The 144,179-nt window shown below is 37.8% G+C and overlaps 1 pseudogene; it reads right to left on the bottom strand.

Moving 5' to 3' along the window:
- Positions 1-111,253: 111,253 nt before the first annotated feature.
- LOC133252595 (tropomyosin alpha-4 chain-like) lies at positions 111,254-112,176 on the bottom strand (annotated as a pseudogene).
- Between the last annotated feature and the right edge of the window lie 32,003 nt (positions 112,177-144,179).

Raw genomic sequence — 144,179 nt, 5'->3', positions numbered from 1 at the left:
GAGAGACTAGTGGGGAGGAAAGCATACATTTTAAAAAGAAGAAGAATTAGGAAAGACTGGTCACAGCAGGATAAAAAGTAAAAGTCAAGAGAAATTGAAAGAATAAAATATAGCATAGGAATAAAAAAATAATAACTGTCTTAGTTACTCTGAGGTACTATAGCAATTTACCATAGACCTGGGTGGTTTAAACAACAAACATTCATTTCTCACAGTTCTGAAAACTGGAACTCTAAGATCAGAGAGCCTGCATGGTTAGGTTCTGCTGAGGACTCTTTTCAGGTCCGCACCCTGCCTCACTTCAATCAGTTCAGTCTCTCAGTTGTGTCCAACTCTTTGCGACCCCATGGACTGCAGCACGCCAGGCCTCCCTGTTCATCACCAACTCCCGGAGTTTAGTCAAACTCATGTCCATTGAGCCAATGATGCCATCCAACCATCCCACCCTCTGTTGTCCCCTTTTCCTCCTGCCTTCAATCTTTCCCAGCATCAGGGTCTTTTCTAATGAGTCAGCTTTTCACAACAGGTAGCCAAAGGACTGGAGTTTCAGCTTCAGCATCAGTCCTTCCAATGAACACTCAGGACTGATCTCCTTTAGGACGGACTGGTTGGATCTCCTTACAGTTCAAGGGACTCTCAAGAATCTTCAACACCACACCTCCTACCTCCACTTATATCCTGACATGGCAGAAAGAAGGCTAGCTACATGTCTAGCCTCTTCTAAGGCTAGTAATGTTATTCATGAGGACTCCACTCTCATGACCTAATTACTTCCCACAGGCCCTTCCTCCAAATAATATCAGAGTAGTCTTAAAGTTTCAACATATAAATGGAGAGGACTGGATGAAGATCCAATCAGTCCATTGCAAGAACTGATTCAAAATAATTAGTAATCCAAAGACAAACCCATGGCTATATAGGAATGTATCATATGATAAAGGTTGCATTAAAAATAAAAATGGGAAAGATAGGCTTTTCAATTTATAACATTAGAATATTTTTTTACCCATACAAAAGTAAGAATTTTAAAAGTAGGTGAGAGGCTTACATGAAAATATGAAAATTTAAATTTTAGGTGGTTAAAAAGCTAAATGTCAAATGAATAAAAGAACATTAAAAGAAAAATAGAAGAAAATTGTAATTTTGGTATGAGGACACTATTTCCTAAACCACATATAGCCAAGATGTCATAGAGAAAAAGAATGACAAGTTTAACTGCAGAAAAAATGAAAATCTTCTTTATAAATTATGAGACTTCTAACGTATTAAAGAGTTAAGAATTTATGCTATAATTGGCGGAAATGTTTGCAAATGGCATAATATGTAATGGATTAATATCCAAAATATATAAACAGCTCCAACTAATAAATAATAAAAAATGTAAACCTAAGAGAAGCTAAGAAATTCATTAGAGTATTGTAAAATGGATGAGTTTTCAGACTGCAATTATCTATTCTATGATTTCTTTTGTTTGAATCAAATATGAGAGAAATAGAAAGTGAAAGTTACAATAAGTTATTTTTATGCTCTAAATCAGTGCTGCCCAACATGAGAGCCACATAAAACTTTAGTACATACATTTAAAAGGGTAAAAATAAACAGCTAAATTTTGCTTTAATTTTAATGAATTTATAATTAATTTTAATGTTTCATTTAACAAAAATACTACAGTCAACATAAAAATCACTAATTAAATGTTTACATTGTTTTTCTTACTGTGTCTTCAAAATCTGACATGGAATTTACAAATACAGCACATTCCAATTAGTACCAGCCATGTGTCAAGTTCTCAGTAACCACACATGTGACCTGTTTCTACTATATTGGACAGTAGATACCTACACTGCATTTGGTCATACATAACATTCACCAGTGCTTTCTTAAGGTTAGAGCTCTGCACACAGGCTGTGGAGCATGCCTATAGCACAGAATCCTCTGTTACAGCCACCACAGTTACCACTAAAGATTAGCACCCAAACCATCTGCTATGCTCTTATTAATGCACAGTTAGTACAAAGATCTGAGGGACACCAATATTACAAACTTGCTTTGGTGAACAAAAGGCAGCATGGAATCCCGGAAAAAGAATTAACATTTGTGATCAATAAATATCTGTTGAATGAATGTTGAATGACAGGGAATGGGTTTAAGGAACCATAGCCTAGTTAGGCAGTGAGAAGCTGTGTGATCTTGACCAAAACATTTTGTGTCTTTTAACCCCAGAATTCACAAAAACCTACCTAACAAGGCAGTAAAGTTGTTGGTGGAATCAATGGGATTTTCTAAATTTCCTTATTTATGCCACCTCCTCCCAAAATGAATTAAACAGTGAAAAACTTGAAGACATATATAGAATTCGAACAATAAAATAGAGTTTTTTTTTTAATTAAAAAAATGGCAAGCGAAAATTAAGATAGGAAAATGAAAATGATAGCAAGATTGGAATCAAAGCTCAGTGTGCTACCATACAGTTCTTTATCATTATGTGAATTTTCCCCCCAATGTAGTTTTTTTTTTTTTTTTTAACCAGTCAGAGCAGTGAAAACAAAATCATAGTTTGATTAACAAAGATCTATATGTAGGGCTTGTAGCTATGACTCAGTTCAGGCTGTTTCAGAAGGAATTCCAGGCACACCACATTGTACGTTTGTAATACTGGGCCTACCTGCCCCTCAGTTTCTTAACGAAAAAGAAGGATAATACTAGTATTTACCTTAAAATATTTAACCCTGTAAGGATTAAATAAGACATGATATATAAAGTTCTTGGATGTTTGACTGTGATATTGTGTGATATAAATGTTAGGTGCAATTATTTTCTTACCAATGAAATTAAAAATACAGAGATGACACATGTGTTCAGTGCAGCTCAGTTGCTCAGTCGTGTCCGAGTCTTTGTGACCCTATGGGCTGCAGCACTCCAGGCTTCCCTGTCCATCACCAACTCCCCAAGTTTACTCAAACTCATGCCCATTGAGTCAGTGATGCCACTCAACCATATTATCCTCTGTTGTCCCCTTCTCCTCCCACCTTCAATCTTTCCCAGCATCAGGGTCTTTTCAAATGAGTCAGCTCTTCACATCAGGTGGCCAAATTATTGGAGTTTTGGCTTCAGCATCAGTCCTTCCAATGGATATTCAGGACTGATGTCCTTTAGGATGGACTGGTCTGATCTCCTTGCAGTCCAAGGGACTCTCAAGAGTTTTCTTCAATACCATGGTTCAAAAGCATCAATTCTTCAGTGCTCAGCTTTCTTTATAGTCCACCTCTCACATCCATACATGACTACTGGAAAAACCATAGCCTTGACTAGACAGACCTTTGTTGGCAAAAGTAATGTCTCTGCTTTTTAATATGCTGTCTAGGTTGGTCATAACTTTTCTTCCAAGGAATAAGCATCTTTTAATTTCATGGCTGCAGTCACCATCTACAGTGATTTTGGAGCCCCCCTGCCCCCCACAAAAGAAAAAGTCTGCCCTTGTTTCCACTGTTTCCCATCTATTTGCCATGAAGGGATGGGACTGGATGCCATGATCTTTGTTTTATGAATGTTGAGCTTTAAGCCAACTTTTTCACTCTCCTCTTTCACTTTCATCAAGAGGCTTTTTAGTTCTTCTTCACTTTCTGCCACAAGGGTGGTGTCATCCGCACATCTGAGGTTATTGATATTTCTCCTGTTAATCTTGACATTTGTGTAGGACACAGCAAAAGGCCTGGCATATAATATTTAATAAAGATGTTATTTAATATATGTATATATATTTTTTAAAATCTTAAACTTGTATTTAGCACATTATATTAAATACAAAAAATCATTGCCAGAATAGAGCATATAAAAGAAGTCTCTCTAAGATAGATAAGCTCATCTGTTTCTAAGAGGTCTGGATTGCCATATCTGCCTATTCTGCTGATGTTGCAGCCATTACCCCTTTGGAAATGAGCACATAAAGAAAAATCTCAATGAGTAGTAGCTAACGAGAGCTCTGAAATGGAATGCAGAAATGGATTGGCAATTTGAACAAATACAGTCCTATCAGTAAGTGACCACTGTAAAAGACAGTGCCATATTGTCCAGGTAATTATTCTTAAAGTCCTTCTCTGTTATGCTACATAAAATTCTATCCTACACCACTCCCCTCCTCTATAATCTAACTACCAAGTCAGTTGTGCTATCAAGTTAGAGACACTCCATAAAGCACTATTGATTCAACTGAATTTACACGTGCAGATTGTCAAATTCCTTTATGATTTACCACCTAAAGTAAAATAGAAACATATGTGGTAATTGTTCTAAGTTTACATTGTGAAGTGAAAGTGTTAGCTGCTCAGTCATGTCCGACTTTTTGCCAGCCCACAGACTGTAGCGTGCCAGGCTCCTCTGTCCATGGGATTCTCCAGGCAAGCATACAGGAGTGGGTTGCCATTTCCTTTTCCAGGGAATCTTCCTAACCCAGGGACTGAACCCAGGTCTACCTGCAGTGCAGGTAGATTCTTAACCATCTGATCCACCTGCAATGCTGGTAGATTCTTAACCATCTGAACCACCAGGGATTGTAACTATTAGCAAAATTAGCTTTTCTGTCCCTTCCAAAGGATAAATTGCTCCTGTATGAAAATTTAATTAATACATACCTATGAACAGACAGTAAGGACCTTGGATTTACAGTTTATATATGACAGGATTGCAGGTTACCTATAAATACGTGATTTAGAAAATGAGTATAAGTTCTCTTGTTTATACCAATTCCCGTGTAAGTATAACTTATAGGAAACATCTTGGATAGAATTATGTGCTCTTTTCAGTTCCCCAGTTCATTAAAAACTTCTATCTTTAGTATAATTCCCCTCAAGATTTTACTGGGTGCTCACTGCAATTTGCAGACACATATGGACTGTACTGTGTTGGAATCCTTTTATAGTTTCTGCTTTTATAGTAACTGCTCTTACCGTGCAAAAGGAAAAGTGAGGCTGATTGATTTGTCTTCAAGAGCATAGGGACTACCCCTAATTAGACAAATAGCTTTGTATTTTCCAGAAATATCCCCTAACCATTTTTATTCCTCAATTTCAAGCTTGAATTCTATATTCTTTAAACTTTAGGAAATTTTATTTTTCATTTAAAAAATCTTTTAAAATCAACTCCTTACATTTGTTATTCACTAATTATTTTTATTTACTATTTTTTCCACTGTGCACTTTCAGTATGTTAATGGGGACATCCATACACTACAGGCGGAAGGAGTAACTGCACAAGTCTTCTGGATGGAAATTTGAGAATGAGTGTTAAAGTCTAAGAGCCATCCATAGGCCTGTAATTCACAGATTCTACTTTTGGTGCCCCTAATCACTTATTACAGGGAGGTTTATGTAATAATGCCACAAATGTATCTAAGGTTGCTTGTGTATGTGGAAATTGGTCAAATAATTTTTTGTAGTTGCTTCAAGTGAGAAACCAAATATACATATGAAAAATAAGAATTGATTTAATCATGGTCTGTACACCTACTGAGAAATATATAGGTGTTTAGAAACATTATAGAAGGATGTGTACTCAAACAGAAATAACTTCCTAAAATTTTAAAAATATACATTATACAAATATAATCCTGAATATACATAAAAAGAGACAAATATGACTATGCATGCAAAATTTTAGTAATGGCTATCCCTGACTTTTTAACAGATTTTTATTCCATTTGTGATTTTTTTTTTTTTTTTTTTTTGTATTTTCTGAATGTTCTATCATAAAGAAGCTTTTCTCTGAGGTCATAAAAAATTACCACTATCCGGAGGGTAGAAATGATGCAGTAAAGGAATCTGCTTCCAATATTGTGGTAAGCAACAGCTTCTTGCACACAGAAAAAAGCAAATGTGTTCACAAAATCTGAGGCATATTATTTATTTCCCTTGTACTGTGACTGTAACCTAGTTCAAATCCAGTAACTTTAGGCAAAGCCAGAAGGCAGAATCGTCCTCTATAATCTCAATGTCGCTTTACAGTGATGAGGATCCCCGGACTCTCCTGTCCGTCCTTGCATTTACACACTCAGCATTTCTGTGTGTCCTAGTTACACTCTACTTTTATAGCTTCAAAATGATGAAACATAGCAATCAGGCATCCCCACCCGCCCTGGATTTTAACAAAGGAGGATAAAATAAATCACAGTAATTTTGCATGCTGTTGAAAATTAATATTCATTGCCCAATTAATGAAGAAAAGGTCTGATAATATCATGTAAGTCATTAGGTCTGTGGGTGTCACTTCTGTACTATCTAAATTATAATATTCATCATTTCTTGGTCCTGCGTGGCTCTTATAACAGAAACTATAAACAGTATTTTAGAGCTACCCAGAAGCTGGGTAGATGCTAAGAACCATATTAAAGGATTCAAAAAGTCCTTGATACTTAATATCATCAAGGGCAAGGGAGTATTTGGGAGACAGTGCAGCAGAATAAAGACAGGTTGGCAGGCTTTCTGCCATCTAAAAGTTATAAGGCAGAAGAAAACCAAATTTCTGCATTCCCTAAAGAGACTGAATGAGCACAGCAAAGCAAACTATAATCGTCTTTCCCTAAAAAGCCATCTTATTGTTTACTCTTCTTGAAATGTAAACACCACGCATGTGATTAACTTGTTTTCTATTATGTCAGGTTTAATTGTCACACACATTTAAGGTAAGCCTTGCTTTAAGCTAGTTTCTTTGAAACTGAAATACTCAACTTACACCACACCTGAAATAAGACAAATAAGAAGGAATTTCTCAGTATCTTGCTGGAAATTGGGATGCAATATCATGATTTTGCTAGAAAAAAATAATTGCAAATACTCTAAGCTGATTCTCAATTTTACCTTCTGTGAAAAGAACTTTGAGAGAGCAAACAAATTTTCCCACTTTTTCTAGACCTAACGCCTTTTCCATGTTTGAGCAAATACCATTCCTCTTTAAACATTTTCAGTTGTTAATAATTACTGACTCTGGCTAATTCTGGGCTTGCCTTCTCTCCTTTTGTCATCTCACCATCTAACATAATTGCTAACATGCAATGCGAAAACTGGAAGTTAGGTAACAGGAAGTCAGAGAAGCAATTCATACTTTTTAAAAAAGGTCTTTTGAAGAAAGGTGACAACCAATATGGGAAGAAGGGTTCAACATAACACATGGATACTTGGATAGGCACTTTTATATGAACTACTTCATATATGACAAAAATCAGAAAAATAATAACCATGTACTATTTCTCATTTCAGGAGCTGAATTGACTGCTTTATGTAATTGTGTCAATACAGTAATTATAATACTGTATGTATAAATATGTATGTATAAGTGCCATACTTACAAGTTTGTGTGTTGATTATTCATAAAGCAACCTAAATCACATAACTATATGTATATTCAGTTTAGTTCAGTCGTTCAGTCATGTCCGACTCTTTGCGATCCCATGAATCGTAGCACGCCAGGCCTCCCTGTCCATCACCATATCCCGGAGTTTACTCAAACTCATGTCCGTCAAGTCGGTGATGCCATCCAGCCATCTCATCCTGAGTTATCCCCTTTTCCTGCCCCAAATCCCTCCCAGCATCAGGCTCTTTTCCAATTAGTCAGCTCTTAGCATGAGGTGGCCAAAGTATAGCAGTTTCAGCTTCAGCATCAGTCCTTCCAAAGAAATCCCAGGGCTGATCTCCTTTAGGAGGGACTGGTTGGATCTCCTTGCAGTCCATGGGACTCTCAAGAGTCTTCTCCAACACCACAGTTCAAAAGCATCAATTCTTAGGTGCTCAGCTTTCTTCACAGTCCAACTCTCACATCCATACATGACTACTGGAAAAACCATAGCCTTGATTAGACGGACCTTTATTGGCAAAGTAATGTCTCTGCTTTTTAATATGCTATCTAGGTTGGTCATAACTTTCCTTCCCAGGAGTAAGCGTCTTTTAATTTCATGGCTGCAGTCACCATCTGCAGTCATTTTGGAGCCCAAAAAATAAAGTCTGCCACTGTTTCCACTGCTTCCCCATCTATTTCTCATGAAGTGATGGGACCAGATGCCATGATCATAGTTTTCTGAATGCTGAGCTTTAAGCCAAGTTTTTCACTCTCCTCTTTCACTTTCATCAAGAGGCTTTTTAGTTCCTCTTCACTTTCTGCCATAAGGGTGGTGTCATCTGCATATCTGAGGTTATTGATATTTCTTGCGGCAATCTTGATTCCAGCTTGTGCTCCCTCCAGCCCAGCATTTCTCATGATGTACTCTGCAAATAAGTTAAATAAGCAGGGTGATAATATACAGCCTTGACGTACTCCTTTTCCTATTTGGAACCAGTCTTTTTTTCCATGTCCAGTTCGAATTGTTGCTTTCTGACCTGCATTTAGGTTTCTCAGGAGGCAGGTCAGGTGGTCTGGTATTCCCATCTCTTTCAGAATTTCCCACAGTTTATTGTGACCCACAGTCAAAGGCTTTGGCATAGTCAGTAAAACAGAAACAGATGTTTTTTTGGAACTCTCTTGGTTTTTCCATGATCCAGTGGATATTGGCAATTTGATCTCTGGTTCCTCTGCCTTTTCTAAAACCAGCTTGAACATCTGGAAGTTCATAGTTCACATATTGCTGAAGCCTGGCTTGGAGAATTTTGAGCATTTCTTTACTAGCGTGTGAGACGAGTGCAAGTGTGTGGTAGTTTGCACATTCTTTGGCATTGCCTTCTTTGGGATTGGAATGAAAACTGACCTTTTCCAGTCCTGTGGCCACTGCTGAGTTTTCCAAATTTGCTTACATATTGAGTGCAGCACTTTCACAGCATCATCTTTCAGGATTTGAAATAGCTCACCCGAAATTCTATCACCTCCACTAGCTTTGTTCATAGTGATGCTTTCTAAGGCCCCCTGGACTTCACATTCCAGGATGTCTGGCTCTAGGTGAATGATTACACCATCATGATTACCTTGGTCATGAAGATCTTTTTTGTACAGTTCTTCTGTGTATTCTTGCCACCTCTTCTTAATATATTCTGCTTTTGTTAGGTCCATACCATTTCTGTCCTTCATTGAGCCCATCTTTGCATGAAATGTTCCCTCGGTATCTCTAATTTTTTTTTTTAAAAGATCTCTAGTCTTTTCCATTCTGTTGTTTTCCTCTATTTCTTTGCATTGATCACTGAGGAAGGCTTTCTTTTGGAACTCTGCATTCAGATGCTTTATGTTTCCTTTTCTCCTTTGCTTTTCACTTCTCTTCTTTTCTCAGCTATTTGTAAGGCCTCCCCAGACAGCCATTTTGCTTTTTTCCATTTCTTTTCCATGGGGATGGTCTTGATCCCTGTCTCCTGTACAATGTCAGGAACCTCCATCCATAGTTCATCAGGCACTTTATCAGGTCTAGTCCCTTAAATCTATTTCTCACTTCCACTGTATAATCATAAGGGATTTGATTTAGGTCATACCTGAATTAGGGAATACTAAAATATCCTATGAAAATGAGACATTATTATGAATTTACCAATGACAAAAATTGAGGTTCCAGAGGCTTTAAATTACTTCTGCAGTACTCTTGCCTGGAAAATCCCATGGATGGAGGACGTTGTAGGCTGCAGTCTATGGGGTCCTGAGTCAGACACAACTGAGTGACTTCAGTTTCACTTTTCACTTTCATGCATTGGAGAAGGAAATGGCAAGTCACTCCAGTGTCCTTGCCTGGGGAATCCCAGGGATGGAGGAGCCTGGTGGGCTGCCCTCTATGGGGTCACGCTTAGTCGGACACAACTGAAGCAACTTAGCAGCAGCAGCAGCAGAAAAATAATGGGTAGAACTGTGTGAGTATTTGAAATTAGTTCTATCTTACATGTTTTCTTTTTACAATGCCATGAAGCCCCTGTGTATTTGAAAACTAAAGAAAATATATTAATAACATTAAATGACTTCAGAAGTAAGAACTTGACTCCATCTGCTTGGTCTGTCAAGTTGTTTCTGGGGAAATGAACTACAAAACCAGATTGATGGAAGATCTGGAAGTGGATTTGAATACACACATGCACAATTAGAAACAATTACATAATTTCCATAATTAGAAACAGACTGATGAAGAAAGAGAAAAAACAAGTTAAAAAAGTTGAGGAGAGGATAACCCAGGTACCTTCAGAGAGGAATAATGAGAGATGACACTAATCCAAATGTAGCAAGTAGAGAGCTACTCATATTTATCAGGAATTCAAGACTACATTCTAGGAGAGAGATTAAGGATGTAAAGGAAAAATAAAATGTGATTTAGAATAGAAAGCTAAAATTTTGCAATTGAAAAGGAGCACTATTTTTGAGTCCTAGGAAGCTTAAAGACGAGGGGAAATTTTTAAAAAGGAGCGTTTAAACAGCTGTATAAATCAGCTCTATTGATTTCAACAGAGAAATCAACAATAATGACAAAATGACACGCAAGTCTTTGTCTTATTCCTTTCTTTTATGATACCTGTCTTCCTAGTATTTGTATCGAACATTATTGGGTATGCGTGTGGTGTGTGTTACATGCATGTTAAAATTTTCAAGTCTTAGGTCTTAAGATGTTTCCCCTATCTATTCCTACAGTTTTCTACTGGGATGATTATTCTTGAAGTCTCTCTCACTTTTTGTTTTGCCACATAATTATTCAATGTCTTCATTTAACTCTCAACTATGGGCCTTGTACTATACTAAGGATTTCAGATAGATAAAAATACATATGTATACGTATATACATATACAAACATTCTATATACATACATATGTACATGATAGTACATGATATATGCATACACATATCTACATATAATATATATGTCAAAGTTATTGTAATCAAACTTATATCATTTTCTACTTCAAAAGTATACTCTGCATTCTTTGTTACACTGCAGTTCAATCATATGTTTGCTTAGTTTGCTTCATCATATTAGAATAAAAACTGTTTTATTGGTAGCCTGTCAACTAGAAATCTCTGTTTATGGGTGCTTTTACTCATTTGCAGTCCTCAGTCACTCCTGGTTATGAAATAAGAATATCTCATATATACAAATAACCATTTGCACAGTTCTTACCCCTCTTCTCACTCATTCAAGATTTTTCCATCACAGTTATTATTCATAAAGTGTTTTAACATGAAAACAGTACTGGGGTATCTATTTCCTTGACTTGTGACATCAGTTTGAAAAATGTCAATCCCTGAGCACATGTTATACGTCAGGGTCTATATTTGGTATAGGGCTACCAAGGTGGCTCAGTGCTACAGAAACTGCTTGCCAACACAGGAGACGCCAGAGACATTCAGGTTCAATCTGTAGGTCAGGAAGATCCCCTGGAGTAGGAAATGGCAAACCACTCTAGCATTCTTGCCTGGAGAATCCCATGGACAGAGGAGGTTAACTGGGCTTTGGTCCCTGGGGTCACAAAGAGTCAGATACAACTGAGCAACTGAACATACACACATGCCTGTGGTATACTGCAAGCATTACTGCTTTCAAAACTCTTAGGAACATACAAGGCAAAGATTTTCACCTACATTTGTCCGTGAAGAGAAGCAGATGTCAGAGAAGTAATGCAATCTGTACAAGGTCATATACCTCTAGATGTGTGAGTGAGATTATGCCTGGTGATTGTTTTACTGAAGATATTTTGATCTATCAGGCTCTGCAAATTGAAAAGCCCTAATACAGGACATGAAAAGCTAATAGCAATACCTCTGTTGATTCACACTCTTTTTCTTTAAATGCAAATGGCTTATTTTAATGAATTGGAACATTTTAATGAGATGCCCAGAAATGTACATCTCCTATTTACTTGAAAGAATTCAAAATCATTTCACTACATATGGTTTTCTATAATGATTCTACCATTTCTGTTTCTCTTTTTTTCCAAGAACATAAAAAAGGTCACCTGGTATTCCTTTATTTCAGCTGTTTTATAAATGTTCATTTCAATTCAAGTAAGCATGCATTTTAATTGTTCATAATTTCATCAGATCAGATCAGATCAGTGTAAATGGATTTCTATTCAAAAACAAACCCTTCTGCAGTGATCCTGGTTTATTTTTACTCTGTTGTCACTGAAATCACATTATCCTAGTCTGCTCATTGGTCTTCCTTACATATGTCAGAAATATATAAGAAAAATATTTTAAAAGGTTTTAAATTAAGGTGAAACCTCTGATACTTTATTAAAAATATTGAAACATATCTTTTTCTCAAAGAGATATGAATAAGATAGATTAAGTAAACAAGTAAGCATCCTTTATTTATAGGGCTTTGAGGTGTTTTCCATCAAGCAAATGAATGTCATGATTTATTCATTTAAGATTTTCTTTTGCAAAGTATATTTACAAATAGCAGCCAGCAATCCTAAAGACGCAAATGCAGAAATAGAGAAAATCTACTGAAATAGGCAGTGAAACAAAAAGGCAAAAGAAGTTCCTGGGAAAAAATAAGGGCTACTTTTGGAGGAAACAGGGTTTTTAACCTACTTATTTCTTCAAAAATAGTGTCAAATTTGAGTTTAGATTTGGAGGAAAGTTGATGGCGTAGAATCTTCTCCCTTTGACTATCTAAACTTTCCTTTTAAGAGTTTATCTATCTTAAGATAAATAGATGTTGGCAGTTTCCTTTAGGACCTTTGAGTGCTATGATGAAACCAGCATATTGCATGGCTTCATGAGTTTGCCATTTGGGAAAAAACACAGATAAATTGGGCTTTCCTGGTGGTTCAGACAGTAAAGAATCTGCCTGCAATGCAGGAGACCTGGGTTTGATCCTGGGTCTGGAAGTCCCCTGGAGAAGGAAATGGCAAACCACTCCAGTATTCTTGCCTGGAGAATTCCATTCCATGGACAGAGGAGCCTGACAGGCTACAGCCCATGGGGTCATAAAGAGTCAAACTTGACTTAACACTTTAATTTCACAGATAAATAACAATTATAATCAACCATGATGAGTGCTAAAAATATAGAGAAAAACAAAGACAGTGAATTTAATCTTGAAAACTCAGTGAAGTCTTCCTGAAATATGTGGCTTCTGGACAGTTGAAACATGAGTGGGAGTTACCTAGGTGACTAGGTGATAAGAATGAAAGAAAGTATAGGAATCTTCCAGAACAAGATTATAGGAAAGTAAAAGAACCTTCAAAAAGAAAATGCATGGTATTTCCAAGAAACTGTTCATCGATCAGTAAGGCAGAGTAGTGGTCCTGAAAGTTGTTTTTGTTTTATTTGATCAGTCCTTAAGCCATGACGCTCTTTCCTTAAAGAACCATGCACATGGAGACCCAATATATACCCTCTCCCTGTTCCCCACCTATATAGCTACTCTGATTGAATATGAGGTTTCCAAGCAGTCTTGGAGTGAGGTTCTCCCCCAGTTGCTCCTGCATTCTTCAAGAAAAACTCACAACACAGACATACATACATACACACACACATCCAATAGTCTCTGAAAGTACTTTGTAAAAGCCTAACATTCTTTGGGACATGGTTTTTAAGCCCCTAAGCTAGATGTTCAAGCATGATGGAAATGACAGGAAGAAAGGGAAACAAAGTGATAAATGGACTGTGCAGGACTTTGTAAATTATTATTGAAGTTCACATGTGAGTAGACCTTTGAAGTTACATGTGCATTTAAAACTCATATTGAGGGCAGTGATGAGATAACTTTCAGTGGGCAAGGGTGGGCAATCCCCTTATGCTTTAAAAAATTATTTTCACCATCATGGCAGGGAGCTATAAGATATAAGGCCCTAAGATAATGGCAGCTGAGAAATGACAGGCCTGAACCAAGGTAATGATGAGGAGAATGAGTGAAAAGAAGTAAGTAGACATGGAAGATGTTGAGGAAAACTGTCAGATGTATTGATAATTGTCTGACAGTAGCTTACCAGCCGGAGAAGGCAATGGCAACCCACTCCAGTACTCATGCCTGGAAAATCCCATGGACGGAGGAGCCTGGTAGGCTGCAGTCCATGGGGTTGTGAAGAGTTGGACACAACTGAGCGACTTCACTTTCACTTTTCACTTTCATGCATTGGAGAAGGAAATGGCAACCTACTCCAGTGTTCTTGCCTGGGGAATCCCAGGGATGGGGGAGCCTGGTGGTCTGCCGTTTATGGGGTCGCACAGAGTCGAACACGACTGAAAGCGACTTAGCAGCAGCAGCAGCTTATCAGCTGAAGGGTTTTGTCTCCCCCAAAATTCTGATGTTGAAGTCCTAATCCCCAATATGATTGTGTTAAAGGGTGGGGCTTTGGGGATATGATTAGGTTGTGAGGGGGAGCCCTCAAGAATGGGATTAGTGCCCTTATCAAAGAGACCCCCAAGGAGTTTTCCCTGTTCTGTGAGGTAACAGTGAGAAGACAGCCATATGCCAACTGGAAAGTAGGTTCCCACCAGATCTCACACTTCTAGCCTCCAGAACTTCAGAGAAATCAATTTATGTTGTTTATAAGTCACTCAATCAATGGTACTTTGTTACAACAGCCAGAATTAACTAAGAGAGTAATCAAAGAGAAAAATATCTCTTACCTATCCACCAAATGGACAGCATCACAACTTACTGAAATATGGAACATGGAAGGAAGACTAGAGAAAGATAATGAATACATTTAATTGAGGATATGTTGAGTCTGTGTTGTTTGTATGAAACTCATCTAATTGGGTTTATTTTATAATTTAGATTTAATGCATTCATTGAGATAATATATTTGGTAAACATGAATAATAACTTTACTCTCCAAGCGCCCCAACCTCCTCTCATTCCTTTACATTAATGAAGAAGGAAGATAGGGAATCTAAAGTTTCTGATTAATAGTTTCCCAGTTATGCCTGATTTTTCCGTCAGCTTCAACATTTTTTAAAGTTCCTTCCTGGTTCAAGTCTTAGTCCACTCTGAATAATCAAAACTCCACTGACCCAGGGCTTCCCTGGTGGCTTCGTGGTAAAGACTCCACCTGTCAATGCTGGAGATGTGGGTTCAATCCCTGGATCAGGAAAATCCCCTAGAGAAGAAATGGCAATTCACTCCAGTATTCTTGTCTGGAGAATTCCATGGACATACGAGCCTGGCAGTCTACGGGTTGCAGGGAGTCAGACATGACTTAGTGACTAAACAACAAACAACAACTCCTGACTCAGCTCAGTCTATATGTATGAGGTTACTTGCAAAAAATCAAGTTATTTCTTCTATTTCTACCATCATTCTTATTGTCATAGAGGCTGCAGCAGTGGGGAGATTTTCTTAAATGGATAAAGAGCCATGGGTAGATGTGGAGAGCTGTATTACTGTTTGTGGTTATGGCCCTGCTGACTCTGTTGCTGGGGACATTAGTGAGTCTGACCTCCTACTTTTTACAGTGGCTATTTCTCTGCCCTATTTTAGAGCTCATTTTCTGATCACTGAAGACCTAGCAGACGTTAACCATAGGCTAAATAACAAATAATACTGGAGAAATATGAGTGCTTCCCTTAACCAATGCCAGACAATTGCATTCCATACAATGTTGATCTGTCTTTGTTCTCCTGGACAGTCCTTAATGGGGGTAGGGTGGTAGACAGCCAACACTGCCTTCAGTTCCTTTTCTCAATTTACTCAGACCCACAGAATACATGTGGATCTGGCTCCTCAGCTAACTCTGGTAAGCAATATTTGCCCTTTCCCAAATTGTTAGTTCATTCTGCCCTCTTCCTAAATTCTTTCTCCATGTTCTGATAGGACCAAGGTGACTCAGTGAACAACCGGCCAGGAATAAGATGCAAATGTGTCCAATTTCACACTGTCTTATCTTGAAGCACTCATAAATGTGAAGTGAGCACAGTAAGTGTATTCCATTCTACGGCTACAAGTTGAAGGATGAGGGGAGGAGGAAGAAATCGTCTATGATTTTATGAACTCATTTCTCCTTTACGAAGCCTACCCTCACCTTTCAGCCCTCATTCTATTCGTAGAAACTAGAGGGCAAGGAGTCTGCTATACAGGTTTGGCAGGAATGCTACCTTTTCCTAAATCTGGAGGTAATTTATCTATCTCAAAGAAAAGGCTATTTCTTTGACCTCAGAATATAAAATACATAGACAGTCACTGTCAGCTATGATCTATCTCCATGTAAACCTTACAAAGTTTAGTAAGCCTGAATATTAGAAAGATTATTAGTTCTTACTAAAATTTCTAAAAATAAGACTGCTATAGATATGTAGATAAGGAGTTCTATCAATTCCAACTCTGTTAAACTACTCAGCTGCTTCTGAAAGGACATGCTTCTGATAATGGCTATTGCTCCATTCCTGTCTATTTTTTAATTACCCATTTCCAACATTCCTCTGATGACATTTAGACCCACAAACATTGGTGACATTAATGTATGTTTGTGTAAATATGTATGTCTGTGTCTTTGTAAAGCTTAAATAAATATTTTCCCTTTGGAGAAGCTAAGAAGCAGAGTTCTTGAGGGAAACAAACATTTTTTTTTTCCAATCAGTATTGGAATTCAACTTCCAAATAAAATAAAAGATAATCATTGTATGCAAACCATAGTAAAAGCTGGAAACATATTCCTTCATTTTTCTTGCAGCCATCTTCTGCAGCTCCAGGAAAGTAAACCCTGACTTGGAATCCTTACACACAACAATTTAGAAATTTGGGAGACACTCATCCTCCATCCACATGCAAGCTGAAGGAAACTGGAACTTGAGAAATGAAGGAGTTGGTCAAAAAAGTCCAGTGTGGGGTACCTTGCTGCTGTGCTACATCTACCACATAGCCATCCACCTTGCTCAGGCAGCCACCCTTTTAAACATTTATTGATGATGTTTGTTTTGTGCTCAGTTGTGTCTGACTCTGTGATCCCATGGACCAAAGCCAGCCAGACTCCTCTGTCTATGGGATTTCCCAGGCAAGAATTCTGGAGCAGGTTGCCATTTCCTTCTCCAGGGGATCTTCCTGATCCAGGGATTGAACCTGCATCTCTTACATCTCCTGCATTGAGAGGCAGATTCTTTATCAGCTGTACCACCTGGAAAACCCCACATGCCAATCTGATCATGTTTCTCTCATTTGCTTATCCTGTGTACCAAAGAAAATGCTAGCTGCTAGGATCCTTCCATTTATCCTTTTTCCACTTCTCACTAAAGCAAAGCACCTGCAAAGAAGGAATCAGAACCTTCGGGGGAACATAGCCAGAATTCTGCCAGTGGGACACACATTCACACACACACAAATGTAAATGCAGTGCATCATAACCATGCTGCTCAAATCTAACCAGATCCTTTATAATAATGATTCATGCCTACGTAACACTTTTTAAAAGAGCATATAGATATAATTCTGTCTGATCTTAAGCAACCACATAAGCAAGTCAGAACCACTATTTTTTCCATTTTAAAGATGGAGAGGAAATGCCAATGCATAATCAAGACAAACTTACCTGTGTATAAATTCATTTCTTTGTGCTGAATCTAGTGCTTTTTTCCTCTAAAGTTTTCTTGAGGTAAAATTGGCACAAAATTAAAACCATATTTATTTAAATAAGACAATTTGATAACTTTTGCCATGTGTATACAAAAAAAAAATAGTGAAAACAAAATAATGGGCTTCTACATGACCCACAGGAGTTTCTTTATACACCTTGGTGATCCCTTCCCAAATCTCAGTTCTTCTCTTCATATCCAGGCAACAACTGATGAGCTCTCTCTCATCATAGGTTGCTTTTTTTTTTTTCAGAGTTTTATATACATGGAATCATGTAGTATTGATAATAACATTCTTTCATCTGCATTCACTCACTCAAAAAAATATTTTCAGATTCACGTTAGTTTAGTTAGTGAAAGTTGCTCAGTCACATCTGACTCTTTGCAAACCCATGGACTGGAACTGGCCAGGCTCCCCATCCATGTAATTCTCCAGGCCAGAATACTGGAGTAAATAGCTGTTCCCTTTTCCAGGGGATCTTCTAAACCCAGGGATCGAACTCAGGTTTCCCACATTACAGGAGGATTCTTTACCGTCTGAGCCACCAGCTAAGCCCGGATTCATGCAATTGTCAATTCTCTATTACTTTTAAATGTTGAATGGTATTCCATTGTTTGGGTACTATAAATATACTACAGTTTATTTACCCATTCACATGATAGACATTTGGATTTTCCCCAACTTATGGGCATTACATTTGTCTTTGTGTATATCTTTGCACATAACATTTTTATCTTGGGTAAATATCTAGGAGTAGAATGTCTGTGTCATACAGTAACTAAATTCTTAACTTTGTAAGAACTGTCAAAATATTTTTCAAGGTGGTTGTACCACTTTTTCACATACCACCAATAGTACATGAAAGTTTCACTTGCTCCTCATGTTCTCCAGCATTTTGAATGGTCAACCTTTCATCTATACCAGTAAGTGTTTAGCAGATTCTTATTGTGGTTTTCATTTGCATTTATCTAATAATTAATGGTGCTGATCCTCTTTTCATGTGCTTATTTGATGTCTATCTATGAGGGCCTGGAGTTTTATTCATGGGATTTTTTTCAGTTAAGAATGGATTTCATTAGATGTATGATTCTTACTGAAATACTCAGGTATTTGTGTATTTCAATGATTTAATAATCCAAAATTCTTAAACAAATTAAACCTAAAGTAAGCAGTATGTATACTTAGTCACTCGGTCATATCCAACCCCATGGACTGTATCCCACCAGGCTCCTCAATTCATGAATTTTCCAGGCAAGAATACTGGAGAGAGTAGCCATTCCCTTCTCCAGGGAATTTTCATTCCAGGCCAATTCTTTACTGTCTAAGCCACCAGGGAAGCCCCAAGCAGTATATAGGAAATAAGAATAAAAGTAGCAGTTAATGAAATGGAAAAGAGTGATAATAGTGATAAATAGTGATAATAAGTACAAAAAGCCCAAGCAATCTTGAAAAAGAAAAAAGAGCTGGAGGAAATAGGCTTTCAAACTTCAGACTACACTACAAATCTATAGTAATCAAGACAGTATGGGACTGGCAGAAAAACAGAAATAAAGATAAGTGGAACAAGCTAGAAAGCTCAGAGATAAACCCACACACCTATGGTCACCTTATCTGAAAGTGAAAGTCACTCAGTCATGTCTGACTCTTTGTGACCTCATAAACTATACAGCCCATGGTATTCTCTAGGCCAGAATACCAGAGTGGGTAGCCTTTCCCTTTTCCAGGGTATCTTCCCAACCCAGGGATCAGACGCAGGTCTCCCGCATTGCAGACAGATTCTTTACCAGCTGATCCACAAGGGAAACCCAAGAATACTGGAATGGGTAGCCTATCCCTTCTCCAGCATATCTTCCCATCCCAGGAATCTGACTAGGGTCTCCTGCATTGCAGGTGGATTCTTTACCAACTAAGCTATCAGGGAAGCCCTGTCTTTGACAAAGGAGGCAAAAACATACAATGGAGAAAACATAGCATTTTCAATAAGCAGTGCTGGGAAAACTGGACAGCTACATGTTAAAGAATGAAATTAGAATACTTCCTAATACCATATACAATAAACTCAGAATGGATTAAATACCTAAATGTAAGGCCATACCCTATAAAACTCTTTAGAGGAAAACATAGGCAAAACAGTCTGTGACATAAATCACAGCAAGATCCTCTGACCCACTTTCTAAGGTAACGGAAATAGAAAAAATAAAATAAAGAAATGGGAACTAATTAAACATAAAATCCTTTGCACAGCAAAGGAAACTATAAACAAGATGAAAAGACAACCACCAGAATGACAAAAAATAATTGCAAACAAAGCAAGTGACAAAGGATTAATCTTCAAAATATACAAGTGGCTCATGCACTTCAATATCACAAAAACAACCCAATCAAAAAATTGGCTGAAGAACTAAACAGACATTTCCCCAAAGAAGATATACAGATTGCCAACAAACACGTGAAAAGATGTTCAATTTTGCTCATTATTGGAGATATGTAAATCAAAACTACAATGAGGTATCACTTCATACCGATTAGAATGGCCATCATCAAAAAAAGCTAAAAACAAAAATGCTGGAGAGGATGTGTAGCAAAGGGAACTCTCTTACTCTGTTGGGAATGTAAATTGATATAGCCACTATGGAGAATAGTATGGAGATTCCTTAAGAAACTAAAATTAAAACTAACCTATGACCCAGCAGTCTTGCTACTGGGCATATACCCAAAGAAAAACATAATTCAAAAATACACATGTTCATTGCAGCAATATTTACAATAGCCAGTACATGGCCGCAACCTAAATGTCCATCAGCAAATGAATGGATAAAAAAGTGTTGGTACATATATACAATAGAATATTACTCAGCTATATAAATGAATGAAACTGTGTCATTGTTATGATTTAAATGAACCTAGAGTAGGTCATAAATAGTAAATCAAAAAGAGAAAAAACAAATATATATTAACATATATATGGAATCTAGAAAAATGGTACTTATGAATCTATTTTCAGGGCAGGAATAGAAACACCGATGTAGAGAATGGACTTGTGGACACAGTACGGGAAGGAGAAGGTGGGACAGATTAAGAGAGTAGCACTGACATATACATACTGCCATGTGTAAAATAGATAGCTACTGAAGCTGCTAAACAGCACCACTCAGCCTGGTGCTCTCTGATAATGTTGAGGGGTGGGATGGGAGGGAGGCTCAAGAGAAGGGGATATATGTATACCTCTAATTGTTTTGTGTTGTTCTACAGCAGAAACTAACACAACAAGGAAAACAATATACTTCTATTAAAATAGATAAATATTTGCTTTTGACATTTCAAAGTACTTTACTAAAATGATGAGAAAAACAGAAAAGAGGCTCAAGGTACAGGAAAAATATCACTAATGAAACAGAATATTAAGGAAATATTATAGCAATTGTTTTTACAAGTTAAATGATATTCTTTTAACACATGATATACTAAATCTTAATCATGAAGAACTTCATAATATTTGTAACATCATAGGTACCTAAAAAATTATTTTCATAATTAAAAATCTTCCCATGAAGCAAACTCCAAACTGACTGAGAGGATAAAGAAAACATAATGTCAGTTCTGCATAAGCCCTTCCAGAGAATAGGAGGGAAGAAAAAACTTCACAACTCATTTTATGATGCCACTGTTACACTAATACCAAAACCAGAAAATTATTACAATTAATAAAACAAAATCCCACAGACCACAATGTCCCACAAAAAAAGACACAAAACTCTTAAATAAATACTATCAAATTAGATTTAAAATATGTTAAAAGAATACTGCTGCTGCTGCTGCTAAGTCGCTTCAGTCGTGTCCGACTCTGTGCGACCCCAGAGACGGCAGCCCACCAGGCTCCCCCATCCCTGGGATTCTCCAGGCAAGAACACTGGAGTGGGTTGCCATTTCCTTCTCCAATGCATGAAAGTGAAAAGTGAAAGTGAAGTCGCTCAGTCATGTCTGACTCTTCACAACCCCATGGACTGCAGCCCACCAGGCTCCTCTGTCCATGGGATTACCCAGGCAAGAGTACTGGAGCGGGGTGCCATTGCTACATCATACCAAATTAGGGAAGTTTTACCACAGTTCAGTTCAGTTCAGTTGCTCAGTCGTGTCCGACTCCTTGTGACCCCATGAATCGCAGCACGCCAGGCCTCCCTGTCCAACACCAACTCCCGAAGTTCACTCAGACTCACGTCCATCGAGTCAGTGATGCCATCCAGCCATCTCACCCTCTGTTGTCCCCTTCTCCTCCTGCCCCCAATCCCTCCCAGCAGCACTCTTTTCCAATGAGTCAACTCTTTGCATGAGTTTTACAACAAAGCATGGCTTAACATTTGAAAATTAAGCTAAATAATTTATCACATTAAGAAACTAGCAAAGAAAATCCATGCTAATAAAGAGACATCAAAAAGTTTTTCGCAATGGTTAATATTTGTCATGATTAGAGAGAAAAAATTAAAATATACAGTAAAGGAAGACTGCTTTATAAGATATAATAAATTTCTAAAATTAAACGACACAATGAAAATCTTAAACCACAGACTGTCTTGCTGAAGACATAATTAATGAACTAGAATGTTGATCTAGAGAAATAATCATTTTAGAGCTAGAAAGATAATTTTTTAAAATAGAGAAAAGGCATAATATAGAAATTTAACGTAACTATGAAGAGCTACAAAAGGAGAGCATAAAGAAAATGAGTTTAAAGGAAATTCTCAAAGAGGCAATGACTATGATTTCTTACAGAATTCAGGAAAAACACACACATGAAACTTGATTATCACACCAAAATGGCAGATTGATTCCGAAGCAGTATAGGTAATAAGGAATTTGCACCTATACATATTATAGACAAAATGAAAAACACCAGATACAAAGAGAAATAAAAAATAAGATGATAACAGACATATTTTATACAAAAGACTTATCATCAATTAGAATCAAGTGAAAAAATGATTTTAAACTGGGAAAGCAATGTAACTTCTGATTTAATTTAAAGCCAACAGTAAATCATTCTAAAGTTTATGTGTCAAATCATTCTAAAGTCTGTCATGTCAAGTCCATGAGATAATAAGGTAGAGGTATTTCAATTAAAGTATACATCAGATAATATGATCCTACCTATTAAAATAATAAAATGGAATTACAACCAAGCTAATAGAAAACCTTGATCAATTCAAGAAAAATGAAGTTGGAAAATAGTGGATCTAAGAAAAAAGTGTTGAGTGGAAACCACTAAGATATTAGGAAAAACTCAAGCTATCAATACTTACAATAAATATAACAGAATATGTAAATACAAAAGAGTCTCAGATTGAATAATAACACAAGAATTCATATTTAAAAGATGTTTCTAATATATAAAGAAAGCCCACACTTGGAATTGTGGAGGACCCTTGGTCCCAAGGAAGCTAGAACTGGGCTTCATCCTTTTCCATTTACATATTAGGCAACTTGAGCCTCTGGGGCCATGGGTCTTTTCAATTCACATACGGAAACATATAATAAACTATATTTATTTTACATAAATATATATAAACATATATTTTATAGCATAAATATATTTAACATAAATCTATAGACATATTTCTAAATGAATGAGATCATATAAATAATAGAATTAAATTATTAAGCGAACAAAACAAGAGGCAATATGATGCAAACAATATGGTGTGTGTGTGCACTTGCGCATGTTGCATGTATCTCTTTATACAATAGTTGCCTCTGATAAAAGTAAGGAATTGAATATGGGGAGTAGATATATACTTTAATTCTTTATATATATGGCATAAATACTATGAAATATTACAATTAATAAACTCTGTTCCTTATGTAAATTGGTATACAGCTTGTTTATCTGTAAATTCGTCTATGTTTATATAAAATTAACAGTTTCAAGTAAGAAAAAAAGGAACACAACAAACATGAGGATAATATATAGATCCATTTGCTAAAATTCAAACTATCTTATTTAACCTTGTTTTAATAAAAACAACAAGAACGAACTTAGAAGTTTGAAGTTTTCAATCATCATGATGTTATTCCTGAACTGGGTTTGCAAATGGAAATAAACTGTTTAAATTCAAAGATAAAAATTATGAGAGATAAAAAATAGCTTTGTACATAATCTAAAAGGTCATCAGAAAATCTACTCAAAAATTATCAGTATATATTGCCAAATGCTCAGAAACTGTTATGTTTATTCTTGTATTTATTTAGAACAGTTTTTACTATTTCATTTGTGTATTTATTTAATATTATACAAACTTTAACTAAATACCTCAGTTTATATCAGCAAAAGATGAGGAGTCATGAAAGGGATTTAATCAAATTACAATTAAAAGACACTTGCTCCTTGGAAGAAAAGCTATGACCAACCTAGATAGCATATTAAAAAACAGAGACATCACTTTGTCAACAAAGGTCCATCTAGTCAAAGCTATGGTTTTTCCAATAGTCATGTATGGATGTGAGAGTTGGACTATAAACAAAGCTGAGCACTGAAGAATTGATGCTTTTGAACTGTGGTATTGGAGAAGATTCTTGAGAGTCCCTTGGACTGCAAGGAGATCCAACCTGCCAATCCTAAAGGAAATCAGTCCTGAATATTCATTGGAAGGACTGATGCTGAAGGTGAAACGCCAATACTTTGGCCACCTGATGTGAAGAACTGATTCATTGGAAAGGACACTGATGTTGCAAAAGATTGAAGGTGGGAGAAGGGGATGACAGGGGATGAGATGGTTGAATGGCATCACCAAAGTGATGGATGTGAATTTGAGTAGGTTCTGGGAATTGGTAATGGACAGGGAAGCCTGGCGTGCTGCAGTCCAAGGGGTCGCAAAGAGTCAGACACAACTGAGGGACTGAATTGAACTGAACAATCTCTCTGAGATCCCAAGAAAGAACTATTACCATTGAGAGTGGGTTTTGTTAATGTGGTTACTGAAATAAAATTGTAAAAATGCTGCTCAAAAACCTATTTTTTAAAGGATAAAGTTAAAGCCTTGTTGAAACATTGGAGAAAATTCTTCTTAGGAACTGACATTATTGTGGGTGTTAAAAAAATAATAGCTTTTGAAGAGGTGCCTAAGAAGGTAACCCAGCAATAAGAAACAGCAATCTCAGTCTCCATGGATGAAGGCTGATCTTGCTTTGAAAGTCCCGTCTTCATCCCACTCCATAAACAGAGGTCTGTCTTCTCTCAGAATCTGTGGGTCAGGGTCCAGACAGCCACTGGCACTTGTTTTCTTAAAGCCTGACCAGATAATTTGACCTCAAAGTACAGGCAGAGAGTGAAATACTTAGAGCCAAACTCCTTCCTATGGAAATAGCACAGATGTTATCCCACAGTGACTAGATATTTAAAATGGAAAGATCTGAAGACGTTTTATATGGTGATGGAGGTGAACCTCTGTAGTAGTTCACCATTTTATTGGGAAACATGGAAGGGAGAGACATGCAGAGTCTGCCAAAACTGTTGTAGATGAAAAAAAAAAAAATGTTCTTTTTTTTTTTTTTGAAGTATGTTTCCTTATCCAGCCCACAGTCATTCTAACTGAACTGGAATTAAAACTATAGCTACAAATGGTTATTTGATGGGATAATGTAGTCTCAAGTGAAAAGGGAAGGATCATTAGCTTTTGGGATGGGTTGTAATGCAGAGCTCCTGATTTATTACATTTTAGAGAGAATCAGGCATGAAAGACATTGAAAAAAAAAATAGCTGATTTGCTTCAGTGGCTATAAAAGATACTCACTGAGGAGTGCAATGTGATGGGCCTACCAATATCAGGGCTGGTTTATGTTCATACACACATTGTATGTATATATAATGCACACATGTTCAGTCGCTCAGTCATGTCTGACTCTTCACAACCCCATGGACTGCAGCCCACCAGGCTCCTCTGTCCATGGAAATTTCCTGGCAAGCACACTGGAGTGGGTTGCCATTTCCTCTTCCAGGGGATCTTGCTGACCCAGGGATTGAACCTGTGTGTATCTCCTGCATTGCAGGTGAATTCTTTATTGCTGAGTCATCTGGGAAGCCGATGCACGTATAGTACTATTTCAAAAATTATTATTAACTAAACATCTGCAAATTACATCAGTTTGCTAGAAGTTGAGATTATTTTTACAATGTTTATAAGTTTACTTACAAACAAAGTTTATAAGTTTACTTATAAACTTATTTATAAGTTTAAAATACACTGAAGTTCTCCAACTCCCATTTTCAGGTAGATTTTAATATTTATTTTTATATGTTGACATTAAATCCACAGAATTTCATGCTAAACTCTTATCATTTGTCCCCATTCTCCTCAAATACTTTGAAAGAAATTTTGACTACTTTAATATCTCCCTAGGTAAGGGGAAATAAAAGCATGGGGGTGGAGCAACAGTTAGGATTAATGTCATTTATCTGAAGAAAAAGTAAAAAACTCATTTGTCTGTAGACATACAAAGCAAAATTACTCTGCAGCATAACTGGTCCAACAACCAGCCCAGCCCATTCCCTGAAAGTCAGGGGTTAAATACAGACATCACTTGAAGATTAGGGATTCTAAATAACCAAGCACATGACAAGATAAATCCTTCTGCATATATCTTGAGACTGCCATTAATAGTCCTAATATGGGCAGATCTCTGACACAGGCATTTTTCTAAATCTCTGGGGTGATATCCCAGGAAATAGCCATCTTCTGGAAAGTGCTATGTCAGTTCAAGGTACATCACAAAAAACCTGCATTGTACAAGAGTGAACATATCCTTAAAAAACAAACAAAAAAACCCAGCAAATGTATTTTTTTCTGGGAAAAATCAGCACAAGTGTTTTACTTTTGAGTGGAATTTTCTAGTGAGAAGTGGAGGAAAACTCAAAATAAAGATGCCTATATCAGCAGTTCCTAGAGAAAGCAAGAAATCTCACACGTGATTTTTTTATAATGCATCTTGAATTAATTTGACATTAATTATTCACTTGATAGTCCAAATTATACATTTTCTTTGCATAAAAACCAGGTGTGCTCCAAAAACCCAAAGCATCTGCTACCTTTTGCATACAAGTCAAGGGGGGATAGCATTATAAAATAAAAGCATAGCAAAAGGATGGTTCTAGTCTTACTTTCAGTGGTATAAAAAAAGGCACTGAATTAAAAATCCATTTTCTTTTGTTCTTTGAAATAGAATGCGTATTTTGGTGCTGAAGCAAATCATACAAAATTTAATGAGGATACATACATTAACCTCAAACCGCAAGAATATTTTGCTTTCATTTAGACACAAATAAATTCAAACAATGTCAGACTTAACATCCTACTAACAGCCTATTTTTTTACCATGGGCTATTAAAAGTGGCATGTTCATAATCATGTTATGCTAAGGAGGATTACTGTCCTCTTGGAAAGAATTACAAGTTTATAATTGTTTCAAGACATGAGCCCTTGAGATGAGCTAAACTTGAATAATCCGTGAAGTTACTCAAAATGTCAGTTTTGCAGTAGAAAGCTTTATGTTTTCAAAGCCCAAAGTCTAGGAAAACACTTAGATGAGAGGAACCTTCATAAAAAGCACGGGGGAAGCAATAGAAAGCTGGCCTGTGTCTGTGTTTGCAACAAAGACTGTTGAATCTGTTCATGTAAGCAAAAGGCAACACAGTATTTGGTGAGGTATGACTGGTGAGGTAATTCCACAGAATAAAGTATGTTGAAGAGTACCCAGAGCAGGCTTTTCCTCAGTACTGTAATTAGGCTCTTTTACACTTTCTGTTAAGATCTACTTTTAATAAAAGAAAATAATATATTCATTCATCAACAAATCATATGATTTTAATTCAGGTAAGAAATAAGCAAAACCATTGCTTTCTCTTTCTAAAATGAGAAGGGGCATATCTTCCTGACCCCCTTTCCCCCAAAATTCAAGCAACTTATATCTGCCTGATCAAGGAACTGCTTAAAATAACTGGTACATAAACCATTTCTTTAGAATTCTATGGTGGATTAGGTTTCAACACAGGTATCTTTTTACAATCATGATACTATCTTATATATTTTTTTCCCTCTCATTTGCCAGCTTTCAGCCCAAAGGAAGAGTTGATGAAGACTATCTCTAAGCAAATTTTGGGGGGACAAAAAAACTTAGAATTCACAATGCTTTGTTATTTAAAATTTATCACAAAATTAGTCACTGTAAGCAAAAAGTATAGACATCAAATATGGGGAGCGGTCATTTTTATGTGGGATTTATAGAAAACAATAAGAATCTCTAGTGCTCTCAATATCCTGGTCTCAACCAAGTCTAAAGATAATTCTGTTTAAGGAATATGTTTTCCTTTTAAAAGTTCACCTTTGCAGAGTTTGACAGTGATGGGAAAAGTAAAGTCATTATCAACATCTTAGTGAAGTGATTTACCAAGAAACAGTTCACATCTCGTTTCTAATTTACTTCACTCACTGACAAACTTTGAAAAAAAACTCGGCCTATTTGTTAACAAAGATTATATTTCTCTATTACCAATGCAACAAATGGTGAACTAAGGAATTTAGCAAAATAATATTTCAGGTTTTCACATATACACAAATAAGAGGATATAATTATTTTTATACTCAACAAAATCTCATTTAATTGACAAAGCTACTTATACTTGATTTTACATAATTTTGACATAATTCCTCAAATTACACAGTAATACAATATGCCAGGCATTGCTATAGTCACTAAACATAATGGTGAGGTGAACACTGCCCAGACATATAAGCATTTTAGTACAACAGTTAACATGACAATAAATAGCTAATCATGACAATAAATACATAATTGATAAAGTCTATTATAAGTGAATGCAAACACTGGCCATTTGAGTAGTGTTCTTAAAGAAGAACATATTCTGTTACAATAGTCTACCATATTTTGGTATAACTTCTTATTTTCAAGTATTAAGCTCTTAAATTCAGAATTTTTATATAAAGTTTTACTGCATCAGCTTACACTTAATAAGATATATTCAAAAGCAAAATTCAAATTGGAGAATAATTATATCATGGATGCTTCACCTGACTATTTTGTATATACAAAAACAGATGAAAACTTCATAGGCATTTATAGAAAGCAATTTGATACATCAGAACTAATGCATAATCAAAAGACTATATTAATTTCTGTAGAACAAGGAGACAAGTAGGTCAAATTGCCAACATTTGTTGCATCATTGAAAAAGCAAGAGAATTTCAGAAAAACATCTACTTCATTGACTACAACAAAGCCTTTGACTGTGTGGATCACAACAAACTGTGGAAAGTTCTCAAAGAGATGGGGATACCAGACCACCATACCTGCCTCCTGAGAAACCTGTATGCAGCTTAAGAGACAAGAGTTAGAACTGGACATGGAACATTGAACACTGGTTCAATATTGGGAAAGGAGTATGTCAAAGGTGTATATGGTCACTTTGCTTATTTAACGTATATGCACAGTACATCATGTGAAATGCCAAGCTGGATGATGCACAAGCTAGAATCAAGACTGCTGGAATAAAGATCGATACCCTCAGATATGCAGATGACACCACCCTTATGGCAGAAAGTGAAGAGGAACTAAAAAGCCTCTTGATGAAGGTGAATGAGGAGAGTGAAAAAGCTGGCTTAAAACTCAACATTCAAAAATGAAGATCATGGTACCTGGTCCCATCACGTCATGGCAAATAGATGGGGAAACATAGGAAACAGGGACAGATTTTACTTTCTTGGGCTCCAAAATCACCGTGGATGGTGACTGCAGCCATGAAATTAAAAGATGCTTCCCTCCTTCGAAGAAAAGCTATGACCAACCTAGACGGCATGTTAAAAAGTAGAGACATCAATTTGCCAACAACGGTCTGTATAGTCAAAGCTATGGTTTTTCCAGTAGTCAGGTACAGCTGTGAGAGTTGGACCATACAAAAGCCTGAGTGCCGAAGAATTGATGCCTTCAAACTATGGTGCTGAAAAAGAATCTTGAGAGTCCCTTGGACAAGGAGATCAAATCAGTCAATCCTAAAGGAAATCAACTCTGAATATTCATTGGTAGGACTGATCCTGAAGCTGAGGCTCCAATATTTTGACCACCTAATGTGAAGAACTGACTCACTGGAAAAGACCCTGATGCCAGGAAAGATTGAAGGCAGGAGGAGAAGGGGGCAACAGAGGATGAGGTGCTTGGATGGCATCATCCACTCAATGAACAGGACTTTTAGCAAACTCCAGTAAATAGTGAAGGACAGGGAACCCTGATGTGCTGCAGTCCGTGGGGGTCACAAAGAGTCGGACATAACTTGCAATGGAACAAAAACAAATGTGAATTTAAAGAATGGATCAAATAGAGTAGGTAAAATGGTTAAATTTATAAAGCATTTTACACTGCCCATTGTATTCTACTATTATGTCTTTAGTTCACTGAGGGTAATTGTGTTCCTTTGCAAATTTAAATCTAGAGCTAAAAGAGAACATGCTGCTGCTAAGTCGCTTCAGTTGTGTCCGACTCTGTGCGACCCCACAGACAGCAGCCCACCAGGCTCCCCCATCCCTGGGATTCTCCAGGCAAGAACACTGGAGTGGGTTGCCATGGCCTTCTCCAATGCATGAAAGTGAACGTGAAGTCGCTTAGTCGCTCGTGTCCGACTCTAGCGACCCCATGGACTGCAGCTTACCAGGCTCCTCTATCCATGGGATTTTCCAGGCAAAAGTACTGGAGTGGGGCGCCATTGCCTTCTCCAAAAGAGAACATACAAGATACTTAAAAGGAACAATGCAGGGACTTTGCTGGCAGTCCAGTCTCTAAGACACCAAGTTCCCAGTGCAGGGGATCCAGATGCAACCAATGCCAGGGTATTAGATCCCACATGCCGCAACTAAGACCAGGAGCAGGCAAGTAAATTAGCAAATTTTAAAAAATATTTAATTACAAACAAAAGGAATAACTGCAGAAAAGTACTTTTGTATCATGTAAATATGACTATAACACATGACTACTTTTTATCTACTAGAAACATATTGAAATTCTGTCTTTGTAGTTTTCCAAGACATAAAATACCATTAATTTAATACTTATGTTTTTGGGTTTTTTCCTCCCACACAAAATTCTGTTTCCAACTTTTTGAAATTTAAGTTAAGAACTCATCATACAATAGAAGGGAATTATCAATTTGTTTTTAAGTGAAAAATCAAGGTACAGAGCATCAAAAAGTTTGAGGAAGAACACATAACTGTACTCCCATTCCAATCTTCTTCCCACTTAGATACCTAATATTTCCCCCTCTGTTGGTAGACCCTCTGTGACAGCATTTACTCCACTGTAGCCTATCATTCAGCCTGGCGTGCTGCAGTCCACGGGGTCACAAAGGCTTGGAGACAACTTAGCAACTGAGCAACCATGGTAACATACCCAGAAGGGTAATATAGGATCTACCTGGGAGGAGGGAGTCATGTCTTATATAAAATAAGACTGCTTAGCAGCCTTGAGTCTATAATGCTTAAAAAGTCACTCAACAAATATTAAAGCAATTAAATTGGCGGCACTTGAATTTTTTAATAGCTTAGTAGTTAACCGCAGTATAAAGAGGGATGAGTGCACAGCCTGCACACTTCTCATGCACAAAATAAGGAAATTATTGATCATCACACTCCTTAAATCTTGCCTATGAAGGGAAACAATGCCAGGAATTGCTTCCTCGGAACCATGGTATGCCCAACAATGATGTCTCAGTGCCAGAAATGCTAATTTACCAGGGCTCGATCATCAATTGTTGAAGCCCTTCTCTTAGGAGTAATGTCACTGCATGGCAAGTTGGCAATTATTTGAGGAGTTATTTCAATAACTGCACAGCTCTTTGTCTGATTAATGAAACTGCCAATGGATTTACAACTCCTGTTACGGAAATGTATCACTGGAGATTTGCTGAATGTTGTGCCATAAATTCCAGACACCTGAGAAATTACGACAGAATTTGATTAGAATGGCTACTTTCATCTTCCTTTTTTCACTAAATTCACTTCTCATTAACTACTGCTACCACTGTCTGGACTACGAGAGGGCTATTTATGACAAAATATTCTGTTTGCTAAAGCCATTCTTTCTATCCCTGTCCACACTATCTAAATTTCCTTGCAGATCGTATTTAAACATGCCAATGTAGATTCAATGCATTGAATAGGGATAATGTCAAGTAGGGATAATGTCAAAGAAGAAAGTTTCCTTGGAGTCTCTAATATTTCTGGTGATTGGAGGTGTATAGTAAAAATATGCAGAAACAAAGCAGTAAGACTTAGCAGAATATAAGTTATGGCCAAATACTTTATGCATTTTTTAGGAGGGAGGCCTCAGGCTGAATGTCATTATTGCACAGGGCATGAATTACTATTCTATAACTCAAACCTCAAGATATCCAGATGAACTCAAAAGTAAAAATATTTTTGTTGTTTCTTTTAAAGTATTATATTTTAAAGGTAAGTTTGAAAAGCACTACTTTAATACAAACTAATTTCAAACTTTTATTTCCATTAATATGATGAAATAAACTATATCAAAACACCCATAAATTAGCAAAAGTTGTCTTCAATTCTACATAATCTGTAAAAATGTATATTATCACAAGTTAATAAAAAGAAGTTAACATATGTCTCCGGAGAAGGCAATGGCACCCCACTCCAGTACTCTTGCCTGGAAAATCCCATGGACCCAGGATCCTGGTAGGCTGCAGTCCATGGGTTCCCTAAGAGTCAGACATGACTGAGCGACTTCACTTTAACGCATTGGAGAAGGAAATGGCAACCCACTCCAGTGTTCTTGCCTTGAGAATCCCAGGGATGGGGGAGCCTAGTGGGCTGCTGTCTATGGGGTCGCACAGAGTCGGACACGACTGAAGCAACTTCGCAGCAGCAGCAGCAGCAACATAGGTCTCAAAGGTTATCAATTTGAAATAATATTTTTCCACGAACATAAAAATGTATTTTGGACTAATTAGGGAGTTAAGATTATTGATCGCCAAAGAATGGTTTGTACAAACAAAATAAAACAATATTAAGAATGCAATGATGATCAGCCTTTACAATGTGGTCTCTTTGGTACAAACCAAATAAAACGAAACCTATCTTAAAAGCTGAACAAGTACAAAGAAAACAAACATAGAATAAACCCCAGTACAAAGCAATGAAAGCAGCAATAAAATTATATAAGGACTATAATCTGCTTTATCATATTTAGAAATAGTCAAGAAGTATATTGCAGAGATGAATTGATTTCCCTTGTTTCAACTGAAACCATGTAATATGCCTCTACGCCTTATAATGCACACTAGAATGTACATTTTAGTGAGCATCAGATATTTTCCTCAAGTAAACAGGAGAGAAATATAGCCAGGGAGTAATGACTCGTTTGCAATAGAGGATACCTGCCTAAGACTTCCCAACTCCTGCATTAGTAGCCACATTCTAGGTACTTGTCAATCCACTTTACATATATCAGTTTGTCTCTTGTCCATAAAGATTCTATGAGTCAAGTGCTAACAGTATCCTTGTGTTGTAATTGAGTAAACAGACACAAAGATTACAGAACTGACACTTCTTGGAGCAGCAACTTAGCCTGTCATCCTAGTTGGAGAGCCCATGCTTGCTTCCACTCTGCTACACAGACTTTAACAGCACCATTCTCCAGAGGAGCCTGTACAAAAAGCACTCAATAACACGTCTTAGTTAAATTTCCTCCAGTATGCATTTCATTCATCACAGTGATAGGAACTGACATCTCCTTGTTGTTGTAGACCATTTTTCTCTAATTTCCATTTCTCCACCGCCTATTCTTTTCCTTTCTTCACATTCTCATACTCAGTTTTTCAAAATGTTGCTTTTTTAACTTGCAAGAATAAAGCCCTGATAATTTCAGAAGTATTTCAAGTAAAAAGAAATTACTCATCGTTGGTACTTATGTGGTTTAGCTGGGACAAATGGAACCATATTCTTTAGCTGGAATAGGCAATAGTTACTTAGGAAATCAGCTATTTATCTTTCATTTTAATATGCTGTGAACTAGAAGAGGAATACTTTGAATTCAAAAAAGTGTTGGTGATTTTTATGGCATTACACAATCACCACTAAACATACATTGAAAATTCAAGGCAGCAACACATGAAATTTATCTTTCTCTTTCTATGAACAAATCTTCTGAGTGCTGTATGGAGAAATCACCACCAGTCAAAATGGGGAAATCCCATCAGCAAAACAGATTTGCTATTAACTTTTTAATAAAACTATAATTAATAGTCCCTTTATGCTCACTCAGTCATGTTCGGTTCTTTGCAATCCTATGGCATGTAGCCTACTGGGCTTCTCTGTCCATGAGATTTCCCAGACAAGAATACAGGAGTGGGTTGCCATTTCCTACTCCAGGGAAATAGTCCCTTTATAGGACTTTTTTTTTTTTTTTAATAGTCCCTTTATAGGGCTAATAAAGCTAATAGTGGAAGAAAGAAAAAAATAGCAAGCAATATAGTCATATTATAAAATCTGAGAGAACTTCCAACTAAAAAAAAATTGAAATTCTAGTTCAAAGAACAGATTTCCCTTCCTCAATTTCTGAAGCCTAAAGAGAAAGTTTAAAAAGCAGGGGAAAAATGATATATGTTTTTGTGTTGTAAGTGTGATGGGTCCTCTCTAATGAGACACTTGGCATAAACAGAACAGCCTGAACTCCTTTATTCAGAAGTGGGATTAGAGAAAACACAAAGATCCTCCAGAAAGCCTCAAAACTCTCAGAAACAAAACTCATGGCATTTCTAAACTTCATGAGCATGGAATTCTTCTCAGCAGGGACACCGGTTCAGAATTAGAGAATGGAAATAAAGCAACTAAAAGAAAAATAAAGCAAACCAGGCAAATTTACCCAATAGACCTCGGCAGTCATTGAATAAAATGAAGACTTTTTAGAAATGCCAAACAAGGGTACTAAAATTCCCCATATAAATTTCACTGGAGCCCCACTACCTTGTAAGCAAAAGAGCTCATTTTGCATAGTTCCTAACACACAAAGTAAAAAAAAAAAAAAATTATACACGCATTTCACTGGGCTCAGGGTACCATGCTAAATAAAGTTTTACTCACCCCTGCTGAGACGGTCAAGAAAATGCACCTTTCACGGTACTGTGAGAAACAAACTTATTCTGGGAGCCCCAATGTCCCTGAAGAGCTCCAAGATTCTCTCTACAGCCCAAATCTTACTTGGGAAAACTTAAATACAAGGGGAGTAATTAGATCCTGGTGTAGAAGGGGCCAGGTGCAGGCACTCTACTGCCAAAGGCAGGTGTACCTGATTACCTTAATGAGCAGAGTTAAAGCAGCAATCAGTATTATCTGACTCAAGCAGGCCTGCAGTATTGAGTAGTTGCTCACGGTGTTCCTAGAAGTAACATATACGTTCAGTTCAGTTCAGTCGCTCAGTCATGTCCAACTCTTTGCGACCCCATGAATTGCAGCACGCCAGGCCTCCCTGTCCATCACCAACTCCCGAAGTTCACTCAGACTCACATCCATCAAGTCAGTGATGCCATCCAGCCATCTCATCCTCTGCCGTCCCCTTCTCCTCCTGCCCCCAATCCCTCCCAGCAGCAGAGTCTTTTCCAATGAGTCAACTCTTCGTATGAGGTGGCCAAAGTACTGGAGTTTCAGCTTTAGCGTCATTCCTTCCAAAGAACACCCAGGACTGATCTCCTTTAGAATGGACTGGTTGGATCTCCTTGCAGTCCAAAGGACTCTCAAGAATCTTCTCCAACACCACAGTTCAAAAGCATCAGGAAGCCTACTAAATTCTTCCTGGATCTCCATGAGCAAAAAAATTCCTGGTTGAATGAATAAAAGTCTAACTTGAATCATAAAATTAGAGCCTCACAGTATATTATTCAATTCCTAGAACTTAGCACTTAATACACCCAGAACCGCTTCCATGAGGAGGAGGCTGGGTCTCTTTAAAGAAAGATCCTGAGGTACCACCAAAAATTTACTCTGTTAAACTTTCACCCAACCTTTTGGAAAGCACCAAAAGCCTCTGCTAGGAAAACTGTGCACTGGGAAAAAAAGGAATAATCAGGTCTTCCAAGGACTAGAGGAAACTGCCCCTGAACTGACAATGATTCCAAGAGCCCCCCAAACATCACTGTGCCCCATCAATCACATTAGGGGCTTATGGAGGTCAGATTGAGGGAGTTAAAGCTTGTGGCCCTATAAGGAGGAGGTGAACATACTCACTCATACTTTCCCTAAGCCTTGTGCAACAGTGTATTTTGCCCGAGCACTGACCTTTCTTTAGGTTGGGAACTAAGGATCACACAGCACAATGTCTTATGGAAATACTTTTCTTAGGCTCTATGTTAGTGATTATTATTGAAACAAATCTTGACCGGAACCTGTTTCTCAAGACTTATACCCCTGATTACATAGCAACAGTGTATCTTGCCCAGAGATATCACCCAGAACCAATTCTCCCTGGCTAATCTTGTAGGAAGCTGTCTCAGGATTTATGCCTTGGGAAAGGGTATTGTGGAACTCTTAGAACCTTGAGGTATTATTTTTATCTATTCTCAGCAGCCTGTTGAGAAGCACGTAAGGCCCTGCTTAAACTAGTGAGGCAGGTATTCTCCTACCACCTTCTGATGTCTACATCAGAAGCTTTATCTGTCACTTTCACTTTAAATAAAAATTTACACAAAACTGAATGATTGAAACTGTCTTTGGTCCCAGAGTTAAATCTTCTCCTTCAGAGACCACGAATCCGCGGCACTATTCACCGTTCAACTGCTAAGGTATCAAGGTCATCAACCGTTTTACCACAGGTCCATCTGCACAGTGATTCAGTGGGTCTTTGAACCCATCCTATTTCTCAACTTCTTGGATGAATAATTGGAATAGATACAATCAGCAGCTGTCAAAATCTCCACATTAGTTACCTGATCTGTGGAGTGAGGGTTACCGGGGTGAGAATGACCAAATGGAAGCCACTATAACTGCCTCTACATAGCAAACTAGTAAACCTAAAGCAATACCACATATCTGAAGGAACTGCAGAGATTAGTGCTATCATCAGACTCAAAGGATGCAGGAGTGTTGACTCCCACAATATCATCACTCAACTCACCTATTTGGTCTGTGTAAAAGATGGATGGACACAAAAGAACTGACAATGGATAACCATCAACTTAATCAGGCAGTGACTCCAACCATAGTGGCTGTATCAGCTGTGGTTTCATTGTTTGAGCAGGTTTTGTTGTTGTTGTTCCATTGTAAAGTTGTGTACCATTCTTTTGTGACCCCATGGACTGTAGCCCACCAGGCTCCTCTGTCCAAGAGATTTCCCAGGCAAGAATACTGAAGTGGGTTGCCATTTCCACGTCCCGGGCATCTTCCTGACCCAGGAATCAAACCCAGGTCTCCTGCACTGGCAGGCAGTTTCTTTACCATCTGAGCCACCAGGGAGGTTAACACATCCCTTTGTATCTGGTATGCAACTGTTGATCTGGCAAATGAATCTTTTCCCATCCTTGTAAATATGGTCCACCAGAATCAACTGGAATTCAGCTGTCAAGAGCAGCAATACACTTCCACTCTTTTATATCAGTGGGTATATCAGTTCTCTGGCCTGAGGTCATAATTTAATTTACAGGAATCTTTATCACTCTCCCTTTTCACAAGATATCATGCTGGTCCATTTCATTGGTTATATTATGCTGATTGGATCTAATGATCAAGACATAGCAACTACTCTAGACTTACTGATAAGACATTCCCATGACAGAGTTTGGGAAATAAATCTAAGAAACACCATGGGGGGACCTCTACCCAAGAGATATTTCTAGGGGTCAATGGTATGGGGCATGTTGAAATATCCCTTCTCAGGTGGAGGAGAAGTTGCTTCCTCTGACACCCTCACACATAACCTAAAAAGCGGCAAATGCCTAGTGAGTCTTTTTGGATTCTGTTAAACAAACATATTCCTCATTTTGGCATGTCACCGTGGCCCAATTACCAAGTGACCCCCAAAATTGCTAGTTTTGAGTGGGGCCCAGAACAGGAGAGGGCTCTGCAACAGGTCCGGGTTGCTGTACCAGCTGCCTTGCCACTTGGGCCATGAGATCCAGCAGATTCAATGGTGGCTGAAGTATTAACAGCAGGTAGGGATGCTGTCTGGGGCCTCTGGCAGGCTCCTATAAATGAGCTATGGCTCAGACCCTTAGGATTTTGGAGCAAAACCCCAAATCACGTAACTACTCTCATGTTCAGAAACAGTTATTTGTCTGCTACTATACCTTATAGATGAAGGCCAACTTTGGCCACCTGATGCAAACAGCCAACTCACTGGAAAAGACCCTGATGCTGGGAAAGATGGAGGGCAGGAGGAGAAGAGGGTGGCAGAGGATGAGATGGCTGGATGGCATCACCAATTCAATGGACCTGAACTTAGGCAAACTCTGGGAGATGGTGAGGGACAGGGAGGCCTGGCATGCTGCAGTCCATGAGATTGCAAAGAGTTGGACACAACTTGGTGACTGAACAACAACAGATCTTATAGAGACTAAACATCTAATGATGGGCTACCAAGATGGCGTGTAACCTGAGCTGCCCATCAGGAACTGGATATTATCTGACCCACAAATCCGTAAAGTTGGGCATGTACAGCAGCACTGCATCGTCAAATGCAAATGACACATACATGACTGTGCCCAAATGGGCCCTAAAATTATAGGTAAATTACGCGAAGAAGTGGCCCATGTCCCCATGGTTCCCTCTCCTGCCACACTGCCTTGTCTCTCCCCTGCATCCTCATGGGGAGTTCCCTACGATTGGCTGACAGAGGAATAGATGATTTGGGCCTGGTTCACAGATGGTTCTGCATATATGCATGCACCACCCCAAAGTGGACAGCTGTAGCACTCCATCCCCTCTCTGGGATAATCTTAAAGGAGAATGGTGAGGGGAAATCCTCCCAGTGTGCAGAATTTCAATCAGTGTATCTGGTTGCCTAATTTGATAGAAAGGAGAAATGGCCCAGATATGAAATTGTATATTAATTCATTCAAGGAGCAATAGTGTGGCTGGATAGTCACAGATTTGGAGGGAACACGACTGGAAAATTGGTGACAAAGAAATCCAAGAAAGAAGTATATAGACTGAGTTCTCTGAACGGGAAAAATCCTGAAGAAACCTATGTCCCGTGACTTCAGAAGACTATTTTAATAATAAGAGGATAGGATGACCTGTTTTATGAATACCAGTCAGCTTCTTTCTCCAGCTATGGGCTCATGAACAAAGCTTCCATGGTGGCAGAGATGGAAGCTATGCATGGGCTCAGCAACAAAGACTTCTACTCAGCAACATCAGCATGGATACAGTCACTACTGTGCACCCAGTCTTTCAACAGCAGAGAACAGCACTGAGTCCCTCATTGGCCCCACTCACTGGGATGATCAGTCAACCAGCTGGTGGCACACTGATCACACAGCTTGACTTTCCTTACGGAAGATGCAATGTTTTGTTCTCACTAGAATAGACACATACTCTAGACACAGATTTGACATCCTTGCATGCAATACTTTCTACCAAAATGACTTACAGAAGGCCTCACCCACCATCATGGTATTCCACATAGTATTGCTTCTGCTCAAGGAACTCACTTCTCAGCAAATGAAGTTCAGCAATGGGCCCATGCTTTTAAAATGCACTGGTCTTACCATGGCCCCCACCATCCTGAAGAGGCTGGTTTGATAGAATGATGGAATGGTCATTTGAAGACTCAGTTACAGTACCAGCTAGGTGGTATATCTTGTAGGGCTGGGGTAAGATTCTCCAGTAGGCTGTACATGTGCTGAATCAGCACCCAATATTTCTATTAGGTAGAAATACTATTTCTCACACAGCCAGATTCCCAGGTCCAGGAAGCAATGGGTAGAAATAGAATGGCACTATTCATTATAATTCTTAGATACTCATTAGCAGAATCATCGCTTCCTGCTTCTATGACATACAAAGATGAATATATATCAGATACTTTTGTTTTCTCTCTTCTAATATTCCCTTTATCATATAAGATGTATTGACTTTATACTATAGTACTTAAGACTTGCTAATTTTATATCCTAGCATTTAAGTTAGAGGATACCAAGGAGAATAAATACCTCTCAACAACTCTACACACCTCCTCTTTAGAGAAACAGTGACTGCATTTTTGGTTGTATACAGCATATTTGTATCATGTTAGGATAATCTTGGTCTTGTTATTATCTTTATTTTGAGATTAAGTCTGGTTTGAGAAGATGCATATTGTATCAAGCTGACAAAGGGTAGCCTTGTGAGAGTTAATGTGTCAACTTGACTGGATCATGTAAAGCCCAGAAATCTGGCTAAACGTTATGTCTGAGTGTGTCTTTCATTATTTCTGAAAGATACTAACATGTCGATCAGTAGACTGAGTAGAGCAGGTGGCTCTCCCAGTGTGGGCAGGCAGCATCTCATCCACTGAGTTTCCTCAGCAGAACAAAATGGTAGAGGAGTGTTGAAATCATACTCTGCCTAACTGGACGAACTGAGATAGTGATCCTCTGTATTAGACACTCCTGGTTCTCAGATCTTTGGACTTGGACTGGAACCCATAGCATCAGATGTCTGGCTTTTCTGAGTTTCCAGCTCACAGACATGGAACTTCTCAGCCTCCATAGCTGTGAGTCAAGTCCTTATAATAAAACTCATTCTAGACATATATATGTTCTACTCACAACCCTGACATAGTTTTTATCTCATATACTCTACACACAGCCTTAACTGTCAGCCTCTTGCTATGTAGCTTTAGGTGCAATGTAATACTACATATCTTTACTTTTACCTGAGCTATTTCCAGTGAAGACAAAATATTTAGGAAGAGAAAAATATAGACTATTCTTACATGTATCTAAATGGAGCCATTTAAAAACTTTTTATTATTATAGCACTCTTAAGAAAGCCCTTGATTACCAAAAGACACATGAGGTCTAGGACTGTAACATTAGTGTACTTCTAGAAAATCCTGTGACATCATTAAATCACAACTAGATATTTTATAAGACTGGAAATTATTTACATCATACTTGAACCAAATCCTCTCAGGGCAGGACAAGGTGTGATCTAGTGAACCATTTTCAGTGTGAAAGACAGGCACCATCTCTTACAAGAACTTCAAATAACCCCTTAAAAATGAACCTATGTAAAGAATACTCTTTTAGACAGGCTTTACGTGCTGGGAACTGTCCTTACTTCAGATGACCTAGATGGGGCCTACGTGGTCCTTTTCTGGAGGACAGATACTAGAGCCTGAAGTACAAAAAGACATGTTAAAGCATGTTTGCTGGAAAGCCAAGTTGTTGAATCTGTCTCTCTTCCATCCCAAAACAAAGCAAAACTTTTCTAAATCAGAACTGGTCTCCTAATGGTCTACTGTTCTTTCCTTTTCCTCAAAAATTTTCACAGTCTCCACATGAATGCACTTCAGTTCTATCCTTTAGGGTTTTAGATTCAATATTACCAACTCAGGGTAGTCTTCTATGGCCCTCAAACTAAAGGAGTGTGCACTTTCATTATTTTCTATCCCAAATATATGTGTTTTAAAGCATTCACATATGTATGGGTCAGCTAACTGAAAGAATTCACAAGCTTCTATAACATATACTAAGCTAAGTCTTTAATAAAGATAAAGTGTGTAATGCTGCTAGTGGTAAAGAATTAACTACCAGTGCGGGAGATGTAAGAGACACAGGTTCAATCCCTGAGTCAGGAAGATCCCCTGAAGGAGGGCGTGGAAACACACTCAAATATTCTTGCCTGGAGAATTCCATGAACAGAGGAACTTGGTGGACTACAGTCTAGGGGTCGCAAAGAGTTGGACATGACTGAAGTGACTGAGCATGCACAAAAAGGGTGTTGTATAGCAAGGACAAAGAAAACAAAGACAAACATCAATGTAATTTGATATGTTCAGAAGCCATGTCCTGGACCATTTTGTTTTAACTCTGGGCCTTAATCCCCATCCTTTTTATCTTCAGATTGTAAACCACCATGATCCATGCAAGATACTCCTGTCTCAAGGCACAAGTTAACTATTCTTTTACTGGTCACTTGGCTAAAGCCAGTTTTTGGAACCCAACTGCCAAATACCAATCTATAAAATTTTAACAAACAATGTAAATAAGATGTTATAAGATGCCTCCAGAGGAGTCCTGGACTTCATACTGCATATCATAAATCACTATTTGGTACATTGCATTCTTATCCTGGCCAAGGTTCAGTGCCAGACTTCTGTCATCCCTAAAGATAAGCATAATGCTACCACATACCAGCTGCAAAGTAACCACATCAGCCTTCAATTATCTTATTACTTTTGGGTCTATATATAAATCCTATTATTTATTGTTTGTAGGACCTATTGTTGTATCATCCATTGTTTGTAAGACCTAGAACCAGAAAAAAAATGAAGGCTTCAAGCTAATGATCTGTCTCATTCTTTTTTCACTTCCAATCCTTCAAATACCAGATCCATGACCCATTAACACCATTAGGCCTCAGAGTGTGAACATCACTGGGTACTGGGTGAACCTCAAAGTACTGATCCAGGGGAGAGTCTGAAATAGGCATTGGAAGGAAGCAGTTTAAGGTCATTTTTACAGGGAGTATTGGAGTCCTGGTTATCCACAGTATGACCTCCTTTGTACTAGGCATGTGGTTCTATACACTTGACTCTATATTTTCCGCTTAAGTGGGGGCAGAGCCAAAGGAAGACCTAGGTGTGGCCCTCTAAAAGAACAGGAATTAAAGTAGGGGCCCTAGGTGCCAGGTCTACTACCAATAATATTTGTTTCTTGGGTTTTAATATTAGAAGCCTACATAACAGCCAGGACTATGATAGTTTTTTTGCAATCATGAGTCCTGTGGTCAGCATGTTTTATAGTGGGCACCTAACTAAGGATGAATGGATGGCTGATTGAATGGATGGATGGATGGATGGATGAACTGACAGCAGCAAAATAACTTCTGAGAATATAAATCTGTTTCAGTCTTGTCATTTTTGAATGTGACATTGGAATAAAGAATATAGTTAGGAATAGAAAAACTATAGATTAACATGTAAACTCAGTTCTTATAAACAAATTGCTATTATTAATAGAGATATTTATGGATTCAAATCAGCTGTATGACTTGAGAAGTTAGCTGTATAATTCATGTCACTGACAAACCTAATGAATTAATGATATAACTTGAATATTGGAGATACAACTTAGAATTTCACTGCATGTTTTATTTAAAATTCGATGCACTCTGCAAATAAATCTTTAAAATATACTCCTAAATCAAACTGTAAATAAAAATGTAAAGAATAGCAGTCTGTAGGAGTGAGAAGGAAAGATGATTAAATCACCATAGGTATTCAACTTGCATGGAAAAGAGAGGAAGTTTGAAATGAGAAGGACAGAGAAAGACTAACAAGAGAGGAAGCAGGAAGAGAAATCAATCATTATCTCATGTCACCACCATCGGTATTGACTATGCTTGGGCACTCTGTATTTTGCATTATCCTAGATGCCATGAGACAGTTCTGTCAACTCCAGTGTCGATGAATCATCTGGAGATGGAAGTAGGCCAGATAGGAGAGAACTTGGTTGTCCAGAAAAGTTACTTGGGCTATTTGTGATGAACAAAAACAAAACCAAACAAACAAACGAAATAAACACTTCTAGGTGAGATGCTACTGTAGCAATGATTCAAATGGTTCAGGTTCTAAAAGAATCCTCGTGAATATTGTTCCTATAGTCTGTACATGTTCGTCTCCCTCCAACTTTGACTCTCCTTGGGATATAGACCCTACCTCTTCCAACTACCTCTTTTGGAAACCGAAATTTGAACATTCTACAATTAAGATCAATGTTTTCTCTAGTGATTTATTTCTTCTGTAATTTGCTTATCCTCATCAATCACAATTTAATTTTCTGTTTAAGTCCAACCCCCATTCTGGTATTCCTTATACAGCTCAACATTCACCAAAGAGGAGAACAAAGAAGTCTTGAAGACATTCAATAAGTCTTTATTCTTTTTTCAGGTACTCAGTACAGATATTTCACTCTAATTTCTTACAAATGCCACAAACCTGATATAATACCCTTAGTGAAATATAATAGTAAGATTTTCCTAGTTTCTGTTTGTTTTTTCACTTTTCTTTTTCTCACTTAGTTTTCTCCAGTTGGCTTCCTGGATTTAGTTCCAACAGGAAAGGAATATAAGTAGAATTTATCTTCATGAAATATATTACCTCATTTTTTTTGGTAAACTTATTTGTTAGCAAATAAACGTTTGAAAACACAGAATGAGATTTTTAAATCATTAAAAAGATTGGTTTCCAATTTAGAATGACATAATTTTTCTTAAAACAATATATTACCACTTGTAATCCTAGACACAGCTAGGTAAATTGAGAGGTCCAATTAAGATACTCTATTCTCATCTGCCACCATGCTAATGCTTAAAGCCTTTCTCGGTATGCAAGGCTTTAAACCACATACTCCTGGCCTACCCAGTTCCACAAGATCCAACGGATTCATCTCATCGCAAAGCCCATTTACCCCTCGGGCAATAACCCTTGTTGTCCATATCATCATTTATCATCGTTTGTCTATCAATACTGATTACCAATTGACTCTCCTTCTACTCTTGTATTACAATAGTTTTCAAATGCTGTCCTAACAAGTGTATTATCTCTTGTGCTATGCTGTGCTCAGTTGCTCAGTCATGTTGAACTCTTTGCGACGCTATGAACTGCAGCCCACCAGACTCTGTCCATGGACTTTCCAGGCAAGAATACTGGAGTGGATTGCCATTTCCTGCTCCAGGGGATCTTCCGGGTCCAGGGATTGAAACTGTGTCTCTTGAGTCTCCTGCATTGGCAGGTGGATTCCTTACCACTACACTTCCTGGGAAGCCCATTTATTTTTCTTACTATATCATAAGTATTGTTTCATTAACCAGTTCATAAGCTATATCTTGGGACCTTACTTCCTATTTCTTAATCCTGCATAACACTGAAGAAAGCCACAAACACAGTGGCAAATCACCTTTTAAATTTTGACATTTTAGTTACCAAAACATTTGGAAAATGGTTTATATTTTGAAAACTGACTTTATATACACTAGCCTGTTCAGTCCTTTTTAAAACTTTTTATCAGTCACATATTAGAGATGATAAAAAAAGAGAATTCTAGGAAGGTTGGGTTACACAATAAGTGAAGAGACAAGAAGCAAATCAAAACAGTAAGGCTCCCAGGGCAGTGACCTTTCTGCACTATTTGGGAAAAACACAAGAACTGCCTACCTCTGTACTGGGGTTGGATATGAAAGTAACAGCAGGGCTTAATGAAGTTCAGCCAACAATGCACAGGTGTGGGCTGGGTGAGTGGATGAAAATAACACAGTCAGAGAAGGGCAGCCGCCATGTCTCTATCATGCACTCACTTTGCAAGTAGTTACAATTGTATCTCTGCTAACTTTAAGGTGATTGTATTAATATTTAGTGATACATATGTAATACCTAAAATACATATAATAAAAAAAAAAAAAACGAGAAAATTCACCAGTTGAGGGGGGGGGAAACCAGGTGACATTTATGGTATTATGGTATATATACCCACACAAATGTTTATTTATTGTCTTGTGTAGATCTCTTCTAAATAGCTATGAGGATGAATACACTCATTATAAAGAAAGGCTGCAGGTATATTTGGAGATGGGAAAGTCATATAAAACCTGCATTATTTATAAAGATGAAAACTAATTTTTCACTGGTGTGTGTTGCAAGATAAAATGGTCATCACTGTTTTCTCTCTGCATGGCACAGGCTAGTGCTGCTTTCTTCATTTATCAGATAATAAAATTGTTATGCCTCAGGTGATAAACAAAACTAATGGCACAAATAGAAATGAGCCTGGACCATTTAACTGCCAGTTGTCTATTTCTGCTATAAAATAAAATTCCATTTTTGAAAGCAGCATCCTGACTCAAAGGCATCCTGATTACATATACACACTGATGTCTTTCTTTTATGCAAAACTGACTGGTGTCAAGTCAAGCAAATACACACTAAAAACACTCTGCTGTTCCTTCTGGGTTGATTGATAAAAAGCTATTGCACTAAAGGTAAAAGTTTTCTTATTTTTATATAATCCAACCTTATGTGTCTGAATAAAAGAAATACAGTGAATGGTGTTCAACACACTGGGGATTTAGCTCTCCCTTGAAAAACACTTACCATATGAAACCACAGAAAGTTCTTCTTAAATATGCCTTTGATTAAAGATAATACATAATGATGAGTTGATGTTAAATTTCTGCTAAATGTTTCATTAATTCTGTATTGCTATTAAGCTAATACCAGCAATCATGTTCGGGTTCTGCCTGATTATCCATCAAAGTGCTATATACCACTTCTACACTGTTAAGCCCCAGAATCATGCTTTACTAGGTCCATTATAGGTCTTTACAAGGTCCATTCTCTATTCCATGTTTGGCTTTTCTCTGATAAGTAATTTGTATAATTTTTAGACTTTTTTATTGTATTTATTACCCCGTACATTCATTAGCATTCTCTAGTCTGTAATTTTCAGTCATCCAATTGGCTTTAGCTTTATATCTTTATGAGCTTCCCTGGTGGCTCAGATGGTAAAGAGTCTGCCTGCAATGCAGTAGACCTGAGTTCGATCTCTGGTTCAGGAAGATCTCCTGGAGAAGGGAATGGCAACCCACTCCAGTGTTCTTGCTGGGAGAACTCCACGGACAGAGAATCCTGGTGGGCTACAGTCATGGGGTCACAAAGAGTTGGACACCTGAACAGCTAACACTTTCACTTGACTTTCTATGTTTTTATTATATTTCTAACCCTGCCTTTGCTGTTATGTGAAAGCCATGTGTAAAACTCAAAGCAGAGGTTAAATGACTTTGCGTAACATAACTCTTAAAGTTCTGTTGTGCTGCTGCTGCTGCTGCTAAGTCATTTCAGTTGTGTCTGACTCTGTGAGACCCCAGAGATGGCAGCCCACCAGGCTCCCCCGTCCCTGGGATTCCCCAGGCAAGAACACTGGAATGGGTTGCTGTTTCCTTCTCCAATGTATGAAAGTGAAAAGTGAAAGTGAAGTTGCTCAGTCGTGTCCGATTCTTAGCAACCCCATGGACTGCAGCCTACCAGGCTCCTCCATCCATGGGATTTTCCAGGCAAGAGTACTGGAGTGGGGTGCCATTGCCTTCTCCTCTGCTGTGCTAACTATATCAATTTAAGCTAAGATTTTAAAATAATATGTGCATAATGCACAAAACTACTAAAACGCAGAAAAGCAAATAAGAAAAATGTCACAAACACCAGAGATAATAATTGGTATTATTTCTGGTACATGGCATGTCTACAATATGTATTGACAGTCTTTTACTTATATTTGTACATCTTTACATTTATATAACACACATTATCATACAGTTTTATTTGCTTTTATACATAGCAATTAATTGTTTAATATTTTACATACTGTTATATTTTCCTTTATCACTGCAAAGAAGTGACTCATTAGAAGAAACCCTGATGCTTGGAAAGATTGAAGGCAGGAGGATAAGGGGATGATAGGGGATGAGATGGTGGTTGGATGGCATCATGGACTTGATGGACCTGAGTTTGAGCAAGCTCCAGGAGTTGGTGATGGACAGGGAAGCCTGGCGTGCTGCAGTCCATGGGGTCGCAAAGAGTCGGACACAACTGAGCAATTGAACTGAACTGATTTATCACAGGCATTGCCTAATTTCAACAAGCATTCTTCTACAACACTGTATGTGCCAGTATCTTATTGGCTTCTTGGTCATTCCTCCAACATATTCCAGTCTCAGACTTTTGAACTTGCCATTCCTTCAGCCTGAGATTCTATTTTCCACAAATATTATCATCCCATGGTCTCTTGCTTCTTTCAAGCCTCTGTCAAATATTACATTTCACAAAACCCTTCCTTGGAGAACCCTATCTAAACAATGAGCTCCAATATGCTATTCATTCTCACTACATTCTTCACCATTACACCAGACACTACCTGATATGGTATATTGTCTATTTTCTATTATATGTCGTATAATCATTGGTTTGTTTCCTACCTCTCTCATCAGAATGTAAGACACCAAAGGTACAGGCTTTGTATGTTTTGTTTACTATTCTTTCTCCAGTACTTAAGACATTTAAACCACAAAGTAAAAATTAATTTTATATATCAATAAATTAATATATTACTCCAACACGCTTTGATAAATAATTTCAATAGTCCAAAAACTTACTTTCCTGTAGAATTTCCCAAGTTATTTTCTAATGGAAAGTAGGAAAAATTGCAACATCAAATCCCTCCAACAATCTCTCTACTTGAACAGAGTTTAAGTGTTTTATTGTGATTAGAAAGGGTTAAGTTCATCTATCACAGAAAATGGAAGTTTAGAAACTTTCCCTAGTGTGGCTTATTGTTCCTTGATAACTTGCTGGAGGATGAATAGCAGCTATACCAATAGATGTATAGGCTGCTAGCTTCAATTCTAGTTTCCATATATCCCTGTGTTTTATTACAGATTATTCAATATTTTTGCAAGCACCTTGAGGACAGTTCCTGTAGGGCTTTTATTTTTTTTTAATTATTGTTATATTGGCTTATTATTCTTATTCTTTTTAGAAAAATGAAAAATCAGAATAATAGTAAATGCTCAACAAATATTTAGTTATTTATCACTTGCTAATTACCCCAATTCTGGGTTCCAAAATCTCAGTAAATATAAAAAGCAACAGAAAGTAGAAAACAGTGTATTTCAGCAGAAAACTTCAGGAAATTTTAGTTGAGTTGTAAAAATTATCTTGCTAGGATATACTTCTCCCTACATTAAACTGTGATATTCAATTCAGCAGGAAATCATTTATTATCCATGATAACACAGATTTTAAAATTTTATCACTATAAAATAAGTACATGAGGCAGTATCCTTTAACTACAAAGATGAAGAGTGAGGCCATATAATGTTAAGCTCAAGTTTTTTGGATATAGACTCCTTGGGTCACATTTCTCTGTATCTATTATTCAGAAATAATAATCTTACTTATACCTGACTTTGAATAAGTTACCCAACAGTTGTCCAATTTCCTTAGGAAATAGGCTTATAATAAAGCCAATATAACAATAAGCCAAATCATAACCTAATATAACAATAATTTAAGTTGTCCCAGGTTCCTCATAGAGAAAATATTAATAGCATCAACATTAATATGAATATTAATAGTACTTTCCTCAGAGGGTCATTGGAAGATGAGTTAAAACATGTAAAAGGCTTAAAATAAAATACTATACCTGAGACATAGTGTTTATTAGTACATACTACGTGGTAAATGTTTTGTGCCTTGGGCCAAGTCATTTCAGTCGTGTCCGACTGTGTGACCCTATGGACTGTAGCCCACCAGGCTCCTCTGTCCACGGGATTCTCCAGGCAAGAATACGGGTGTGGGTTGCCATGCCCTCTTCCAAGGGATCTTCCAGACCCAGGGATAGAACTTGTGTCTCTTATGTCTCCTGGATTGGCAGGTGAGTACTTTACCACTAATGTTAAATATTATTTAAAATTGGTAGGATACATGCCTGGTGTCCTCAAATTAATCTTCCCATTTACAAAAGTTCTAATGTGTTATATGTATGTTGGTGAAAAATAACTGCTTTGAGAATATTTGTGAATTCTTCACAATGCCCTTGTATCTTCCTTGTGAAACAGTCAATTAAAAGCCTAAACCAAAAGATGTCAAGTCCACTTAATAACTATAAGAAAAGGGGGGGAGAAATTTATTAAGAACCAAGTGAATAGGGATTAGAGAAAATGAAGTATTGTAAAGAAAGGGCAGCTTGAACTCTGTCTGACAAAGAAGAAGGTCTGGATTGTGTTGGAGAGAAAACTGCATTAAGTTAATTAGGGGTAGAGAGCCAGGAAGCCCAGAAAATGTTGCTAGGACATCTAGTTTCAAGTCATTTCCAGAGTCTGAGTAAAGAATGGAATTCTCTCCCTCTCATCTCCTCTCCTTATACCTCTTCTCCTATGAATTATTGTTTTTGCATGACACACTAATCTAGGATGCAAAGAGTCTAAAATTTGAATAAAGTCCATCTAAAATATTTATATTTGCCTCACTCAAATCTCACCCTATTTCTTCCCCTGTTTTCCACTAAAAAATGGACGTATCAATATTTATGCTACGTACCTGCATTAATCTCTTTCACTCCTCTCTACCACTTCTGGCTCTTAGATCAGTTCAGTCGCTCAGTCACGTCTGACTCTTTGCAATCCCATGGACTGCAGCACACTAGGCCTCCCTGTCCATCACCAACTCCTGGAATTTAATTAAACTCATGTCCATTGAGTCGGTGATGCCATCCAACCATCTTATCCTCTGGCTTTTAGCTATATGGAAAAAAATAATAAATATTAAGTTACAATAAAGAAGCTGCTTTATTTTCTCTATCTTTGTGACTCTATTGTGTTAGAATCCCCATTCTTGTTTATTGGCTGGTTTTAGGTGCCAAGAATAAGAACTAATGCTCATTTTCATGGACCCAAAGGCATTGTAGTGACAATGCTCCACATTAAGTCTTATTTTTTTAGATGTTTAGCTGATTATCTCAAGATAATTTCTTGAATTAGACAATGATTTTCAAATAGGGATCCACAGAAATCTAGATGTCTTTTCCCTTCTTTATGACTTTTAAAATTTTTTGCAGTATAATTGCTTTTCAAAGTTGTGTTAGTTTCTGCTGTACAACACTGTGAATCAGTCATACGTATACATATATTCCCTCTTTGCAGAGCCTCCTTCCCACCACCTCCAATCCACCCCTCTAGGTCACCACAGGCATCAGGCTAAACTCCCTGTGTTACACCGTAGCTTCCCACTAGCTATATATTTTACACATGGTAGTGTATATATGTCAGTGCTACTCTTTCATTTCATCCCCTCACTCTGTCCTCTTCCCTTTTTCTAGACAGTCTACACATTGCTTCCATATTAATCTTTAAAATCTACATTACTGATCAAGTAATGTACATTTTCTTCTCAAAAACTTAAAAGTATTGTAAACAAGACTCATTTTCCAGTTTGAGTATTAAATGCTGTTCATCTGGCAGTATAAACAGTAATTATTATCCCTTGGGCAAAATATTATATGAATATCTAGTAATATGGTGTCCTTGCTTTATTTTTAATCAAGGAAATTGTGTTTGGCTAAGAAAGACTGAGTTTTTTGTTTTTAATGAACTCAAATTTAATTTTATATGCTTAGCAATTTCACCTAAATATATCTTAATAAATGTTATTAATTATTAGTAGCTTAATTTTATCATACATTTCATTTGATTGTAACCCTAGATTTTCTTGATGTAAGAATTTTTAGAGTATATTACTATATACATATTAATGAATTTTTCATCACTTTTCATTCCCAAAGAAAAAAGGAACATGACATTTTTATTCTTTTCCTTCACTCTCACTGTGTTCTTAAACCAGACTTTTTCACATCCAAATTCAATTATTTAAATTCAGGCTTTTGTCTGTCCCAATATGTCAGTCTCATGTGTGTGTGTGTGTGACTGAGCAAGTGAGACGGTGATAGAGGTTGTCTGTGGGAGACAGTTGTGGTCTTAGATACAAAAAAATAATAATAATAAATCACAGTTTTGAGGCACCATTTAATAGTACGCCATGCAAGGAGTCCTAAATAACATATTTTATCTTGACCTAGGCATCCTTTTCTGTTAACTACTTACAAAGATATAAACACACCAAAGAGAAAATGGAAAAATGAGCTGCCATCTTATTTTTAGCTTAAGGTTGGAACTCCTACTGCAGAACCCTCTAGAAGCTGTGATTTAAATTTGGAGACTAAGCAGATATTTACCTTCTCCCTACAGCCAAGTCTTAATCTTACCATGAGATAAGCACTGAGCTCAAAAGATATGACTGAGCCTTGATGCAGTCAACAGAAGTGAGGACGAAATAGCAGCATTGCTAGGATTCAGTCAGTACTTTGCAAATTTGACATACTGGAAATAGAGAGCAAAGGAGTGAACAAAAGAGCTCTCTGGGCTTGCTCAGAGATAAGACCTGAGTTCTCTAACAGAAATAATCTTATGTGGTATAATAAGATTCTCTTATACACACTTTGATGCCCCTTCCCCACCACTCACACACATATTCATTTCCCACTCCAGTCACTGCTGCAGAAACAGCTCCAAAGTGTGGATCAGTTTTGCACAGGTGCAAACTGTCAGTACTTTTGCATCAGGCTCACATCATAGAACCCTTTCATCTTGCCCCAGGATTCATTTCCTCACACTAGCTTAGCAGAGCATCTGCCTAAATGCTCAGGGCTCACATGAGAATCTGTGCAAATGAATACTCATGTGCTTCTCTTGACTAATGGAAGTAGGGAAACACCGGATAAATGCTTTCCCCTCTCTTCCTCCAGGCAGGCAGTTCTGAAGTAAATTTCACTACTGTTGAGTCGCTAAGTCATGTCCGACTCTTTGCAACCCCATGGACTGTAGCACACCAGGCTCCTCTGTCCTCCACCATCTCCTGGAGTTTGCTGAAATTTGTCCATTGAGTCAGGGATGCTATCCAACCATCACATCCTCCAGCTGCCCCCTTCTCTTTTTGCCTTCAATCTTTCACAGCATCAGGGTAAAAGTTACGCTGGATCAAGGACTAGCTATCCATTGTGTTAGTGAACTTGATAATGTATCATTTCATTGTTTTATTTTTTTTTCCTTCCCTGTTTCTCTTCTCCTTATAATTCAGCCCTAAACTATGGAAACCTATTCTCATATAAAATATTTATATATTACCCTTTTGACACAAGCTCTGCTTTGAAGGGAAGCCAGGCTAAGTAAACAGAACAAAAACACCAATGGCTAATTAATCTTTAGTTTATTGTCACCACATACTGAAGGAAATATAACCCAAATCATGTTATGGAATATGACCCCACTAGATGAGCACTTTTCTGCTAAAGAAAAAAGATGAAGAAAGAAGTAAGTTCTTCATCCCCACCCATATATAACTCTGAAGAAACCTAAAGCTTGTCGAGGAAAAAACCTACTATGAAAAGAGTTAAAAAATACAAATAATTTAAAGTATATAATATTAACTGTTTACAATAACAACACGTATAAATAAGTACTGCAAACATATTCAGGGAAAAGAGCAACTGGCCAGATTCATACTGGAGAAGGCTTTATGATAAAGGGATGTGTGTGTGCTCAGTTGTCAAGTTGTGTCTAACTCTATGCTACCCGATAGACTATAGCCCAGCAGACTCCTCTGTCCATGGGGGAGTTCCCAGGCAAGAATACTGGAGTGTGTTGGCATTTGCTTCTCCAGGAGATCTTCCCAACCTAGGGATCAAACCTGTGTCTCCTGCACTGCTGGCAGATTCTTTACCACTGAGCCACTAGGGAAGCCCCATGACAAAGAAATGGACGTGACCTACTTAATTGGTAGGGTTTATAGAAGCAGAGAAGAGACTGTAAGTTATTCTGGGAAAGAAGTCCCCAGTGGGAAAACAGAAGCATTTTGTGCAAAGGTGAAGAAATGAATGTACATACACCCTGAATGTAGAGTGAGAATGAGTCAGATAAATAGAAACATTGGTTTGTGCTTCATTCCTGTCCTTTTATAAGCAATTTGTTATTTCTCCCACTTTCATTCACCAATTACGAACAATGTATATTAAATCCTTAAGTACTTTTCTTTTTTCTGCTTCTGGGTTCTTGATTTTGGCTCCCCATTAAGGCTTCCTTCTTCGGTTGCTATACCTGGCTTCTCTCTAGAAGTCACTGATTTTCCTGATTTTAGAACCTGGGAAGCTTTATTCTATCCACTTCTAACCATGAATTTCTACTGTCTGAGCCAAGCCTGTCCCTTCCTCTGACAAGAGAGGATAGAGTTAGAATACAGTGTGGAACCAGTCTATAGAGAATCTCTAAGGTAAAGGAGAGGAATCTGAGCATTATCCTAAGAACTGATTCAATTTCTGATGAGAAAATTCATAGGCTTTTTCCAATTCAATTATCAAATTCAACTCTTTCTTTTATAGAATGACTTCCTAAAGCTTTAATAGACAATAAAAGTTAGAGATGGTTCAGGCAGAAATACAAAAAAAGAGATTTAAGACCTACTTCTATGGAAGAATAAACACAGACTAGTAAACGATTAGAGGTAGGTGGTGAGGGGAACTGAAAAAGCATGATTCCTATGTTTCCAATTTGGGCAAGTGGCTGTCTTGAAGAGGGAAAGTAGGAGAATATAATATTGAGCTCTGCACATCAACCTCCAGGGAACTTCAGTTTGATAACACTTTTTTTGCTGGCCTTCTTTTTCATTTGTGACCTCTGAACCTATTCGTTCTGCATCCTGAGTGTTCTATAGTTAGGGGCTTATGTTTGTCCCTCAGTTGCGACCCCATGGACTGTATAGCCCGCCTGGCTCCTCTGTTCAAGGATTTCTCCAGGTATGATACTGGAGTGAGTTGTCATTCCCTTTTCCAGGCGATATTCCTGACTCAGGGATTGAACATGTGTCTCCTGCATTGAAGGCAAATTCTTTACCATCTAGCATTTGTTTAAAGGCACAGATTCTCGAGTCAGCCGAGGTGAAAATCCTGATTTCAGCTGTTTGTTTGACCTTCACCAAGATGCTTACTTTCTTTGTGCCTCAGTTTGTTTCTTATCTGTAATTATACACAACTCATAGGGTCTTTGTGAGGAATAAAAGACATCCCACATAGAAAACACTGGAACTAGTGCCTGGCTATGACAAATACTCAGTAAGTGTAAATTATTAGCACCTAGATTCCAAAAAGGGCCTTCTCTGGTGGGTAAAGCATCTGCCTGCAATGAGAGAGACTTGGGTTTAATCCCTGGGTTTAGAAGATCCTCTGGAGAAGAAAATGGCTACCCACTTCAATGTTCTTGCCTGGAGAATTCTGTGAACAGAGGAACCTGGTGGGCTATAGTCCATGGGTCACAAATAGTCGGACATGATTGAGTGTTCCAAAAAACAACAAAATTTCTTTGCAAGCCCCAAGCCTACAAAATCCAACCCTTAACTTGACTTAAATTAGTCAAATTACTTGACTTAACCCTTGACTTAAATTAGTACCAGTCACCCTGTTGACTAGAGGATTAAAACAGATTGAAGAGGACATAATTATTTTTTATTATTTTATCTTGAATTTAGTTAACATTTTAAATATATAAAAGTCTCTACCTTTGGGAATTTTAAAGATGACTTTCCAGCATTAATTCTTTATAACAGAATGCACTGGTTATCATCTGGGCAATAGCTTAGCAATAGGCTTACCTGGATGCCAACTCTAGGAAGCAGCCCTGAGAAGGACCACACAGAGAGTCACATTGGGCCATGCAGCTAAACAAGGAAAACTGGCGATGGATCCGTAAGGATGTATTTGTACAAGGCACCTTTTAGCCACATAACATCAGCAGGAACAGAAATCCTTGTTTCTCTTGCTTAACATGATTTACATGTACAATAAGCTAAGTAGGCCCTATTTTCCTCAAGAACCACCATTCCATTGGAATTAGAACCATTGTTAACTTTAAGTTAAAAAAAAAAAAAAAACACACCAATTTGAACATGTTTTTCCTGCACTGAAAGCGTGAATTATTCATTTCATATTTGGATTCTTCTGAATTTTTTCTTAGTGTAACTTTTAGAATATGAATTTATAACTGAATATTGAGATATGAAATCATGATATCAGAAATATTAACAAATCAGTGTAAGCAAAAACTGCAAATTGCCAATCATCACAAGACAGGTTCAAAGAAATGTGAAGTTATTGTTGTTTTGATCTTCTTTTCAAATTGCCTCATAAACAATATGTAAATGTGCTTTAAAAAAGTCCTTTCTACATGTTTTGCAAGGAGAAGATATTCCAATGTAGAATATACAGCTAGAATTTATCTCTTGAAAGTATGAATTTCATATAGCTCAGGGACTATCCTGGCACAGTTTGCACCAATTTTGCTCCCTTATATAAGCTTATTTCTGTCTGAATTTGTAGATGGTATGTGAGCATAACAGGAAAATAAAAAAAGGGGCGAAGTAGTTATTTATAATCTCCATTGCCTTCTCCAGAGGACAGATTCCAATAATTGGAAGTTCCATTGTTTCTGGGGAATGCAATGAGTGAAGTGATGCAAGATTTGAGAGGCACAGGTAAAGCAATATATAGATAATTTACATACATTACAGATTTACATTTTTTAAAGGTCTGGAAATATGAAACAAGATCCCTCCCCCAAAATTAGAGATGCAAGACTTTCAGCAGAGTGAAAATACCTAATGAGGATATTTTAAAGTATGTAAACTTCCTTCTTTATCTTCTTCCCCAGAATTTCTGTAAAATAGGACGTTATCACTTCTGCTCTACTGGACTGAATTTACAGCAATGCACTTGTCCTTCCTGAAGATCAATGGGAAAGAAAAATGTTGAAAACTGTTAACAGAGGCTGGGAGAAGACTGCCACATAGAGGTTACACTAACAAAAGACAGACAAAATGGATCTGAAAATGGGGGTGGGGAGGAATTAAACAGCTTCTCCCAGTATTGCATATCAGAAAACTCGAATATTTTCTAGAATGGACCTTTCTCCCACAACAGATTTCATTTTTTTTTAAGATAGGATATTAGTGATTGCTTAAGAACACAATCTGAATGAAACAGAATACATTGTAAATCAATAGCAGTTAAGAAATACCACAGAACACATTGGAAACTGAGGTGTTATATGAAGAATGAATGAACACACAGCTGGTGTATCTGAACACTTGGCTGTTTTCCTGTGATCGCTGTTGGCAGCTAAAGGCAGGGGTAAGCAGGACTCTAGGAAAAGTGCTAAAATGGCAATTTCCGTTTTTAGTCACTAACCAAAAGACTTTGTTTTGTTCGTTTGTTTGTTTGATCTAGTTTCACTGGTACAAATAAAGGTCAACTGGTTAAAACAATGTATTCAAACACCAAAAAGATTTTAAACAGGCCAGCTGCTGGACTCAGGAGAGTCACTAATTGCTGCTGTAAATACTATTCAGGAAGGTCAAAAGGAGAGGCTGCAGACGGACACAGGTTGGAGGGATGACCTCTGCCCGCAGGCTGTAGGGCTCCGAGTCCCAGGATAGCTGCAGTGCTGGGGTCGCTGCAATCTGCTGCCAGCCTGGCCCTGGGCGACCCACAGGGAGATGGACTGGGGAGAAGGACAAGCAGAACATGGCTGCTGACCAGATGGCACTCAAACCTGCCTCCTCTGGTGAGAGAAAAGTCTGCCAAAACCAGGTGTTTCGCTTTTTTTTTTTTTTTTTTTCTTTTTTTCTCTGGCATTCTCTGAGGGTCCATTGCAAAGACTCCGACATCAGCATAGCTGTCTTGGAATTATCTAAGAAAATGAGATTTTTTTTTTTTTTTTTTTTTTGGTGTAAGAGATTTGAGAAACAGCTTTTGGGGGCTACCCATATGTGGTGCACACCAAGAGTCCTTTCATCAGGTCATTTACAGCCACAGCATAAGCATGAGAGAGCTTCCCTGGTGGTTCGGAAGGTAAAGAATCCACTTGCAATGCAAAAGATCTGAGTTTGATCCCTGGGTTGGGAAGATTCCCTGGAGGAGGGCATGGCAACCCACTCCAGTATGATTGCCTGGAGAATCCCATGGACAGAGGAGCCTGGCAGGCTACAGTCCATGGGGTCACAAAGAGTCTGACACAACTAAGCTACTAAGCACACACACACAAGCGTGAGAGAAAGTTTCCACCATCTCCCTCAATGGTACTAATAAGAAAAAGAGGCTCCTCCTTTAGTTGGTTCTGTTAGGAGCCTGAGAACCATCAGATTATTTGTATCAATCATTTTGCATATATGTTCAGCACACATTCTTTACTCCTTTTTTTTTTTTTTAAAGGAGAGGGGCTCTTATCTTTTAATGGAAAGAAGGACCCAGATCTGCTCTCTTCTGATCATGATGCAGTATAAGATGGCAGGGAAACAAAACAGGATTACTGAATATTGCTTCATACAGTGACAGGTAGGGAGTGTAGGATGATTCTACACCTGTTTTAAAGACCCTCTGCCTTGGCCCAAGGGAAAAGAAAGTACAGATATCATGATTCAAAATCCAGGGCATTTATGGAGTCACATTTGATTGGGGTAGGTGCGAGGGCAAAGGAAGAAAACACCTCCAAATATTCCATACTCCCTCATCTCAGAGGAAGCTAACATTTCCACCTCTTCTGCATCCCATACTTCCCGCTAGGTGATTTGATTCCAGAACTTTTATGCCCTATCATGTCTCCTTAAGTAGACATGAGCAGGAAGACATGAGCAGCTAGACTGTAGAGTCTACCTCTACAATCTGGGAGCTAGAGGAGGCAAATAAGAGAGTCCCTTGGGGATTTGAACTGTTTTACAAGCAAACCTTGCATTTGGAGTGTCATAAGACATGACATGAATTTCCACATGTTCAAGCTGGATTTAGAAAATGCAGAGGAAACAGAGATCAAATTTCCAACATCTGCTGGATCATCGAAAAAGCAAGAGAGTTCCAGAGAAACATCTATTTCTGCTTTATTGACTATGTCAAAGCCTTTGACTGTGTGGATCACAATAAACTGTGGAAAATTCTGAAAGAGATGGGAATACCAGACCACCAGACCTACCTCTTGAGAAATCTGTATGCAGCTCAGGAAGCAACATTTAGAACTGAACATGGAACAACATACTGGTTCCAAATAGGTAAAGTAGTACCGCAAGGCTGTATATTGTCACCCTCTTTATTTAACTTATATGCAGAGTACATCATGAGAAACGCTGGGCTGCAGGAAGCACAAGCTGGAATTAAGACCGGGAGAAATATCAATGACCTCAGACATGCAGATGACACCACATTTATAGCAGAAAGTGAAGAACTAAAGAGTCTTTTGATGAAAGTGAAAGAGGAGAGTGAAAAAGTTGGTTTAAAGCTCAACATTCAGAAAACTAAGATCATGGCATCCATTCCCATCACTTCATGGCAAATAGATGGGTAAACAGTGGAAACAATGGCTGACTTTATTCTTCTGGGCTCAAAAATCACTGCAGACGGTGATTGCAGCCATGAAATTAAAAGACACTTTCTCCTTGGAAGGAAAGTTATGACCAACCGAGGCAGCTTATTAAAAAGCAGAGACATTACTTTGCCAACAAAGGTCCATCTAGTCAAGGCTATTGTTACTCCAGTGGTCATGTATGGATGTGAGAGTTGGACTATAAAGAAAGCTGAGCACTGAAGAATTGATGCTTGTGAACTGTGGTATTGGAGAAGACTCTTGAGAGTCCCTTGGACTGCAAGGAGATCCAACCAGTCCATCCTAAAGGAGATCAGGCCCGGATGTTCATTGGAAGGACTGATGTTGAAGCTGAAACTCCAGTACTTTGGCCACCTGATGTGGAGAGCTGACTCAGGTGGAAAAGACCCTGATGCTGGGAAAGATGAGGGCAGGAGGAGAAGGGGACGACGGAGGATGAGATGGTTGGATGGCATCATGGACACAATGGACATGGGTTTGTGTGGAGTCCAGGAGTTGGTGATGGACAGGGAGGCCTGGCGTGCTGCAGTTCATGGAGTCACAAAGGGTCAGACACAACTGAGCGACTGAACTGACTGAACTGACTGACTGACATGCAACCTTTTGTCATTGCTTTATTTTTTATTATTATTTTATTCCAAAAATCCTTATATAATTGATCAGGTTTATCATTATAGATGAGTTGTTAATATGGATGAGAATCTCATAATCACCATCATTAATGATAATAGGAATTGATATCCCTCTATAATCAAATAAAAGGTAAAGCCCAAACTATAGGTTTATTTAAAGATTTTCAGTTTTGTCAAGACTATTGTGTCATTTTAACCTGTTAGTTCCCTTTGAGTAAGAATCTATATGTTTCACTTACTTGGTAACAATATATAGACTTTATATTTTGGTAAAAAAATTTTTCTAAATAAATAAATAAAATAAAATTAATTTCAAAAAATAAATAAATAAATGGTTAGTCACCACAGGATTAGTATACTTGGACCTGGAATCAGTACAAATAAATGAACCATTGGATAAACACGTGAACATTGAAATATGGTACTTGACATTTCCTTAAAGTGTTATTACATCTGGTACTATAAACCCTCACATTTTTCCCAGCACTCAGACACCTCTAATCAACACTTCTCTAACCCACCCCCTCATTCCATACATACACCTTTAAGCATCTCATTCTTCTGTCTGGAGAACATTTTGCCACTCTCTGTTATAAAGTTAATGCTGCTGCTGCTGCTGCTAAGTCACTTCAGTTGTGTCTGACTGTGTGCGACCCCATAGACGGCAGCCCATCAGGCTCCCCCATCCCTGGGATTCTCCAGGCAAGAACACTGGAGTGGGTTGCCATTTCTTTCTCCAATGCATGAAAGTGAAAAGTGAAAGTAAAGTCGCTCAGTCCTGTCTTACTCTTTAGCGACCCCATGGACTGCAGCCCACCAGGCTCCTCTATCCATGAGATTTTCCAGGCAAGAGTACTGGAGTGGGATGCCATTGCCTTCTCCATATAAAGTTAATAAGATGCCCAATATTCAGATTCTAACTTGACCGAAGTATTAACTGGGTCTAGGGGCTTCCCTGGTGGCTCAGATGGTAGAGAATCTGACTAGAATGTGGGAGACCCAGATTTGATCCCTGGGTTAGGAAGATCCCCAGGAGAAAGGAGTCGCTACCTGCTCCAGTATTCTTGCCTGAAGAATCCCATGGACAGAGGAGCCTGACAAACTACAGTCCACAGGGTCGCAAAGAGTTGGACATGACTGAGCGACTCGTAGTTTCACTTCTAGCTTAATACATTTGTGTGTGAATGCTCAGGTACCATATGCCAAAACTCTTTTATGTCTACTCCTAAGTTACATTTTGAAACTTAACTTTTTTCTGCCCTCTCTTTTTGTAAGTCAATTATAAACTAAACTAACTCTGAAAGGAAAATACCATAGTTGGTTTAATATATAATAAAATAGATGTTTATTGAAAGTATCCTATACAATGTTATCAATCCAGAAAGTCAACTAATAAACATAACATTAACAAAGAACATTACAACAACCTCCCAGGCTAACTTGTGCTTCTACTTACAAATATACACACACATATACACCTTACTTTTAGTGAGACCTCGGATGTATTTTCAAAAAACTATCAGTTCAGTTCAGTAGCTCAGTCCTGTCTAACTCTTTGCAACCCAACGGACTGCAGCACACCAGGCTTCCCTGTCCATCACCAACTCCTGGAGCTTGCTCAGACTCATGTCCATTGAGTCAGTAATGCCATCCAACCACCCCATCCGCTGTCGTCCACTACTCCTCCTGCCTCCAATGTTTCCTAGCATCAGGGTCTTTTCAAATGAGCCAGTTTTTCACATCAGGTGGCCAAAGTATTGGAGTTTCAGCTTCAGCATCAGTCCTTCCAATGAATATCCGGACTGATTGCCTTTAGGGTGGACTGGTTGGATCTCCTTGCTGTCCAAGGAAATCACAAGAGTCTTCTCCAACACCACAGTTCAAAGGTATCAATTCTTCAGCGCTCAGCCTTCTTCACAGTCCAACTCTCACATCCATACATGACAAATGGAAAAACCATAGCCTTGACTAGATGGACCTTTGTCGGCAAAGTAATGTCTCTGCTTTTTAATATGCTATCTAGGTTGGTCATAACTTTCCTTCCAAGGAGTAAGTGTCTTTTAATTTCATGGCTGCAGTCACCATCTGCAGTGATTATGGAGCTCCCAAAAATAAAGTCTGCCACTGTTTCCACTGTTTTCCCATGTATTTGGCATGATGTGATGGGGATCAGATGCCATGATCTTAGTTTTATGAATGTTGAGTTTTTAGCCAACTTTTTCACTCTCCTCTTTCACTTTCATCAAGAGGTGCTTTAGTTCTACTTCACTTTCCACCATAAGGGTGGTGTCATCTGCATGTTACTGATATTTCTCCTAGAAATCTTGATTCTAGCTTGTGCTTCATCCAGCCCATCATTTCTCATGATGCACTCTGCATATAAATTAAATAAGTACGGTGACAATGTACAGCCTTGACAGACTCCTTTCCCGACTTAGAACCAGTCTGTTGTTCCATGCCCAGTTCTAACTGTAGCTTCTTGACCTGCATACACATTTCTCAGGAGGAAGGTCAGGTGGTCTGGTATTCCCATCTTTGGAAGAATTTTCCACAGTGTGTTGTGATCCACACAGTCAAAGGTTTTGTCATAGTCAATAAAGCAGAAATAGATGTTTTTCTGGAACTCTCTTGCTTTTTTGATGATCCAGTGAATGTTGGCAATTTGATTTCTGTTTCCTCTGCCTTTTCTAAATCCAGCTTGAACATCTAGAAGTTCATGGTTCACATACTGTCGAAGCCTGGCTTGGAGAATTTTGAGCATTATTCTAGCATTTGAATTTGCTAGCATGTGAGATGAGTGAAATTCTGAAGTAGTTTGAACATTCTTTGGCATTGCCTTTCTTTGGGATTGGAATGAAAACTGACCTTTTCCAGTCCTGTGGCCACTGCTGAGTTTTCCAAATCTGCTGGCATTTGAGTGCCACACTTTCACAACATCATCTTTTAGGATTTGAAATAGCTCAACTGAATTCCATCACCTTCACTATCTTTGTTTGTAGTGATGCTTCCTAAGGTACACTTGACTTCACATTCCAGGATGTCTGGCTCTAGCTGAGTGATCACACCATTGTGATTATCTGGGTTGTGAAGATCTTTTTTGTATAGTTCTTCTGTGTATTCTTGCCACCTCTTCTTAATATCTTCTGCTTCTGTTAGGTCCATACCATTTCTGTCCTTTATTGAGGCCATCTTGAATGAAAATTTCCCTTGGTATCTCTAATTTTCTTGAAGAGATCTCTAGTCTTTCCCATCCTATTGTTTTCTTCTATGTCTTTGCATTGATCACTAAGGAAGGCTTTCTTATCTCTCTTTGTTATTATTTGGAACACTGCATTCCAATGCGTATATCTTTCCTTTTCTTCTTTGCCTTTCACCTCTCTTCTTTTCTCAGCTATTTGTAAGGCCTGCTTGGACAACCATTTTGCCTTTTTGCATTTTTTTTTTCCCTTGGGGATGGTCTTGATCACTGCTTCCTGTATAATATTAGTCACAAACCTCCGTCCATAGTTCTTCAGGCACTCTGTCTATCAGATCTAATCCCTTGAACCTATTTGTCACTTCCACTATGTAGTTCATAAGGGATTTGATTTAGGTCATACCTGAATGGTCTAGTGGTTTTTCCTACTTTCCTCAATTTAATTCTGAAGTTGGCAATAAGGAGTTCATGATCTGAGGCACAGTCAGCTCCTGGTCTTGTTTTTGCTGACTGTATAGAGCTTCTCCATCTTGGCTGCAAAGAATATAATCAGTCTGATTTTGGTATTGACCATCTGGTGATGTCCATGTGTAGACTCTTCTCTGGTGTTATTGGAAGGGGGTGTTTGCTATGACCAGTCCGTTCTCTTGGCAAAACTCTGATAGCCTTTGCCCTGCTTCATTCTGTACTCCAAGGCCAAATTTGCCCATTACTCCAGTTATTTCTTGACTTCCTACTTTCGCATTCCAGTCCCCTATAATGAAAAGGACATCTTGTTGGGGTGTTACCACATCCTTGTCTAACTCAAAGAACTATAAAATTATAATATTTAAAATTTTTTAAATATCAGTTAGGAAAACATTGTTCTCTTCCATCTTGTTTAGACACCAAATTGTCACAGTAAAAGCTAATTTTAGCCTTTTTTTCAGCCCTGAGTTTAGCCCTAAACAACAGTAGGCAACAGTAGCTGTGTTATAACTTTCTTCTTATAAATCTGTTGCCCTAAGCCATGTAATAGGGCTGATTCTACTATTCACATCCTGTCATTCATAATGTCCAACATATTATTAGTCATCTGAACTATAAAATAAATGCCAGAGTTGGAATATTACAGCAAAGCGTGCAGATTCAGCCTTGACCTACGTCCAAATTTTACTGAAAGTAATGAGGAAACTATTTTGTTGGCCAAAAAAACCTAAAACTCAAACCTAACAATAAACAAAGCTTTTATGGGCTATTGAACACTAGATAATTTTGGAAACACAAATATAGATGGTGAAAGAGAAGAATAACCTGAAAGGAGGAAAGGAGCAATTAAAATGTAATCTATCCAGCTGGACTTTTAAAAACAAAGGATTAGGAAGAATTCTTTCAAAGCTGAGATTCTATAAAACTTTAACCATACATCTTCTGTCAAAACTAGATTTTTTATGTCACACTTCCATAACTCAGAACTGCAGTGCTTGGAAAATAGCTTGTTGAGACTTACTCCATAATAATTTTCTTCGCACTATTTTAAAATGCATGTTTCCTAACTTGGTAAAAAGTGAGGGGTTGTTATGAAGTTGTTTTTTCTGGGTCAGTGAGTAATCAGTGAGTAGTGAAGCAAGAAATAATCTTTCCAAATGGAGTGAGGATTTACCCGTCTCGAGATAATAAAAATAAACAGTATTGTAATATTCGTCACTACTAGATTAAAAAGGATCCAGGTGCCTCAATTAATACAATATGGCATGATTTAAATTATGTTTTATTTTGGAGGTGGGAGACCTTGAATTATCACTGACATGGTTTCAGTAGAGGAATTCTGCATGCAGATAAAACTGTAATGAAACAGTCTCCTTTGGTAGTAAAACATCTTTAAGTGGTTCAGACTTCTCCGCCTCATGAATTCTGATGACTAAAAGGTTCAAAAGTCATTGACTAGAATATATGCTTTTATTGGAAATCCTGCTTCAAGTAATTAATTTTATTTTTCCAGCATTTTAAAACAACTTACTTATTTCTATTTGTCTGACTGGAACCCTGTCTCCTCTGTTCATGAAAGCACTGGAAACTGTTTTCCAAAAGCCTAGATTCTTTCTTAAGGTAACAACCATGAAACACTCATAAAATAACATTTGACACCCAGGAAAATAAATCATGTTGCCATTGTCACTTCTCCAAAGCCACATTTTCCTCAACAACTACCTAAGCAATTTTCAGCGTGAACTGTTAATTAGTAACTTTGCCACCAGAGTTGACACTGATCTCAGACAAATAACCAAGACTTAAATACTGCAAAATCCAGAATCATGTTTTTTTTTTTTTTTTTTTTCCCCTAGCTCATCTTGATAAGACTCAATTCCTGGATTTAATGGCTATATGAATTGTGGAAACCACCCAATCTCAGGTATTATCAATTATTGTGACATCTTGGATTTTATTTTGATGATTTAAAGAGCATAAATATCCAAGGAGATCATGACCTCAAAATTTCATTCTGGTTTATAGAAACTTCAGTAGCTTGTATAAGAGTTCAAAATGTTTGGCGTATTTTCTAAGGTTCACTTCTGAGTTCTACAGATTTAGTTGAACACCTTTCTCTGTTAGCATATTATTAGAATGAATGATTTGTAGTAGGTGATCCCTTAACTTCTGGAACATTTGGCTATGTATATTTTTGATGCATTTTAAAGTGTTAAAGTTCATAATTCCACACATTTGGATGCATTCTCAGTTAGTACAGTGTTTTAATAGGTCTTTGCATCAAGAAAGTAATGATACAACCTTACTGCTTTTTAAAAAACACCTGGAATCTCTATAACTTAAAACTACAATCTTTTATTTTTTCTCATCCATCAGTGGGATTGCTAAGCTAGACTGCAAGCTATGAGTTGGATTCAGTTTTACCCCATCTGCCTCCCACTGTCCTTAAAGCAAAGGGCCAGCTGAGTCATACTTTTTTCATGCCAATTGTAGAAGTACAAAAAGGCTGAGCAGAACTGATAAGCTCTCACTCTCATCCACATACTATTGGCCAAAGAAGACTACATGGTCAAGCCCCAAACTAAAAGGGTAGAGAAACACATTCCATCACTCAAGGCATGTAGCAAAAAAAGGGAGAAGCATTTCAAACAAAGACATAATCTTTGAGTCTTTTAATATATGATACTGTAAGGTCTCTCATGCTGCCTTAAAAGTACCAAGTTTGAAGTGCTGAGGTAAAGAAACATTCATAAAATAGACATCAGACTATCATATTATCTGTTTCATTCGTTTGTAAAACTGAATTTCTGAAAAATGACTGATTCAACTAGTCAAAACATGCCTCTTCAGTAATATAAATATTGGGTTAAAAATGGAAGTTATGAGGACTTAAAATAATTTAAGGGCCCAAATTTAACAGCATAAACCACTGTTCACTCGATGCTGATTACAAAATAGAAGGAACATATCTTGCTATACAATTATTAAGATTCAGATTAGGTCCTTCATCCTTATTCTGAAGTTACAGGGCCGGCAGTCATTTAACCACGATGGACTGATACCCCACGTTGGTTACTAAAATATTAAAATGCCTCCACAACAGCTGGTAATGAACCAACACCCTGAGCCTCAAACACCAAGCATACTCAGGCCAGGTCAACCAGATCCCTCTGCTGGCATCCTTGCCCACAATCTCCTCACAGTCCAGCCACGATGGACTTCAGGCCCGCTCTGCAGGGGTCCACAGGACCTTGCTTGAGTCCAAATAGATAACATTCATCTTGTTCAGACAGTGCTCGGTGTCAGTGCCCGTGGTATACTGGAATTGCATATTTTTAATATCATCTCCTCAGTTTAATCAAGAGCAGATATTTTGGGTTTACAATCTATCTTGAGAGGAGACTGGATTTCAATGCTCATGGTAAGAACTAAAAACCTGGCTGACTCCTCTTGCTGTTATCCTGCTTACTTTCTCTAACAACTCAATCCTTGCTGGGGGGGAAAAAAAAAAAAGTGATACTTTTAAGTATTAGAAACAATACCAAAATTAATCATAACATGTACCTTTGAATTGTTTCTAACAATTATGTTTCCTATTTTTTGCCTAAAATAAGCAAATAATGTTTTATTGTAGAAAAATGTATTATTCATTATGAAAATTACAATAATGTTTGATTAGGCACACACACACATAGTGTTTGAAGTATTAGTGACAGCCATAGGTAATGGTTATTTTTAAATGGCAATAATTAAGCTAAAAACTAGGTAACTTCCCAGAGTCTTCTAGTTGAGATATAAAATTATAGAGAGATGTATGTAAAGACAAACCAGGGAAAAGAAAACTCAATGATAATGGATTGGGAGTGGAGGGTGGGGATCCTTACATTTGTAACCCATACCGACTAAAAACATAGAATGCCAAATTTCATTATTTTGATAATCCTTGCTGAAATACAGCTTTCTCTTTTGGACAGCACATTTTTCATCATTTAAGAAGAAAAACAATGTCGTATTATAGTGAACAGGAACTTCAGTACAGACCATCCCTTATGTGCTAGTTGTTCAGTAGTGTCTGATACCTGACTCTTTTGTGATCCCATGGACTGTAGCCCACCAGGCTCCTCTGTCCATGGAATTCTCCAGGCAAGAATACTGGAGTGGGTTGCCATTCCCTTCTCCAGGGATCTTTCTGACCCAGGGATCAAACCTGTGACTCCTGCTTCACAGGCAGATTCTTTACCCTTTGAGCCACCAAAGGTGTGGGCCACACCTATAGCCGGAATCCTATGGGCACTAAGGATTGAGGGAGGGAGGAAGGGGAAAGTCTGCAAAGCAGGTGTGCTTTGTAAGGTCTGACATTCCATGCATTGCCTTGATATCTGTGCCCCTCACTGGTTCCCAAATGCCTCACCATGAGAGCTCCTGCTCTCACCAGATATGCCCCCCTGCCCAGCACGGAAGGTTCCCCATCCCTACCCACTGATTCCCCTCTCTAACCCAGACCTGCTGCACGCCACTTGGTCCTTAATCTAGTGAGTTTCACCTGCCTGTCAGCCATAAAGTTATACAAACAAGCCAATCACAGCTCCTGAGGAAATCGAAGGTCACCTCGCCCTCTAGTCACTACACAGCTTGTCCCCCACAGCGCCCACTGGTTCACTCTGCTTCTGAGTACAGCCCCCACATGGCCCTGCGTGGTCTGCAGTGACCCCCTCTCCTGGAATGTGAGCACATGTGGCCAATAAACTGCTGCCAATCTCATCTGCCCAGTGATAACTATCAGGCATTCAGTCATTTCAGACTATTTAGAACAGAAGATCCTTCCATCACTAATAGAATGAATGAGAGGTGATCAGAATATGGCAAAATAGACTGAAAGTGATAGCTATTTCAGGAGAGAGATGACAATTTAAAATATGTAGGGGCCATCCGCTATGAAATTCAAGTCCATTTTATTTGTTAGACACAGTGCTTAAGTTCTATGAGCTTTCCCAATGCCTGGAAAATAAATTTACTATTTGAAAAGAAGCATTAGCTCCAAAGGCAAAAATAAAGCTGTGAAATTAAACTTAATAAAGGGTTGATTCAATGCTTATAATACATAATAACTAAACTTTTATAGTTACATATAAATTATATTTATTTAATGTGGACCATGGGTACATTTTAGTGTGTTTAATATGATATGGGATGAATGGTTTTGACAATAAAATTTATTCAGAACTTGGAAGGCTATAATTTAATAAGTAAATATTACTTTCTCAATATTGAAAAATAAAACAACTAGAACTGGTCTGAAGATTAAAAAGACTGAAATAGAGTAAGAGAATAAAGGAAAGGCTGCAGTAAGGAGAAAGGACTGGGTAAAAGACAAAATACATCAATGCAGACACATGGTGAGTTGTTTTCTGGAGGACTAAGGAAGGGTTGCTTTGCTTGCTATGGAGTGCCTGGTGATATCTGATAGCAAACATTAAGAGAAAGAAAACATGCATTCCCTTTTATCTAATGAACTCTTAAGATAGAAAATAGTGAGACTCCCACATTGGGTCACAGTTTTGTTATATGTAACATATATTTAAGTCTTCCATCCAACAGCATATTTCAAGAAAACAAAACTAAACTAAACTAATTGCATAATGGCATAGGGTTATGTTTATAGGGCTATTAATCTAGCTCCTTTCAAACTAACTCAACTGAGAGTAAACAAATAGAAAATGAACAGTGCCAGAATGCATAGCAGAAACTAAAACCTCCAGCATCTTTTTCTAACTCATGTGGAATAAAAGATCTGTATTCTTTTTGTGCAGAGAGAAGTGTGATATTAGTCAACACTAGGAACCTGAGTGAATGTACATAATATGTCATATTATTTTTTGTCACAAATTTGTTTTCACTTATTTTCTTATGCTTTGACACCAATCTTTAATTTTTTTTCTTTTTTCTTCTTCTATTTGGCATCATTCTTTCTTGTTTTCTCTTTCTTGTTATTGATAATTGTGATTGCAATTTTTTTCAAACTGAAGTAAAGCATTATAATCTATAAAAAACCATCAATTTATTACACATAAAGTATCAGAAGTGATCATTATTGATATTCATCAGGCTAGAATATGGTACAAAGAAATCACATATAGCACTCATTTTGAAATTCACACATAAAAAACTTATACTTCTATGATGACGATAATGTTTTTCTTAAACTTTAAGTGTTCGAAGATTTTTAGTCATTTATTTAAATAGCATGACTATTATAAATATTGAAAAATAATAAAATAACTAACTCTAATAGGAATTTTTTCAATTTGAATATGGTGAACATTAGAGGGAAAATATGAGAAAAAATTTTTTAATTTTTTAAGAGCTTACTCCTATATATTTAATATAAAGCTTTCCTTTTTGTGACAGATACTGTGCTAAGTAGAAATGCATATTTTGGAAAGTTAAGCCAATAAACAATTTAAGTCACCAAAAGGTTGGCTGCTAACTTTAATTTAGTCTCATTTATTTAAATGGTTGCACTATAGCTGACAATATTTTGTGACATATACTGAATATAATGATTCGTTTATTTTTTCTGCTTTAGTAACAGCATCATAAATTATCATTAAAGCCTACCTAAAACACAATAAGAAATCATCTTTGGCATATTAATCTATATTCTAGTAATAGACAAATTTCAATGTCCAGTATAAATTTTCCGCTTTCATTTTTATAGTGCACATGCATGCTCTGAACACACATGAGATTCTGGTACCCTTTTGGATATACAAAATAGTGAACAGATTACATCTTTGAATATACAGATCTTTGAATCTATGTTTTTACTTATCCATATACATAGAGTATTACAATTTTGGTTCCATTGCATTTTGAACTAAACTTTTGACCTTTGTATTCTAAATTTTGACTTGCAATTTTTTTAATTATGTATTTTATAAATGAGTATGAATAACTAAGGTAATGAAGTAGTAATGGGTCACTAACTCTGAAACTAGTAAAACATATATAAAGACATTGTAATTTTAAAACTATTGTACAAGTATAGGCAAAAGTCAGGCAGATAAATCAAAAGGAAAAAGAGAGAGACAGAGGAAGTGAGAGCAACAGAGCCTGAAAACAGCTCCTAGTCATGTAAGAATTAGGAATGTGAGTAGAGTAAGCATTTTTAAATTATTGGGGGAAATACGGACAAATGGAAGGAACAAAAAATAAAAAAATACTGAAAGGAAATACAGGCGAACGTGTCCAAAACTTGTTAATGGGTAAGTAGACACTATACTATAAAAATGACCAGAAATGTGTCTCTAAAAATTTTAAATTCTTGTCAGGCAAAGGTTAACACCTTTAAAGAGCTTTATAAAACTGAATATGTCAATAACTGATCAAACAATTCACAAAAGAAGAAACAAATATAAATAAAAAATTAACGTGAAAAGTATTCAAATCCAGTGATTCAAGTAAAATTGAAAACAGTAAAGTGCCATTTTTTTTTTCATGACTGAATTGGCAAAATGGAAGAAAAAGTAAATAAAGGTACAAAAGGAGGAGTAGGGAATGAGGAAGAGGGAAAGGGGAAGGAAGGAAGGGAAGAAGGAGGGTAAGAGGGAGAGAGAAAAGAATACATGACGGAAAAGAAGCAGAGAAGAAAGGGAAGTGACTCCCCACTGTCAGCCAGGGTAGTTTAAAACGTAATGTCTTACAATGTTAAGCGCCACAGAAAGTTACACAAGACGTTTGGGGCAAAATTTAGCAGGGCACATAACATATTTCTTAGGCATGTATACATCTCAGCCCTCTAGAAATTCATGCTAGAGAAATTGTCTTTACAAATATTTAGTACTAGATGTTGTTACAGCATTGTATACGTGGGGGGAAGTTGTAAGTAATCTAAATGACAAATTCAAAAATATAGGTAAATTATAATTTGCACATGTAAGACTGAATTCTTTTGATATAATGTTATTAAAGAATAAAGAAAGATGAACAAGATACATCATTTAGTGGAAAAGCCATAATATTGCTTATGAAACAACTGCATATTATCAAGTTATCCCATTTGGTAATATACAGTTTTGTGTTAGATGTATATGAAATTGCTAACAGTGAATTGAACTGAATGAAACATTTGCGTTCATTTTTCTACTCTTAAATGTATTTTCTATAAATTATTTAGTATTCAATTTTAGGAAAAGAAAAGTTTTCATAGATTTTGGTATAGCATTGATAGAGTGTGTGTATAACCTAAGTTTTGTTTGTTTTTAATCTTAGCTAACAACATTTTCTATACAAAAATCTGTTCTGACTTTCTTTCTTTTTTTTTTTTTTTAAAGGACTAATATTTATTTATTTTTTTTATTTATTTTTTTTATTTTTATTTTTATTTTTTTTATTTTTTTATTCTTCCAATTTTATTTTATTTTTAAACTTTACATAATTGTATTAGTTTTGCCAAATATCAAAATGAATCCACCACAGGTATACATGTGTTCCCCATCCCGAACCCTCCTCCCTCCTCCCTCCCCATACCATCCCTCTGGGCCGTCCCAGTGCACCAGCCCCAAGCATCCAGCATCATGCATCGAACCTGGACTGGCAACTCGTTTCCTACATGATATTTTACATGTTTCATTGCCATTCTCCCAAATCTTCCCACCCTCTCCCTCTCCCACAGAGTCCATAAGACTGTTCTATACATCAGTGTCTCTTTTGCTGTCTCGTACACCGGGTTATTGTTACCATCTTTCTAAATTCCATATATGTGCGTTAGTATACTGTATTTATGTTTTTCCTTCTGGCTTACTTCACTCTGTATAATAGGCTCCAGTTTCATCCACCTCATTAGAACTGATTCACATGTATTCTTTTTAATGGCTGAGTAATACTCCATTGTGTATATGTACCACAGCTTTCTTATCCATTCATCTGCTGATGGACATCTAGGTTGCTTCCATGTCTTGGCTATTATAAACAGTGCTGCGATGAACATTGGGGTACACGTGTCTCTTTCCCTTCTGGTTTCCTCAGTGTGTATGCCCAGCAGTGGGATTGCTGGATCATAAGGCAGTTCTATTTCCAGTTTTTTAAGGAATCTCCACACTGTTCTCCATAGTGGCTGTACTAGTTTGCATTCCCACCAACAGTGTAAGAGGGTTCCCTTTTCTCCACACCCTCTCCAGCATTTATTATTTGTAGACTTTTGGATCGCAGCCATTCTGACTGGTGTGAAATGGTACCTCATAGTGGTTTTGATTTGCATTTCTCTGATAATGAGTGATGTTGAGCATCTTTTCATGTGTTTGTTAGCCATCTGTATGTCTTCTTTGGAGAAATGTCTATTTAGTTCTTTGGCCCATTTTTTGATTGGGTCATTTATTTTTCTGGAGTTGAGCTGTAGGAGTTGCTTGTATATTTTTGAGATTAGTTGTTTGTCCGTTGCTTCATTTGCTATTATTTTCTCCCATTCTGAAGGCTGTCTTTTCACCTTGCTAATAGTTTCCTTTGATGTGCAGAAGCTTTTAAGGTTAATTAGGTCCCATTTGTTTATTTTTGCTTTTATTTCCAATATTCTTGGAGGTGGGTCATAGAGGATCCTGCTGTGATGTATGTCGGAGAGTGTTTTGCCTATGTTCTCCTCTAGGAGTTTTATAGTTTCTGGTCTTACGTTTAGATCTTTAATCCATTTTGAGTTTATTTTTGTGTATGGTGTTAGAAAGTGGTCCAGTTTCATTCTTTTACAAGTGGTTGACCAGATTTCCCAGCACCACTTGTTAAAGAGATTGTCTTTAATCCATTGTATATTCTTGCCTCCTTTGTCAAAGATAAGGTGTCCATATGTGCGTGGATTTATCTCTGGGCTTTCTATTTTATTCCATTGATCAATATTTCTGTCTTTGTGCCAGTACCATACTGTCTTGATAACTGTGGCTTTGTAGTAGAGCCTGAAGTCAGGTAGGTTGATTCCTCCAGTTCCATTCTTCTTTCTCAAGATTGCTTTGGCTATTCGAGGTTTTTTGTATTTCCATACAAATTGTGAAATTATTTGTTCTAGCTCTGTGAAGAATACTGTTGGTAGCTTGATAGGGATTGCGTTGAATCTATAAATTGCTTTGGGTAGTATACTCATTTTCACTATATTGATTCTTCCAATCCATGAACATGGTATATTTCTCCATCTATTAGTGTCCTCTTTGATTTCTTTCACCAGTGTTTTATAGTTTTCTATATATAGGTCTTTAGTTTCTTTAGGTAGATATATTCCTAAGTATTTTATTCTTTCCGTTGCAATAGTGAATGGAATTGTTTCCTTAATTTCTCTTTCTGTTTTCTCATTATTAGTGTATAGGAATGCCAGGGATTTCTGTGTGTTGATTTTATATCCTGCAACTTTACTGTAGTCATTGATTATTTCTAGTAATTTTCTGGTGGACTCTTTAGGGTTTTCTATGTAGAGGATCATGTCATCTGCAAATAGTGAGAGTTTTACTTCTTCTTTTCCAATTTGGATTCCTTTTATTTCTTTTTCTGCTCTGATTGCTGTGGCCAAAACTTCCAAAACTATGTTGAATAGTAATGGTGAAAGTGGGCACCCTTGTCTTGTTCCTGACTTTAGAGGAAATGCTTTCAATTTTTCACCATTGAGGATAATGTTTGCAGTGGGTTTGTCATATATAGCTTTTATTATGTTGAGGTATGTTCCTTCTATTCCTGCTTTCTGGAGAGTTTTTATCATAAATGGATGTTGAATTTTGTCAAAGGCTTTCTCTGCATCTATTGAGATAATCATATGGTTTTTATTTTTCAATTTGTTAATGTGGTGTATTACATTGATTGATTTGCGGATATTGAAGAATCCTTGCATCCCTGGGATAAAGCCCACTTGATCATGGTGTATGATCTTTTTAATGTGTTGTTGGATTCTGATTGCTAGAATTTTGTTAAGGATTTTTGCATCTATGTTCATCAGTGATATTGGCCTGTAGTTTTCTTTTTTTGTGGGATCTTTGTCAGGTTTTGGTATTAGGGTGATGGTGGCCTCATAGAATGAGTTTGGAAGTTTACCTTCCTCTGCAATTTTCTGGAAGAGTTTGAGCAGGATAGGTGTTAGCTCTTCTCTAAATTTTTGGTAGAATTCAGCTGTGAAGCCGTCTGGACCGGGGCTTTTGTTTGCTGGAAGATTTTTGATTACAGTTTCAATTTCCATGCTTGTGATGGGTCTGTTAAGATTTTCTATTTCTTCCTGGTCCAGTTTTGGAAAGTTGTACTTTTCTAAGAATTTGTCCATTTCTTCCACGTTGTCCATTTTATTGGCATATAATTGTTGATAGTAGTCTCTTATGATCCTTTGTATTTCTGTGTTGTCTGTTGTGATCTCTCCATTTTTGTTTCTAATTTTGTTGATTTGATTTTTCTCCCTTTGTTTCTTGATGAGTCTGGCTAATGGTTTGTCAATTTTATTTATCCTTTCAAAGAACCAGCTTTTGGTTTTGTTGATTTTTGCTATGGTCTCTTTTGTTTCTTTTGCATTTATTTCTGCCCTAATTTTTAAGATTTCTTTCCTTCTACTAACCCTGGGGTTCTTCATTTCTTCCTTTTCTAGTTGCTTTAGGTGTAGAGTTAGGTTATTTATTTGACTTTTTTCTTGTTTCTTGAGGTGTGCCTGTATTGCTATGAACTTTCCCCTTAGCACTGCTTTTACCGTGTCCCACAGGTTTTGGGTTGTTGTGTTTTCATTTTCATTCGTTTCTATGCAAATTTTGATTTCTTTTTTGATTTCTTCTGTGATTTGTTGGTTATTCAGCAGCGTGTTGTTCAGCCTCCATATGTTGGAATTTTTAATAGTTTTTCTCCTGTAATTGAGATCTAATCTTACTGCATTGTGGTCAGAAAAAATGCTTGGAATGATTTCTATTTTTTTGAATTTACCAAGGCTAGCTTTATGGCCCAGGATGTGATCTATCCTGGAGAAGGTTCCATGTGCGCTTGAGAAAAAGGTGAAATTCATTGTTTTGGGATGAAATGACCTATAGATATCAATTAGGTCTAACTGGTCTATTGTATCGTTTAAAGTTTGTGTTTCCTTGTTAATTTTCTGTTTAGTTGATCTATCCATAGGTGTAAGTGGGGTATTAAAGTCTCCCACTATTATTGTGTTATTGTTAATTTCTCCTTTCATACTTGTTAGCATTTGTCTTACGTACTGTGGTGCTCCCGTGTTGGGTGCATATATATTTATAATTGTTATATCTTCTTCTTGGATTGATCCTTTGATCATTATGTAGTGACCTTCTTTGTCTCTTTTCACAGCCTTTGTTTTAAAGTCTATTTTATCTGATATGAGTATTGCTACTCCTGCTTTCTTTTGGTCCCTATTTGCATGGAAAATCTTTTTCCAGCCCTTCACTTTCAGTCTGTATGTGTCCCCTGTTTTGAGGTGGGTCTCTTGTAGACAACATATGTAGGGGTCTTGTTTTTGTATCCATTCAGCCAGTCTTTGTCTTTTGGTTGGGGCATTCAACCCATTTACATTTAAGGTAATTACTGATAAGTATGTTCCCGTTGCCATTTACTTTATTGTTTTGGGTTCGAGTTTATACACCGTTTTTGTGTTTCCTGTCTAGAGAATATCCTTTAGTATTTGTTGGAGAGCTGGTTTGGTGGTGCAGAATTCTCTCAGCTTTTGCTTGTCTGAAAAGCTTTTGATTTCTCCTTCATACTTGAATGAGATCCTTGCTGGGTACAATAATCTGGGCTGTAGGTTATTTTCTTTCATCATTTTAAGTATGTCTTGCCATTCCCTCCTGGCTTGAAGAGTTTCTATTGAAAGATCAGCTGTTATCCTTATGGGAATTCCCTTGTGTGTTATTTGTTGTTTTTCCCTTGCTGCTTTTAATATTTGTTCTTTGTGTTTGATCTTTGTTAATTTGATTAATATGTGTCTTGGGGTGTTTCTCCTTGGGTTTATCCTGTTTGGTACTCTCTGGGTTTCTTGGACTTGGGTGATTATTTCCTTCCCCATTTTAGGGAAGTTTTCCACTATTATCTCCTCAAGTATTTTCTCATGGTCTTTCTTTTTGTCTTCTTCTTCTGGAACCCCTATGATTCGAATGTTGTAGCGTTTAATATTGTCCTGGAGGTCTCTGAGATTGTCCTCATTTCTTTTAATTCGTTTTTCTTTTACCCTCTCTGATTCATTTATTTCTACCATTCTATCTTCTAATTCACTAATCCTGTCTTCTGCCTCTGTTATTCTACTATTTGTTGCCTCCAGAGTGTTTTTAATTTCACTTATTGCATTATTCATTATATGTTGACTCTTTTTTATTTCTTCTAGGTCCTTGTTAAACCTTTCTTGCATCTTCTCAATCCTTGTCTCCAGGCTATTTATCTGTGATTCCATTTTAGTTTCAAGATTTTGGATCAATTTCACTATCATTATTCGGAATTCTTTATCAGGTAGATTCCCTATCTCTTCCTCTTTTGTTTGGTTTGGTGGGCATTTATCCTGTTCCTTTATCTGCTGAGTATTCCTCTGTCTCTTCATCTTGTTTAAATTGCTGAGTTTGGGGTGTCCTTTCTGTATTCTGGCAGTTTGTGGAGTTCTCTTTATTATGGCGTTTCCTCACTGTGTGTGGGTTTGTACAGATGGCTTGTCAAGGTTTCCTGGTTAGGGAAGCTTGTGTCGGTGTTCTGGTGGGTGGAGCTGTATTTCTTCTCTCTGGAGTGCAATGAAATGTCCAGTAATGAGTTATGAGATGTCTATAGTTTTGGGGTGACTTTGGGCAGCCTGTATCTTGAAGCTCAGGGCTGTGTTCCTTTGTTGCTGGAGAATTTGCTTGGTATGTCTTGCCCTGGAACTTATTGGCCCTTGTGTGGTGCTTGGTTTCAGTGTCGGTATGGAGGCATTTGATGAGCTCCTGTCAATTAATGTTCCTTGGAGTCAGGAGTTCCCTGGAGTCAGGGTTTGGACTTAAGTCTCCTGCTTCCGATTATCGGTCTTATTTTTACAGTAGTTTCAAAACTTCTCCTTCTATACAGCACCATTGATAAAACATCTACATTAAAGATGATAAGTTTCTCTACAGTGAGGTCACTCAGAGAGGTTCACAGGGTTACATGGAGAAAAGAAGAGGGAGGAGGGAGTTAGAGGTGACCCAAATGAGATGAGGTGAATCAATAGTGGAGAGAGTGGGCTAGCCAGTAGTCACTTCCTTATGTGCACTCCACAACTGAACCACTCAGAGATGTTCACGGGGTTATACAGAGAAGAGAAGAAGGAGGAAGGTAACAGAGGTGGCCAGAAGGATAAAAGGGGGGAATGAAAAGGAGGGAGACAGATCCAGCCAGTAATCAGTTCCCTAAGTGTTGTCCACCATCTGGAACACACAGAAATTCACAGAGTTGGGTAGAGTAGAGAGGGGTTAGGGAGGAGACACAGGCGACCTGGTGGAGAAAAAGGAGGGTCCAAAGGGAGAGAGAGCAGTCAAGCCAGTAATCTCACTCCCTAGTGAAAAATGGGTCCTGAAGATTGGGTCCTTAAAGGTACAAAATTGGTAACAAATACATAAAAGCAAAAATTAAAAATCTAGAGTAGAGTTTGGAATTTCAAAAATATGATGTTAAAGAAAAGAAGAAGGAAAAGAAAGAGAGAAAGAACGAACAAACAAAAACAAACAAGGTCGCGAAAATTATAAAGAAAGTACAGGTACAAAATTGATAACTAATACCAGAAAGCGAAAATTAAAAATCTAGAGTAGAGTTTGGAATTTCAAAAATACGATGTTAAAGAAAAGAAGAAGGAAAAGAAAGAGAGAAAAAACGAACAAACAAAAACAAACAAGGTCGCGAAAATTATAAAGAAAGTACAGGTACAAAATTGATAACTAATACCAGAAAGCAAAAATTAAAAATCTAGAGTAGAGTTTGGAATTTCAAAAATACAATGTTAAAAAAAAAAAAGAAGAAGAAAAATAAAGAGAGAAAACAAACAAACAAATACGAACAATGTCACAAAAATTATAAAGAAAATACAGGTACAAAATTGATATCAAATACCAAAAAGCATAAATTAAAAATCTAGAGTAAAGTTTGGAATTTCAGATATACAATATTATATAAAAGAAGAAGAGAAAGAAACAGAGAAGAAGAAAAAAAGAAAAAAAAGTCACAGAAATTATATTAAAAAAAACTATAGGTACAAAATTGATAACATATACCAAAAAGCGAAAATTAAAAATCTAGAGTAGAGTTTGGAATTTCAAAAATACAATGTTAAAGAAAAGAAGAAAAAAACAAAAACAAAAACAACAACAACAAAAAAACAAGGTCAAAAAATTATAAAATATATATATATGAAGTTTGCTGAAGAAGAAAAAAAATAGGGTCTTTTTTTTTTTTTTTGCAAAGTAATAGGTTATAAAAGTGAAAATTAAAGGAACAATAGAGGACTTAAAATTTTTTTTTTTCTTTTTTAGTTAAAAAAAAAAAAGAAAGAATGATCGTAAAAATAATAAAAATATATCTAGGACTTTTTTGTGTTTTTTTTGTGGGTGTTGTGGGTTCAGTTCATTTTTGGCTAGTTCCTTGGTCAGATTTATATTTCTCAAGATCTATAGGCCCCTTCCTATGTAGTCCGTAGTAACCACAGGGTTTTGATCTATTGCCTGTAGCTTCCAAGGCGTTTCCCTCTGTTATATCTTCTTCTGTTTGCTAGTCTCTTCAGTATCTGGTTTCCGCCCTGACTCAAAGGGCACGGTGGAGGACACTTTTTTTTTTTTTTTTTAGGCTTACTTGTTCAGTCGCGCTGTGGGGATGGAGGGAGGGATGCTGCAAACAAATAACACTGGCGTGGGCTCGCAGTGCCTCAGCCACCCTGGGTCTGCCCCCGCTCACGGCGCGTGTAGCCTCCCTGTCCACACTGCTTGGACTCTAGGTTGTTCCGCCGGGAACAATCCGAGGCTGGCCCTGGGCTGCATGCACCTCCCAGGTCCAAGCCGCTCAGGTTCAGGCACTCGGGTAGTCCTCAGAGGCGCAGACTCAGTTGGGCCTGCGTTTTGTGCTCTTCCCAGGTCCGAGCGCCAATTTGCTCTTCCCAGACGAGCGCCAATGCTGCGACTTATCGCCTCCCCGCCACTCGGTTATCTGGATGTAAAACCGGTGCACCTTCTCAGGCAGATGTTGACCGTCCAGACCCCCAAGAAGTTTTAGTTAGCAAAGAAGCCTGCTTACAATTTTATAGATAATGTCTCTCTGGGGCTGCGATTGCCCCCTTCCGGCTCTGGCTGCCTGTCACCGGAGGGGGAAGGTCTGCAGCGGCTATCTCTGTTCAGTCCTTTGTTCCGTGCGCGGGCCTGGCGGTCTTAGGTTAGGGCTGGCTTTTCGCGTGGTAGGTATCCCACAGTCTGGTTTGCTAGCCCAAATTATTTCGCTCAGATAGCGCTCAGGGTATTCAGGCCAGATTCTTACTCTCAGCGATGCAGCCCACGCCGCGCCTCCCTGCCCAGCCCCGGTTTGCTAATGGCGGATGCAGGCGTCTGCGCTGCTTCTCTGCTGGGGGAGTTACCGTAGGGCTCGCAATCTGCGAGTTTTAAATTGTTTATTTATTTTTTCTCCCTGTTATGTTGCCCTCTGTGCGTCCAAAGCTCGGCACAGATTCGGCAGTGAGAAGGTTTCCTGATGTTTGGAAACTTCTCTCTTTTTAAGATTCCCTTCCCGGGACGGAACTCCGTCCCTCCCTCTTTTGTCTCTTTTTTTTTGTTTGTTTTTAATATTTTTTCCTACCTCCTTTCGAAGAGTTGGGTTGCTTTTCTGGGTGCCTGATGTCCTCTGCCGGCATTCAGTAGTTGTTTTGTGGAATTTACTCGACGTTTAAATGCTCTTTTGATGAATTTGTGGGGGAGAAAGTGTTCTCCCCGTTCTACTCCTCCGCCATCTTCTGTTCTGACTTTCATAGCTCAAAGTTTCCAAAAACTGGAATGTAATACTTTACTCAAAAATCTACGAATAGAGATATAATTGAATAACATTATTTTTTACTAAAAATACCATTTTATAGCAATTAACAATAATAATAAAATTGATGTTTTTAGAGTGTACCATGAATCTGTCTAAAAATTTACATATATTTTCAAAAGTTCATAAAGTATAACATTTTTTATTTATTCAACCTGATTTCCTATCAATATTTATTTTAAAATGAAACTTCTTTCTCAGTTAAAATACTGGATTCCCAAATTTTATAAAGTTAGACTTAAGAGTAGAGGAACTTTTTTTGTTTGTTTATTTTAATAGGAAGCTAATTACTTTACAATATTGTAGTGGTTTTTGCCATACATTCACATGAATCAGCTATGGGTGTACATGTATTGCCCATTCTGAACCCTCCTCCCACCTCCCTCCCCATCCCATCCCTCAGGATTATCCTAGGGCACCATCCCTGAGCACCCTTCTCATGCATTGAACCTGGACTGGTGATCTATTTCACATATGGTAATATACATGTTTCAATGCTATTCTCTCTAATCATCCCACCCTTGCCTTCTCCCGCAGAGTCCAAAAGTCTATTCTTTACATCTGTGTCTCTTTTGCTATCTCGCATATAGGGTCATCGTTACCATCTTTCTAAATTCCATATATATACGTTAATATACTATATTGGTGTTTTTCTTTCTGACTTACTTCACTCTGTATAATAGGCTCCACTTTCATCCACCTCATTAGAACTGATTCAAATGCATTCTTTTTAATAGCTGCATAATATTCCATTGTGTATATGTACCACAGCTTTCTTATCCATTCATCTGCCGATGGACATTTAGGTTGCTTCCATGTCCTGGCTATTATAAACAGTGCTGTGATAAACATTGGGGTACACGTGTCTCTTTCAATTCTGGTTTCCTCAGTGTGTGCCCAGCAGTGGGATTGCTGGATCATAAGGCAGTTCTATTTCCAGTTTTTTAAGGAATCTCCACACTGTTCTCCATAGTGGCTGTACTAGTTTGCATTCCCACCAACAGTGTAAGAAGTTTCCTTTTTCTCTGCACCCTTGACAGCATTTATTGTTTGTAGACTTCTTGATAGCAGCCATTCTGAGTGGCATGAGATGGTACTTCATTGTGGTTTTGATTTGCATTTCTCTGATAATGAGTGATGTTGAGCATCTTTTCATGTGTTTGTTAGCCATCTGTATGTCTTCTTTGGAGAAATGTCTATTTAGTTCTTTGGCCCATTTTTTGATTGGGTTGTTTATTTTTCTGGAATTGAGCTGCAGGAGTTGCTTGTATATTTTTGAGATTAATTCTTTGTCAGTTGCTTCATTTGCTATTATTTTCTTCCATTCCAAAGGCCGTCTTTTCACCTTGCTTATAGTTTCCTTCATTGTACAAAAGCTTTTAAGTTTAATTAGGTCCCATTTGTTTATTTTTGCTTTTATTTCCATTAAGAGTAGAGGAGCTTTTTAAAGAGAAAATAAGTTAACAGTAAGATTAGCACTCGAAATACAACTAAACTATTCATAATACTATGGACTTCCCTGGTGGCTCAGATGGTAAAGCGTCTGTCTACAATGCGGGAGACCTGGGTTCCATCCCTGGGTTGGGAAGATCCACTGGAGAAGGAAATGGCAATCCACTCCAGTACTGTTGCCTAGAAAACCCCATGGACAGAGGAGCCTGGTAGGCTACAGTCAATGGGGTCGCAAAGAGTCTGACATGACAATACTGGGATGACCCAGAGGGATGGTATGGGGAGGGAGGTGGGAGGAGGGTTCAGGATGGGGAACACATGTATACCTGTGGTGGATTCATTTTGATATATGGCAAAACCAATACAATATTGTAAAGTTAAAAATAAATTAAATAAAAAAATAAATAAAAGACCAAGAAGAAACATCAGCCAAGGAAATCACAGGAAATCTTATACTAATTCATCATACACTAGTCATATATATAATATACTCTATATACTGAACATCATATATTAATCCACTTCCCCTTGCCTCACAAGTTGTTCTTTCCCTAATATTAGTCAGACATACTGAAGCAGTTTAGCATGCACGCATGAAGAAAATTAGTACCACTTCCAAAATTAATATTTTATAACTGATGAAACTTTTCACTATTCTCAAAACCTCAATGTACTTCCAACCACACAATTTTTTTTACAGGTTGTTTCCTCTACCACTTCAGCTCAATGGCTTCTTTCCATTAATCTTTGCCCATCAGAAAATAACTAGGTAATTTGTTCTAGTATCCCTGTGTACTAATATGCGCTCAGTCACTTAGTCATGTCTTCCTCTTTGCAACCCCATGGACTGTAGCCCGCCAGACTCCTCTATCTATGGAATTTTCCAGACAAGAATACTTGAGTGGGTTGCCAGTTCCCTCTCCAGGGTATGTTCCCAACCCAGGGATTGAACTCAGGTCTCTTGCATCTCCTGCGTTGGAAGGTGGATTCTTTACCACTACACCACCTGGGAAGCCCCTCTAGTATTCTTGGATAGTAACAATCTGAAGCTCATGGAAAAAAATTACTAAAATGCGAGACACTTGGTTTTCAAAATATACAAACCACAGTCATTTCTTAAATCTGAATATAGAGGGACTATACATCAGTACTAATGGGTTAACTTTCATTCATTATTGTCAAATGATCAGGATCCCACAAAATTCCCCAAAGTATTTGTGAGGTAATTTATTTACCAGAATCTGTCCTATTAGGCTCTATATATTCTTTTAGTCAATAAGTTAGTAAATATTTCAACATCAGAAGCCTTTTTGAGAAATGAATGAAAAATGTGAAAACTTTCCCCATAAAAATGCACTGCATCACTGAAAAATAAGCTAAGATGAAACAGAATTCAAAACAAAAGAATAGAAGACCATTTCTCTTTCACGTAGATAAGCAGTCCAGGGGTAATTTGGCATCCACATGGTAGTAGGGAGCCAAGCTAGTTCCATCTTGTGGTTTTACTGGGCACATTTCTGAGACCTCTCATGGCCCCAGGAAGTGCTGCAGCTCTTGCCATTTTGTCTATATTCAAGCCAGCAGGAGGGGAGGAAAGATAAAGAAGGACATCCTCAATTCTTTAAAAGTCACTTCACAGAGTTCTCATCTTACTTCTACTAACATTTCATTGGCTGAAATGTATGACCACACTAACTTCAAGAGAGGCTGCACAATCTAAGGAAGATTAGGAAGATGGAAGCTAAGAGACCACCAGCAGACTCTACCATGTGCATTGCACACGCACTCCTACATTTTGCACTCATATTCTAGGCGGTTTATGAAGCTCTCCTCCTGAAGCCTATCCCAAGAATTTGTCACACAGATTCAATGTCAAGAACCCCTGTTCACATGGTAAAAATTCCCACAGTCTAGGATGCAGGGTTTATGGCATCATATATGATCTTGTTGGGTGAATCCCCTTAGTAGAAAGCCCTGACAAATAGAAGCTCTATGGTGACTATATGGAACCTCTAAAGGTAATTCATGTCTATTTTCTGACTTTCATTTATCCTATATGGCAAGAATTCAGACTCACTAAAATACTTTTTCATTTATTTCTAGTACAATGCAGGATACCTTCCACATATACCTGCCACCAAGTCTTCTCAGCTATCTTCTGATGATTTGTTTTTCCCCCTCTCCTATCTCAGCCTTTGTGAAGATTTCTTCCCCAGAAATGACAATTTCAAGCCTCTGGCTGGTTGAAGGGTTTTTGGGTTTTTTTTGTTTTTTTTTTTTTTACGATTTCTGTGGGAAAATGGCTTTTCATAGAAGTTCTAAGGATTTGGAGACTAATCTAGGGAAAAGAGGGCTTCCTTGGTGGTTCAGATGGCAAAGCATCTGTCTGCAACGCAGGAGACCTGGGTTTGATCCCTGGGTTGGGAAGATCCCCTGGAGAAGGAAATGGCAGCCCACTCCAGTATTCTTGCCTGGAAAATCCCATGGACGGCGGAGCCTGATAGGCTATCGTCCATGGGGTGCAAAGAGTCAGACACGACTTCACTTTCACTTTCTTTCACTTTCTAGGGAAAAGATCCAACCGTGAGGTGGTTGAAGCACACACAAACTTGAGCTCTGACATGTCTGCCTGTGGGGGAGTCCAGATGCTTTGGGTGGGTTAGGGGAGGGGGAGACGGTGGAAGTATTACTACCCAGAGGGGAAGAAGGCAAGGGAATTCTCAGGGAGAGGAAGACCAGAGATGGGGCTTAAGTACCTAGGTGATGTCACTTATCAGGACAGCAGGGCATCTCTGGGTCAGAGAACTTTAAAGAGGAGCAGGGAATTGGGTTGTTATAACTATATTAGGTCTTTTCAACAGGTGATAGCTATCATGGAGAGGTTTCACAGGGCACATAAATAAGCAAGCCCTTACCAGGTAAATTTTTGCTTTTTTGTACTATATTTTTTAAAAATGTATGTGTATAAATCTGACCTTGGCATCAGAGGGACTTTGAGCTAATGGACTAACGGTTCCAGCCTGCAGTGAGGAAATAACCTAGGAGCCAATACACAGAAGCCACCTTTGGCTCATTTGTACAACACTTCTCAACCTCATGACAGGTAAGAACTCTGCTGAAAACCGTCCTCGCCCCTTGTCAACTGAAAAAAAAAAAAAGCACAACCTTTATTCAGGGGACATTCTTAGGACTTTAAGACAGTATCTTAGGGGACAGTATCCAGGGGACAGTATCTCAGATGCTGAGATGAGAAAACTGAGAAAACTCTTTCAAAGAGGACGGGTGGGAAGCCAGGATATATAGGAGTTTTTGCAATAATATCAGGTAGTAAGAATAAAAGATTTCCATTCATAAAAGAAAACTAGATATGTCAAGTTAAGAAATTTAGCAATTTTCTACATATGAAAAGATACAAGAGTCTGGATTCACTGAAATCATTCCTTTGCTATGTACCTCAGCTATCTGGAACCAGCATCCTTCATTTCTCCTCTGGAGTTTCCTCAAGCTGCTCTGTCAGGGGCAGCTGCAGTCTGATGACTGCTAGATGACAGGTATCCTTTGGTCCCATTCTCAGAGCTCACTGTCAGGGCGGCGGTAATGTGCTGGCTTGATGGCTGCAACATCCTTTGTTTACTGACATGGCAGGCAATATTTTATCTCTCAACCCACGGAACAGTTAATGAGCTAAGGTCTCTAAGTGTCCTAATGGAGGAGAATTTTTTGGAGTCCTTGGTCTATTCATGCTACCTGGTGCCCTGGGTAGAAATGGGGAGAATGCTGATGAAAAAGAGGCTTGTGCAAATTTGTGATTTACCACACAGTTCAGGCTGGAACCCACAGCCAGAAAGGCTGACAGCTTGGACACAGTCTCCCAGTCCCTGAACAGTCTCTTTCTACAGTGGCTCCAACAGAGCATGTATGGATAGAAGAGTCTTAGCAGCAAGCTTCTGGAGAATGCCTCAGGAAAGAAAGATGATCTGACGAATGTAACACTTGGTATTGTGTTCATTATAGCAAACAATGGCATCTGATAAGTCTAAAATGTAAGGACAAATTTCAAGAGAAGCTGATTAAATGCCAAAAGAGTTGCAGATAAGGATTTTCACATGCATTTCTGAAACCCGTGAAATGAATGCTAAAGTTGACCATTAAGAAGAACAGAAATGATTTAATAAAGATTTGTATGCTTGTAAAATGAAATGTACATTAGAGTGAATGAAATGACACAGGACTCTTGCATATGTTTCTAGGTTGATAACATCCTGGCCTGCTTTTTGAAAAATACTTTTATCAATTTACAAATGACCCTCTCCATGAGCTTCATAGAGCATCCTGATAATTTAGTCATGCATCTTGACTACAAAGTTATATAATTATTTGTAAAATGCTTTCACCATTTGAGCAAAATGGTATGTTTGTTCTGCCACAATCTATTTGTTGATTCTGAATTTAGATGTACTATTTTGGAGAGATAGGCATCAGTATAGGTTTTAAATTATACCCTATGTCCTTTATCTGAAGATGTAAAGGCTTCTACAACCTTGGAGACTAACAGGGACCAGAAATTTTTAGAAGTTATAAGTAGAGGAAGAAATTTATTTCAAGTGATATACATGGATATATTTCTGATAAACTCTTGAGAAGAAAAGACTCCACTCACTTTTCTAGAAATTCAAGGGAAGTTCTATTGATGTCTTGACCTTCTATCTTACCTCAGGCTGAAATAGAAGTCTTATAGTGAAAGCAGATAGAGGCACAATGTAATATGAGCTAGAAAAGTAAAGTATGGTGTATAGTTAACAGCACTGGTTGGCATTAAATAATATATATTTAAGTTTGCACAGATATTCATTTCAATTGTTACTGCTATGCTGCCAGTAACTTTTCAAGCGCTGAAATATTTTTCCTAAGCTCTTTTCAGACACTTTCTGTCATCTACATGCCCTATATATAGATAGGTAGATTCTTTAGGATGAGATTATTTTTAAATAAGCACAGAAATACTTATTCACCAGAAATAAATTTCAACCAAGCCTTGACACCAAAAAATTCCATATTTTCCATTATTTAATCTACCAAGTTTATTTTAAAAACATACTGGCTCATGTGTGTGTGCTAAGTCTCTTCAGTCATGTCCAACTCCTTGAGACCCCATGTAGTGTAGCCCGCCAGGCTCTTCTGTCCATGGGATTCTCCAGGTAAGTATACTGGAGTGGTTTGTCATGCCCTCCTCCAGCAGATCTTCCCAATCCTGGGGTCAAACCCACATCTCCTACATCTCCTGCATTGCCAGGTGGGTTCTTTACCACTAGCATCACCTGGGAAGCCTATTTAACCTACCAAGCTTATTTTTAAAACATATTGGCTCACTAAATGCTAAAGAAGTACTGCATACACTGCTCTGTGTGTTCTTTGATATCAGGGACCATGTCCTCTTAATCCACGCTATTCCAACATTTAGCATAGTGACTAGCTTCTAATAGTATTCAATAAACATGGTAACATGTGCAAGGCTGAAAAAAAGATACATGATTAATGGAAGCTCTTTGAGAACAGGGAATATTCTTCTGTGTCATTTATGTGAACACAACTAGGAAAAATAAATATTTTCTAAATGAATGAAGTGGCATTAATTATTTGTATATTCATAAGCTAATTTCAAAGTTCTAAGCACTTTGGTCTCAGAAGTTTTTTCCATCTCCCTATAATCAAACTTGGCAATTGGAATTTTGAAAGAAATATAATTTACTAGAGAAATGTAAGAGATTATGTTGGTGCAAAACTAGTTATGGTTTATGCATTGTTGAAATTTGCTGTTTGATACTGGAATACATTCTAAATAAATATGATTATGTTATACATCATTTTACTGCACATTGCTCACTTTATGCTTTTTACTAACGTCATTTACTTGCTGGTTATTAATATTTTATATTTGTTTTAGACTATAGAAATTATGTTAGACAAAAAGTAAATTCAAGCAATTTTCTTATTTCAAATGGGTTGTAAAGCAGCAGAGACAACTTACAACATCAACAATACATTTGACCCAGGAACTGCTAACACATGTACAGTGGTGGTTCAAGAAGTTTTGCAAAGGAGACAAGAGCCTTGAAGATGAGGAGTGCAACGGCTAGCCATCGGAAGTTGACAACAACCAATTGAGAGCAATCATCCATCCTGATGATTGCTGTAAGCTGATCCTCTTACAGATACATGAGGAGTTGCTGAAGAACTCAACATCGACCATCTGGTCATTTGGCATTTATTTGAAGCAAAGTGGAAAGGTGAAAAAGCTTGATAAGTGGGTGCCTCATGAGTTGACTGCAAATCAAAAAAAAATATTGTTTTGAAGTGTCATCTTCTCATATTCTACACAACAATAACAAATCATTTCTCAATAGGATTGTGATGTGCAATGAAAAGTGGATTGTAATATGATAACCAGTGATGAACAAGGCAGCGGTTGAATCGAGAAGAAGTTTCAAAGCACTTGCAAAAGCCAAACTTGCACCAAAAAAAGGTCATGGTCACTGTTTGGTGTTCTGCTGCCTGTCTGATCCACTACAGCTTTCTGAATCCTGGTGAAATCATTCCATCTGAGAAGTATGTTCAGCAAATAAATGCTGCTGCTGTTGCTGCTGCTGCTGCTGCTGCTGCTGCTGCTGCTGCTAAGTCGCTTCAGTCGTGTCCAACTCTGTGCGACCCCAGAGACGGCAGCCCACCAGACTCCCCCGTCCCTGGGATTCTCCAGGCAAGAACACTGGAGTGGGTTGCCATTTCCTTCTCCAATGCATGAAAGTGAAAAGTGAAAGTGAAGTCACTCAGTCGTGTCCGACTCTTAGCGACCCCATGGACTGCAGCCTACCAGGCTCCTCCGCCCATGGGATTTTCCAGGCAAGAATACTGGTGTGGGCAGCAAATAAATGAGATGCACCAAAAACTGCAATGACTTCAGCCGACACTGGTGACCAGAAAGGGCTCAATTCTTCTCCACATCAATGCCCAACCACACATCCTACAACCAATGCTCCAAAAGTTGAATGAATTGAGCTATGAAATTTTGCCTCATCCACCATATTCACTTGACTTCTTGCCGAATGACCACCACTTCTTCAATCATCTCAACAACTTTTTGCAGGGAAAATGTTTCCACAACCAACAAGAGACAGAAAATGCTTTCCGAGAGTTGGTCAAATCCTGAAGCATGGATTTTTACACTACAGGAATAAACACTTATTTCTCATTGGCAAAAATCTGTTGATTGTTATGGTTCCTATTTTGATTAATAAAAATGTGTTTCAGCCTAGTTATAATGATTTAAAATTCACAGTCCCAAATCATAATAATGTTTGCACCAACCTAGTATTTGCTCTCATCCACTTAAAGATCCCAAATTATGTATATTCTCAACGTCATTAATAAGAAAATATATACAAACCGCAGGTTCATACATGGGAACGTGGTGAGAAAATAGAATTTAAGAGTGTTAAATAAATGATACTTCAAATTGTCGGCTGCCAGACAGAAATGATATGCAATTAGTCTAATAAGATCAATATGCAGTCCAAAGTTAGTAATTACAATTGTAATGGTTTACTGTATTGAAACATAATCTTGATTTCAGACAAATTTTCTCTGGACCTCAACTCATCCTAGCACTGAATTATAAGTGTGCTTTCATTTTCTCATTTTCATTTCTATATATAAAATCTGTAATGAAAGCATTTTCCCAGACATTTTGTATAGTATTGACCATCTTTATATTAGTAAAGGAACTCCCAAAGATAAAGATTCAAGCCAGTAATGTTTAAATTTATTTAATTAGTCTAAGAAAAGGCTTTAGTGGGCAAAAGTACTGAAAATGATGATTAAATCAATACCTTCTTAAATATTTCTGATTTGGCTTTACTTTCCCTATCCTTAATTATCACATAGCAAAGCATCAGCTGTGTTTGTTTCCCACTCTACATTTAGTTATTTGTTTTTAATATAATTTGTATAACTTTGTGCACAGAAATACTAATCTCAGAAACATCTGTTTCCACTTCTACATATACCCAGCACTGTTCCTCACATCACTAATGGTACTAAAAATAGGGCATGGTATTGTTGTTTGTTCACTAATTCGTGTCTGACTCTCTGTGACCCCACGGACTGCAGCAAGCCAGGCTCCCCTGTCCTTCCTTATCTCCCAGAGTTTGCTCAAAATCATGTCCATTGAGTCAGTGATGCTATCTAACCATCTCATCCTCTGTCTCCTCCTTCTTATATAATTTCTGTCAACTGATTCTAACAATAAGCTTTTAGACTATCACATATTCAGTGATTCATTCATTTATTCAGCATTCAATTACTAGTGATGTTTCAGATATTGGTAAAGTTGATGCTCTTTCGATCATGAACAAGAGAATAGAGCTCTTTGATGACAGTTGTGGCATTACAGAAGTGAAGGCCACAATTAACATAAACAATAGAATGTGACCTGACAGAGACTTGCATAAGAAAAAATAGAACACAGAGCTGGGAGTTAGTAGAAGCCCAGAGGGAGAAGGCAATGGCACGCCACTCCAGTACTGTTGCCCAGAAAATCCCACGGATGGAGGAGCCTGGTGGGCTGCAGTCCATGGGGTCGCTAAGAGTCGGACACGACTGAGCGACTTCACTTTCACTTTTCACTTTCATGCATTGGAAAAGGAAATGGCAACCCACTCCAGTGTTCTTGCCTGGAGAATCCCAGGGACGGGGGAGCCTGGTAGGCTGCAGTCCATGGGGTCGCACAGAGTCGGACACAACTGAAGCGACTTAGCAGCAGCAGCAGCAGCAGAAGCATAGAAGTAGTAGGAAAAGCACTTTGGTAGAGGGAAGTGAAAAGGACATACTCTCCATCACAGAAGGAATATACATTGCCAAAGAACTGAAGGGAAGTCTGTGCCACTGGAGCACAGAAAATATGGGAGAGGGTGGAAAGACGCTAGGTGCTCCCCAAGATTCACTTTCCTTTCTGCTCAGAAGCTAGATCATATGTTTCAGTCACTGTTGGAGCTAGTTTTGGTAATATGGCTGAAACTGTCCCAAGGAATATAAGGGTATGTAATGTGCTTTTTCCAGGTCAAAGATCTTAAGAAGAAACTGTATCCCTTCAAGTTCTCTTTCTCCTGATTGGATGGAAATGCTGAAAAGGTTTTGGTATGGGTATCTCTACAAGAGAGAAAGGCCAGGGTCTGTAAATTATTGAATAGGGGGGAAAGGCTGTCTAATCAGAATACCTGCTTTGAACTATTAAAAGTGAGAAATATATTTTGTTACATTTGTTACATTATACATTTTGGGGTTATTTGTTGCTGAAATTTAGCTTAATATAGCTAGTACAGAAAATATGCAAATTAATGTGAGTTACTATCATAGAAAAACTTATGATACTAAATGTAAATCAATGATATATTTTGCCAAGAAGCTAGAGACTCATGTTATACAGTAATAAAACATGTGATTAAATGTTGCCTATTATGATTAGGAAGGCAGATTGTGCCTGTAGAGCCTCTAATTTTTAGGAAAAGCTACTAGAAGGAATTACATCTTAGTGCTTACCCTTGGCTTCTTGTTCTTTACAACAAGGTAGTTAAAGAAAGAGGTGAGGTCAAAGTGAAAGTGAAAGTCACTCAGTCATGTCCAACTCTTTGGGACCCCATGGATTATATAGTCCATGGAATTCTCTAGGCCAGAATACTGAAGTGGCTAGCCTTTCCCTTCTCCAGGAGATCTTCCCAAACCAGGGATAGTACCCAGGACTCTCTCACTGCAGGCAGTTTCTTTACCAGCTGAACCACAAGGGAAGCCCAAGAATACTGGAGTGGGTAGCCTATCTCTTCTCTAGTGGATCTTCCCGGCCCAGGAATTGAACAGGGGTCTCCTGCATTGCAGATGGACTCTTTACCAACTGAGCTATCAGGGAAGCCCAAGGAATCAGGCAAGGAATTTCTGTTTTGCAAATAGAAATAAAGAGAACTAGAATGTGGCCAAAAGTGTATACTCTCACAGGGTGTTGTTACTGCTTCTGAGAATTCCAGAGTAGGAACGAAGATTATAATTTTGAGCAGCAAAGACTCATTAAGACTTCTCAGTTTTATAAGAGAACTCATTTCTGTGGCAAAGACAAAGGGTAGACCATTATTTGGTCACACCACTCACAGCTGTTTTCATGCACTCTGCTCCACCAGCACTTGCTTCACCTACACCCTACTCACGTGACTGACATTCCTACATACTTGTGCCAGGCCTCAGCTAATGATTGTTCTAGCTTTAGATCAGAACTCTCTACTATGCTTATCAAAGAGTTGAGGAACATGCCCCTCTGCTGGTTTCCCTGATAAACAGTATGCCAACCTGACATCAATCCCCCACCATTGCTAACCCACCTCTGCCCCACAGTGATGACTGTCCTGCCCCACTATCTGATGCTTCAGGACCTTGACTCAGACTTGTAAGCTTCCCATATCCTTTAAACTACTGATGTCCCCATTGCTGACTCAGGGCTCTTTCTTCAGGCAAGCACAGGCCTGCAGAGTGTAGCCTACCAAGCCCATTCATGTGGTTTTAGATGACAATAATCAACTAACTAATAAGAGACAGGATTCAGAGAAAGAAGTGAAGAAATAAAGCAGAATAATAAAAATTAATCTAGGAAAGAACTTTATGTGGAGGTGACTGGAATCAAATGGAATAGATGTCTAAAATGCTTTGAATAAATTCCCTGGAAGAAAAATAAAGTCTAGAACATCCTTTCACTGTTTGATCTATAAAACAATCCTTGAACTTTAAGCAGTTCAAGAATTCAACTGAACTTCTTCAACACCAGAAGAAGCAGGATGCATAAGCCCCCAAAGCATCTCCGTCTTCAATTGTCAACTTATGCATTCATGGTGGAAAATAGACAAGGATAAATTGTCTAGAAGTTGGAGACTCCCACAAAGTATATGCTACATCTCATCAAAGAACTGACTCCACCACTGCCAAGGCTAGAGGCTTTTCCACTGCCTGCCCAAGGCACTCCACCACTGGTATAAACATGTGACTCCTGTATGTTTCACAATGTTGTGTGTGTACGTAAGTACGTATGTATGTATGCACTTGCAATAATCCTGTGCTTACTCTATCATTATAAATTAGGAGTTTGGATTATGGAGGGTGAAGACAAAAAGCTTATTTGATTGACTAGAGGTCGCCAGACTATAAGGAAATGCAACCTTAATAAATGAACAGAATCATGCCTCTTCGAGACATCTTAAACTGTGAGATGAGTGTACACACTCTACATACACTCAATTCAGCTTCAGTTTATCATTTCCTAGGACATGAAAATGTGTTCATACCTGACAAGGAGATGAAAAGGTATATTTGGTGATTAGAAAACATCAAAAACACAAGAAAAATGTCACTACTGCCAGTGACTTTATACACCAACCAAAACCCATAACCTCCTTTTCTTGAGAGTGTCCTGGGCTGCATTTCTCAACCTCCTTTGCAGTGACTTGGGCTAAGCTTTTGATATATAAAATATTTACCTGCAAAATATAAAACACTGAAGTAGCAAGTTTAAAGTATGTCTTACTCTCCATCTGTGTACATGGAACTTCAGAGCAATGTGAGAAGAATATAAACCATGAAATTCTTGCACACTAAATGCAGTGTTAAACTATCCACAGAACTGTATCGTTTACATAACTCTCTAGAATAAAGTTACTACCAGTCTTCCCTTGTACAACCTGTGCCAGGGCCAAGCAAATCTTCATATTTCCTACTTAATTCCTACTTAACCACTGGGTGGCAGAACTACTCTCAAACCTGTATCTGTTTGATATCCAAACCTTTCATTTTCCACCATTTCATACAACTTCCCAACAATGACACTCGTGAACTAGCTGTACTGAAATTGCTGAAGCATAATTGTCTATATGGCACTTGGGCTAACACTACTGCTGACCAGTACTACAATATGTTTTCATGTAACTTTTCTTCAGTAACTTCTATAGGAACAAATAATTTCCTCTCCATAAACCTAGGTCTCTCTCACTATACATTTTCATTAGTCATCAATCATTCTTTTACATCATTTTCTTGAAACCATGCTTTATGCCCATTCTGTTTGAAATCAATTCATTTTCAGCAATCAAGTAGGACCATCAAATTTCTACTAAAAATATTCTAAGCATGTGGTCTAACCAATCGTTTTGCCATAACGTAACGTAGGCTGTCTGTATTCCAGATCCGTCTTAGTGAAATGGGCTACCACCAACTGCGTTCTAGTGTGAAATCTCAAAGTAGCCCCTCATACCCTTATCAGCAGCCGAGAAAATATCTCAGTAAATAACCAATTCTGCAATGTCATCCATTCTCTTCCACCTTTCTTGATTCATCCATAATATTGTAGTATATTTTTGCCTTTCTATGCCTCGTAAATTCTAAGCTTCTCTAAGACTAGGGAATTTGAACTATTCGCTGTTGTAACTATATTTTCTACAACAGTGCCTTAACCACCACCACCTCTACCACTTCCACTCTATAGTCAGGATTTTAAAGTCTCCCAAGTTTCTTAGTGCTTCTGCCTTTATTTCTAGTTTGATCAGTTATCCCTTTTAATTCCAATCCTTAGCACGTAGTCATGTTCTTCCCTTGCCAAGAATGATCTCTTTCCTCTGAGTAAAAGTCACACAGTCTTGTCCAACTCTTTGTGACCCCATGGGCTGTAGCCCACCAGGCTCCTCTGTCCATGGGATTCTTCAGAAAGAATATTGGAGTGGGTTGCCATGCCCTCCTCCAGGGGATCTTCCCAACTCGGGGATCGAACCCAGGTCATCTGCATTGCAGGCGGATTCTTTACCAACTGAGCCACCAGGGAAGCCCAAGAATACTCGAGTGGGTAGCCTATCCCTTTCCTGCACACCTACTCAAACAATATACATCAAAATTAGTGTCCTATGTTAGACTACAGACTCACCAAAACATGATTTTTAACATTTTTACTTATTTGATGCCAAAATTATATACAGTTCATCTTGAGATAAAAATGTAGACACTTCACTGAAAATTAAAATGTAAGTATGAAGTCAACAAAACTTCGTGACTTTTTACTTTACAATTGAAGTAAATCTTTAATGTCAATCACTGTTCTATCACTGAACAATAAACATATTGACATAGCTGCCCCCCAAAATATAATGTATATAGAACAGAATTAGTCACTTTCTTAGCTTAGACATTTAACAATTTGTTGCCCATTGTCCATAACATATAATGAGGTTTGTTTTGTTTTGTTCACATGTTTTTTTGATGTGGACCATTTTTTAAATCATTACTGAATTTGTTACAATATTGTTTCTGTTTTCTGTTTCAGTTTTTTGGCCACAAGGCATGTGAGATCTTAGCTCACCAACCAGAGATCAAAACCTGCACCCCCTGAATTGGAAGGTTAAATCTTAACCACTGGACTTTCAGGGAAGTCCCTATAATGAGGTTTTTAATTATGTATACTTCCTGCTTTGTTACCTTTAATGTAAGCTTATTAGTAAATTTTAAATGTAGACTTTATAATAGAAATGTAAGTATTTAATTTACAAAGAGCTTCAATCTTGAATTTTTACACAAATCTTTTTAAAGAAGAAAAAAGAAAATGGAAACAATAGAAAATAAGCAGAACAGAAGCGCCTCTGGATAACCTCTGGATAGAGATTTCCAGTATGACTTGGCCAAACCTTTATAATTTACCTCTACTTTTCATATCTAGCTGGAAGTTGTTTTTGTTTTGCTTGCCTTGTTTCTGTAAGAGATTTTTAAAATTTATTTCAATGGTATATTGTTACTTTTCCTTGAATCCAAGGGGCAAAATGAATCTAAAATTTACATAATGCTGAGCAGATTTTATTTCTCTGCAGACACTTTTTGAATATTGTGCCTTTAAATGGGGGGATTGGTGGAAATTTTACAGTAAAATTAAAAACTTATCAAGTCTCAAACTATATATATGCCTTACTACATGAATTTCAAGGTCAACAGGAAGTATTGGGATATTACCTATATCTCCATCTTTAAAACCTGATGTTTTTTTCTATGCATGAGAGTCTATTACATCTGAGCTGTTGTTGACTTTTTTTTTTTTTTTTTGCTGTTGACTTTGAATGATCACTCAAGTGGCTAGCTTTTAAGTTCAGCTTATTTTGATACTTTCTGCTCTCTTTAACTTGTTCCTATGACTTATATCATTTGAAATAATTCTTAAAGTATTTATGAGAGGACAGACATATAACACCTCTTCCATTTCTACTGCTAAAAGTAGCAAATGTGTCCCTAATATCTCTTTTTTCCTTTCAGGTGCAGAGATCTTAAGGTAGCATTTCTTTAAAAAAGTAAGCAAGCTGAGTGATTAAGAAATGACATCATTTTACTGTTAATAATTCCACTCCTAGTCATTTTTAGCAAATTTGAAAAAAAGGTGATGTTTTTGTTCATCAAGTAGTGTTAAAAATAGATCAGATGCTGTTAAAAAGAAAAAACTGCACACTTCAGAAAGATAAGTATAACTGAAAATATTTTTCTTTCTTTTCAAAACATGGATTTCTGAAATTTAGAGTTGTTTTTTTTTTTTTACAGTTTCATGGAAGTTGAATATTGGGTACTAAAATTAATGCTCCATATTGGGAGTTGACCTGTTCATGAATTTTAATTTAACAATCATTGTCAACTTCCTATCATTGCAAATATAGAATTAGGAAATGAACAGAAGAGGATGTATGTGGCATTAGAGACTCAGGATCAAGTGTTAAAACCATTCACATGATAGAAAAAATATCATATTATAAATCTAAGTGGTCCAGCTAGATCACAAGTCATCTGAGTGGTCAAATATAAGCGTAACTTATATTTTCTTTGTTCATTGAGCAAGTCATCATTAAATGCCTGCTGCTGCTAAGTCACCTCAGTCGTGTCCGATTCTGTGTGGCCCCATAGACGGCAGCCCACCAGGCTCGCCCGTCCCTGGGATTCTCCAGGCAAGAATACTGGAGTGGGTTGCCATTTCCTTCTCCAGTGCATGAAAGTGAAAAGTGAAAGTGAAGTCGCTCAGTCATGTCCGACTCTAGCGACCCCATAGACTGCAGCCTACCAGGCTCCTCCATCCATGGGATTTTCTAGGTAAAAGTACTGGAGTGGGGTGCCATTGCATTCTCCCCATTAAATGCCTACTTTGTGCAAAATGCCTTACTAAGTCCTGTGATAAGTATATGAATGAAAAGGACATAGTCTAAAATTAATAACAAAGAACACTGATGTAATCTATATGGACTGGAAGATTTTTCAAGGAAGAGATATTTAAAGTGCAACATAAAGAATATGTATGGCATCCATGGCCATTGGCCACTATGTGGCCATCTGTAATCCCGTCAGCTATATCACCATCATGAACCACAGAGGCTGTGTTCTGCTCTGGTCCTCTCCATCTGCTTTCCACACCTCTACTCCCTCCACATTCTCCTGACCAACCAATTCACCTTATGTGCCTCTAATTCCATTTGCCACTTTTTCTGTGATGATCACTCAGTGCTAAAATTGCCGCGTTCCTCCCATTTTGTTAAAAAAAAAAAAAATCACAGTAATGACAGAAGAGTTGGTGGTCATAATGATCCCCTTTTCATGCATCATCATCTCCTATTTGAGAATTCTCACCTGTTCTGCAGATCCCTTTAGTTGCTGGGATGCACAAAGCATGTTCCACCTGCAGCTCTCATCTCATGTTGGTGACCCTGTTTTCTGGAAATATTTCCAGAAAGAGACAAGGGCTGTCTATTTCCATTCCCTGTCCAACTATACTCTTACAGATAGAAGAGCAACAGTTATCTATAATGTCTATAACATACTGACTTCAATGCTAAACCCATTTATCTAAAGTCTAAGAAACAAAGACATGAAGCAGGGCTTGATGAAGCTTATGCACAGGGTGAAATGCCAATAAGAGAAGCTCAGGTCTTAGGAGAATCCTACGAACCTCTTGCCCTTGACTGCAAGTTTTTAATATGTCTGTGATTAGATTCTGAAGGATGATATTTTCAATGATGCTTCCTCCTTGATAGAAGAATGCTTATTGCATTCTAGTGCAATGCTTATTGCAATTCTAGATGAAGCTAGTATGTTGAAGCTTCTCCTGAGTATGAGGACTCCTTTCAAGTGGTCTCTAATATCTGGCTGGGACAAGGTCTACCTGAATCTTGTTCTCTGTGCTCTGATCTAAATGTCAATCAAATTTCCAATCTCTTTACTGGGAAATCACATTCCTTTTACTTAAACCTAACCTTGTTGAAATCCCTCTTGGCCTTGAGTTTAATCACTATAAACTACTGAGTATCTTAAAAAAGAATATGTATGAATTAATGATATAACCTGATGAGATGGGAAAAGGTTCTTTCACACAGTGGGAACAGCTCTGAGACAGAGGGATTGTGAAACATTAGAAAAACTAAAAGAAGTCCAGTGCAGACAGAATGTATACTGGGTGGGGTGTGGTGGTGACAGTTTTTATAGCTCTCATGAAAGGAAATCAATGACGTTAAAAAACTGCTTAAAATTTTTTGGCAAAGGTCAATTCCCATACTAATTCTGATTGTGCATGTCTCTTATTCTCGGGTTGCTATTTGAAAGGCCCTGCATACAATGCATAGCTTTAAGATGGAAACACTAAAGGTTATTTTATAAAATTAAATATTTTTCAAAATTATTTCCAACAGCTTTCTCTCCCCCCCCAGCTTGCATGTGCATGCACACACACAGAAAAATACAAACAAATAAGCACACGTGATTGAGTTTTATCGTCTCATGTTTTCTGGGGCTCTAAACCATTTTTACTTTCTTCCTTTTCCCACTGTACTAGCTTTAAAGAAAACATTCATTTGATGAGAGCAAAGACTTCCAAATTCCCCAATAACCACAAAACTCCTGGAAACCGAGTAAATGTACATACACAAGATGGAGTTGGTTTCGTTTTCTTCAGGCCTGTGAATTTTATCTCTGTACAGGGTTTGATTATTGCTTCCATGTTCATTTTTTTAGACTATAGGCCCTGACTGTGGGAATATTACAGCTTCATAGGGAAGGAGTGGAAATGAAAATATCTGCATACCAAACAGCACACAGTCACATTTTACATAACAGCTCCACAAGCAAGACTATTTTAGTGGTAATTTGTGAACTATCAGTCAGATCTATTTCTATTATATCCAAATATAAATTGCCAAATAAATGTGGGTGGTAAGGTGATATAACGAATGTGTCAGATAACAGAATACATTTTAATGATTGTACAATACCTTGATAGATGTGGAAAAATGAGGCTTACAAAATTTCAGCGCCTCATCCGAGTTCATAAGTGATGGAATCAGGATTCAGTCCTAGGATTTTCTAATTCCAAACCCTCTGCCCTTAAGCACTTAATCATGTACCCTAGAAGATGCCCACTCTTTCTGTTCTTGACCTTAGATTTCAAAGCGCTTTGATAATCATATACCAATTAGTTTACTAAAATGTGTGTTGTCATTGCTTAGTTGCTAAGTCATGTCTGACTCCTCTGTCCATTGGATTTCCCGGGCAAGAATAGTGGAGGAAGTTGCCATTTCCTTCTCCAGAGGATCTTCCCAACTCAGGGATTGAGCCAGCATGTCCTGCATTGCAGGCAGATTCTTTACTACCTGAGCCCTATCAGAAGCCCACCAAAATGTTAATCTATCTATAAATTATATATGGTGTGATTATAAAATGGGGAGCCATATTGATTCTCCTTTAATGAGATGTTTCTCTTGCTCTTAAGGGGAAAAATGAAATGATCTCCTTTTCTGACACATTTATTATTTCTTATTTCCTTTTCTTTCTCCTAAATATAACAAACATTAATCTTTCATTGACTTTGGACTCTCTCTTAATAATCTTATTTAAATGCATCATTTTAAATGTGACTATAATATAGCCAGATGCCAAACTCTATCTCAGTCTTCTGTCCTAAACTTCAGTGCACTATTTTTAGTCACTGGAATCCCAGCCAGATTTAACAGTTTTTTAACCTTCTGATCATTTTATTCCTTCTCTCCTGCTCCTTATTGATAACGGTGACAGCATTGCTACACCATTGCTTGTTCTGTTCTTATTTTTAAATAAATCCTGGATTCAAGGAAAACAATGCATCATCAGTTAATATATACTCATTTTTTCAACAAATTATGTTATTGTTGTTGTTCAGTCACTCAATCATATCTGACTCTTTGTGACCCCATGGACTGCAGCACACCAGGCTTCACCATCTTTCACTATTTCCTGGTTTCTCAACAAATTACCATAAACCTTTCATAAAAGAAAATTTATATGTATTGAGCTAAAACATACCATACCTTTACCATGTACTTTTTATCATCATTTAATATTATTATTTTGATCAACAGGAGAGTGATGCTTTCCTGAGTCTATGGCCTGGTAGGTTTTACAGAGAAGAAAAATGTGACCCAATATATTAATACCACATTTGGGAATGTCATTTTGTCTCATAATTCCTTGAAGAGTTTCTAACATAATCAGATAGCTTTGATTTCTTTTGCTCTTTATCCACTTCTTTTCTTCTTGTTCACTACCCTTTTCTTGGGTAAAGCTGACTTCTCACTTAGTTCATTTTGATAGCCTCTGAATGCTTTCTATTCTTAAAATAGATATACATCTGATGGCCCAGCCACCTTTTGGCATATAACTCAGAACTCTCCTGCACTCGGTGGGCATATCTTAGGAGAATTATATGACAAGATTCTCCAGTCTTCTTCATAGCAAAGGGGTACACCTGTGATGATCAAGAAGGTATTTCCTTTCTGCTGCATGATGTTCCTGTGCTTCCTGGGAGTTCCATGCCGGCTTGTTCAGCTTTCCTGTCAATCCTCCAAACTAACCTGAGACCCTTATATTAAATTCCTTTCTGTTTAAGTTAGAATCCAAAGAGCCACACCTCTAGGACATCCTCTACCATCCATTTGGTGCACAGCTCCCGACTCCATTGCCGTACTCTAACTGGAGTCAAAAGCTGAAGAGCCTATCAGACTTCAAAGCAAAGACAAAAATAGTTTTGAGGAACATATGTCAAATACAAAGACAGAAAGATAGATATGAACCTGTGATCACATAAAAAAAACCACCTTTTCTTTTTTATTCACAAAACTGTAGCAACACTAGCATTTACCACCAATGCTAATAAGTTCAACACATGCTCTGAACTACCCCTCTAAGACCATTCTCCACTGAAAGGGAAGGGGGGTAACTCCATTTCCTGAGGTAGGAAAATTCAGATTAGGTCTGTAACTTCCACTTGTTACATGTTAAGACTGCTTTCAGGAATGACGAGGACACTTAGAAAGCAAAATCAGCCATTGGTGGCTGTTGCCTGTTGAGGCCTGCTAAGCTAAGTCACTTCAGTTGTGTCCAACTCTGTGCGACCCCATAGACGGCAGCCCACTAGGCTCCCCCGTCCCTGGGATTCTCCAGGCAATAACACTGGAGTGGGTTGCCATTTCCTTCTCCAATGCATGAAAGTGAAAAGTGAAAGTGAAGTCGCTCAGTCGTGTCCAACCCTCAGCGACCCCATGGACATGAGCCTTCCAGGCTCCTCCGTCCATGGGATTTTCCAGGCAAGAGTACTGGAGTGGGGTGCCATTGCCTTCTCTGTGTTGAGGGCTACTCCTGATCAAATTAAATCATTTAAAAATTAAAAATAATTACAGATTATTAAAAGTAGTTGAAACTATGAAAGGTCCATAAATTCATAATGCTATTGAAACAAATAATTTAATAAAAAGCATTCAAAATAATAAGTTAATATGTGAGAGTGATGCTTATGAGAGGATATTCTTATGTTGTCATTAATTTTCATTAATAGAATAGTGGCCATTGACATTGTTGCCAGTGCCGTTCAGTAGCTCAGTCATGTCTTTGTGCCTCCCTGAACTGCAGCATGCCAGGCTTCCTTGTCCTTCACCATTTCCCGGAGTTGGCTCAAACTCATGTACCTTGAGTCTGTGATGCCATCCAACCATCTCATCCTCTGTCATCCCCTTCTCCTCCTACCTTTAAATTTTCCCAGTATCAGAGTCTTTTCCAATGAGTCATCTCTTCACATCAGGTGGCCAAAGTATTGAAGCTGAAGCTTCAGCATCAGTCCTTCCAATGAATATTCTGGACTGATTTCCTTTAGGATGGACTGGTTGGATCTCCTTGCAGTCCAAGGGACTCTCAAGAGTCTTCTCTAACACCACAGTTCAAAAGCATCAATTCTTCAGGGCTCAGGTTTTTTTATTGTCCAGTTCTCACATCCGTATATGACTATTGGAAAAACTATAGCTTTCACTATATGGACCTTTTCAGGCAAAATAATGTTTCTGCTTTTTCTTAGGTTTGTTATAGTTTTTTCTTCCAAGAAGCAAGTGCCTTTTTTTTAAATTTAAATTTATTTATTTTGATTGGAGGCTAATTACTTTACAATATTGTATTGGTTTTGCCATACATCAACATGAATCTGCCACGGGTGTACACGTTGGCTGCAGTCACCATCTGCAGTGATTTTCGAGCCCAAGAAAACAAAGTCTGTCACTCTTTCCACTGTTTCCTCATCTATTTGCCATGAAGTGATGGGACCAGATACCATGATCTTAGTTTCTTGAATGCTGAATTTTAAGCCAGCTTTTTCAGTCTCCTCTTTCACTTTCATCAAGAGTCTTTAGTTCCTCTTTACTTTCTGCCATAAAGGTAGTATCATCTGCATATCTGAAGTTATTGATATTTCTCCCAGAAATCTTGATTCCAGCTTGTGCTTCATCCATCCCAGCATTTTACATGATGTACTCTGCATATAAGTTAAATAAGCAGGGTGACAATATACAGCCTTGATGTACTCCTTTCCCAATAGAACCAGTATGTTGTTCCATGTCTGGTTCTAACTGCTGCTTTTTACCTGAATACAGGTTTTTCAGGAGGCAGGTAAAGTGGTCTGGTATTCCCAACTCTTTAAAAATTTTCCACAGTTTGTTGTGATCTATAGAGTCAAAGGCTTTAGTGTAGTCACTGAAGAAGTTGATGTTTTTCTGGAATTTTCTAGCCTTTTCTATGATCCAGCGGATGTTGGCAATTTGATCTCTGGTTCCTCTGCCTTTTTTAAATCCAGTTTGTACATCTGGGATTTCTCAGTTTACATACTGTTGAAGCCTAGCTTGAAAGATTCTGAGCATTACTTTGCTAGCATGTGAAATGTGTGCAATTGTGCCACAGTCTGAACATGTTCATAGGCATGTTTTTTAAAGATATATTGTATGTAAATATACATATTTATGTATAAAGACATATATTCATGTATATATGAAAGTATATATGATTTATAAGTTGTGTTTACTCTATAACTAGGGAAGCTTAACCAAAAATTATTCTGAGTAAGAAAGTATAAATATAGGCGCTGAGCCAAAACCAAGATTGATATATACTAATCACATAGGATATTTCAATGACATTATATGAGTTTATTATAACTAAAGTACCACATACTGGGTGACTTTAACAACAGAAGTTTATCGCCTCTCAATTCTAGCGGCCAGAAGTCTCAAATCAAGGTATCTGCAGGGTGGGTTTCTTCTAAGGGCCATCAGAAAGAATCTGTGCCATGCCTCTCCTGTAGTTTCTGATACATAGGTGACAATCTTTAAAAATTCACAGCTTGTAGAAGCATCACCATGACCTCTGTTTTCATCTTCACAGGGGGTTCTTTCTGTGCATGTGTGGGTTTCTATGTCTAATTGCCATTCTCTATAAGGACATCAGTCACATTGGATCAGGGCCCACCCCAGTGACCTCATCTTAATTTATTATATCTGCAGCAAATTTATTTCCAAATAAGGTCACATTTTGGGGTACTGGAGGATAGGAATTAGACATGTGAATTTGTCTAATGGACAAATGGAGGAACACAATTCAACTCATAACAGACATTCAGTACCATAATCCATATAGAAGAAACAATATAATAATAAACTGTATGGGGAAACAGTGGCAGACTTTATTTTTCTGGGCTCCAAAATCACTGCAGATGGTGACTGCAGCCATGAAATTAAAAGACGCTTACTCCTTGGAAGGAAAGTTATGACCAACCTAGATAGCATATTCAAAAGCAGAGACATTACTTTGCCAACAAAGGTCCGTCTAGTCAAGGCTATGGTTTTTCCTGTGGTCATGTATGGATGTGAGAGTTGGACTGTGAAGAAGGCTGAGTGCCAAAGAATTGATGCTTTTGAACTGTGGTGTTAGAGAAGACTCTTGAGAGTCCCTTGGACTGCAAGGAGATCCAACCAGTCCATTCTGAAAGAGATCAGCCCTGGGATTTCTTTGGAAGGAATGATGCTAAAGTTGAAACTCCAGTACTTTGGCCACCTCATGTGAAGAGTTGACTCATTGGAAAAGAGTCTGATGCTGGGAGGGATTGGGGGCAGGAGGAGAAGGGGACGACAAAGGATGAGATGGCTGGATGGCATCACTGACTCGATGGATGTGAATCTCAGTGAACTCCGGGAGTTGGTGATGGACAGGGAGGCCTGGTGTGCTGTGATTCATGGGGTCGCAAAGAGTCGGACATGACTGAGCGACTGATCTGATCTGATCTGATGTTGAATATAATTAAATTATGATATATTAAACTAATGAAGCAGCCTGCATCAATTAAAATCATACAGATGATGAACTCGCAAAATGAAATTATTTACTTTTAAATAAAGAATATTTCCCTCGCATGACTGTTAAAACTATGAAAGCTATAGATATATGATAAGTGATTGAAAGGAAAAGTGAAGAAAAACATTCTTAGTGGTTTAAGGCAAGAAATTAGGGGTAAATTATTAAAATTCATTTTATAATGCTTATTTAACAATACCATAATATTGAAAAGGGCATGATCAGTCCTGGGTGTTCATTGGAAGGACTGATGTTGAAGCTGAAACTCCAAAACTTTGGCCACCTGATACAAAGAGCTGACTCATTTGACAAGACCCTGATGCTGGGAAAGATTGAGGCCGGGAGGAGAAGGGGACGACAGAGGATGAGATGGTTGGATGGCATCACTGACTCGATGGACATGGGTTTGGGTGGACTCCGGGAGTTGGTGATGAACAGGGAGGCCTGGCATGCTGTGGTTCATGGGGTCACAAAGAGTCAGACACAACTGAGTGACTGAACTGAACTGAACATTGAAAAGGGCATGATTGCGGTAAACCACGAAACCTGTTTTTCCTGACAGAAGCCTACGTTAGGATAACCCTCACTAAGCCACTCCTGATGATACCTAAATCCAAAAGCAGTCAACTGAGGAGCATGGGGAATAGATTTCTAACATCAGGAACACAAACTGAATCCATTCAATATTTGAGAAGAATGTGTTATTCTCTTGAAAAGTATCTGCACACATAAAGCTCAATACAAGTCACAGCAGCCAGTGTGCACAGGGGAGCCACAGGGCAGTGGAGTGAACATTTCAGTGTGGAAATGATGGGGGAAGTAAAGGTTGTTCCTGCCAGCTTAAGGAAGGATAATAAGCAGAAGTTTCAAAGGAGGCTGCCTAACAGTCTTGCTATTACAACACCAAACCACACGGGAGGGTGAACTCATGGTGACAACTGTTATTGAAACTGTGGTTGAGGAACAAAGATCACATGAGTAAATATTACCCAAGGCTTCTTCTCACAAAATGAATGTGTCTATTGAAAAATATTGCTCGCAGACTCTCCTGAATGAAACACATAAGTTCTCCAGCACTAGGAGTGGTCCTTTTACCAAAACGTAACAAGTCAAGTTCATCACCTCTGTTACAATAGTTCCAGTGGATATGCATGAATAGCTTCAACTTTTGTATTACCCACAGAGAGTAAATGTACATGCTTTTACATGTATATACAATTTTAATACATTTAAAATTTTGAAACAGTATTTTATATTTAGAGAAGCATAGACAAAGAGTTTTCCATAGGCCCTTCATTCAGTTTCCCTTAATGCTAACGTCTTACATAACTGAGAATTGGTTAGAGTAAAATATTAACATCAATGGCTTACCATTAACTAACCTGAAGACTTTATTTGGATTTCACTCTCTTTCCAATAAAGTCTCTTTGCTGTTTCAGAACCTTATCCTGGATACTCCCCTGCATTTAGTATACATAAATTTAAAAACATATACACTGTACCATTTTAAGAAATAACTTTCATCATAATCAGAATGCTAACTTATGTCTATCATTAATAAGTTGCTTTAAAAATATATTCTATTTTCCCTACTGTTATAATTTGTACCTCCATTTTCTTCTAAGAATAGAATTAAAAACTACCCAAACATTTGATCATTTTCTAAGTCATTATGTTTTCCTATCCTGGATAAAATATGTTTCTTTACAGGTTATAGGAATTCTAAATATAAGGTAAAGTCTTACAAGTCTATGAAATTCCCAAGTGTTAGAAGAAAAATCTATGATAATGTCCAAATACATCTCCTACCTGCCATAAGGGTTAAATGCATGACTCATATTGCATCTGGCTATAAGCAACAGAATACTGAAGTTCAGTGGCTTATATAAATCACAGATAATTTTTTTTCCTCCCTTCCTTTTCTTAAAAAAAACCACCAAATCTATGGTTATAGAACTTCTGACATTAGGTCACCAATAAAAATAGTGCTGATGTCACTGATTCTCTTGCTCTTTCCTTTTCTGATCCTTCCTTCCTGCAAGGTAGCTTCTGAAGATCCCACCATGATGAGTGAACTTGAGAAGGAATGAAAGAGAGGTTGGGTGACATATGCTGCTTACATCAAGAAGTAAAAACTTTCTTAGCAGTCCCAACAGGCTTCACTGACATCTCATTAACCAGAATATATATCACACTGACACCCTACTTTGCAAGGGAGACTAAAAAAGAGAGTGTTTTGCTTTTCTAGCTACCACAGTGTAAGCAGGAAGAAAATCCTGTAGGAAATGTACAATTGTAGAATAAGTACAGTCATCATCATATTCTAGAAATATTCTAGGTCAGAGAGCTATAAAATACCAACAGCTTAATAATAGGAAATTCTCCTCAATTGTTTCCATGGCTCTTTTTTCTCAAGACATTTCCATGAAAATCTGTCTGTTCATTTGCTAGATCAAACACTCTTTACAATTAAATAGATAAAGTTAGATAAGTTCACTTTTCCTTCAGGAAAATGTAAAGGTGAGGGTTGGATGCATATGACCTCACATACAATCACATATAAATTGTTAACTGAAATTCAATACTCTCTTAACTTTTAGAATTGCTTGAAATCTATTTATAATTGGCTATTTTTATATCTGATAGTGGAAAAATATCATCCAGAGACCCTGAAGTGAAGTTAACATATGTTCAAGATATGTTAAGAAGAAATGATTAACAAATTATTAAAATACTCTGTGGCAAGCACTGCAATGAATATATCTATAAGATATAATAATGGAATTTTCCCTATATTCTAATACTACTCTCTTATGAACCAAACATAATGGCAAATGAATATGTTAGAAAAATAACTGATTCCATTATTTTGTTCTATGAATGACAGAAAATAACTACATCTATTGACACGTGGATACTGAGAGGGCCTTAATACGGAACGCATGATCATATGGATTTGGAAAAGCTTATTGGTCCTGTGCATAAGAATTAGAAGAGTCAAGGCACTTCCCTGGTGGCCCACAAGTTAAGACTCCATGTTTTCACTGCAGGCACAGGAGTCTGATACCTGGTGGAGGAACTAATACCTCATATGTCATGCAGCATGGCCCAAAAAAAAGATCAGAAGAATCTATAAGAGACTACAATAGGTTTATCTTAAGACATCTTTGATCTCTTGGGGGGCACCATGGACCTCACCCATTAGACCAAATAGTTTTTTTTTTAAATAAGCATTTTCATAAATCATAGAGTACTTTTCAGTTTAACTTTTCCAAAGCTGATATGTAATTTTGACACTTACTGAATCAATTAATATATGCAGTGAAATCCAAATGAGTCCCATGGTGTCATGATATATAGAAAGCCTAGAAACCAATGGAGAGTTTTCAGTGCCCATTGGTCATTTAAAAAATTTTGAAGCTTCAGAGATATCAAGAAAAGATTCCTGAACAAAAACATGCTTGTATTAAAAGCTTTTTAAGCTTCTAAAACATTTTTAGGCTTTTCCCTCCTATTTTTCCTAATAAAATCCTATTCCCATATCCCTTAACAATATCTCATGGGGTTGATTTCTTTTTTTTAATGTGAAGGGAAAAGGACAAAGAAAATAGCAGAAAGGTGGACACTATCAATAGGGCATACCAAACATAATTCTTTATAAAGCTATTCATTAAACTAGACGAGATATTCGCATTGCTATATTTTTAAGTCAAATGGTATCAATTGGTCCATATGCTTTCGTAAAATTCTGTAATCTAGTCTTCTATGTTCTCTGCATTGCCTTCTAGAACCCAAAAGGCTACAGTAATTAAAGGAATTATAGGAGAGTTCTGGTAGCCAATGTCATGGACAATTACTTGATTGATTTAATATAAAAGAAAATCAAACTTCTTACTCAAGGATTCTAAAATATGTTCAGAATCTGATTGAAATGCACTTACTGAGCACCAACTATCTGACACTAACCTGGAAAATGTAGAAAATGAATAGATGTATCAAACATGGCTCTTAGAAGGGTGGTTTTAAATTATATTGTGCATTAGATTTATTTGGGACTATATTACTAAGACAAATTCTGTCCTCTGCTAAGATTTTACAATTCAATGGATCTAAGACCAAAAATCAGCACTCAAACACCCAGCCTGGGTGAATTTGATGCTGATACTCCAGGAGTCACACTTTGAGAATCATTGATCTAAAAAGGAGAAATAATATACATATAAATAATGAAAACACAAGGTAACCTAGAATGCAAAATTATGAAATTAATCTGATTAGTGAGAAGGTGCAGACTATGGAATCAGCAGACCCAGTTGGAGAAGGCAATGGCACCCCACTCCAGTACTCTTGCCTAGAAAATCCCATGGACGGAGGGGCCTGGTGGGCTGCAGTCCATGGGGTCACTAAGAGTCAGACACTGAGCCACTTAACTTTCACTTTTCTCTTTCATGCATTGGAGAAGGAAATGGCAACCCACTCCACTGTTCTTGCCTGGAGAATCCCAGGGACGGCGGAGCCTGGTGGAATGCCATCTGTGGGGTCGCACAGAGTCAGACACGACTGAAATGACTTAGCATAGCATAGCATAGCATAGTTTTAAATCCTGATGGTGTCTTACCAGCTGTAAGACCTGGAGCCTGATATTTGCTGCTGCTACTGCTAAGTCACTTCAGTCATGTCCGACTCTGTGCGACCCCATAGACGGCAGCCCACCAGGCTCTGCCGTCCCTGGATTCTCCAGGCAAGAACACTGGAGTGGGTTGCCATTGCCTTCTCCAATGCATGAAAGTGAAAGTGAAGTTGCTCAGTCGTGTCCGACTCTTCGCGACCCCATGGACTGCCACTCACCAGGCTCCTCCTTCCATGGGATTTTCCAGGCAAGAGTACTGGAGTGGGGGTGACATTGCCTTCTCCTCCTGATATTTAACTTCTCCAAATTTTAACTAACTCCCCTTGAAGGAGGGCATGGCTATCCACTCCAGTTTTCTTGCCTAGACAGAGGAGCCTGGTGGGCTATAGTCCATAGGGTCGCACAAAGTTAGACACAACTGAAGCGACTCAGCACAACACAAATTTTAACTAACTCATCTAGGCAGTAGAGACAGTAATAGAGGTTTTTAGTATCATTAAGAGAATTTTATGAGGAAATGCATCAAGTGCTGAACAGACAGATAAATCTAATTCTTTCTCTAAAAGTTCTCTTCATTCCGTTTCCCCATACAAATAGAGTAAGTGAAGCAGAAAGGTTACAGACAGTGAATATCACATTGTTTTTCAGGTTTCATGTGTCCCTAGAGGCCAGTTGATTCTGAAGATACAGAGAATTCAATAGCCATGTTATTTACAGTGAAAGCTAACCAACCTGGATTAATCGCTAATGCATTTGACTTACTAAGGTTCTAAAATAGAAAATGACAGTTAAATAAACAAAAAGACACCTTATAAGGATATGCTGAATCACAAAAGCACATCTTTATATTAGTTTGGCAATTCATAATTTTCTCAGAATTGTAATAATTAGGAAATTGAAAGATAAGCAGTAGGGGGTATGATGGATTTAATCAGGAGAACAAGATTTTAGGAAGCGAAATGGCACCTTTGGAAATACAGATATCTGCAAGTAAAAATAGATCAATGTCTTGTAGCTCAAATCAATATGTAATTTGGTAAGCTATCTAAATATTTTATCCCTTGAAGTGAGAAAGAGACAGATAGGAATATGGCTGAATTCCCCAGCAGTCTTTTCTGAGATGAGTTTTGTATCCATAAAGTCGCTAAGGATAAGCCATAACAGCTTGTAAAATAGGATACAATGGATTTGATAATCTACATTAATTCTTTAAAAGCATATAAATTCTTATCAACAAAGTTAACATAAGACAGCTTAATGGAAACCAACATTAAAATCAATGCAAGTGTGAAAGCAAAGACCTAGTTTAGTTTGAGAAGCTAAGCAGATATACCATAAAAAGCATACCACAACCAGCCACCTGACTTATAAACATGGAGAAAACAAAGAATAGTTCAGTTCAGTCACTCAGTCATGTCTGACTCTTTGCAACCCCATGAACCGCAGCACACCAGGCCTCCCTGTCCATCACCAACTCCAGGAATCTACCCAAACCCATGTGCATTGAGTCAGTGATGCATTCCAACCATCTCATCCTCTGTCATCCCCTTCACCTCCCGCCTTCAATTTTTCCCAGCATCAGGGTCTTCTCAAATGAGTCAGCTCTTCACATCAGGTGGCCAAAGTATTGGAGTTTCAGCTTCAGCATCAGTCCTTCAAATGAACACCCAGGACTGATCTCTTTTAGGATGGACTGGTTGGATCTCCTTGCAGTCCAAGGGACTCTCAAGAGTCTTCTCCAACACCACAGCTCAAAAGCATCAATTCTTCGGTGCTCAGCTTTCTTTATAGTCCAACTCCCACATCCATACATGACTACTGGAAAAACCATAGCCTTGACTAGATGGACATTTGTTGACAAAGTAATGTCTCTGCTTTATAATATGCTGTCTAGGTTGGTCATAACTTTCCTTCCAAGGAGTAAGTGTCTTTTAATTTCATGGCTGCAGTCACTATCTGCAGTGATTTTGGAGCCCCCCAAAATTAAGTCAGCCACTGTTTCCACTGTTTCCCCATCTATTTGCCATGAAGTGATGGGACTGGATGCCATGATCTTCGTTTTCTGAATGTAAAGCTTTTAGTCAACATTTTCACTCTCCTCTTTCACTTTCGTCTAGAGGCTCTTTAGTTCTTCACTTTCTGCCATAAGGGTGGTGTCATCTGCATATCTGGGGTTATTGATATTTCTCCCAGCAATTTTGATTTCAGCTTGTGCTTCTTCCAGCCCAGTGTTTCTCATGATGTACTCTGCATATAAGTTAAATAAGCAGGGTGACAATATACAGCCTTGACGTACTCCTTTTCCTATTTGGAACCAGTCTGTTGTTCCATGTACAGTTCTTTTTTTTTTTTTTTTCTTTCTGATACAAAATATTTGGTCATGTATTCATAATTTGCTTGACATTTCCAGCAAAGTGAAGAGGCAATAACAAAAGAAACTTCTTACAAGAGAAGAGAAAGACACGGCGCTCTGGAGTTTCTGTTGGAACAAGACTCCTGTTTTGGTTATATACAGTTTAGTTCGTTTAGTGTCTGATCCAGTGTCTGATGTAAGCCCACGTTCTCTTCTTTGGCCTGGGCCAGTTTTTCTTCCAGGTCATCAATTGTCTTTTCCAGTTTTGCAACTGTTCTCTCTGCAAATTCGGCACGGGTCTCAGCCTCTTTGAGTTTGCCGGAGAGAAGTTTAATTTCTTCATATTTGTCCTCCTTTTCAGAATACTTTTCAGATGCAGCCTCTAGTGACTTCAGGTTGTTAGTGACATTCTTGAGTTCTTCTTCCAGGTCACCACATTTTAGTTCGGACACCTCGGCACACTCCTCTGCCCTCTCTACCTCACCCTCCAGGATGACCAACTTTCGAGCTACCTCTTCGTATTTGCGGTCAGCCTCCTCGGCGATGTGTTTGGCCTCTTTAAGCTGCATCTCCTGAATCTCCATCTTCTCCTCATCTTTCATGGCGCGGTTTCCTATCACCTTCATCCCTCTCTCACTCTCATCTGCAGCCTTTTCTGCCTCCTTCAGCTTCTGCAGGGCTGTGGCCGGTCGTTCCTGGGCCCTGTCCAACTCCTCCTCAACGAGCTGGATGCACCGATTGAGAGCTGCCACATCACCTTCGGCTTTCTCGCGCCGCTCGCGCTGCCGTCCAGCTCGCGCTGCAGGCCCTGCGCGCGGTCCTCCGCCTCATCTGCTTGCTGCTGCAGGACCTGGATCTTGCGTTTCACCACCTCCAGGGAGTTGAGGCCAGCCATGGCGCGGAGGCGCACGCAGCGGGCGGCGGACAGCGGCGGGCGCTCTGTTCGGCTCAGCTCCGGCAAGAGCTGCCCATGTCCAGTTCTAACTATTGCTTCTTGACTGCATACAGGTTTCGCAAGAGGCAAGTCAGGTGGTCTGGTATTCCCATCTCCTTCAGAATTTTCCACAGTTTATTGTGATCCACACAGTCAAAGGCTTTGGCATAGTCAACAAAGCAGAAATAGATGTTTTTCTGGAACTCTCTTGCTTTTTCCATGATCCAGCAGATGTTGGCAATTTGATCTTTGGTTCCTCTGCCCTTTCTAAAACCAGCTTGAACATCAGGAAGTTCACGGTTCACGCATTGCTGAAGCCTGGCTTGGAGAATTTTGAGCATTACTTTAATAGCGTGTGAGATGAGTGCAATTGTGCAGTAGTTTGAGCATTCTTCGGCATTGCCTTTCTTTGGGATTAGAATGAAAACTGCCTTTTCCAGTCCTGTGGCTGCTGCTGAGTTTTCCAAATTTGCTGGCATACTGAGTGCAGCACTTTTACAGCATCGTCTTTTAGGATCTGAAATAGCTCAACTAGAATTCCATACCTCCACTAGCTTTGTTCATAGTGATGATTCCTAAGGCCCACTTGACTTCACATTCCAGGATGTCTGGCTCTAGGTGAGTGTGAGTAATCACACCATTGTGGTTATCTGGGTTGTGAAGATCTTTTTTGTATATTTCTGTGTATTCTTGCCATCTCTTCTTACCATCTTCTGATTCTGTTAGGTCCATACCATTTCTGTCCTTTATTGTGCCCATCATTGCATGAAATGTTCCCTTGATATCTTTAATTTTCTTGAGATCTCTAGTCTTTCCCATTCTATTGTTTTCCTCTATTTCTTTGCATTGATCGCTGAGGAAGGCTTTCTTATCTCTCCTTGCTATTCTTTGGAACTCTGCATTCAAATAGTTATATCTTTCCTTTTCTCCTTTGCCTTTCACTTCTCTTCTTTTTACAGCTATTTGTAAGCCCTCCTCAGACAGCCATTTTGCTTTTTTGCATTTCTTTTTCTTGGGGATTGTCTTGATCCCTGTCTCCTTTACAATGTCATGAACCTCTGTCCATAGTTCATCAGGCACTCTGTCTATCAGATCTAGTCCCTTAAATCTATTTCTCACATCTACTGTATAATCATAAGGGATTTGATTTAGGTCATACCTAAATGGTCTAGTGGTTTTCCCCACTTTCTTCAATTTAAGTCTGAGTTTGGCAATAAGGAGTTCATGATCTGAGCCACAGTCAGCTCCTGGTCTTGTTTTTGTTGACTGTATAGAGCTTCTCCATCTTTGGCTGCAAAGAATATAATCAATCTGATTTCGGTGTTAACCATCTGGTGAGGTGTATGTGTAGAGTCTTCTCTTGTGTTGTTGGAAGAAGGTGTTTGTTATGACCAGTGCATTCTCTTGGCAGAACTCTATTAGCCTTTACCCTGCTTCATTCTGTACTCCAAGGCCAAATTTCCCTGTTACTCCAGGTGTTTCTTGACTTTCTACTTTTACATTTCAGTCCCCTATAATGAAAAGGACATCTTTTTTGAGTGTTAGTTCTTTTTTTTTATTTTTTTTTTTATTTTTAAACTTTACATAATTGTATTAGTTTTGCCAAATATCAAAATGAATCCGCCACAGGTATACATGTGTTCCCCATCCTGAACCCTCCTCCCTTCTCCCTCCCCATACCATCCCTCTGGGTCGTCCCAGTGCACTAGCCCCAAGCATCCAGTATCGTGTATCGAACCTGGACTGGCAACTTGTTTCTTACATGATATTTTACATGTTTCAATGTCATTCTCCCAAATCTTTGGTACATATACACAATGGAGTATTACTCAGCCATTAAAAAGAATACATTTGAATCAGTTCTAATGAGGTGGATGAAACTGGAGCCCATTATACAGAGTGAAGTAAGCCAGAAGGAAAAACATAAATACAGTATACTAACGCATATATATGGAATTTAGAAAGATGGTAACAATAACCCGGTGTACGAGACAGCAAAAGAGACACTGAGTGTTAGTTCTAAAAGGTCTTGTAGGTCTTCATAGAACCGTTCAACTTCAGCTTCTTCAGCATTACTGGTTGGGGCATAAACTTGGATTACCATGATATTGAATGGTTTGCCTTGGAAATGAACAGAGATCATTTTGTCATTTTTGAGATTGCATCCAAATACTGCATTTCTGACTCTTTTGTTGACCATGATGGCTACTGTATTTCTTCTAAGGGATTCCTGCCAATAAGATCATTTAAAGTTTGAAACAGAGACACTAAGGCAACGAAGCAGATCTTTCATACAGGGATCCTCGGGAAAGTGAAGGTGGACTGTGAGTGCGCTGTCACCATGGATAGACCTCTACAAAAATGGGAAACACACAGCTGTTACATTTTATAAAAAATACTTGAATTGAGCACAGAAATACCTAGAGTGCATTATACTAGATGACTACTCTCTGTGTCATGAATTTCAAGTTGATAACTTAGCAAATAACCAGATCTGTGAGTACTGAGTACTCCCTTTGGACTTAATAACTGAAATTTCAAGCAGCTGGTAATTGGTGCTGACACAAAGATTCAACCAAATATCCTTGAAACAGAAAAGCCAGGAAAGCATTACCAAAGAAATCAGGACCTACTCTAAACCATGATGTTTAGAAGTTTTCCTGAATGATATCATCATGATAAAGCCATTATTTTACATGCCTTAGTTCAAGGGATGAAAATCCAGCCATGAATCGGCACTACTTGGAGATTGGGGTCTAACTTATCCAAATGAGAAATCTCTACAACTGTCCTTCCTACTACACAAACTGAACTGTTTAGGCCAAATCATGACTGGATATGCCCTCTATGCTAGATAATTATATGGAAGTATTCCTGAGACTGCCATTCTGGTACACTGTTAGAAGATGGATTAATCTTACTTAGGATTGTCTTTTTTGTTGTTGTTAAAAACTAGACACACTGAGCAATGATGTCCTGATGTATAATTAAACATTTGCGTGCCCTGGAAGATCTGAAGTCTGAACTAAAACTGGCAAAATGAATATACTGTAAAAGAGTAAATAACAGTTAAGTCTTGATTACAGGGGAAGAATGGCTTTGGGAAGAGTTTTTTCAATTGGCCCTTTATGTTTTAATATAGTAAGAATGGGCTTATGACCAAAATATAAGAACTTGAGAACGAAAAAGATACTTTATGCATCATCTGTTTCAGAGCAGTTATATGCTATTTGCTTTTAAAAATTAGAGCTTTTAAATTGGGAACAACTTGACAAGTACTTGTCCTGGAATTTGCAGACCATTAAGGCAAAATACAATGAAAAACAAGGAAAGAGCACTGCTCTTCAGTACACGTAATTAGAGGAAAGAGTCAACTCTTAAAGATCATCATCTTAGTACAAAATGGTTCTCTTATTTAGGATTGGGGGAGTCTGAGTGAACTCCGGGAGTTGGTGATGGACAGGGAGGTCTGGTGTGCTGCGATTCATGGGTTCACAAAGAGTCGGACACGACTAAGCGACTGATCTGATCTGATCTATTGGAGCAATCAATAATGTTTAGAAAATTGTTGAGAACAAAACTCCTTTGTAGATAAAGTGACTGAGATCTTCGTGAAAGAATACTTGTTTTAAACTTCTGAATATTGAGATTAACAAAGGTAAAGCAGATTAAATAAAAAACACAGTTTTGATTTTTTTTTTTTGGCTCTAGAATATAACCTGTGAAGAATTATATACAGAATGTTCAGAGGTATTTCATAAACAACTTCCCATTTAAATTATTAAAGTTTTTAAAAAAATCAAAAGATGCATCATATTATTTAAACTTTGAAATCTAAGACAAAATGTGGATTTCCTGACTCCACTGACACTTTCCTATCAATTGGTCTATGTACCACCCTTAAATTATGTCTATCTCTGAATAATCAAATATCAATATTTAACTTTATAGATAACTGCTAGGCATTTGTCACATTCTTGATTTGCCTGACACCTCAAATATTTAAAGAAATGAAGGAACATAAGAATGAATATTATATTACCTAAGATTGCTTCTTTTTGTACATAATTTTTCAAATTTTCCCCAATGAACATATATTACTTTTATAACCTGATAAAAAATATAGCATTTTTAAAACTACCGTGTGTGTTGCTTGGAATATGATAGGTATTCAACAATAGGTTGCCTCTGTGAGCAGTAAGTTAGATCATCTGCTAATACTGTAATATGAGAATGAAAGCAATCCATGTACCTATCTCTAACATACCCCTTCAGCTGTACACCTGAGACAGGTTATTATTTAGAATATTTTATATTTACTCATTATCCAGTCTCATCATTCAAGTTAGAGACTGTAAGACAATTTGCTCCTGAGATTTTGTATATCCTAGGAAAGTATTCCTCAGTCTGTGCATCACAGGATACCAATCTTGTAGCATTATCTAAAGGAAAAAAAAGGAAAAACTGCAGTGGAATAAAATTTAAAATTTGTTGGAATTTATTTCTAATGTTTCAAAGAATTTTACCTTTATTCTGAGGAATTTCAGCTCAATTTGTCCATAAATGACTCTGTGGAAATTTTAAACTTTCTTGAACCATGTATCTCCCCAAAATGTATTTAAATATAAGAACTTTAATCCATGAAAAACAACTAAAAATATACAATGAATTGGTAGTCTGAGATACACACCTTTCAAATACTAACTTTAGAGAATGGTTAGGAAAGGGATATGAACTTTCTGCGAAAAGCAGTAAAAATCTTTTGTCTTGTGTTCTATCTATTCAAACTACTAAAAATATCTATTTAATCAATGTGTTAATTCTTTGAGCTACATTTAATATTCTATCAAATTTAATGTAAAGTAAGCAACTGATTGTGCCACTCTAAGACGTTCTCAATCATATTAATACATGAAAACCAATCAGCACTGGGGTTCTAAGAAGTTGGTGACATGACAGTGACATGACAGCATAAAACAAAAAAGTAGGTGTGCTTCTGAGTTACTAAATAGAGTTCACCATTGAACAAAATTATAGTTAAAAGGCAGAAATGATTGAATAGTATAGGCTGGGGATTTCATACCTAATCACTATAACTAAGAGTTTACAATCATTACCGGTAATCTTTGCATTAAGAGAACAAATTGGTTTTTGGAGTAAACATTTACATTTTGTTCTTCTAAATACTCCTGTGTTAGGATTGGTATGTATCAGACTTAGCAAAGGATTTGCCTTGATCAGTAACACTGGAGCACGAGGAAGACTGGTCCAGTGATTAATTTCATGTTGTACACATGGGAACAGAACAGCTGAGTATATTTGTCTCTATAATCCCTTTTCCCAGATGTAATTACAAATGGAATTGATCAACTCATGTGTTTCTACTGAGGTAGAAGTGGGCCTATTAGAATTGCTAGGCTGTGTAATAACTTAGTACAGATCATCGGTCCTTGGGGCTGCAGGGGATTAGATATTACAATCTTATTTTAAAAGAAAACACTTTTTCTTCTTCAAGTTCCTTCCTTCTTGTCAAGGTTAAATAAGTTTTTCCTCTGGCATCTTTGTAGAGCCTTATGAAGGAAATCTAAGAACTGGATGTTTATCAGCAGCATGGTAGAGTTTGGGAGACAGACTTCCTTGAAGATATTTATCGGCTATACACTCCCCTTCTTGGATCCTCATATGCATCATCTTTCTAATGTGGATAGTGATATAGAGCTTGCAGAGCTGTTACAAAGATTGCACAAGATCATCTGTATAAAGCAATCAGACATTTCCAGAGAAGTGGTAAGCAATTAATAAAAGCCACTATTCAAATTTTTTATTTTATTTTTGCTGTGTAATTTCTATTATCTCATCATGAAACAAACTGTATTTCATATATATGCCTTACAGAGAAGTAATTAAATCTAACAACTTCTAAAAATACCTGTCACAAATATCAATTTGTGAAACTGGGCTAGTACACCAAACTAATAAGGAGAAAATGTCAGTGAACTGAACTAAAATTTACCCTTGATATCTACAACCTCCTTAAAAGTGCATTCATTCTAGCATGATTATACATACTGAAATCACAAAATCAATCTTGACTCAGAACATGATCAAATGTATGTCCAATACAGAGAGCTAAGAATGAAGTATTTCAACTATCTAATTACTTTTTTGACATTTTAGAAAATGAAAGTGATCCAAATATCTTGATTGGTTAATCTATATTTCTGAAAACTTAAAAACAGGTTGTTTGCTTTTCAAATGAATATATACTGCATTTAATGATACCTTGCCTAGCTTTGGTTCACTACAGTGCCACTGTCTCTGGAAAGTTTCCTAAAACATTTGTGTGTGCATGTGTGTGTGTGTGTGTGTGCATGAGTGTGTGTATCTATTATATATTTTTCCCAGGTTTTGGGGAGTAGCGAATCCTCTCATCCAATGAGAGCCAGAGCTAGTATGGCAGGATTCTGTTGCAAATTTTCTGGTAAGGAGCTTTAATGCACCACTCTGCAAACATCTTCAGTGAAAGAGCAGTTCATCACAGGACTCTGATGTGAGCCTATTCTGCAATGTGTGTTTTTATGTCACAAAAGTCTTCCTTATTGACACTTATTTGGACAGGCCAACAGTTTTGATTTCAAATAGCTGATAAAAGCTGTACAGATGAGAATTTGGACTTGCCACAAAGAACCGTTATTCCAGGTGTTATAATTCAAGTTGTACAAAAGCTCATGATGTCTGCAAGAAGATGATTAATGAAGTAGAGTGAAAAATTAGTAGGCAATCAGGTAGCAAGTAGAAACACTCTGACATTGTACTGCTGCTGCTGCTAAGTCGCTTCAATGTGTCTGATTCTGTGTGACCCCACAGACAGCAGCCCACCAGGCTCCCCCGTCCCTGGGATTCTCCAGGCAAGAACGCCGGAGTGGGTTGCCATTTCCTTCTCCAATGCATGAATGTGAAAAGTGAAAGTGAAGTCGTTCAGTCGTGTTCGACTCTTAGCGACCCCACGGACTGCAGCCTACCAGGCTCTTCCACCCATGGGATTTTCCAGGCAAGAGTACTGGAGTGGGGTGCCATTGCCTTCTCCACTGACATTGTACAGGACATTATAAACCTCATTGAATCCTGATATAGAATGAAAAAATATGAAAATAAATTATGGGTGTTTCCTGTCGTGCTTTCAGGGGATATGAGAATAATGGCAGAGTGATTGCCAATGAAGGAAAAACATATCTTTAATGGGTACTGTTACAAAAAACATCCAAAGTTGTAATTCAGTAAACATCCATTTTCAGTAAACATTCAGTAAATATCCATTTCATTTTCATTCATCCATAAATATCTGTCTCTCCTTTTCTCTCTCCCCCACCCCTTCATCAATAAACATACCCATTTCATTCAGGTTTCTAAGAACTATGTATAATTATTACATAACTATACTCATTAATAGAGTAGGAAATGGCAACCCCACTCCAGTATTCTTGCCTGGAGAATTCCATGGACAGAGGAGCCTGGTGAGCTGCAGTCCATGGGGTCACAAAAAGTCAGATATGATTCAGTGACAGTACACGTACTCATTAATTTTACTTTGATATCAAGTAAAATCTGAGTGAAAAGATGAATGCTGTTTTTATTTACCTCTCATTTTCAAGTTTTCTTTACAAACAAAATTATATGAAACAATGAATACATCTTTCTATTCTGAATTGCTGTGGTAATTACCCAGCCACTTCTACTTCTTTTGGCTATGATTAATTACTAATACTTTTCATTCTTGGATGTCTTCCTCTTGGAGGGGCTGTGTTACAAACGAAGATGAATCTGAAAAACAGGAGAATGAGTACCTCCCCTAAGGGATCAGTACACTCTGATCTCAGACACTGAATAACAGCTGTTCGAGCTAACAAAATAATCTGGAAGTCTTACTCTGTGAAGTTTCAGATTAGATGCTAATAGCTTCAGCATGGACAAGGACTCTGCCTCTTTCTTAATAGATAATGCTGTCCTAAAAGATTTATTGAATCTAAGATGCCATTGATTATAAAGCAGACCACTATTTCATATACCACTAGGACAAGGGAAAAAGCAGCCAATTAAACTATGACACAACATTGATTGTAAGATGTTTGTAGATATGAGAGATGTTATAAAGGAAGAAAAATGTGCTTCTCAGAATTAATGCCATATGAGATTGAATATAATTTGCATTGGGTTGCATAATGTAGTTGTTTAGGGCATACATTTTGGAGTCAGACATATCCGAGCTTGAAACCCAATGCTTCATAAGTTGTTTCACTATGTCAGGTCACTTATCTTCATTTTTCTCATGTGAAAAATAGTACATCAACATGTTAATGAAATAGCGTTGTGAAGATTTAAAGTATATAATCCATGAGAAGCCTCTCACAACTGTAATAGTAAATATATAATCAGAAACATTTGGAACCAGAACTTTGGAGTGCTAACCTTGAATGCATAGCACTTTTTAAAAATAGGAAAGCATTATAAAACATTGTCTATAAAGTGGTCACTCATTAATCACTGTTCATACTGTTTCTTCTTCGTAGAATTACCTTTTCCTCCATAGTTGCCTTTTCAAACAAAACTTTTTCTTCCATGCTGTCTTCAGATTTCACTTCTTCTTCCTCCTCTTCCCTAAACCTTATTATAGTGATCATCAGGTCTATTTACAAATATTTCACTGCTCCTCTTCCGGGTTCATGAATGGATTGACCTCAGCTGCCTCTTTGATACTATTGTTGTTGTTTAGTGGCTAAATCATGTAAAACTCTTCGCAGCCCCGTGGACTGTAGCCTGTTAGGCTCCTTTGTCCTCGGGATTTCCCATAGAAATACTAGAGTGGGCTGCTATTACTTCTCCATGAGATTTTCCTATCCCTGGGGTCAAACCCACATCTCCTGCACTGGCAGGTAGATTCCTTACCACCGAGCCACCAGGGAAGCCCTTTTTTAACATTAGGTTTAGATTAAGGAAATGTGAGCAGAAAGTCAATTCTTGGCTGATTTCTAAGAGCCAGCAAGTAATTGTCCAATTTTCTTGCCTCAGTTTTGTAGAAACATGTAGAGGCATCACTGATGCCTTAGTGATACTGTAAGCCAAGAGTTTTTACACTGAACATGGAGAAGGGAGAAATATAATTTTGCAGTGTTTATTTTTTTTAATTTTTTTCTCTAACCATAGCAAAACCCAAGCCAAGGCCAAGTTTGCTGCCCAGTAGGCATCTGGCACTGTCTGGAAACATTTCTGGCTGTCACATCTAGGGGCAAGGATTTTCCTGGCGTGCAGCAGGCAGAGGCCATGGGCTGATGGTGAACATCCTACAATGAACAGGACAGCTTCGGAATTAAGAACTAGCAATTGTGCCAAGGCTGAGAACACTTGATTTATGCCTTCTTGACTGATACGTTTTCCCATTCAAAATGAATAATTCCTTGAGAGACATTTCCACATTAATGCTTATATATGTTAGTAATTAATAAATATTCACTGATTTAATGTTACTGCAACAGTTTTCCAGGTGGTGCCAGTGGTAAAGAATCTTCCTGCCAATGCAGAAGACATGGGTTCGCTCCTTGGGTTGGGAAGATCCCCTGGAAGAGGGCATGGCAAAGAGTTGGACATGGCAGAGCACACAGCACAGCACTAACAGCTTTACTTCAGATATTTAGCATTATATGCTCCAAACAACTTAAATATTATGCCTATTTATATTTTCAAGAAAGGCAAAGAGAATGTGTTCATTTAGGAAGTTTAAGCTAGAAGAAATATTAGAGTCCCACAATAAAAGTAAATATAGATGCTGAGCTGAAGATTCCGTTGCACTTTAGGGAACTGCACTGGGAACATAATTTACCAAACATTGGTCCTATGCAGTTTACAGCCTTATAAAAATCAGGACTAAACTAAATTAAAGTAAATGCATTTAACAGTGCTATCTGGCAGCCTTCCTCCCTTTAATTTCTATGAAATACTTTTCAGCAATATAGTAGAGTCCTGTCTAGAAGAGAACTAATAAGATTAGTTTAAATCTCTCTAGGCTTTGAGATTTCTTCGCCTTTGAAATATCCAGTTTGTCTTCAGAAAATAATGAAAAGGGAGTCATTTTTCCTGTTCCTTTAATTTACCTACAATTTGAGGCATAACAAAATAAGCTTTCCATTGAAGAAATCTCACTGGTCTTCCAAAGGACTTTTCAGGGACAATTTTCTAAGTTTCTAGCTTTTAAGTAACAGTGACAACAGACTGACAGAGCCTCACTGCCCCATGGGGAAGGTGGGCAGGAGTGTAAGCGCCCCCCAAAATAGGCTTCCTTCCCCATCCTAGTTTCAGGTGTGTTTCATTTTATCTCATGAATGTATATGCTGTAGAATGTATGCATTTATGTATGTGCCATGTGGAACACTGTAATAAATATGTATCAGAAGGGGTCTTTCCAACCCAGGAATTGAACCCAAGTCTCCTGCATTGCAGGAAGATTCTTTGCCAGCTGAGCCACAAGGGAAGCCCAGTCTAAAGCCTACAGCCTAATTTTTAGTCTACATAATTTCTTCTTTTCTTTTTCTGATAAATTCTTCTTTCAATCACTTCAACTCCATAACTATTTTATCTAGATCAGTGCTGTCCCATAGAAATACCTACAAGCCACAAATGAAAGACATGTAATTGTAAATTTCCTAGGAGCCACATTTAAAAAGGTTTTCCCTGATAGCTCACTTGGTAAAGAATCTGCTGCGATGCAGGAGACCCCGGTTCAGTTCCTGGGTCAGGTAGATCTGCTGGAGAAGGGATAGGCTACCCACTCCAGTATTCTTGGGCTCTCCCTGTGGCTCAGCTGGTAAAGAATCTGCCTGGAATGCAGGAGACCTGGGTACGATGCCTGGGTTGGGAAGATCCCCTGGAAAAGTAAACAGCTTTCCACTCCAGTATTCTGGCCTGGAGAATGCCATGGGGTCGCAAAGAGTCGGACATGACTGAGCAACTTTCACTTCACATTTAAAAAAGTAAAATGAAACATAAAATTAAATAAGAAATTTGATTTAACCCAAGTTGATCTTAAATATTTTTTCAACATGTATTCAAACTTTAAAAAGTTACTGAGAATCTGACGTTCTGGTTTTTACACGAAGTTTGAAATCTAGTATGTTTGCTATACTACAGGAGATCTCAAAAGAAACTAGCTAAATTTCAAATGTTCAATAGCCACCTAGCTAGTGAGTATGATACTGGATAGTACAAATTTAGAGAAATGATTAAAGAAATTTGTTCAACTTGGATAAAAGTTGGAAAACTGATGGGAAAACATCAGTCTTCAAAAATAAGAAATAGCAACAAGCAGAAAAGAAGTAATATATAATATTGTTCCAAAGAGCAGACGTAGGACTGCTTGATGGGTGTTCATCTGGGTTCAAAAAGAATTTTAGCAGGTAACATTATTCCTGTAATGGAAAAGCTTGCATTAAAGTACAAGAAGAACTCTTAAGTTCTATTTCCCAGGTACACAGAGTTTTATCTAAATAACATATAGATTTCCCCTGACTTACAATGGTTTGACTTATGATTTTTTTGTAACTTTAGGATGGTGCAAAAGTGGTACAGCATCATTTTTTAGGATTTTAAATAGTTTGCCTGGAATTCTGTCACTTCCACGAGCTTTGTTCAATATGTCAGCAAATTTGGAAAACTCAGCAGTGGCCACAGGACTGGAGAAGGTCAGTTTTCATTCCAATCCCAAAGAAAGGCAATGCCAAAGAATGTTCAACCTACTGTACAATTGCACTCATTTCACATGCTAGCAGGGTTATGCTCAAAATTCGTCAAGCTAGGCTTTACCAGTATGTGAACTGAGAACTTTCAGATGTACAAACTAGATTTTGAAGAGGCAGAGGAATCAGAGATAAAATTGGAAACATTCCTTGGGTCATAGAGAAAGCAAGGAACTTCCAGAAAAACATCTACTTCATTAGCTACATTAAAGCCTTTGACCATGTGGATCACAACAAACTGTGGAAAATCTTAAAGTGGGAACACCAGAACTATCTTACTTGTCTCCTGAGAAACCTGCATGCGGGTCAAGAAGCATTGATTAGAATCAGACATAGAACAACTAACTGGTGCAAAACTGGGAAAGGAGAATGACAAGGCTGTATATTGTCACCCTGCTTATTTAACTTACATGCAGAGTACATCATGTGAAATGCTGGGCTGAATGAATCACAAGCTGGAATCAAGATTGCCCAGAGAAAGATAATACCACTCTAATGGCAGAAAGTGAAGAGGAACTAAAGAAGTTCTTGATGAGGGTAAAAGAGGAGAGTAAAAATGCTGACTTGAATCTCAATATTCAAAAAACTAAGATCATGGCATCTGGTCCCATTACTTCATGACAAATACAAGGGGAAAAAGTGGAAGTAATGACAGAATTTATTTTCTTGGGCTCCAAAGTCACTGTGGATCATGACTGCAGCCATGGAAATAAAGAACGCTTGCTCCTTGTGAGAAAAGCTAAGACAAACCTAGGCAGCAAATTAAAAAGCAGAGAAATCATTTTGCTGACAAAGGTCTATATAGTCAAAGCTATAGGTTTTATGGTAGTCATGTATAGATACGAGAGATGGACCATAAAGAAGGCAGAGCACCAAAGAACTGAGTCACCAGGGGAGCAACCGACATAAATTTGAGCAACCTTTGGGAGACAGTGTAGAACAGAGGAACCCAGCAGGCTATAGTCCATGGGGTTGCAAAGAGTTGGACACAACTTAGCAACTGAACAACAACAACAAAAGCTGTACACATTCAGTAAAAACCATATTTCGAACTTTGACCTTTTCCAGGCTAGCAATGTGCAGTATAAGACTCATGATACTGTCTCATGATGCTGGGCAGGACAGCGAGTCACGGCTCCCAATCAGCCACACTACCAGCAGGGTTAATAATCCATACACTTATCACCATTCTTTTCTCATAAAATCATTCTGTTTTTCATTTTCAGTATGGTATTCAGTAAATTACCTGACATAGTTAACACTATATTATAAAACAGGTTTTGAGTTAGATAATTTTGCACAACTGTAGGTTACTGTAAATGTTCTGAGCAGGTTTAAGGTAGGCTGGGCTCAGCTATGATGTTCAGTAGATTAAATGTATAAGTGCATTTTTACTTAGGATATTTTCTACTAACTGTGGGTTTATCAGGATTCATAGGGCACCCTAAGTCAAGGAAGATTTGTAGTTAAATAAAGGCTTAGCCTTGTCTATTGTGACTTATTGCAGCAAACACATTGCTCTCACAAAATTATATAAGCTTTTGCTAAAAAGCATGATAAGTGTATTAAATTCAGCATTTCACTAAATTCTTTAACTTTAATAACTAACAATGTTTCATGTTCTCATTTTGACAGATGTGGAAACTGAGGCTTCAAGAGGTTAAGAGCATAGTCCAAAGGACTGTGGTTAAAGTTAGGAAGTGGTAGAACCATAGCCTGAGACCAGGTACCTCAAATCTGTAACATAAACCACTCTGTTCTCAGAATAGTGATCCATGTACAGCATCTGTCTTACATATCACCCTGTCTCCTAACCCTAGCATGTACTGAAGGCAGTTTCAAGAGCAAGATGTATTTTTATCTTCGTTCCTTCATCTTGACCCAAGGCGAGTTTCAAAACAATCTACCCAATTGTATGAAACACTTCACTTTCCTTTATTTTTTCCCAGCTTTAGTGTCTAGTTCCACTTAAAGTTTCTCCCCAGGAGAAATGAGAGAAATCAATAATTAAAAAGAGGAATCTATAGTTTTAGTTAGTGTAACTACAAAGAATTTGTGTTTAGGTTGGATTACATTTAGGATATATATTTTTAAATTTCTCGACCATCTTTTATATTCTTTTAAATTGTAAAATAAAACAACTGACTTATTTGCCCTGAATGCCATCAATATAATTTTCTTAAATTTAACATCTGCTGTTTCTAATTCCCCTATTCAGACATTACCTATTAGGTGAGCCTACATTCATGAGAATATTAGTAACCTTTTTTCTTGCCTTCATTATCTTCCCTGTGGAGTGCTATAATTGTCTTTCTTTAATCTATTAGTTCAATCAGCCAGATGCTGGCATCACTTCTTACGGTATGGGAACATATCATTCCTCTTAAAGCCTTCCTGTAAACAGCTACTCCTCCTTATTTTTTTTCCTCCCAGAAAAACTTAACTTGTGAATTGTCTCCAAGACTAGCCACAATCCAATGAGTTTCCCATCTGCCAAACCTCTGCTACCTTCATTCTGTGGAAAATGTGGGGAAAATGAAGGCATGGGCTTGAAATGTGATTATCTGTGTCCTCATTTAGAACAGAGAGTAATAAAATGAAAAAACTGCAACCTTTTTGAAAGGACAGGATGAATTGTTATGAGAGGCATTTCAAATGATTTTAGATGAATCACTTTACTCTGATTACTCAAGCTATGGAAGCTGCATCCTCTTGATATGATCAGGACTTTGCAAATAATATGCTGTTGTTTCTCTGTTTTACTCAAGCCCTTCTTCTTATCACTGAAGTGCTGAACAGAATTAGTAAAAAAAAAAAAATTTAAAAAGAAGAATTTGATGCTTTATCTTTGTATTTGTTGACAATTCAAATTTGTTTTAGAAAGGAATGCCTCTGCAAACATCCATACATCCCTGCTACATGTGTATCATTGGTTCATAACCTTGAGGAGGAGGCAGAAGCCTCTGAAACATCTATCGTCCTGCACATTCATATCTGATGATAACCTTTCAGCGTGTGCTTATTATGTAGAAAGAGGGTTTTAACGATGGCTATATTTTATCACCCTTCAGAGTCCTAAACATAATGCCTACCCAAACAGTAATATAGCCCTAAGAGAAAATCAGCACTCCAGTCTTGCACTTCTGATAACCTTATCAGCCACATTCACAACAAAACATTAACATGCAATAGATGAAGACACCATCTACAACTAAAACAAACTGCTCTATATTTCTCTTAAGCTCTAGTCACCTGTAATTCGCATTAGTTGAATATTTTCTCTAACTCAAAGCCACATTCTCCTGTGACAAAGCGCCATGCAGGTGATTTCCTCATCTCATGAATAATTATTTCAACTTTGATTTCACTGTTACCTAAATAGGGCAGAGTTTGCCTTTATTTTTGTTTGAGTTTCAAAGGAATAAAATAATATAATTTCAGCCAACTTGCTCTTCATTAGCAAAAGACAACCTAAAATTTTTGTTTAACAGATGAAAGATAAACTGTGATCAAGGTAGTGTTGGGGATGGGAGGAGTTGGAGAAACTTTTAAAGATTTAGTACTTTAATAGGGAGAAAATTAGTCTACGAATCTGAAGTAAGAAACATATTCAGAATATATTTGCATCTGTTTCCTAAAACAGTATTTCTTGCTGTGATCTTTTATCAGGCTGAACTCTTCTAGAAGGAAAAAAAAAAAAAAAGTGTTCTAATTCCACCAAAATATAGCAGGAAACTAAAGAAGAAAAATTTTTAAGTAGTTTGGGGCTCAAATGAGACTCTGACATTTAGAACACAATGGAATTGATGTTTCCCTATACGGGACTTAAAAAACAAAGGTTTGACAAAAAGACACCTCTCTTCTGAATCCACACTGAGACTAGATTCAGAAGATGTAACTTAATACATGTGTATGCCAGGAGTGAGTTCAACAAAGAAAACTTCATTAAGGCCTTAAACATTAAAAGGTAGATTTGTCTTACCCAGCAAAACATCCAATAATAAGCCACGAAGACTGTGTATAAGGGGTTGATAATTCCATTAAGATTAGTGGTTTTTTTATCAGGATCTATCCATTCTTTTTCTGCACCACTATTTGTAATGTGTTAGTCTCAATCCATGCTTACTGCTTTAATCCTCACTGGCTCTTGCACCTCAAAAATTATATACATGAAGCACAGCCTTATCTAGGGAGCTAAGTGGAAATACCAGCATTCTCTGGGAATGATAGCTCTGGAGAGGTTAGACAGAGATATGGACTTGAAAGGCACAGGAATTGAAAATATAATTTCAGCATTAATAGTGGATAAAGTCTCAGTAAGACTACTGAAAGATAAGTGCAGGGAGAGCTATGGGCTGAACTTTGGTGCTTAGAACCAGTAAGGGAAGACAAAGATGAACATCTAAGGAAATTACGCAAAAGCCAAGAATAAAGAATCCTGAGAAGGAAGAGTAAAAATGTTAACTACTAATAACAAAATAAGTCCATGGAGACTGACAACTGAAAAAGAGTTCTTAATTATGTCAAGGAGGAAAAACCAGTAACCACTGAGGGAATTTTCAGTAGCTTATTAGGGTAAAAATACCAATATATATTAAGTTAAGAGGCTGGGGAAAAAGTATCCCTCAAGGAGAAACAAATTGTTTATACCAAGTACAGTTCATAGACATAGTAAGCATTCATAGTAAGCATTGAATTGTAAAAATCAATGAATGAAAAGCTTTAAAAATGTAATTGACTTATTATTCCCAAATTCCTAAATGATAGTGGTGATAACAACAACAATACATTGTAATTATAGAATAGCTCATATTATCACTAAGTAGGAAGAGATTAAGGTTTTTACTTTTGGAAAGAGAAACATGAAGTAGACCAATAATCCACACAATCAATTCATTTTACAAAAAGCACACATATGGGAATGGAACAGGGAAAATAGAGTTCGGGGTCTTTAACTCTTACTGTAAAACTCCATTGTCTCACATCATTCTAATTGCACAGTGTATGGGTCAGTTAATGGTGTGAAAAAATAGCACAAAATTTCAGTGGGTTAACACAGTACACACTGATCTCTCATTCTCATGGGTGTTGATTAATTGGCTGAGGTTTGGCTGACTTAGGTTCAGTTTGGTGGGGCTTGGTTCTAAGTGATGAATTCTGTATCAGTTTGATCCATGTGCCCCTTTCCACTTTAGACCCACACCCTATTTTTCTGGTGAGGATGAAAGAAGCATAAAACAGCAACACAAATGCATGGGCACATTTCAAGGACTTTCTTGTCCAGTATCACTTCAGTTACTAAAGTAAGTCACATGACCATGCTCAACTTAGTGTGGTGGAGAAGCTACCTCTTTGTCCAGTGGGAGGAGATATAAAGACAGATTACAGGAAAGAGGGATAGTGGTATGCTGGCTTCTGAGAGCTGATTTCTTCTCAGCATTGCATGTTGTGATACCATATTGAGAGCCTGAAATGACCATGGCAGAAGAATTGGACCATGCAAACCATCAAATGCTAAAAATTGGAGGGTTTGATTATTGCTTGTTTCGGAGTCAAACATTTATCAGCACACCTCTGGAAATGAGAACAGGGGACGGTGGAAAATTGGGAGCATTGATGCTGCTTAGCATGCATTACACTGCATACATAATATTTTCATTTATTTATTTACTCATTTAATCTACTTCATTGAGGACTTACTATGTCCTAAAACTGTTATCCTGGTGTAAGAATACATGGATGAGTAAGACATTAGCTCTGTTCTGGTGCTTTTCATGGAGAAAATTGTGTGTGTGTGTGTGTGTGTGTGTGTGTGTGTGTGCAAAATATGTCATTCTAAGACACGCTATGATAAGCAAAGTGTGGAAGATGGCATATCATTCCAGACAAAAGAGAAAATAAATTTGTTACTCACTCTTCAAAATGTTAATAATAGGATTAGATCTGAGTTTAATATAGATCTGAAACATTTGATGCTCAGAATGTATTGGAAAAGATGCCTTGGTGTTTCCATAATACATGTAGGCTTCCATGCTGCTGTGATCTTCTGCAACAGTCTGAATTACCACTGACTCTTTCTAGTCAACACAATAACACTCACAGCATGGGTAATAGGAAAAGAGCAAGAAATGATATTTGAATTAGCCTTAATTAAAATAAGTCATTGAAAGCTTCTTATTAGATTGGTTCTATCATATTATCAGTGTGATGTTTTACCCTAAAATATTTCCACTATCCTTGATGATATAAAATGAGTCTACCTTATATATTGTATTCTTATGTTACGGTTCTCCTCTTCAGCCACTATGCCATGATTCTCAAAGCTGTATATGAAAATCAGCAAGGTCCAGGACTGCATTATCCTCCTTGTTTCCAGGGACCCAGTTATGAGCCAGTTATTTAGGAACTTCAATTTGTCAGGCTTGACAACATTGTAATTGATTGCAATAATAAAACCCTTACCAAAAGCTGAATTACTTTGGGGGAATTTACCTTGTTTTCTTAAGTGTTTTGCAAGTATGATAAGTAGGCTGTGGTACTTTTCCTGACACAAGTGCACAAGAGATATATGATCTCTTTTAGTGCGCATAGTGACAGAAGATCAAGCTGTTGGGCTGCAAGCTACAACAAATTGAACATATTGAATTTCAACTGTGATCTAATGCAGTCTTAGGTTTGTTGCAGTCCATTTAAGTGATACCTTTCCATGCTTGTGCCATAACTTTATCTACAAAATTGAACAATGGAGGAGCAGTGTGTTCCAATATTTTAAGTAGTATTTACTGTTTAAATGCAATATACCTTTCCTTATTTGCATTATAAGTTACTGGGTGGGATTTAAATAAATCTTTTGTTTGAGCCACTTCATAAAAGATCTATGTCAACCCTTCATAATTCAGTTTACTATGCTAAACAAAATTTCCATTATTCTAGTGCCCCTATTCGAGTCTGGCAAATAAAGCAATGAAAAAATTACTGTCACATGTGTCTTTTGATTTTCTAACAATGGGGCTTCTAGTGGCATATTTCAGATGATAAAATACTCCTAATTGACCTTGAGAAAAAATGTCATAAACAAATGCAAATGAACAATTGTTTTACTTGCCACCATTTTTATTTGTGATGGTAGAGAAATTTTATTGTGCTAACTGATAAGCCTGGGTTGAAAATGATAAAAGGTTTCATCTAAAATTAAAGTAAATCTAGAATCTCTGTTAGTAATTAAGGAAGTCTAAACAGATTTAAAGAGCTTCACCAGTGGCTTAGTGGTAAAGAATCTGCCTACATTGCAGGAGACATGGAGACTCAGGTTCCAACAATGGGTCAGGCAGATTCCCTGAAGGAGGAAATGGCAATCCACTCCAGTAACCTTACCTGGAAAGTCCCATGGACAGAGCAGCCTGGCAGGCTACAGTCCACGGGGTCTCAAAGTGTTCAACCCAACTGAAAGACTAAACAAAAACAACAAACATATTTAAAAGTTACAAGATATAAAATCTTTAGGTAATATTCTTTGTAACTATTTGATAATAAAAGATGCAAAATTTTATATCAGTAATGGCACAAACTTGTCAACAGCATGCTTACAAAAAGACACTATGTGAGAAGTACAGTCTTTCTTTTCAGAACACTTTGTTACTTATATTTAAGCACCCACATCTTGGGCATAGATAATAAAACTTATTTTTTCTTTTTACTTTTTACCCTGTATGCACTTCAGATCTATGTAACATGTGATAGTAAGGATAAAACCTTATATTCCAATATTCACCATTCTGATTTACTGAAATGAGTTTCCTTATAAAGAGCTCAATTCTTACTTCTAAAGAAGTACAGGAAGAAATGATGATATCACTTATTCTGAGGTTCAAAATTAACATTTAAACTCTGATAGAAGAATGGACCAGATGATATGTCAGTTTCATTTCAAGTCTGATATCTTATGATTCCACAAAATTTATGAAATTATTCACATTTAGGGCATATACATGGAGAAGGCAATGGCACCCCACTCCAGTACTCCTGCCTGGAAAATCCCATGGACGGAGGAGCCCGGTAGGCTGCAGTCCACGAGGTCGCAGAGGGTCAGACACGACTGAGCGACTTCACTTTCACTTTTCACTTTCATGCATTGGAGAAGGAAATGGCAACCCACTCCAGTGTTCTTGCCTGGAGAATCCCAGGGACGGGGGAGCCTGGTGGGCTGTCGTCTATGGGGTCACACATAGTCGGACATGACTGAAGTGACTTAGCAGTAGCAGTAGGGCATATAAAAGTATTTGGATCCAAACATTAAGATATACTCTAAAGTGTCTAAAGAATATGCATAGTATTAGAGCACTTTGGCAATTAATTATTCAATTAAATCAATCTTTTAAGAATTCTCTTGTGCAATCTACTTGATTATTGCTAAAGAGAGCAGAGTTAGATAATAATTAATGAACCAGGCAAACTGAAGGGAAATGCCTAGTCATATATCCTAGGGCTTTCTGTTTTAATTCATTAACTATGATTATTTAGGCAAATTTGGCCTTGGAATACAGAATAAAGCAGGGCAAAAGCTAATAGAGTTTTGCCAAAAGAACACACTGGTCATAGCAAACACTCTCTTCCAACAGCACAAGAGAAGACTCTACACATGGACATGACCAGATGGTCAACACCAAAATCAGATTGATTGTATTCTTTGCAGCCAAAGATGGAGAAGCACTATACAGTCAGCAAAAACAAGACTGGGAGGTGACTGTGGTTCAGATCATGAAATCCTTATTGCCAAATTCAGACTTAAAATGAAGAAAGTAGGAAAAACCACTAGACCATTCAGGTATGACCTAAATCAAATCCCTTATGATTATACAGTGGAAGTGAGAAATAGATTTAAGGGACTAGGTCTGATAGACAGAGTGCCTGATGAACTATGGATGGAGGTTCATGACATTGTACAGGAAACAGGGATCAAGACCATCCCATTGGAAAAGAAATGCAAAAAAGCAAAATGGCTGTCTGAAGAGGCCTTACAAATAGCTGTGAAAAGAAGAGAAGTGAAAAGCAAGGGAGAAAAGGAAAGATATAACTATTTGAATGCCGAGTTCCAAAGAATAGCAAGCAGAGATAAGAAAACCTTCCTCAGCGATCAATGCAAAGAAATAGAGGAAAACAGTAGAATGGGAAAGACTAGAGGTCTCTTCCTTTAGACATACCAAAGGAACATTTCATGCAAAGATGGGCTCAATAAAATAAATGGTATGGACCTAATAGAAGCAGAAGATATTAAGAAGAGGTGGCAAGAATACACAGAAGAGCTATAAAAAAAAAATATCTTCACGACCCGGATAATCATGATGGTGTGATCACTCACCTAGAGCCAGACATCCTGGAATGTGAAGTCAAGTGGGCCTTAGAAAGCATCACTACGAACAAAGCTAGTGGAGGTGATGGAATTCCAGTCGAGATATTTCAAATCCTAAAAGATGATGCTGTGAAGGTGCTGCACTCAATATGCCAGCAAATTTGGAAACCTCAGCAGTGGCCACAGGACTGGAAAAGGTCAGTTTTCATTCCAATCCCAAAGAAAGGCAATACCAAAGAATGTTCAAACTACCACACAATTGCACTCATCTCACATGCTAGTAAATTAATGCTCAAGATTCTCCAAGCCAGGCTTCAGCAATACATGAACCGCGAACTTCCAGATGTTCAAGCTGGATTTAGAAAAGGCAGAGGAACCAGAGATCAAATTGCCAACATCCACTGGATCATGGAATAAGCAAGAGAGTTCCAGAGAAACATCTATTTCTGCTTTATTGACTATGCCAAAGCCTTTGACTGTGTGGATCACAATAAACTGTGGAAAATTCTGAAAGAGATGGGAATACCAGACCACCTGATCTGCCTCTTGAGAAACCTGTATGCAGGCCAGGAAGCAATAGTTAGAACTGGACATGGAACAGACTGGTTCCAAATAGGAAAAGGAGTACGTCAAGGCTGTATATTGTCACTCTGCTTATTTAACTTATATGCAGAGTACATCATGAGAAACGCTGGGCTGGAAGAGCACAAGCTGAATCAAGATTGCCGGGAGAAATATCAATAACCTCAGATATGCAGATGACCCCACTCTTATGGCAGAAAGTGAAGAGGAACTCAAAAGCTTCTTGATGAAAGTGAAAGTGGAGAGTGAAAAAGTTGGCTTAAAGCTCAACATTCAGAAAATGAAGATCATGGCATCTGGTCCCACCCTTCATTGGAAATAGATGGGGAAACAGTGGAAACAGTGTCAGACTTTATTTTTCTGGGCTCCAAAATCACTGCAGATGGTGACTGCAGCCATGAAATTAAAAGATGCTTACTCCTTGGAAGGAAAGTTATGACCAACCTAGATAGCATATTCAAAAGCAGAGACATTACTTTGCCAACAAAGGTTCATCTAGTCAAGGCTATGGTTTTTCCTGTGGTCATGTATGGGTGTGAGAGTTGGACTGTGAAGAAAGCCAAGCGCTGAAGAATTGATGCTTCTGACCTATGGTGTTGGAGAACACTCTTGAGAGTCCCTTGGACTGCAAGGACATCCAACAAGTCCATTCTGAAGGAGATCAGTCCTGGGTGTTCTTTAGAAGGAATGATGCTAAAGCTGAAACTCCAGTACTTTGGCCACCTCATGCGAAGAGTTGACTCATTGGAAAAGACTCTGATGCTGGGAGGGATTGGGGACAGAAGGAGAAGGGGACAACGGAGCATGAGATGGTTGGATGGCATCACCGACTCAATGGACATGGGTTTGGGTGTACTCCAGGAGTTGGTGATGGACAGGGAGGCCTGGCGGCTGTGGTTCATGGGGTTGCAAAGAGTCGGACACGACTGAGTGACTGAACTGAACTGAATAAATTTATCCCTCAAAGTCAATTAGTAGCATTATCAATTTAAATATGCCACTAAAATTCAAGGAAAAAATACACTGGAATCTCTCATTTTCAAAATAAGATTATAAATCATGACCAAGTGGGCTTTATCCCAGGCATGCAAGGATTCTTCAATATCCGCAAATCAGTCAATGTAATATGCCACTTTAATAAATTGAAAGATAAAAAACATATGATTATCTCAATAGATGCAGAGAAAGCCTTTGACAAAATTCAACGTTCACTTATGATAAAAACCCTCCAGAGAGTAAGAATAGAAGGAACATACCTCAACATAATAAAAGCTATATATGACAAACCCACAGCAAACATTGTCCTCAATGGTGAAAAATTGAAAGTGTTTCCCCTAAAGTCAGTAAAAAGACAAGGGTGCCCACTCTCACCACTACTATTCAACATAGTTTTGGAAGTTTTGGCCACAGCAGTCAGAGCAGAAAAAGAAATAAAAGGAATCCAGATTGGAAAAGAAGTAAAACTCTCTCTGTTTGCAGATGACATGATCCTCTACATAGAAAACCCTAAAGACTCCACCAGAAAATTACTAGAACTAATCAATGAATGTAGTAAAGTTGCAGGATATAAAATTAACACACAGAAATCCCTTGCATTCCTATACACTAACAACGAGAAAACAGAAAGACAAATTAAGGAAACAACTCCAATCACCATTGCAATGAAAAGAATGAAATACTTAGGAATATATCTTCCTTAAAGAAACTAAAGACCTGTACATAGAAAACTATAAAACACTGATGAAAGAAATCAAAGAGGACACAAATAGATGGAGAAATATACCGAGTTCATGGATTGGAAGCATCCATGGTGAAAATGAGTATACTACCCAAAGCAATCTATAGATTCAATGCAATCCCTATCTAGCTACCAATGGTATTTTTCACAGAACTAGAAAAAATAATTTCACAATTTGTATGGAAATACAAAAAACCTCGAATAGCCAAAACAATCTTGAGAAAGAAGAATGGAACTGGAGGAATCAAGCTGCCTGACTTCAGGCTCTACTACAAAACCACAGTCATCAAGACAGTATGGTTCTGGTACAAAGACAGAAATATAGATCATTGGAACAAAATAGAAAGCCCAGAGATAAATCCACACACCTATGGACACCTTATCTTTGACAAAGGAGGCAAGAATATACAATGGATTAAAGACAATCTCTTTAACAAGTGGTGCTGGGAAAACTGGTCAACCACTTGTAAAACAATGAAACTAGAACACTTTCTAACCCCATAAACAAAAATAAACTCAAAATGAATTAAAGATCTAAATGTAAGACCAGAAACTATAAAACTCCTAGAGGCGAACATAGGCAAAACACTCTCCGACATATATCACAGCAGGATCCTCTATGACCCACCCGCCAGAATACTGGAAATAAAAGCAAAAATAAACAAATGGGACCTAATTAAAATTAAAAGCTTCTGCAAAACAAAGGAAACTATAAGCAAGGTGAAAAGACAGCTTTCAGAATGGGAGGAAATAATAGCAAATGAAGCAACTGACAAACAACTAATCTCAAAAATATACAAGCAAATCCTGCAGCTCAATTCCAGAAAAATAAACGACCCAATCAAAAAATGGGCCAAAGAACTAAATAGACATTTCTCCAAAGAAGACATACAGATGGCTAACAAACACATGAAAAGATGCTCAACATCACTCATTATCAGAGAAATGCAAATCAAAATCACAATGAGGTACCATTCACACCAGTCAGAATGGCTGTTATCCAAAAGTCTGCAAGGAATAAATGCTGGAGAGGGTGTGGAGAAAAGGGAACCCTCTTACACTGTTGGTAGGAATGTAAACTAGTACAGCCACTATGGATAACTGTGTGGAGATTCCTTTAAAAACTGGAAATAGAACTGCATTATGACCCAGCAATCCAACTGCTGGGCATACACACCGAGGAAACCAGAATTGAAAGAGACACGCGAACCCCAATGTTCATCGCAGCACTGTTTATAATATCCAGGACATGGAAGCAACCTAGATGTCCATCAGCAGATGAATGGATAAGAAAGCTGTGGTACATATCGCAATAGAATCTTACTCAGCCATTAAAAATAATGCATTTGGATCAGTTCTAATGAGGTGGATGAAACTGGAGCCTATTATACAGAGTGAAGTAAGCCAGAAAGAAAAACACCAATACAGTATACTAACACATATATACAGAATTTAGAAAGATGGTAACAATAACCCTATATGTGAGACAGCAAAAGAGATACAGATGTATAGAACAGTCTTTTGGACTCTGTGGAAGAGGGAGAGGGGGGATGATTTGGGAGAATGACATTGAAACATGTATATTATCATATGTGAAACAAATCGCCAGTCCAGGTTCGATGCATGATACAGGTTCTCGGGGCTGGTGCACTGGGATGACCCAGAGTGATGGAATGGGGAGGGAGGTGGGAGGGGGGTTCAGGATGGGGGACACATGTACACTTGTGGCGGATTCATGTCAGTGTATGGCAAAGCCACCACAATATTGTAAAGTAGTTAGCCTCCAATTAAAATAAACAAATTTATATTTAAAAAAAGAAAATCTAAAATCTAATAAATGCCAGAATATTATTTGCATTATTTTATTTCCCTGACTTAAAGAGGTTCAACAATATAATTGAAATTAGATAAATTGTTTAGCATAGTAAACTGCATCATGAAAATTTAGCATAGATGTTTTATACAATGTTTCAATCAAACAAGTACTGAATTCCAGTCTGTGGTACACATATTGAGGTATCTATAGGTTTTTATAAGGTGCTTATGTCTACCATCATAAAATAATACTGTCTGATGGGTGAATAGAGGGATGGATAGAAAGATAGGTAATAAAGTAAATTCAGGCAAATGGTAATTATAGAATCTAGGTTATGTGAATGTGATTATTAACTATATAATCCTTTAAATTTTCATTCACTTCAAGATTTTCCTAATAAAACTTTATAAAATTCATGTTTTAGCTTAAACTATGTATTGAATAATGCCTGCTACATAGTAGTGTTCTAATAATTTCAATTAAGCAAGTAAACAAGTAAATGGTTTAATACATGAACTGACAAAAATGGGAACAATTCTAAATGATAGGTCAGTGAAAAATATCCCAGAGTTTTAAATAATCTTTAGCTTTTTTCCCCCAGGAATGTGCCATGGATACCCAAGAGTCAAACACAATTATAGATGATAGCACAATAACCGCAGTGTTCAAATCAGGGGGTTAAGGAACTATTCTGACCAGGTCAGAGCATGTCTAAATTATTACATCCTGTCCCTGACACCCATCTTTACCAAAAAATAACAGATAAAAAGAGTGCATAGATGAAAATAACTAGGAAATAATGGCCCTAAATATTATGGCAGAAAGTGAAGAGGAACTGAAAAGCCTCTTGATGAAAGTGAAGGTGGAGAGTGAAAAAGTTGGCTTAAAGCTCAACATTCAGAAAATGAAGATCATGGCATCTGGTCCCACCACTTCATGGGAAATAGATGGGGAAATAGTGGAAACAGTGTCAGACTTCATTTTGGCGGCTCCAAAATCACTGCAGATGGTGATTGCAGCCATGAAATTAAAAGATGCTTACTCTTTGGAAGGAAAGTTATGACCAACCTAGACAGCATATTGAAAAGCAGAGACATTACTTTGCCAACAAAGGTCCATCTAGGTTTTCCCAGTGGTCATATATGGATGTGAGAATTGGATTGTGAAGAAAGCTGAACGCCGAAGAATTGATGCTTTTGAACTGTGGTGTTGGAGAAGTCTCTTGAGAGAGTCGCTTGGACTGCAAGGAGATCCAACCAGCCCATTCTAAAGGAGATCAGCCCTGGGATTCTTTGGAAGGAATGATGCTAAAGCTGAAAGTCCAATACTTTGGCCACCTCATGGGGAAGAGTTGACTCATTGGAAAAGACCCTGATGCTGGGAGGGATTGGGGGCAGGAGAAGGGGACAACAGAGAATGAGATGGCTAGATGGCATCACCGACTTGATGGACATGAGTTTGGGTAAACTCCGGGAGTTGGTGATGGGCAGGGAGGCCTGGCGTGCTGCGATTCATGGGGTCACAAAGAGTCGGACATGACTGAGCAAATGAACTGAACTGAACTATCAATCATATAAGAAACAGTCAAAACAATTACAAGTCTTCAAACTGGAGAAGAAAAAGCCAATGAGTACATAAGGGGGCCATTTCCATCCCATGCACACTGTGTAACTCTTTCCACATTCCCAATTTCAGTCCAGTTTTCATCTCCGATAAGGTACTTTGCAATATAACCATAACTCAATATTTTCCTTCTCTGAACTCTTGTTCATAGAGATTTTATTGTATTTAGCATTTGGCATCTGGGGACCTTATACCAGCTGCTCTTATTCTTCTTACTCTTGCTTGTGCAGGTACACACACAAACATACACATACACACACACACACCACCTTCAAATTACAGCAAGCGTCTAAGCTTCTTGAGGGAATGTGATGTTTTATACATTCTTCTACACTGATATCTTAGCATGGTTTTGCTCATTTACTTCATAAACATTTATTGAGAAACCTTATTTTGCTAAGCATTATGTTGAGATTTGGGGTAAAAAGATGATATTAACACTGACCTTACTTGTAAGCAGTTCAGAGTCTAAAACTGGAAATATACAAATAACCTAATAAACACAAAGCAAAGTTATCAGCACAATGACTGGAACATTCATGAGACAATATGGAAACTAACATTAAAAGTGTATCTAACCCATCCTAGAGAGAAGGAGTGGGAGGGGCAAGAGACAGGGGCAAGTCTTAGAGGATGCATAGAAACTACTATTGTGTAATTATGAATGTGGTGGAGAGGGGGCAGTGCAGATAATCACTGTGTAAATTAAAAGCATGGGAGGAGAGAGGCTCATGAAACACAGGGTGCATCATACTGGCAGAAGAGTTTCTGATTTAATAGCAGAATGTTCATGTTTACTGCCTATTTCATATAATCAGCTGCTCTAGATCAATAGATCACACTGGCTAGGTAAATTTCAGAATTCATCCAAAACTCTCACCTGTGAAAAATATCAATGCTAGATACAGCAAAGCTCCTTGAGAACAAAATCCCAAACAGGCATTTTCGCAACCTACTCTTTGCTCTAATAAATAAAACCTAAACCTACCTATCATCTGCAGATGCTACAACAACTTGCAGCAGTCTCTAACATTATTTATCTGAAGGTATAGTGGTTATCTGTTTTGTAATTCACAAATAGGGCAGAAGTTCTTCACCTGGGGCTCAGGGCCTCTAGACTTCAAGGACTCCAAGAACACAAATAGGAAAAATTGATATCTTATTTATTGCTAAGTGAAATTTAGCATTTCTTATATCATAAACAGAGATAACTCTCATGCTAATATTGGCAGTGCCTATAACTTATCAATAGAAATCACATACATTTTCATATCACACTGCAGTTGTTGTAAAGGCATCAAACATCATTTACTTTCATTATGACTTTGAGATTACAGTAAATAGTAGCATCACTACCAGAACCTACTTAATTATAATGAGAATAAAGAAGCATGTTCTTTACTTTGTTACAAACTTCTTTAAAAGTTTTGATAACTGTAAGGTATATAATTTGTAATATTTGAAATCCTGTATATGTCATTATTTATGTTTAAAATATTTTTCTAAGAAGTATGACATGGGCTTAATCAATTCTACCAAGGGTTCCATGTGCCAATAACATAAAATTAAAGCAACTTTAAATTGTAAAAGTAATTATAAAAGGAGATTTCAAAGGACTCTTGCTACCTATTGGGATCATCTTTCTGTTTGTTTTTATTTTCTTGTTGTTTGTCCCCCTCCCCAAATTTTGGGAATAGGATCAAGTCAAACTTGATCTAAGACATTTCTTTTCTGTCAAACCCGTACTTGCCCATCTCCACAGAGAATCCAAAACTCCCAAGGCATCCATAGTCCACAGTGATAAAGTTGCATGTGAAACTTTCTCCAAAAGTGATTGGTTGATATTTTCTCCACTTTAACTACAGGTTAAACATGAAAGCATTTTAATACTACTTTTCTGATGTTTCCTCTAGGCTGACTCTGACTTTGGGGTTCGCCAGTGCAGGTTCCTAAAGGGTGGAACATCAGATGCCTAATAACTGCAACATATTGCCATTCACCTAGTGATATACTCTTCTAGGCTTTTTACAACACTCTCTAGTTCTATTTCATTTGGCCTCAGAGCCCGATTGCCTTAGGCTTAGCAACGAGATGATCCCACCTCATTGTAGACTCTAAAGGGCTTCCATCCTGCGTGGATAAAGAAATGTGGATAATATTAGTAGTGCCTTTGGTGCCTCTGTAGGCACATCCATCCACATTCAAATACACATTTTTATGTTTAGCCATTTATTCCTAGCTGTGAAATATTGCAACGGCTTACACATTAGCATACTAATCCAGGCCTTAGGTTGGGGGAGATTTATGTTGAACATTTTGATGCCATTATTCACACTATGTGTGAAGCTGAGTAAGACTTTCTTCTGAATCAAAGTAATAGCAGATTCATACCCCACTGGCTGCTCTGCTAAAAATCTAACCATTTTAACTTCTGTTATATTGCAATGTTCACCAAAAAAAGTTTTAAGCCAATGATGTCAGCATGGCTAATAAGAATGGCTATAGAGTAAAGAGAACCGAATTAAAATCTTACCTATGTCACGTACCAGGTGTGTGACCCTGGATAAGGACTTAACCTCACTTTTCTTGACTATAAAGTAACCAAGCTATGAGGATTAAATAAAGGAATGAGAGAATAAAAATTGAAGAAAGAAATGAATACAAAGCTCACTATATATTAATAGTTAGGGCTCAGTGAAAGAAGGCTATTATAATGATTGCCATTAATAAATAGTCATGTACAATAAAGTTTAACCTCTCTGTCTCAGACTGAATAGGAAAAATACAGAGATATTTTTGCCAGCGAGGAAAGGAAAACTCAAGTTCATCTATTCCACTTTTCTCACTCTACAAAGTAATAAAGTGAGGCCCAGAGAGGTTGAGGAGTTTATCCATGATCACTTAAGTTATTCAATCAGTGGGAAAGCTAAGACAAGACCTATTTGTTCTGGCCTAAAGTCTATTCTTCGAATGTGAAGACCTAAGTTTAAGCCACAAAGCCAAGCAGCCAGAGGCAGAGCACTTAATTGTTGAGTAAAAAATCTCTATTTTTATGAACAGAGGAAAAATTCATACAGTTATAAGAACAATGAACCCATAAAAGAAAGTAGATGCCCCTTTGCATCCTAAAGCTCCCTGTTTAAGTATTTTGCTCCCTTGGGGCATAAAGTTTCTCTAAGATCACAGAGCAGCTGTTTCCTCTGTCTATCATAGAAGAAACACAGACTGGATTAAGATTGTTCACACTTTTCATCCTACACTTTCAAATTCTATCTTGCTCCAGCTGTAAGATTTTTCCCAGCCTCTCCAGTATTTCCATCTGTTTTTTCTGTCTTTCATTATCAAGTCCTCTTCTCTTTTCCAGTCTTAATCTTCTCTTCCTACACTGTGTTCCCAGATCCCTCATCGCACACTCAGCACAAATGTCCCACAAACTTTGTTTGTCTTTTTTTTTAATAAGTCCTGATCCCCTGGTCAAATTGTGAGATTAATAAATGTAAAGATGTGGTTCTTCTGATTCTTTGCATCTCCTTTGCCAAGCAAAGTCCTTAATAACATTTACTCAACCAAATCATACCTGCTCACAGATGTGCGGGCACAGAGCAAAGAGCAAACCAGACCATGTCATTCCACGATTTAAAACCTATCAGTCACTTGACACAGTCTTTAGGTGATATACCAACATCTTAGGGTGAAGATTATTGTTCACCTTGACTGATCAATCAGCGGCAGACTGACTTCTAACTCTTCAGCCTTGACTTTTAACACTGACTCTCAACTCTGTAGCCACCATCTCCTGCCTTGAAAGAGCCATTCTTTCTCCTACATTGGAAACTTGGAAATGCTGGTCCCTATGCTAAGACAATCACCTCTCCACCTTTCATCCAGGTATCTCAGACTTAACCTTTGTGTCTCAGCTTAAATGTCAGTTCCTCACCCAGCTTACTTTGATTCCCCAGAGCACTTGACACTTTATGTCTTTAGATCTCTGAGTTCTTATTTCTCTGTTCCACTCCTACCTTTACACCAAAGAGATTTCATCCTTGCCGCTTGCTTATCACTAGGCTTTTAAGATGCTGGCACAGTGTCATGTCTCCTTTCCTTCCATGGTTCTTAACCCAAATGTCTTAGACTTTATTGATCTTCCCCTGATAGCTCTTCTTGCTGTCTAGTTATCCTTGACATCTTTCCTTCCTTGATTGCTCTTTTGATCCATGGACCCCTTTGGAAAGAATTTACTTGAATTCTTCCTCAACTTGTGCTTTTCTTCTTTTTTTTTTAAACTGTTTTGAGAAGAAGAACTGGTTCTCACATTTGTACATATCCATGACAACTTGCTAATAATAGGGGCAATGCAATTTCCTTATAACTTAGTTTATTCAGTTTAAGAAATCATTCCATCATTAGTGGATTCAACCCTTCATTCTGCAAGGATTTGTTGAGTATCTATGTGGTGATCACTAGGATAAGCATGAAGGAAAGCATGAAGAACAAAAGGGATAGCTCCTCTACCTCTCTCAGTGGGTTCACAGTTAGCCGAAGTAGACAGACCCTGCTCATCACATCCTATGTTCACACATACCTTTCAAGAGAGATCACAGTGTAACTTCATACGGTGACCCAACCTAGACTGAAGGGTCAGAGAAAGTTTTCCTGAGGAGAAAGCTGTTACCTACAAGAGGCAAGAGAAGTGTGGTTGTCACTCCCCCAGAGATCAGATCCAGACTCCCTGTTCTTGCCCCTCATTAGTGACGCCACCTTGTCAAGTTCTGTCACTTCTTTAGGACTTAGTTTCCTCATGGGTAAAATGGAGCAGATATCATGACTTCACTCACTGGATTGTTATAATAATTAAGTGAATTAACATATGCAAAACACTTAAGGCAGTGCCTTAATAATAAGTGTTTACAATAAGTGCTTATAAACTTGGCTTTTGTTGCTGCTGCTGCTGCTAAGTCACTTCAGTTGTGTCTGACTATGTGCGACCCCATAGACGGCAGCCCACCAGGCCCCGCCGTCCCTGGGGTTCTCCAGGCAAGAACACTGGAGTGGGTTGCCATTTCCTTCTCCAATGCATGAAAGTGAAAAGTGAAAGT

Source organism: Bos javanicus, chromosome 8 (genome assembly GCF_032452875.1).
Source record: "Bos javanicus breed banteng chromosome 8, ARS-OSU_banteng_1.0, whole genome shotgun sequence".
In the NCBI taxonomy this organism is placed as follows: Eukaryota; Metazoa; Chordata; class Mammalia; order Artiodactyla; family Bovidae; genus Bos; species Bos javanicus.
This window is presented reverse-complemented; position numbering and strand designations above follow the sequence as displayed.